The sequence below is a fragment of the Chamaea fasciata genome, unplaced genomic scaffold (genome assembly GCF_029207755.1).
Source record: "Chamaea fasciata isolate MVZ Bird 193981 ecotype frontalis unplaced genomic scaffold, bChaFas1.0.hap1 SCAF_17, whole genome shotgun sequence".
In the NCBI taxonomy this organism is placed as follows: domain Eukaryota; kingdom Metazoa; phylum Chordata; class Aves; order Passeriformes; family Sylviidae; genus Chamaea; species Chamaea fasciata.
In genome coordinates, this window is record NW_027094102.1 from 9050600 (window position 1) to 9172495 (window position 121896).

The window sequence follows — 121896 nt, forward strand, 5'->3', positions numbered from 1 at the left end:
ACTGAACCTGCTTGCAAGACTGGAACCGCCTTACATATGGTGGGGTGATAAGAGGTTCCCCCTCCTGCCTGGGTCAGTGCTCAGAGACCCCCACCCCGCAGGACAGGGACACCAGGGGACTCCAGTCCAGGTTCACACCAGCCCTTCCCTGTCCTGACCCCAATTTTCACAAAGAGAAGCCCAGAGATGAGAGCAGCACGTGAGCCAGGCGTGTTCCAGCACATCCCAGAGGGTTCCCACACCACGCTGAGAAGGTCTCCGTGCAGCTCAGTCTGATTTCCAACAATCTGGACGTGGGGACACGTTCCTCTGTTGTTTTCCTTGAAAGAATAAACACATCCCCGATCGCAGCTGGGTGTGGCAGAGCCATGACTCAGCAACGCAGGTCTGCCACCCTGCTTGCCCTCCTTACACCGACAGAGACAAGATTTGCACCCAGATTCACCCCAGTCTGGCACAACAAGCTCCTCCTAAGGGTTTTTAGCACCATCTCAAAAGGTTCAGCTCACCTGCAAATCAAAACCTCCACAGGAACAGCGCTGCTGTGTCCAAGCTGTGGCTGGAACATGACCCCAGTGCCCCACTCTGACCTTCCTGCCCTCTTCCACAGAGCTGGATTAACCCTTCTGGGCCTGTCCCTGAGCACCCTGAGTCCACAGCAGCCTATTGCTCTGGGACCTGTTGAGGAGGGGTGGAGGAAAGCGTTCCAGGCCCCATCTAGAACACATCTCCCCCCCCACACCCCTTCCTGCAGCACTTCTCTTGAGGGAATTCCACCAGGAGCAGGATGCCCTGCTCCAGCAAAGGGTCACTGAACAGGGCAATACAGATGCAGCTCCCAGGCTGAGCACAAGCCCAGCTGTGGCCAGCTAACACATGTCTCTATTCAAGTCCATTTTTTGAATGAGGACCAAGAGACACACGGGCTGACACCTCTGATTTTATCTCTGCAAGGCAGGCCCAGGGGAGCCAAGTCTTGTGCAGTTATTCACGTATGCAAAGCTCCACAGCCCCAAACCCACAGTGCCCCCGAACTCTTCCCCCCATTATCCAGAGCTGGACGAGGAGCAGTCTCCATCCTCACAGACAACTCACAGCAACATCCAGCGAAGGAGCTAGATCAGATGTCACACCACGTTCCATGGCCAAGTGCTGCCTAGAAGTCGCAGAGTCACTGGGCAGAGTGACAGGGATCCCAAAGGAAACCTCTGGTCAGCGTGCTGTCTGCACACCCAGCAGCTGTGACCAGCAGGACAAGCCTCTCTGGCCCCAGAAGAGACTCTGATGCCCGGGGTTTAACAGCACATGTCACACTGTGGAGGGCTGAGCTGTTCTCCAGCCCTCAGGGTAAGCAGGTAATTAGATTATCAGCACACGGCCAGACCCTGCCACCCGGGCCGCTGAAGGACAGAGAGGAGCTGAGGACAGCGTTTCTCAGGACTGTGGTGCCACAGGTCAGCTCCATGTGTCTCACTGGAATGGCACAAAGAAAAAGAAAGGGAAAATGCTTTTGCCAAATGTGACCTTCTTAGAGATAGTTCGGATGGGATGGAGCACCAGGAAACAGAAAGATCAGCATAATATTGCCCCCCTCAGACTCTTTCTAATATCACAGCCTCAGCCCAGGCTGCTGCCGCAGCAGGAAACCCCAACTCAAAGATGCCATCCCAGGATGCCCAGATCACTTATCCTGAAATGCCAGTGAGGGTCTGGCTCATCCCAAACTGAGGATCCCAAATTGAGCACTCATACGAGTTGTTGACTCCTCAAACAGGGCTTGCTGAGCACCACCAGAAATATGAACACCAGGAGCTACTGCAGGGAGAGAAAGGCAGGTGAAGGGGAGAAGAAGCAGAGGGAGAAGAGGAATAACCAGGTGTTCTCACTTATCTCCCCAGTGCTGGCTCCTGGCAGGACTGGTGCTATGCGGCTGTACTGGAGCTCTGCCTGGCACCTGTCATGGCAAAGGTGGCTGCGAGCCCCAGGCCCGACTGGTCACAGCCTCTGCTTCAGCAAAAAATGTTTGAAGAGAAACCCGTCTTCACTGTTTTGAGCTGGAATTTTCTGGAGCATCTGGAGATGCTTTAATTTATCTATTCCAGGGTCCTGACCCAATTAATATTCTATAGGATCTCCTGTAGCTTTTGTTTTGTTCAGTTCTCGGCTTCAAGGGCAGCAGAAGAAATTGAAAACAGATTACTGGGAATAAAACAGCTTCAACTTTTAGGCAGCTGACTCTAGTGAAGTTGTCTTCGTTTGCAACCAGGCGTGGTGCAAGAGTGCCTAGAAAGTGTTTTTCCCCCAGCGGCAGCAGAGAGGGTTTGCCTAAAAGTGAGAGGCGAATATCCAGGAGCGGTTGTGGTCCCGCTCACACCTGCAGCACCCGCCGGCTCCGGCTGGGGTGAAGCCGTGTGTGCCCAGCGAGGAGCACGGGGAGGCACCACGGGGAGCCCGGGGCAGGGCCCCGGCGAGCCCGAGAGCAGCGGCCACGAGAGGGAGGCAGAGCCCGTGCGCTGCGGGGACCGGGGATGAGGGACCGGGGATAAGGGACCGGGGATAAGGGGACCGGGGATGAGGGACCGGGGATAAGGGACCGGGGATAAGGGACCGGGGCTGCGGGGACTGGGGATGAGGGAGCGGGGATGAGGGACCGGAGCTAAGGGACCGGGGATGAGGGACCGGGGATAAGGGACCGGGGATAAGGGACCGGGGATAAGGGACCGGGGCTGCGGGGACTGGGGATAAGGGAGCGGGGATGAGGGACCGGAGCTAAGGGACCGGGGATGAGGGACCGGGGATAAGGGACCGGGATTGCGGGGACCGGAGCTGTGGGGACCGGGGATAAGGGACCGGGGATAAAGGACCGGGGATAAGGGACCGGGGCTGCGGGGACTGGGGATAAGGGATTGGGGCCGGGAGATTGGGGATGAGGGTTTGGGGCTGGGGGACCGGGGATGAGGGACCGGGGCTGCGAGGACCAGGGATAAGGGATTGGGGCTGGGGGATTAGGGATGAGAGATTGGGGCTGCGCGACCGGGGCAGCAGGACTGGGGCTGCGGGGCCAGGACAGTGGGACCAGAGATAAGGGATTGGGGCTGAGGGACTGGAGATAAGGGATTGGGGCTGCAGGTTTGAGGCTGAGGGACTGGGGATAAGGGACTGGGGCTGTGGGGCTAGAGCTGTGGCAGCCCCACCACAGACAGACCTTGGGTCCAGTCCCCAGCCCTCCACCCCAGGAACCCTCAGTTTGTCTGCTCAGCCTGGCCAGGTGAAGAGGCTGAGCACCTGAACACACAGGTTATGGCTAAATCCTTCCCAAGGGCTGCTTTCTCCTCCTCAGATGCCAAGGCTTTGTCTCATTCCCAGCTCACACCAGAGACGTGGGTTGTGGGTAGGACACCTTGCAGGCCAGCAGCAGGACCAGGCAGAGAGGAACTCCTCGGAATTCCCTGTGGTTGAGCTATCATCTGTAAATCCAGGGCTATCATCCCACTGTGCATTACAGAGGGACTGTCAGACAGATGCATTTAGCAGGGCAGGAGCTCATGGGGTTGGGCTGTCAGTCCCCACTGTCCACCCTGTGTCAATGGTTCTGGCTCAGTCCCGGTTAACACCGTGACAGATTGCATCAGGTGGGGTCAGAATCCCAGTCCTACCACAGGTTTGGTGCCCAAACGGGCCCAGAAAGCACAGTCAGGATGCCCCCAGTGAAGCCCATCATTGTCACACTCTGATTGAATGGTCCCTTTGGATACTGCTGACACAACACTGCTGAAAAACCTGAACACTCGCTGCCAGCAGAGACTGGGCACTGGCAGCTTCAGACGTGCCTGGAAGAGGCAGCTGAAAAACTGCAGAAGTGTGTGGACTACCAGGGGCCAGAAATCTGCCAGGGCCAGGAAACATGTAGTGGAGGGGAGGGAAACATGGGAAAGCTTCTGGTTGTTTTTAAAATCATATCATGCCAGGTTCAAGCATAGACTTTACAGTGACATGCAGGAGAACTGTCTCTTTGACACAAAAGTAGCCCAGACAGTGACTCACAATAGTCCAGGGACATTTTAAATGCCTAATTTCCAGCTAACTAAGAACAACCTGAGGTCAACTCTGTAAGTTGCCACGTCGTGAAAAACACACTCCTTGCAAAAGTCAGCCTTTTGAGGGATGTTGCACAAGGGGTGGCACCTGGACATAGTGGAGCCAGTCCTCTGGCGCTGTCAGCATGCTCATGTGGCCAGGACAGTGCCAGCAACACTCCAGGCCAGTGCTTGGCTGCCTCATGGATTTCCAAGACAGACCAAAAGCCCAAGGCTGCCCACCCTCCCCATTCACCAGCTCAGAAAAGAAATTGGGGATGGCAGAGGAAAGTAAACCAGGCCAGAGGACTCATTCATCCTCCCGCTCCCGGCTTTGGTGCATTCCAGGCAGTCTTACTACAAGGCAGCGTTTTGTGTGCTGCAATCTATCCCTACACACGCCTGCCTCTCATCCTCTGCCAGGCCTTACTCTCCTGAGGCACCTCGAGCTGAGTCTGTAATAAATCAGGCAGAAGCCTCCATCCAAGACACGCATTCCCTGTGTTGCTCTGCTGAAAAATGAGCGCTGAGCTTTCCATCTGAACACCTGCAGCAAGCAGGCAGCCGTGCTGACCCGGGGTGTGGTATCGCCTCCCAAATTAAAGGCACGCTGCTGTTCAGACACTGTGAAACTGTGGCCAGTTTGCTGTGCTCAGGCTTGGCTCCCACACTTCATCCTCCAGGTTCTGGGAATCCTGGTGTGGCTCAGAGCTGAATTTGAATCTATCAGCCTCTGAGTTCAGTTATGGCCACTGCTCTGTAATGAGCTGGTAAGACACTGGCAGCAAAATCCTCCCAGTCGAAGGAGGCTGGGAGGGGGACCTGGGAATGGGTACATGCAGTGGATGCTGGAGGGATGTGCCACAGGCATCTGGAGAAATATCTGCAGCAGAGGAGGTGAGGGGAGGGCCATTTTGCCCAGGGTGTCTGTGGTAGCACCCTGGCAGATCCAGCCTGGGGCAGGAGCACAGCTCTGACAGCCATGGGAGGAAGGGCAGCAGCGATGCTCAGAGCCCACTGATACACTTGAGGAAGTCAGGAGAGTGACCAGAGGCAGGACACAGAGTGCAGCAGGTGGCCACACTCCCAGTGAGAGTGGCCAGTTCCGCAGCAGCAAGGTCAGTGCTGGTCCCTGCAGGGACAGTGGCTGGAGGTGGGGAGTGCACAGCCTGAAGCTCCCTGTGCTCCACAGAGGAGCACGGCCTCACTTGGGGCAGCTGGAGCCAAGGCCAAACTCCTCTGGCTTTGCTTTGTGCACTGCTGAGATTTCTTGTGTTTATTTTCATGCAGATCTCCAGAATGCAGAGACAGGCAGGAAAGTGAGAGCTGAAAGCAAACAGGAAAAAGGCAGGTTCTCTTCGTTTCTATTTTTAACACTGCAAACATTAGTGTCATTATATTTAGGAAAAAAAATATTCAGAGTGTTTCCTGTCTCCCCTTTCAATACCTTCAGCTATTTCCTTGCAGATGTTTCCAGGGGCCAGGGCTCAGAGGCAGGAGGAGCAAGCTGGGCTCTCACCCTCCAGACAAATCCTGGGAGAGGCAATTTGGCTCAAAGCAGGTGCCTGTCGTTCTGCATGGGGACAAGGAGGACAATCAGGCCATGGAGGATGTGTCCAGGTCCAAGCAGAAGCTGTGTGACCATTTCAGCTGCCTCTCTGTGGGTTGTGGCCCCTTTGGTGCCATCACAGGAGGCACAAGGTGAGTGTAATGCTGGGGAAGGCACAGCAGCACGGGAAGGTCGGGGTTACAGGGGGATGCTGCAGCAGCCAAGGCTGGAGGCACTACTCTGCCTCTCTGCAGGGACCCTGGGCTGAGCAGGACCAAGCAGCTGGTCAAGGGACTGCCCTGCAGGAGAAGTTGCATCACAAGCCTGGGGCAAACTGTGGGAGCAGCGAAGAGAGATCTCAAAGCTGAGGTCACACATAGAGAGTGGCTGGTGTCCCTTGGAGTCAGAGCCTCTGCACTTGTCCCTTGTCCCCTCACACGTGCCAGGCTGGCTTGGCTTCTCCTGCACAGCTCGAGGATCTTCCCTTTGCTCCGACAGCCCTCGGCTCATTGCCTCACACTCCAGGACTGCGGTTTGCCAAGTGTTTGTGTTTCATCCTCCCACAGATGATCCAGAGCAGGATTTCTGGGTGGCAGGCCAGCAGGATGGCTTCCCCTGCACGGGTGGCAGACCACAGCTCAGCAGGACCACGGAATGCAAGGAAAACCGGGATTTGAATGTGGTCAGCTTCTGGCAGTGGAGAGGGCAGCTGGGGAAACGGCTCTCCCAACCCCAGCCATGCTGTGCTACATGTGGTTTCCAGCAAAATCACACACCAGCATTGCTCCCTGTGGCCTAGGGAGCTCTCTGCCCCAGGAAGGACGTGGAGATAATGTTGGAAAAGTATCATGGACAGCATACCCAGCAGTGAAATCACCTCAAAACATTCTCTGCAGCCTGGGCCAGTAGGGAGGGCAGAGGAGCAGCCTGGCTGCCTCACATACACACTGCTCTCCACACTCCAATTGCTGTCCTGGTGACAGGGGTTCCATTTTCTCTCCTGGAGCTTGGCTCATGAGAGGAGCTGCCTTGTAAGATGCTCCTTTGGGGATCTGGCTGACTCCAAAGCAGATGGGAGCAGCTCCTGAGACAAGCTGAGCCATAGCCAGGCTGCCATCACCAGCCTTGGATAACCAGGTGCAGACAGCCACATGAATCAAACACTCCTTTCCTCTATATCTCTCTCCAAAACGCTGCAGCAGGTGCAAACCCACCCCAAAGGGTTTTGATTTAAAAGTCCAGGAGGGATGCCTTGCACTTCCCAGTCCAGCCCAGCTCATCTTCCTAAGGAAGAGCAGGACAAAAACGAGACTGTAACAGCCATTCTTCCCTTTCCTCCCCATGTCAGAGAAACCACCAGTTATGGGAAACCCCCATGCCTCAAGGTACCTCTTCCCCAGCCTCAACTTACTTTCACAGGGAGATATTCCTACCACCTTCATGTGGCCACAGGCATCATTCACAGAAACCTGCCGCAGGGCATCTTGGAATCACAGGATGGTTTGAGTTGAAAGGGATCTTAAAAACCATCTAGTTCCCAATCACCTGCCACGGCCAGGGACGCCTTTCATCAGACAAAGTTTCTCAAAGCCCCATCTAACCTGGCCTTGATCTCCAGGGATCTCCCAGGCTCCTCCTCCTGCTCTGCTTCTGTGGGTGCTGTTCCCTCAGACACAGCCCTGCCCCTCCTGTGCGGATGGACACCACCCTTGGCAGAGCTCGGGCTCAGGCAGCAGGAGGTCTGAGGTCACTGTCCTCCCCAGCTGTGTCCCCGTGGTCCTGCAGTTCTCCACTGCCTCCTCAGTGCCCACGCAGAGCCCCTGCCTGGGCTGTGCTGGGTGCCAGCCCACCAGAACCTCCCCACACTGTGGGGACCACCATGAGCCTGCAAAAGGCCAATCTTGGCTGTTGCTTTGTGGCCAGAGCACAGAAGAAGCCCAGCCAAGAAGGCTGGTTGCTTTTATTTAGACTCAGGGCCTGCATGAGGCTGTCCCCTCCCTGTTCCTTTTGGGGGATTCTAATTTGGGGGCCACCAGTTTGCAATTAGCAGATCACTGCTCTCCCACCTCCCACAGCAGCAGGTCACCCTGCCCTGGGCAGCCCAACGGCCAGGGGAGAGAACACCCAGCCAGACACCTTTTACAAATCATCCTGCATAGTTCACATTCTCGGCCGGTTTATGAGCATTTTAGCTCCTCATATTGATCAGGGCTGGAGCCGAAGTAATTACATGAATCAGAAATAATTTCCCATGATTTTGAGTCATGTTTGAGCTGGTGCCCAGCTCCTCTGCTCGCCCCTCTGCTCCCTGCTCCCTGGTACATACTTTCCAGGCGACATCGCTGCTTCCATAAGCATAGTGAGACCCAGAGGTTTGTTTTTCTCAGCTGGATCCCACACGGGCTCTAAAGGTTGCACTCATGTCTTTATGAATTTGGCTGGGGAAGAGGACAAGTGGAGGTGGTTTATGTGAAGTTCAAGCTTGGGAAATGTCCCCAGATGTCTCTGGCATCAGGAGGGGGCATAGAGAAGGGTTGGGGGCCTGGGACTCCCTGGCACATGGAGGCACCACTTGCTTCAGCTTTTCCAGTCTTGCTCAGAAAATGGAGAGCAAGCCCAGCCATTGCTTTATTCCCTGGGGTAGAATTTGGAAGTGGGACTCACCTGCAAAGCCTTTGCCATGGGCCCTAGGGAGAAGCAGCAGGTCCTCTTGCCTAGGCTTGGGCAGTGACCAGTCATTTGGGGTTTACAGGTGCTGGGTGTGAAGGGTGAACTGGCAGCTCGTCATTCCCCCCCAGCCCTGCTTCCCAAGGTCTATGCTGAAAGCTCCTGCAGGAGCCAGGCTCCTTCCAGTCATCAAGGACGCTGAGGAATTCCCACTTCACTGCCTTTGGGAAGGTTCCAGACACAACCAGGGGTTTACAGAGTATCCTCTGGAGATGAGGAGGGCTGTCTTTGCCCCAGGTCACTGTTCCCCACCAGCACTGCCCTGTTCCAGCATCCTGGATTCACCAGCACCCTGAGCTGCTCCTGCTGCTGGTGAGCCAAGGCCAGCCCTGGGGATGTGAAGGGCTGTGACATTTGGGAACAGACACAGCACCACACACTTCCCAGGCACAACACCAGCTGCCTCATGTGTGCAGCACTTGAATCCTCAAAAGCCTCACCAGAGTCACAGTAAGCAGGGCTAGAAGGGAACACAGCCGTCACCAAATCCCTCTCTAAATCAGAGCTGGCACAATTACAGGGTGAGTTTGAAGCGTCACTGGCTGCACATCGGTGAGTGCCTCCATTTGCAGGGAGGCTTTGCATTCCTCTTTGATGCTGCAGGGGACATGGCAGCTGCGTGAGAACACACAGCATCCTCGAGCAAAACAAGAACTGAAGGAAAAATATTGTCTATTTTAGCCTGAAACCACGAGGAAAGTAGAGATAGTGAAAAGGAATGAGCAATGTGATCAGGAAACATGAGTGAGCCATCCAGCTCCATGGAAAATACAAAGGGTCTGTCAGTAACCACACAGGGTCAGGATCTGGGGATTATGTCTTGTCTGAAAGATAAAATTTCTAGTGATATTTTTAAAAAGAAGTTTATTTTTGGTGATGTTTGATACTCAATGAAAAAATAAACTCCCAGAGGATCACAATATTGAATATGTGATGATTTCTGACACCGTTTTCCAGATAATAATGGAAAACCTCATCTGGCTGAAGTTTCCAAGCTTGTTTTACAAAAGTCTTATTCTTTGAGTTATCTGAATGTTTAACTTAGTGAGACAATTATGAATTGCTCTTGTCTGGACTGCAGGAAAAAAAAATCATGCAGAAGTATTGCCCAGGATTTGATGGATTTGATCTTTCTCAGTCATCCCTTCACAACAGCTGATACAAGTCTGTGCTGTGCTAATGAGAAGCCCCTAAGTCTGAAGGATGAGCTCTCACTACAGTTTTGGCTAAGCCAAGCCTTTTCTTGGTTGTGATAGTCCATTTGCTCCTCATGTAATCACTCAGCTCCTTCCTCTTGGCTATGTCAGACTTTGAGAGCAGAACCAGCTCCAAGCCTCATTTATCAGTGCTTCTTTCTGGTGAAACCTACCTAAAAATGTCTGGGAAATGGTGAAGGATGAAGTGTCCCCACCAGCAGGCATGGTTCCTGTCTCTCCTTTGGCAGGGGCATGCCCACCCCCTGCCTTGCTGGGAGCTTGGAGGGGTCAGCTGGTCCCAGATGTAGCCAAGGTTCCTGGTGCAGTTGCCTGACCATCAGAAACTGGATGACAGCCCTGAATTCTTTTCTCACAAGTCACTTGGCCAGGCACCAGATGGTAAATACTTTCAGTCCCTGCATCCTGGCTCTGGGAGGGAGGCAGTGACCTCAAGGTAAAAGACTGCCTGGCCCTTCCCTTGTCCCTCAGGGTGGCTGGTCCTCCCAGCCTGGCTCTGCTGTCCAGTGAAGGTGTGAGAACCAGAGGGAATAAAACAGCCCAGACGGGGGTGGAAATAGCCATCACCACCTCTCTCAGCTCTTGCTGTTTGAAACTGGAGCCAGAATCATTCTGGGTAGGAAACAATTCTCCCATCCTGCCAAAAGCAGAGATATTTCAAAATTTCCCAAAGCCATGGTGTTTTCCTGAAGTCTCATGAAAAACATCCAGCAGCCACCCCAAAGTGTCCAACAGCCAAAGGAGACCTGAGGCAACTCCATTTCAGCTCAGGGTACTTGGTTTTTCCAAGCTGGATATATGTCCAGCTTTCCACCAGTGCTGTTCACCCTCCCTGGGCAGTCCCGCTCCTCTGCAGTGGGGATTTGAGCCAGGAGTGCCCAGGAGTAAAGGAAATGGCCTCCCCACTAAGCCACGGAGCTGGGCTCACCCTAGGCCCACATTTTCACAGCCAGGACCCAGGACAGCCTCACTGCTCCCTGCCAGAGATGGACAGCCAGACCCTGCTCTGACTTCCCTGAGCTCTAGGGAGGATGCTTAACACATGATGTAAAGTAAAGAAGGGGAGTCTCCAGCAAAGGAAAGGCATGAAGGGAGAATATGCTCAATATCCATCCCAGATGGATGCAATTTCAGCTGAGCAGGGTGTGCAAATGAGAGCCTTTCTGTGTTATTCACGATGGCACGTTAGAACAGCAAACACATGAAAAACTCAGCTCTCTAAAATGTAAATTCACTGGGGCAGTTCCTTCATTTCTATAGAAACAGTCAAGCTTGCCAGCGGCTAACTCAAAGGAGATGTATTTAGATCCCTGTATCAACTATTTTCTTGCACAACTGACCACAAAAAAAAAAAAATAGAACCCCCCAAAAAACTTGACAATAATACCATGGAAACTGCAGAGTGAGACATATGGACTTAATTACTAGCTCAGAAATCACACATATGGTACAGAACACTTATAGGGTACATGCTCCAGAGGGGAAGGGCTATAACTGAGTATTTATAAAATGAACTGCTAATGTGCTGTTCTGGTGCAGCTTTGCACATCAAAACTGGTGCAGGGGCTGAATTCCCGTGCCAGGCTCTGCCTGCAGCCCCTGCAGTGCCAGCACAGGCACCTGGGCAGGCACGTGGGACCCAGAGAGGAGGGAGAAGGGAAGCTAAAGCCCACGTCACCCATGGAGAATCCTCTTTGGGAAGGCAGATCATGGGAGATTTTGTGGGTACCCCTCCAGCCAGCTCCACTGGGCACCTCCAAAACCCAGCACGGTACCAGTGAGGATTGCCAATGTCACTGGAAGTGTGGGCAGCTTGCCAGGTATGGGATGCTGGGTTTGGCCCCATCTGACTGCTTGACTTGGGGGTGTTGACTTGGCTCAGGCTTGGCTCGGGCTCTCTGTCACTGCCTGAGCTCTGACAGCTTCCTGGTGATGTCAAACCGTCACAGTGATGTCACCTCACCACATCTAAATCTCAGTGACATCCTGTGTGGGGGGAAGCAAAGTCCCTCTTGTTCAGAGCTGAGCAGAGAGTAAAGAAAGGAGCCGACCCTGTAGCCAGGTCACATCAGGTGACAGGGGTTTAATGTCCAGTTGGCTGCCCTGGGCAGCCCTGAGCCTCAGCCTGCCCTGCTGCCCCCTGAGACCTCACACACGGGTCTGTCAGCTGCTCCAAGGGTCGTTCATTGTGGGAAATTGGATGCTTTTATTTCTGTTACCAGCACTGGCGCCTGATTTCTAACTGGGAAATGAACTCATGGCCGTTAATCAGGAGTCCCTAATAAACACAAGCCTGGAATAATTAATTGAACTGTCCCCTGAGGCGAGGCTGGATCGGCACTTTGGCTCTCCCCAGCCACTCCCAGGATGTTTGGCCGAGCCGGAGCCAGCGGGAGGCACCGGCTGCAGAGTAGAAAGTGGAACATAAGAGGGGATCTCCAGCCTTAGGTAACAAACCCTGGGGCTTGTGAGCACCTGTCAGTGGGTCCTGATCCACCCCCCTGCCGGTGAGTTCACAGCAATGTGCCGTCCTCATGCCTCCTCTGCCACAGGCAGGGCTGCCAGAGCAGATCCCTGACCTCCAGGCACAGCCTGGGTGATGCACTGAGCTGGAGCTCCAACATGCAGAGCGAAGGCTCTGGCACTTGCATAAGTGACAGCAACCTTTGGAAAGTGTCCTGCTATTCCCACAAGCTGCCGTGAGCTCGTTAACAGCCTGACTGCAGCTAATGAAGCAAAGCCAAAGTGGAATTCGGGGTGGTAATGTGAGAGATCCTCCCTGCCGGGCTGTGCCAGCCCTGCTCCACGCCCTGGCTCTGGCAAGTGTGAGCTGAGGTCAGGATTGCTGCTCAGGTGACTGAGAACCTGTTTCACAAAAGCAAAACAGAGGGGGAAAAGGCCAGAGGGAGAGATGAGGCATCACTCTTAGTTGCGTGGTTTTGGTCTTCTGCTTATAGCAGCCAGCACCTCCTGTGTGTTTAACACACACCTGATGTCCAGCAGCAGATCTCATCATGCCTGAATGATACAGGGAGTCTGTGCAAGCCACCAGGACCCATCCCTTGGGCCAGCACAGGAGCAGTAGTCCTGGCCCCAGAACACATCCTGTAGGCAAGGGGCAGGGGTGCAGGAGAGGAGCCAGGGAGAGCTGCAGGACATCCTGCATCCTTCTGCTCAGGTCTCTCCTTTGAGCTCTGGACTCACAAATTGTCCTCTCACATCTTGTGATAAGATCTGGGAATGGGGATATGGAGAAGTGGCTCTGTCTGGTGTAGGTCTTGAGGTGCTTAAGTTTGTCTTTCCTAAGAGCCAGCCTCACCTCCTCAGTCACGGGGGGCAAGAGAATAGCTTCCACAGGCAGACTGAAGCAAGCATTGGGAGGCAATAGCTGAGCACCTGCTTTTCTTTCCCAAACTTGGATTTCTAAATCTCACAATTGATTAAGAGAATCATAATACTTCAGGGGCTGAATTTGCATTTAAAAAGCTTGAAAACAGCAGGGTCAGACTGCAGCCTTCTCTGCATTAGGTACCCAAGACAATGCAACATAATGTGCATCCAACCACCCCACCCCAGGTGGCCACAATTCCTCTCAGGATGGGGATGATGTGGCACCACCACCACCACCTCAGCAAATCCATTTCCAGCTCCCTTGTGTGCCACACTCCTCTTCCACAGCCTGCCATGCACTGGGTGCGGCATTAAATACAGAGGTGCATGTCCTGTTGCTGCCTGGTCACAGCATTGTCCCACGGCACCAGCAGGGACAGTCCTGCCAATCCTCTCAAATCCCAGGAGGAAGATACCACCTCTGCCTGGGCAAACCTTGATCAGTAGGATAGGGCATGAAACTTCCCTCCGAGGCCGGGAGAAGGGAGCTGGCTCACCCCACCAGCCTGATTCCCCAGCCTCTCTCCCCAGCTCCCCAGGGACAGCACAGCATCCCTTCCCTTCACTCCTTGTCTCCGTGGACAGCATATTCTCACCTTGAGAAGAGTGGAAATGGCAGCTGGAATGTGGGCTGGAAAAAAAAGAAAGGAAAAAAAAGAAAATCTTGAGGCTTGTCCAAACCTACTCATGTTTATATTGGAGCCTGTGAGTGACATCAGAGCAGGGAGAGTATAAACACCAGCAGGACCTACTCTGGGCTTTAAAACCTGCGAACACGCCGCTGCCTCCAAACTGCCTGGGGGGTGATGTGCTGAAGTGGCACAGGGGAGAGCACCATGAGGCTCCAGCTGGAGAAGCAGCTCCTCTTCCTCTCTCTCCTCTGCATTCTCTCCAAGGTAAGGGAGATGGGGGAGCTTTAGCCGTGGTGCACCCGGTTCTGGCAGAGCGGGGGGCAGGAGGGACGGGGCTGTCCCCACAAACCCGGCGCTATCGCCGGCCGGCAGCCAGGCTGTGTTGGTGCAGGGGGCAGAGCTGTGCTCGGGAGAGGTGTTTGAGATGAAGCAGCAGGGTCTGAGCGTTCCTGGGCCCAAGGCTCCTCTGTGCGAATCCCTGGAGCACACAGGAATGCCAGCTATGTGCTGTTCGCTCGCCGTCCCTGCGGCTCTCCGGGCTGGGCTGTGTTCGCTCCCTGAGAGCCAGCGAGCAGCAGCTGGGCGGGAGCGGCTCCTCCAGGCTCCTCCAGGCTCCTCCATCCCCGCCCAGGCACCCGAGGCAGGGGCCAAGCCACGAGCACCAGTCCTGGCATAACTCAGCTCTCCACACTTCTCGGAACGCTCACACCAAGCTAGTGCCTCCGATGGGATTTGGGTTGTTGTAGAGATTTTTTTATTATTTTTTTTTTTCTCTTGGACTCTATGTGAAAATATTTGTCTGTGCAGAGAACAGGAATGTTGAAAAATTTGGGGCATCTCAGCTCCAAGTTCTAATTGCTGCTTGAATCCCTGAGCAGGGATGTCGTGGCAACGTCGTGCCTATTTGACTCTATTCCCAGAAAGTTCAGATCTCTGACAGGTGCCACATTGTCATCTAAAGACAAGTAAATTACAAGGAGCAGGGGGAAATGAATTTATGTCTTGGCTAATCTTTCTAAAACATCGATTTGTAATAACAACCCCTGGAAAGATGAAAAATGTCCTTGGCTGCCTGGGTGAGCTGTAACAGAACAATGATTCTTGCCCCAGGTGCACACGAGTGCCTGGAGAATCACCAAGGACCAGCCCAAACCTGGCCACCACAGCCAGTCCCTTGGTCCCTGCCACATTAATAAAGCTGCTCACTGACAGAACTAGAACAAGACCCAAATTACCCAATCTATTTTGGATATATTTTAACTCCAGTTACTGGCACTGACACTTCTACAGCCCCATGAAAAGCATTTGAACTGCTGCAAATGGGGAACAAATAGAGCACCAGTAGTTACCCTCTCTGTCAGACTCATCATGTCAGACCTGATGCCACTGGGAGAAACTGAAAGAAAAATGGTATCTAAAACCTACATGTTCTGGCTGAACCCATCACTGTCCTGGCAGACTCAGCAGCCACACCAGTACCTGGACCAGGGCAGGGATGAATGTTTGGGTTGCATGCTTGCTGTGCTGCACGTGCTGGCCCTGCATCCAGCAGCATGTGCATGGTGCTGAGCAGCTGGGCTGCCAGGGGGCTCACATGCACTGCCAGGCCAGCACTGGCAAAGGATTCACTTCCAAACTGCAGAGCCAACTCTCGTGGCTTCAGGCTCTATGTGCAATAGCTCTGTCACATGTGACATGATGGGAGCTCAAGAGCTGCCTAAAAAAGCTGTTGGTGCCAGGGTGGGTGTGCAGGTAGGATGAGCCAAGGGTATGAACATCCACCTGCCCAGGTGAATTCCTGTGGGCACCTCCCTGGCAGACAATTGGCTGAGCAGGCAAAGGACTGCAGCGCACAGCCCTGCCAAAGTGATTACTCAGTCTAGCCACGAGGGAAAACAGCTCCCAGTCCTTGAAAACGTGCCTATCTCTGGGCTCCTCGCCCAGTGGGCCAGGCCAGGTGAGGATGCTGCAGCCAAGGACAAGCAGAGGATGCAGCTGGACCAGTGAGGATTGCAGTGAGGTGTGCCTGGCTTCAGATCCCCACTGCTGATGCAGTGTCCTGTTTCTTGGCATGAATGAGAGCTCTTGAGACTGTTAGGAGGTGCTGTGCACTCACCATGTGAATTCAGTCCCTCAAAGCCACCACTCCAGCTGGGCACAGCCTGCTGCCTTGGGGGCAGGCATGGGGGTGGGCTGGTTTCTCTGCCTCCCTCCCTTCCTCTCTCCCATTGGGCCGCTTGGGGCTGCTGACCTCATTAAATAACCACCACTGCCTGGGATGTTCACCTTGTAGCTCCATCCTCCTCCTGTGTGTTCAGAGCAGTGGCACACTGAAGTCCCCATCTTGCAGAGTGCTGACCCTCTGAGCATCCTTGATTCTCCATGCTTTTCCATAGATGCCCTTCAAAGGGGACAGCAGCTTTCCAGGATGCTTTGAGATATTCCCATGGATTTGCAGAGCCTCCCTCCACCAAAAATCTGTCCCCATGACTGAGACAAAGTTACCTGGCTGTCCCAGTGACAAAGCAGCTGTTAGCCAAAAAAAAAAAAAACAACACCTGTATGGATTCAGCTTTGCCTCCACAGGTTTGTGCCCAGCTGTGCCGGAGACCATGCTACTGCCCCTGGGTGCCCCCCCGCTGCCCCCGCGGGTCCCCCCTGGTCCTGGATGGGTGTGGCTGCTGCAAGATCTGTGCCCGGCGCCTGGGAGAGCCCTGCGACTTCCTGCACGTCTGCGACCAGAGCCAGGGCCTCGTCTGTGACTACAGCTCAGCACCTCCAGGGACAGGAGGCACCTGCAACTGTGAGCACGGGGGTGCCCATTTTCCCCGGGGATACCCCCACACTCCAGCCCAGCACACAGCCCAGCTTCAGCCATGACCTCACGTGGCTTCAGGCACCCCACAGCACCACCAGGGAAGTGGTTAAGGCTAGGAAAGCCGCTTTCCTGAGGATGATGCATGGCAGCTTGGCCGTGAGGCTGTGCCCCATCTCCTGCCAGCTCTTGTGCTGCTTTCTGACTGAGACTTCAGGGTGTTTTCAGTGAGAATGGACAGGGGGGATCCCAGGGACAGTGCAGTCACCCAGCCAAGGCTGGAGCCTGGGGCTCCTGCAGAGAAACCTCAGAGAAACATTTCCTAGCCTGGAAAGCCTGAAGGCAGGGTCAGAGTCAAAGGGCAGGGGGTTCTCATAGCTTGTGAGCTGTTGCTTTGAAAAAACAGAAATGAAGAGAGAAGGCAGGGTAGGGGAGGAGGTCGGGTGATGAAATTGCAGCTGCACACCCATGTCTGCCCTGCACACCGCTCAGTCACATCTGGGGTCCCCCCACTTCAATCCCTTTGTTCAGCCCCACAGTTACCCCCAGCACTGCCCCCTGCCATCCCCATCTCTGTCCCTAACGGGCTCCCGGCTGTCACTTGCAGTTGAAGACGATGAGGAGGGCTGCGAGGTGAATGGCCGTGTCTATCGAGACGGGGAAGTTTTCCAGCCCAGCTGCAAAATCCAGTGCCATTGCTTGGACGGGGGCTTCAACTGCATCCCGCTCTGTCAGGAGGATGTCCGGCTGCCCACCCCGGACTGCCCCTACCCCCGGCGCGTGGAGATCCCCGGGAAGTGCTGCCCGGAGTGGGTCTGTGAAGCCCAGGACCAGTACCTCCTCCGGGACGCCCGGGCAGGTAAGATACAGGGCAGCCCTAGGGAGGGGATGCCCACGCAAGTCTCCGGGGATGGCCTCTTCACCCCAGGCTGTGAAACGTCAGCAGGACACACCTCACACGCAGGGCTGTGCCTGCAGCATCACGGGGCAGCTGCACAGCTCCTGCCTCCAACTCCTTTCCCCCCCTCGTGTCCTCTCTTGCAGGCGCCGGGGCAGTGTCCCCGCTGTCGCGATACCCCTGCCAGGAGTGGGGCACGGAGTGGAGCGCCTGCTCGGCCACCTGCGGGCTGGGCTTTGCCACCCGCGTGTCCAACCAGAACCGCCACTGCCGGCTGGAGACACAGAGGCGGCTCTGCATGGCCAGACCCTGCCCGGCCCTGCCCGCAGCGTTCCCGGCGGTGAGTGAGGGCTGGGTGGAGCCGCTGCCTCTGGGCAGCACGTTTGGCTGACAAAGGGAAGTGCCAGCCAGCACCGGATCCCCACTTACCTGTGGGCCCCCCATCAGCCCTCCTCAGCCATGAGCTGACCGTGTTTCAGGGACACATGAACCATCTCCTGAAATTTAGCTTGGGAAACAGCCGATGGCAGGTGCAGAGCAGAATTTTGGGGTCTCTGGATGTCTGCATCCAGGAGCACTGTGGATCCCACACAGGTGAGCTCGGCCATCCCTCCCTGTGGCCAGAGATGAATTTGCAGCTCCTGCCTGGCTCCCTGGGCACACCCGGGAGGTGATTCTGCCACCTCTATTAGCCTGACACAACCCCAGTGTGGACACGGTGCTAATCTGCCTTTCTGCATGCAGGTGGCACTTCCTGCCCACTTCTTTCCCCCTGCACTGCCACTGCCACGTGCCTCTGCTCCCCAGCTGTGGGGCACACACCACCACCCCTCTCCGTTTCCACACTGATCTCTGTTCTGCCTTTCCAGAGGGGAAGAGGAGGTCATTTGTAGCTGTGCCCACCCCGGATTCACCCCGGAGCCAACACCTCATCCCGGCAAAGAGTCTGGCACACACCCATGGCACTGTGGTTATGGTGAGGATGGAGGATGTTTCCATTGGGAAAACAGAGAAGAAATGATGGATTTTGGCTGCAAAGGAGGCTGGAAACAGAGAACAAGATCCCTGAGTCACCCATCACCTGCCTCCTCTGTACACCCCGCTGCCCCAGGCAGGGTGTTTGGGTAGCATTCCGAGTTCCTTAGGCTGAAGGAAATGGGAAATGGGGAAATCCTGCTCCAAGCATAAACCCACCCAAGAAACCAGGAATTGGTCCTTTCCTGGATCGGTGGGGCTTCTGAACAGGTGATGTTGCTTCTCTGCCACATCATGCAGCTCTGCTTTGCAGGGACTTCAAGAGAGACCATCTCCAGCACCTGGAAGCCAAAATCCCTGGGGGGAACCCTCATGGCCTGGCCCCCCAGGGAGGGAGCAGGTCATCGAGCTGCACCCCACAAGTCACTGCCACACCAGACAGAGCTGCTCAACCATGCAGGAGCTCAGCCAGCCCGTGGTACCCACCCTGCAACCCAGCAGCCGCCTTCCCGGGCATGGGCAGGGTCCTGCTGATGGCAGCTCTCATTCACCTTCCCCTCATCCCTCCAGAATAAACACGAGCCTTCCCGCTCTGCCTGGCCTCCTCCTCTCCAAAGCGCTGGTGGTTTGGCAGGGCTTCGGCAAGCCAGGGGCTCAGACAGCGGAGACTCCGCTCCGCAGCACCAGACATTCCTTCCGCCTGCCATCCAAGCACATTCCCCGCGAGCCGGGGCCAGGGGAGAAGCGGGAAAAAAAGGAAAACAAATCGCAAAGATGAGTCGGGGCCGTCTGCCGAAAGGCTGGAGCTGCTCCAGCCGTGCAGGAGTCGGCGCGGGAGAGCTGCTCGGCTGCTCTGGCCGTACTTTCTCCCAGTAAAAAGTCCTTCTGGGCGATGGAAAATGAAACCCAAATGCCCTCTAACGGCCTCGCACAAATGTGCAGAGGGAGCGCGCGTTCCGCCGCGGGAAGGGCAGCTGGGAGGAGCAGCGGCTTGGGTGGAGTGTCCAGGTGAGAAATGGACTTTTTAGATGCGTATTTCTAGAACTGAAAATAAAGATGTGCTCATCCAGGTGTGAAGCTTGTCTGTGCAGGGTGAGCCCAGCCTTGCTGCTCAGGGCCAGCTCGGTGGGTGCAGGAAAGTCCTGGCACAGGTGGGGCAGCTTGGAGGCACCTGAATTCAGGCTGCTTAGAGTAGGAGAAGGAAAAGAAAAAAAAATGTGAATCAAAGCACTGAACACATTATTAGAGTTTATTCTATTCTGGGTTAAACCCTTCACTCTTACCCAGCCATAAGCTCTGCTGATGACACCAGCCCTGGCCATAGCAGTGCCCAGGTCTCCAGTGTTGGGATGTGCAGGAGAGCAGGGCAGGGCACGGGCTGCACTGCTGCTGCATCTGCAGGCACAGGCACAGCCTCTTCTCAGCCTCCCAAAAATCAATGCCCAAACTCCCCTATAGCTCATCCCTCCTACTGCCAAGCCCACACTTCCTCCAGTTGCTCTGGAGTGGGATTTCCCCAGCATGATGCAGCCACCATCACCAGGTGACTGTGCTCCTGACCAGGGCAGCGTGTACCAGGGCAGTGAAGGTGGTGAAGGGGCAAAAGGCCGAATGGCAGGGGGAGCTCCTCACTCCAGCCCGAGGAAAAGCCTCCCCAGCAGCAGCAGAAAAGGCAGCAGAGCCAAGGCAACTCACCCACTCCCTCAGGCCCTGCAAGAAACTGAAAATAAAATGAAAGTCAAGGATGCAGTTCAGTCACCTCTTGGGGGTAAAAAAAAAAAAAAAAAAAAAAGAGAGAGAGAGAGAGAGAAAGAAAAAAGAAACCTCGCTGCTCTTGCAGTGAAACATTGCCTACAAAGAGAATTATTTACTTCAATCATCTGGTGCTCAGTCTGAATACAAATCATTAATTCTGTTTGATAGGGGCACATGGTGAACCTCCAGCAGGGAGCAAATTGCAGAACAAAAAGCTTTGGTTGACTTTTTTCATTCTCTGGTGGCCATGCCAAACAAGTGGTGACCTAAAGCTTCCGTAGACTTCAAAACTGCCTTGTTCCTCATCTGACATGGATAAAACATTTTGTGGGTCCTGAAAATCCTGATTTTAAGTCAGTTCTTGTTCAAGCATGTTGGGACTAAGCCACCAAGGCTGGGTGAGCTGCCAGGGCTGTCACACATTCCCAGATCCTGCCTAGTCACCTCTGGTGGTGGTAAAAATCAGAAGGTCACTTTTTAGGCAGAAATCTGCAATTCTCATCTGGAAAAAATGACTCAACACACCTCTGCTATAATTATCTTTTTTCTTCCCCTGCAGAATATCTCCCTGATTCACTAAGCATCTAAATAATGAATTAATGATTCCAAATAAATCAGAGTTATTTTTCCCCATGAATACAGGGAAATCAACTCTTGCAATTTGATTGCCAGTCTCACAATATTTCTCTCTAAAGCCCTGCTACCCTGGAAACGTGGTTATTTGAGGCTCTGACGCAGGGTCCTGGCTTTGCCTGCTCGTGTGGGGCAACAGAGAAATATTGCCCCCATCCACAGGTAACATGTAAAGATAAAAATCCCCAAACCAAACGAAAATTCACTCCTGTCCTCAAGGCACAAGGCCACATCTGCACACAGCCAGGAATCTGCCAACCACACTACCGAGCCAGTGATGAGCAGCAGATCACAGCTCATTTCTGTGCAAGCACACGCAGCAGCTGAAGGAAAACTGTCTTACTGGATGAGTAAACAACATGCATCAGAATTTCTTTTCCAAGCCATCCTCATGACTGATGAATTTTAAATGCACAGAGCTGGGTGAGAGAGGGTCAGATGAGCCCCTTATTAAAGTGAAATATTTTCAGAAACTGAGCACAGAAATGCACTGCTCAATTGAAAGAAAAAAAAAATCAAGTAGATCAAATGGGGTTTTTTTATTTTTCCTGGAAACACATGATTCAGGTTATGTGCTTGCAGGAGTTGTCTTGGCCCAGTGTTCTCATCCTGACATCAGCACTGCTGTTGCCTGCCAGAGGCAGGAGGCAGAGGAGAGTGTCCTCATGCAGGATGTTTGGGCAGAGCTGCCAGTAGCACCTGTACTGAGAGGGAAACCATGAGTCAAGTGAACCCCTAAAACACACAGGAGGCAGGCACAAGAGAAAAGCTCCATGATTGTGCGTCCAACAGGTCCAGAGAACAGGAGATGTGGAGGGCAAGTGGCTCCAGCCATTCATGAGCAGCACTCCCCATGCCCTGCCCTGCTCCTCTCTTCCCATGGCAGAAGGCACTCGCTCCAAGCTTTCATTCTCAGGACAGGGAAGGCTTTGTCTTCATTGCTGAGAGCAGCTCGTGACTCCCATGATCACAGAAGTCCTCCCAGCCAGCTGCTGTCAGCTTCCCCAAAGGTTGATGCTGTCTGCCTCAGCTTCCCCAAAGGCTGATGCTCTGGGACAAAGGGAACTGCTCGCAGTTTGTTCCTTCTCCTCCCCTCTCCTCTCCTCTGTTGCCCTTCCACACCTCCATAAAGTTGCTCTGCAGGTGCCACCCCAAGCACAGGCTGCAGGAGCAGGTGAAGTGCACAGAGGTGAAGGGGGCAGGAGCAGGGCTGGATGGGGTCACTCCCCTGAGTACACCCCCATGGAGCCCCTCTGCTGCTGTCATCGCAGGAGCACAGACCCACCAGTCTCTGCAAACCGCAGAAAAGCCATATCTTCACCACACGGAAACGGCTTCTACACTTCATCTTTTCGGTGGCACACCCACAGTGGTGAGATTTTATTACAGAGGCAGGAAATAACCCACAATGTTTCCCACCGCTTATCTGCTCCAGCAAGCGCTTTCTGAAGTCAACAAACACACCGGTACTGTCAACACCCGGCTCACCACTGCCCCACCCGCGACCCGGGCCCCGAAGTGCCGTGCCCGAGCGTGAGATGTTCAGCGGCTCCCGAGGAGGGATGGATGCGCAGTCAGGATGGCTGGGCAGGACTCACCCTCCCTCCTCCTCCTCCTCCTTCTCCTCCTTCTCCTCCTCCTCCTCCTCCTTCTCCTCCTCCTCCTCCTCCTCCCCACTGCCTGCTGAGGTACCAGCCTCTTCCGACTCCCTGCCCGGATTCAATTCCCGGAAAGCAGGCGGCCGTGGCCCTTCCAGAGCTTAGCCTTTCACCTCAAGCCATTTCCCCAGGATCGTTTTCCTGTGGCTCTTCAGGGTGAACCTTCTCCCTGCTGTTTGCTTCCCCGCTAACTCCCGCGCCTGCAGATCCGAGTGATTTCTGGCCCCGTTTATGCTGCAGCAGCTGCTCAGCGGTGCAGTCGGGGCTGCCCTTCCTCGGGGTCTGTTTTAGGGTCGTTGGTTTTAGCTCTTTGCCCCAGTTTCACAGTATCTGGGTGTCTTCTGCCTCACGGTCCCTGTGGCAGCCAAGGAAGGGCACAGCCCATCTCACGTCCTCCCTGCGCGGGTCCGGACCGCGCGAAGGAGGAACAGGGAAAAGGTTTTTGTGCTTGGGGAGAGAGATAGAAGTAGGCAGCAGGAGCAGCTGTAGGGAGGGGCAGCTCTCGAGCAAGGCTCACTCTGCCTGTACTGGGGGCAGACAGCCTGGTACGTCTATCTCTGCCTGCTGGCGCTGCCTGCGGCACCGGGGATGGCAGCGTGGGCCCCCGCGGCAGCATGAGCCCCATGGAACGCTGCCAGTCTCCTCCTTACCTCTGCTCCCGGTATTTCTGAGAGCCCCCTGTCCGGAAAACTGGGAAGATTCTCCTGACCGCGAATGGGACAGGACAGAAACAGGCTGAAAGCTTTGGCTCCTCTCCTCACATCCCTCTGCCGCCTCCCTGCCTCCTGCTCCCTCCAGGCACTCCCAGCGCCCAAAATAGCCAAGGGGCTGCGTGTCCCCGGCGCCCTGCTCCGAGTGTCTCAAGTGGGCTGGGGGAGGCGCCGAGGGAGCGGCGGAAGCCGCTGCGCTGAGGCTGCTTTCGGCACATCCTCCCCGTGCCCCGGGGAAAGTCCAGCACCCTGAAGTCCCAGGCCGGGCTCAGCAGGAGCGGAAAGGTGAGAGGAGTCCCCGTGCCAGGGGATACGGTGCTGCGGCGGGCACCGGTGCGTCGGAGCAGTGCCACCGGCTGCCCCCCTGGGCAGGGCTGCCTCCGATGGCTGCCGAGGCTCTCTCCACGTGGGCCGGCAATGGCACTCGGGCTCCTTGCCCCGTGGACTCCGCCTTCGCCCAGCGCTTCCTGCCCGCCGTGTACCTGACCGTGATCCCCCTGGGGCTGCTGGGGAACGGGCTGGGGCTGTGGCACCTCTGCACGGGGCCCCGCGAGGCCGCCCGGCAGCCCCTCAGCCTGCTGGTGGGCAACCTGGGGCTGGCTGACCTGCTCTATGTCAGCACTCTGCCCTTCCTCGTCAGCTACTACCAGCAGGGCAGGGAGTGGATCTTCGGGCAGGCCTGGTGCCGCCTCACCCGCAGCCTCTTCCACCTGAACCTCTACGCCAGCATCGGCTTCCTCACCTGCATCAGCATCCACCGCTACCTGGGCATCGTGCACCCGCTGAAGGCACGGGGCAGGTGCCGGGGTGCCACCTCCTCGGGGTGGCTCAGCCTGGTGGTTTGGGTGTGGGTCGTTGCACAGATAGCTCCTGATCTCGTCTTCAGCAAGACGGATGGCAAGGGGATCAAGTGCCATGACACCACAGGAAACGAGCACCTGGGTGTTTACCTGCCCTACACCTTTGCTGTCACCGTGACTGGGTTTGTTGTCCCCTTCCTCATCATCATCGGGTGCTACTGCCACGTGGTGTTGGTGCTCTGCAGGAATGATAGCGTGGAGCCCAGCCTCAGGAGGAGAAGCATCGGGCTGGTGATCATTGTGATGGTTCTCTTTTCCATCTGCTTCCTCCCCTACCACATCTTCAGAAACCTCAACTTGTATTTTCGCTGGCAGCCGCAAGGGTCCTGCTCACAGGCTTCAAAGGATGTCTACATTTCCTACCAGGTGACTCGGGGTCTGGCCAGCCTCAACAGTGCCCTCAACCCCCTGCTCTATGTGATCACCAGCAAAGACTGGAGGTCACGAGTGAGGACCATCCGCCAAAACACCAGGCGGTGTCTGAGGCCGCCCTTCCGGCGCAAAACCTCTTGCCAGGCAGCTGAAAAGGAGAGGAACACCAGTCTTTGTAAGGTGGAGGTTTCTAATGAGCTCTGAGGTTCCTGACACCCCCACTTCTGCCACATCAGCTTGTGCTTGGCCCCCTGCTGGGGGCAGCCCCCCGCCTTGACACCTGCTTTGCAGAGATGGTGACAGCAGCATCGCGGGCTCCATGCTCACAAGGGATAGACAGGACTGTCAGCATCAGAGAGAAAACAGGGACCAGATTTCAAAACCAAAACTACTCAACCCAAGCATTTTGCCTACAGCACGCCTGCAGATGGAAAGAGATGATCATGTTTGCTCCAGTCCAGAGTGTTTCCCTGCAGGCTCCCATGCAGCAGTGTGAGCTGGTTAACATCCCCTTGCTTCCCAACTCCTCTGTGCCCGAGGGATGGGAGGGAATGACACCTTGTCCCTCCACTGCATCCCCTCTACTCTACTGTACATGGGTTTGAGACAGGATTCCCTCTTTCCCCTAAGGAGAGGTCCTGCATTGCAGAACAGCTGAGAGGGCAATTTTTTTTGCAGCAGGGGAGGAGCTTTGGAAATGGAAATATTCATTAAAAAATCGGGTTTTAAGTACATTACTAAACTGTGCCAGTTCCTGGGTGACTGAGCTGTTTCAGGATCTGTGGGATCCTCTACTGCCCACCTCCTTTGCAGAAGAAAAAGACATTTTTGGCATTACTCCCTCTCTTTTGGAAGAGCATATAGCAGAACTAACAAATGGGCATTTTAAAGTTTTTGGAGGCTTGGTTGGGGTTTTATTTTGGGAGGTGAATGACTGCAGTAGCCTGAAATGCTTTCAGTGGGAAAATGCCAGGAAAGTTTGCAGATCTTCAGGTGGATGCTTGCATCTTGCATCCAGCCTTGCAAGGGCATTAGATATGACTTGTAAAAATTAGGTATGCAAATAAAAAGAGAAGCAGCACTGGTGTGAAGGCAGGATGCGATGGAAATGGCAGCTGTCTGTCATCACCAGGGGTGACAGGTCTCTGCTTTGGGGCGAACAGAGGCTCCTAAGCAGTATTTTGGGTTTTGTTCTTGCTGTTACCCACAACAAACAGCTCGAACATTTCAATTCAATAATGTGATTTGCAGCAACAGCAGCTTTTGGAGCCCAGCTGTAGGAAGTGGACTGTGAGTTAAAATCAGCCCTTTCTGGGAAAGTGCTGGCCCGCAGATGGGTGTTGTGCTGTTTTCCTGACATTCATCTGTGTCAGCTGTTCCTCACACAGACCCACCTTAGCTGGGCAGCGGAAGGAGCACGGCTGGCTTTCAGTGCAGTTAATGTGTCTGCAGTGCAAATAAACACCTCATGCTTTCAGTTGTGAGTCGTCTGGCTTCTTTTAAAGCTTTATGGGAGCCTGGGAGCCAGCTGGCCTGCGGGTTGGAGCAGGGGCCTGCCTGCTCAGGGAGTGGTGATGATCTTCCCAGTGCTCTGCAGACAGGGAACTGCTGGGAGACTGCAGGCAGCTGGTGGAGAGTGCTCTGTGAGAGGCACACACTGAGGAGTCTGCTCAGCACCAGTCAGGGGTCCAGCAGAGCCTGAAATGTCCAGGTCCTATCTCATCCAGAGGAAAACCAAACATAAAGCATAAATTCACCAATGAGATCTTCTCTCTCTGTAGCAGGAAGATTGAGACATTAGGATCAGACCTGGTCCCTGCTCCTTGCACACATGCTCCAGATTTGGGCTTCTCCAGAGCTCTGAACTCTTCTGCTTTCCTCAAAAAACACCCACACCTCTGAAAGCTGTCCAGCTCTTTCATCTTCACACATGGGTCGTGTCTTAGGTGCTACAGCTCCCCACAGAACCAGCCTTGCCTCCCAGAGCCCACGGGAGCTGTGACACCCTGTCAGTGCCCCCACTTTGGGCAGGATTGATTGAAATAAATCATCACTGCATGCTGGGGAGGAAGTGCTGCGTAGGATGTGCTAGCAAACTCTGCTCTCACCCCCTGCATCCTCGTGCCCAGATGTGTCTTCTTGTCTTCTCCAGTGCCCCCTCCCTTCACTTTTAATGGTGATTTAAAGATCTGTATCTTAAGCATCTCTGAGCCCCAGAGAGAGTTGCAGGCATAAATCTGCACATTTTTTCTGTGTTCTGTATCTGTCTAAGCAGCAAAAGCCAGTCAGGATCTGTGCGTTGGGCTGATGTATGAGATATTTGGGGTGGGATTTTTAATTATTTTTTAATCTATAATTTTACAGTCCCCTTGATTCTCAGACTGTGCTGCTCCCCATGTGAACTGGGGGAAATTAGCTCTTTCCCTTTATTAGGCGTGTGTGTAATTAAGGCTCAACCCCTGGCACATGAGCCTCTTCACAGCTGGTGAGGGGGCAACAAAACCACCCTCCTTCCTCTAGCCTTCCCTCCTCCATCCCTTCTTCCTGCCCTCTGCCAGGGAGGTTCCTTCCCTCCCAAAGAGCAGCTGCTGCTCTCTGTGGGACATAGAGGTGTGTGGGATTTTGCTCAAAACCTGTGGGCACTGCTCCCCCCCTCCAAACCTCCCAGGGTTCTTTATCCCCTGGAACCAGAGGGTGGGATTGTCCCTGGGGCAGCCAGCATGGGCAGCACCCTGTCTGTCCCAGGTCCTACTTGTGGCATGGGGAGAACTTTTGGGAGAGGATAAATGGGCAGGAGAGGTGGGAAGGTGTCATAATCCTCCTTCTCCCAACACTCTACCAGGCACTGGCAGGGCAACACACACAAGAATTTGCTGCTGGCAGGAAGGGGCCAGTGCCACTGCAGAAGCTGTGCCATGGTTACCTCCTGAATCATCACCCCTTTTGGGCTCCTGGCTCATGACAAGCTGAAAGTTCCTCTTTCCCTCCCTTGGCTGTTGCCAGACTTTGAAGATGTCTAAAAGCAAGTGAGAGGAATCCCACCTGCACTCTCTGCTTTTCCCGCAGCTTCTCTGGTACAGCAGCATGGAGCAATGCTCTTGTCTGCAAAATCAAGCTGAAAGCAGATTTTAACTCCTTTACCAAGATTAGACCCAACCAATAAATCAAACATGGTGAGAATTCTCCTCCTGACACTAATGTGATCAGGATCAAGCCTGGAAATTTGGCAGCATTTCTTGCATCATTAAATAAACCACTCTTGGTTGAGGATATGTTGCAAACAGTCAAGGTTTGTTATGTTACAGAGAACTTTGGAGCTGACAGCCCAGGGAAGCCAGTTAGGCAGAAAAAAACAGGCACACGTACAGATGCACAGATGTACAACCACTTTCTACCTTCAAAATGCAGAACTGTGGTTTTTTGGCATGCAAAACACTCCAGAAGAAGAAAATATTGCTATCAGCAACATCTAAATGCACAGAACTCAGCTCTGATTAATTCTTTATTTCATTTTGCACACATTAGCTAAAATCTGGCTCTGACTCAGTTCAGGGGTGTTGGTATGGCCAGTGGAGCCCTGATTGCTAAACGAGTGTGGGTTGGCTGAAAACCTGGGCTCGTGCCTTGGTGTCAGAGACATCCACAGCCCAGGAGAGCAGGAGCTGCTGCACACAAGGGCTGGGGGTGCTGGGGACATCACTGAGATGGTGCACAGCTCCCTGTTGGACAAACAGGCCTTGGCCGTAAGAGCCCTCACACCCAGCTGAGGTGTGAAGACCATGTGTGAAGCTGGAGGAGAAGCAGCCAGAGCAGGAGGCTCCCTCAGGAATGGCTCCCCATTACTCCAGGCACCCAGCAGTAGGACTTTGTGGAGCATCCTTTACAGCGTGGTGGGAGGCTGCAGTGTGCACACAAAAAGGGATGAGTCACTCAGGTCACTAATGAAAGGTCACAGCATCCTCAGATCTTGTGAGAGGTATTTATTTCTTCAGCAAAACAATTTCATTGCTAAAGTACCTTTGGCTGCAGTGTCAACACACCTGACCTTATTTACCAAGGGTATCGATCAGGCTGGGAAGGAATAGCAGATGCAGTTATCCAGGTGAACTGGGAAAAAATGGTTAATATACCTGCCACTGGGGTGCTGTTGGTGAATATTTATTAAAAGAGAAAAAGCTGAGTCTTTGTCTATAATACTACGTGGAGTGCTTTGGCATCCGAGGGACCAACAGCTTGTGCAGAAGAGAGCAAATCACAGAAATAGAGCAACACTTAGCATGCCTGTGTGAAGCCATCAGCCCAATAGTACTCCTGCAGTGCGTGCAGTTATAAATAGGTGATGCCGTGCTGCGCGGGACTTGGGGAGCGTGAGAGCGAGGGAGGCGCGGCCAGCTCCGGCCGCCGCGCTGCGCCGCGCCCGGCCCGGCACGCATTTGTATGTGCGCTACACAGCGACTGCGGCTGCACCCTGCGGGCACGGATCGGTCCTGGAGGAGTCGCCCAGCCCGGGTTTGAAAGAGCTGTGACATTTTTTTACCCCGTTCCTTTAAATATCCCCCCCCCGCAGCAAGCGCTCCTTGCCCCGGATCGCTGCTCGAGGCAGGCGCCAGCACAGGAGCGGGGCAGTGAGAAACCCCCGGGAGACGCTCGGTGCACCACGACCTGTGCTGCCTCCTCAGCATCCTGGGAGGAAGCTATCATTTGAATTTCGCCCAATACCTCCGCTCTGTCATGAGCAGGAGACACTCAGATCCAATCTGACTCCCTGAAGAGCCCTTCGTGCCAACACACTGCCCAGCCAGCGTGAAATTCTTCTGCTTGTTTGGGCTTATGGGCAGAAAGTTTACCCTAAGGAGCATCAGAGAGCTCCTAGGCTTCCCAAAGGTACCACAGCTCCTCCTTGGAGAGGCTGCTTCCCTGCTGTGCTCAGGACATCCAAGGACAGGAGACAGATTAACTGTCCTGGCTGCCTTTGCTCACATGTGGAGGTGCAGAGGTGCACACCTGTGCTCAGCAAAGGTGGGCAGAACAACCCACCACAGCTCCCAGTCTGCTCTTCCCAGCACAGGCCACCCTGCAGAACCTCCATGTCTCCAGTCCCATGGCAATGGGAAGCTGCTGGCACAGAGGAAAGCTCAGGGTAGGTTCACTGGTGGGGATGCCAAGAGCCAGGCATTCTCACTGACCAAGTGTTTCTTGGTTTGGAGGCAAAAATCCACCTTTGAAAGTGTGTTGTGCTGGCCACACAGTGCCATGCTGAGAGTCCAGAGGAGATTGGGATGCAATTCCTTTGGGATGCAGCTCATCCAAGCCCCCAGCAGGTCTGCACTACCCATCACGAGACGCTGTAGCTTCCTCAGGGCTGTTGGAGGGAAGAATCTTTCCGTGTGCAAAGCTGAAACAACAGATCCATCCCTTAACAAATACCCCACTGCACTGAGCTGGGATGTGGGAAAAGCTCTGGCAGGGTGCCCTAGGGCAGACACCAGCAGCACAAGGAGCACAGTGAGGGAGAGGTGCTTCACAAGCTGAAACAATATTTTCCTTTCTAGTGGGGCATGTAGAAACAGAGGGTAGCTCATGGACAGACCAGCAGACTGGGAGTACAGGACACATCCTCTCCCAGAGGCATAGCACAGGGCTGAGATGTGACTTGCAGCCACACCTGCCAATCCCAGCCTGGGTGAAGTTCTCATTGCCTCCGTAAAGGCAATGCACGCAGTTCTCAAACCAGAAACCCCCAAATGACCATGCCCTGAGTCTGTGCCTGATCCTGTGTGGAGGTGCCCAAGGAATACCCAGAGCATCACCTCCTGTCACTGCTCAGCGCCTCAGCTCCAACTCAAGAGATACTTAAACAAAGGACCTAAAAGTCAGTTAAATATTTTGGGTCAGAGAGAATTTTCTGGTTTATTTTCCCATTTACCTCAGGTGGTTTGCCTACCTCCAAAAAAAGCCTGTTGTTAATTTCATTCCCTCTGACTGATTCATGGCAGATCTGGCATGCCAATGCCCGGAACAGCTGTGATTCCTGTGCCACTAGTGTCCCCCAGGGACACCACACAGCCCCTGAGCGTGGCTAGAAAGAAAGGGCCAGGGCTGGAGCAGGGTGACAAGCAGCTGGGCCAAGCAAACCCAGGAACATTTTTGCATTTGCAGTTCAGAGAGGATGTCTTATCTCCCCAGTTAGTCCTTCCGGAGAAAAGCCTGAAGAGAAACAACTGGAAACTCTTTGTACATAAACAAGACTAAGTAAAATCTGCAGGTTTAAGGCGGAAGAAGAAATAAGTCCCTAACACGGTGCTTACACTGCAAGAGAAAACAAATATTTCTTTTTGTTCTGTTCATTCCCCACTGGGAACCTGCTGTGCTCTCAGGCATGGGCAGCAGGAACATTTTCACAGGGCATTTACAGCTCCCTTGGCTGGAAAATCGCTCGTGGCCCCAAACCCGGAGCCGTTCTGGCCAGTGGAGTGTGGGACCAGCCCTGGAGCATCGCTAGCAGGGGAAGAAAAATGAATCCTGGAGGAGTCAAGCCCTGCATTGAAATAAGTCGCTGCCTGGCTGGGAAGCTCAATCAACCTCTCAGCACTGGTTCTTCAGAGGAAAACAGGAAAGGACATCTTGAGTACTAATAAATGCACTTTTCTCCAGTTGAAGTCCTGGGGCCGATTGGTTTCCTAGTGGGTTATTTTTAGCATCGAAAGGAGCCATTTGCTGTAAACTGTCTGCCCGGGGAGCGGAGCTGCGGGGGCCGCGGCAGCGCCCGCGCCTCCGCTCAGCGCCCCGGCTGCCGCCCGGCCCCGTCCCGGCCGGAGCGGGGCTCAGCTGCCCCCGGGACGGGACCCACCTCCGTTCCCCCATCCAGACAGGCTCCAGCGCTGCCTCCTGCCCCACCAGCCAGCGGTGGGGGCACTTTGGGACGGGCGGTGCCGTGGGGTGCGGGAGACCCGGTTAGTGCTCCCACCGTGCGGGCAGAGGCCTTTGGCACTGAGGCCACCCAGCACACAGCGTGACAGAGCCCATCCCTCCCCCTGGGCTATCCCGCAGGATCCCTGCAGCTCTTCAGGACCTTTCAAACCCTTGCAGTGCAGTGCTGCCATGGTGTGGGCTGCCTTGTAGGACAGGGGCAAAGCTGTCACCGGGGAACCCTCCAGAAGAGCCTCACATATTTGTAATTCCTTTCCAGAGCCTTTGTCCCCCGCCACCCCTGGCCTTCCTGGCAGTCCCACAGGCTGTGATGCAGGGAAGTCATTTATAGCATCGTGATGCTGCCACCCGTGGTGAGAGCAGAGATGAGGCCCTGCTCTTCCTGTGACCGTGTTCCTATGTTCAGTCTGTGCTGGTGGCCACGGCAGCTTTTCTCCAGATTCACCTTGCCCAGAGGCAGGACCCTTCTCCACACACACTCCCAAAGCCTCTCTCCTTCATCACAGGGATGCAGGGTCTGGCAGTAACAGGTCCACTCTGGCACAGGCAGCAGCACCACAGAGCCTCCCAGCCCCAAAAGCCAATCCAAACTGGCTGACTGCTTGGATTTAACAGGCTCTCAGCAAAGATTTCCACAATTTTTTTAGTAGAGGCATTATGATTTTATCTTATTGTTTTATAATTAAAGCCAAGATCCTCAAACAAAATAAATGAACCGACTAAAGCATCCGAGACCAAGAACTTGCTAAAGCAGAGCAGCACCTTTCCCGTTTGGTTGTGGTCCAGGCGCTTTATGGCAGGTACTTTGTGCCTGGCTGATGTTCAACTGACAGCTTTCCAAGCATATAAAAAACTTATTAGGCTGAAAATAGAGTTTGTGACCATAAATTGTCAAGAGTACTGTCAGCATTTCCAGCCCAGGTCTGCTTTGTGTACAGCCACTGGCAGATCAGGCTGCTGGGGGGAGTTGGGTGGGAGGATGGAGCTGTGTGTCCCCTCATAGAACCCTTTTTGGGTAGGAAGGGTAGTTGGGAAGGGCTTCCCAATGAGTTCTGGGGTATTAGGAGGTGTCATGATGAGGTTTAGCATGGCTGGTACTGGGTGAGTTGAAGACAGTCACACATGGAACTGTATCCACCTGCTCTGGGCTTGGAAACCTGGAAGTCACATCCATGGCAGAGCATGGAGAGGCAATCTGCATTTACAGCCAGTTAATAGCCAATGTTTCGTTAGTTCCCTTGCTGAGCTTCCACATCACAATGCAGAGCAAAGTGCCTGCAGCCACAAAGAGCCCAGGAGGGAGGCAGCAGGAATCCTCAGAGCCGAGGGAAAGCCATGAAGTTCCTGAGCCTGCAGTAACTCTGAGCATGGCCAAAAGACAGATCCGAGGCAGCTCCAGCATACAGGGGGATGTTTTACAGGATGATTTGTGGAGTCATGGGACAGAAGCAAACACTGCCTCCAGCCTGGATGCGATCAGGGATGCTGAGTCTGCAGAGGGAGGCTTTGCCATGGCCCTTCACACAGAGAGAAGGGATTGCTGCCTGTGAACAGCTCACGGTCCTGCCTGGCTGGGGGCAGCCCAGCAGTGCCTGGAATCTGCTGTGGTTTAAGGACATCATCTGGGCAGCTGCAGCTGTTATTCATACCCTGATACCTAATACTTTAGAAATTCACTAATACCCTGTGGCTTTGCCAGGTTATCTATAATCTAAGTATTAATGGCATTAAAGCTAGAATAGCTGATGATTTTACTAAAGCAAACAAAAACATCAATTTGATGTTTAAAAACAACCAAAAGAAGCAGAGTACATCAGGATGGTCCCCAAGCCCTCAGAGAGCTGGAGGACCTTGCAGCTGAAAAGAGGGAAGGGGCTGACACCTCGTGGGACTTGGGATTGCCTCGAGTAGACCCACACATCTGGTCCCTGTTTAGTGCTTTTCATCTGAGACTGCTAAGCGGCTTTGCTTATTTCAATCCATTAGAACTAGAAAAGCTTTTTAATAAACTCCCTGCCAGCCTAGAATTAGTAGATGTGGGCCAATTAGACACATTAATTAGGCAGTGGTTTAAACACAGACGAGGTTTGACTTTGTTTACCAGCCTCAGAGGAAGCAGCTTCTCAAAGTTCACCTCCAAAGGATTGGAAAAAAGGAACAATTGCTCCCAGTTGCAAGCACCTCCCCACACAAACACAGCACGTGGACTTACATTTTATTTTCAGAGCTCCTGCTTTTTCTTTGCCTCCCCATGCAATAAAAATGAGACATTTAATCTCATAATGCAACTTCTCACTGAAAATCAATGATAAAGTACATTATCTTGCCTGCCCTGAACCCACGGCTCCAGCTTGACCTTCCTCAAGCAGAGCAAAGTCCGGAGTAACACAAAGGTTAAATTTATGGTTTCCCAGGAGGAAAGTGTGAAACTTTCCTGTGCCTCGGGAGGAACAGGACAGGATGGCTCTCCACAACAGCCATCTGACACTGCTGGGTGTCACTCATGCCCTGTGATCACTGCAGGCAGGAAAAAGCAGTGTGTGAGCAGTGAGAAACAGAGCAGGCTGAATCCAGCCTGAATTTTGGAGCCTCCAGTCCCACTCCAAACACAGTCCTGTCTTGTTACCCCGGGGGTTTCTCATTAGGAGATGGATCCTGCTACCCTTTTTCCTGCAGAGCAGCATTTATTCTACAGTGGCCTCTGACCTGCAAGAGGTCAAAGCAAGCCCCAAAAGGAGAAATCAGTGACATCCCAATCTCTGTAACTCCCAGTGCAGCAGGGAAAGGCCATGCTGGAGCAAGACACGTGTCCCAAGACACTTGCAATGTAAAGATTTCTTCTGGGGTCAGGAAAACACCTTGAAGCCAGCCAAGGTCAGCCCACCACAAACCCCAAAGAGGACAGGGCTGGCAGAAGGGAGTGCTGAGAGCTGCCCATACTGTGGCAGCAGAGATGCTCCCCCTGTCCCCAGTGTCTCCAGCCCCACAGAGGGGGAAATGCCATCCACAGACCCCTCCCTGTGTAGGCAGCACCTTGGGAAAGCCTTGCTGTACCGTCTCTGCCTGAGCACTGCTGGCTCCCATCACAAACACGGGTTTGAAACAAGCTGTGCAGGATTTAGTTAATGATCAGCTGAGACTGATGCTCCTAAAAGAAACTTGGCAAGCACCTGGTGCCTATTGTCACCCACCAGTGGAGAGCATCTCCCAGGGTTTTCCATGCTGCAATCGACAATGGCATGTTGGTCCAACATCTGCACAGAGCAGCTGGCTTTCAGTGACAGGCTACAGCATCAGCTTAACCCTCCAAACATCACCTGGGGACCCCAGAATTTGACCTGCAAGGCTCTGGAGGCCCAAGAACCCCTTCTAAAAGATGTGTGACAGGCACCCAGAGTTGCAATCATCATAAGATCTCCTTCCTCTGTAATGGAACCAACAGAAGCCCAGTTAGCAGCTCTGGCTCCTGTCTCCAAGGTGGGAAGTCATTGCTGACCAGTGGGAAAAATTGCCAGCACCAGGTGAAGTGCATCTTCATGAGCAGGAGGCCCCCACATGTCTCTGGGGCTGGAGGTTCGACAGCATCCCAGGCCCCGCTAGCAGGGCTGCAAACACACCCCAGAGAGCACAAAGCACACACATTCCTCCAGCAGAGGCTCTGCCACATGATTTAGGAGGCTGCAAGCCCTGCGATGTGGAGCAGCACGCCGGCAGCCTGTGCTGCTCCTGATGGATGCCCGAGTCTATTTTTTCTCCAATAACAACTTTCACTAATGGTGCTGGCACGGAGGCTCAGCAAGGAGGAGGGAAGTGGCAAGTGGCCAGGGTGAAAAAGAGTTCACAATTACAGTAGGAAAGGCCACTGTGTCCCTTGCACTGGCCATGGAAACGCTGAGGACAGGGATAGAAGGGGCTCTAGGGGGCTCATTGAGTCACCCCCTCCTTCAGGAGAGCACCCACTGTACCCAGACCGTTTTCAGCAGACACCCAGACATCTGCTTATCTTATTTTTAAACTCCTCAAGTGACAGGGTGCCACAATCTCCCCCAGCAGTCTGTTCCAGTGTTTCACTGTCTTCATGGTTAAAAAGTTTTTCTTATGTCCAGTTCAAACCTTCATTGGTACAACTAAATCCCAAAGCATCTTCTCCTCTCCAGAGAGAGAAGCAAGATGGATGAAGAGGGATGTAAGCCTCATCGTTTTTTTTCACTTGTGTGTTTTATTCCCAGCCAAAAGAAGAAGAGTTTGTTTTCCTGAAAGAGATACTATCTCCTGCAACACACAACTCAGAAGTGTCTTTCTATTTTTAAAAGTGAAGTATAGGAGTTACATAAAATCTATGGTAACCAGGAATGAGAAACAGGGTCCTCAATTTGTGGGCTCTGCCTCCTACCACAGCTAATCTCTCCGCTCCTTGGGGCTGACCTGGGCTGTCCATAGCACCTCAGTGCGGAGAGGCTGAGCTCACTACCTCCCAACACCAGCACAGGGTGGACAGGCCCCACATCCCCTGTGCCTGCAGCCTCTCACCAATGTGCCGAAGAAAGTGGCAGAAACACTTGCATCTGTTTTTGTTCCTTTCTGCCCTCTTAAAACAGCACTGGACACAACAGGCCAGACTCTCTGCTCTGGTAACCAGCTGGGAAAAGGATGACACAGATAACACAGACAAATAACACAGATAACGCAGACAGATAACACTGGTGACACAGACAAATAACACAGATGACACAGATAGATAACATTGGTAACACAGATAGATAACTCAGATAACACTGGGAACATACATAACACAGATAACAGACAACACAGATAACACAGTTAACACAGATAGATAACACAGCACAGGTAGATAACATAGACAAAACAGATAACACAGATAACACAGATTACGCAGAAAACACCGGTATCAGTGTTCCTCAGTGGCATGGGTGTGAAGTGGCCCAGAACTACGCAGAGCAGCAGGAGTGAGGGCTGCCCGTGCAGGGATGATACCACAGGGTACCTGGGGACAGCCACACAGCCCCAAAGGCCCCCGCTTTCGGGAGGGCAGGCAAAGACGGTGTAGGCACGAGAAACTCCCCAGCCTGGGAGCATCCCGGGGCAGCTTCGGGGAACGGGGATGTTACTGCTGTCACTGGCACGGCAATGAACAGTGGCCTCGCTAGGGCACACCTGGCACAGCCGGGCACTGCCCGGGGCTGCCAGGCAGGGAGGGCTCGGGGCATACCGCAGTCAGCCTAGGTGTGCATGCGAGCTGGAGCCCGCAGGAGCCGGTGCCCGGAGCCCGCAGGAGCCGGTGGCCGGGGCAGGCAGGAGGCGCCGCGCGGTGCCCGGGCTCGGTGCGGGGTGAGCCGTGCGGGGTGAGCCGTGCGCGGTGCGCGGTGCCCGGGCTCGGTGCGGGGTGAGCCGTGCGGGGTGAGCCGTGCGCGGTGCGCGGTGCCCGGGCTCGGTGCGGGGTGAGCCGTGCGGGGTGAGCCGTGCGCGGTGCGCGGTGCCCGGGCTCGGTGCGGGGTGAGCCGTGCGGGGTGAGCCGTGCGCGGTGCGCGGTGCCCGGGCTCGGTGCGGGGTGAGCCGTGCGGGGTGAGCCGTGCGCGGTGCGCGGTGCCCGGGCTCGGTGCGGGGTGAGCGGTGCGGGGTGAGCCGTGCGCGGTGCGCGGTGCCCGGGCTCGGTGCGGGGTGAGCCGTGCGGGGTGAGCCGTGCGCGGTGCGCGGTACCCGGGCTCGGTGCGCGGTGCGGGGTGAGCCGTGCGCGGTGCGCGGTGCCCGGGCTCGGTGCGGGGTGAGCCGTGCGGGGTGAGCCGTGCGCGGTGCGCGGTGCCCGGGCTCGGTGCGGGGTGAGCGGTGCGGGGTGAGCCGTGCGCGGTGCGCGGTGCCCGGGCTCGGTGCGGGGTGAGCCGTGCGGGGTGAGCCGTGCGCGGTGCGCGGTACCCGGGCTCGGTGCGCGGTGCGGGGTGAGCCGTGCGCGGTGCGCGGTGCCCGGGCTCGGTGCGCGGTGCGCGGTGCGCGGTGCCCGGGCTCGGTGCGCGGTGCGGGGTGAGCCGTGCGCGGTGCGCGGGCGGTGCGCGGGGGGCGGTGCGCGGTCGCGGGGGTGCGCGGGGGGCGGGCGGGGGGCGGCGGCGGCGGGGCCATGCGGAGCCCGGGCTGAGCGCGGCGGCCGCCCCTCGCCATGAAGCGGCAGAACCTGCGCACGGCCGCGCTCATCCTCTGCATCTTCTCCTACCTGCTGGTGGGCGCCGCGGTCTTCGATGCGCTGGAGTCGGAGGCGGAGAGCGGCCGCAAGCGGCTGCTGGAGCAGAAGCGCGGGGAGCTGCGGAGGAAGTACCGCTTCTCCGCCGACGATTACCGGGAGCTGGAGCGGCTGGTGCTGCAGGCCGAGCCGCACCGCGCCGGTCGCCAGTGGAAGTTCGCCGGCTCCTTCTACTTCGCCATCACGGTCATCACCACCATCGGTGAGTGCGGACAGCCCGGCCGGCGCGCCCGGCATCCCCCCATCCCTGAACCTCTGCACTCCGTGTCCCTCTATCCAACCTCCCTCCACCCCGTGTTCCTCCATCCCCATGCCCCTGCATCCCATGTCCCTCCATCTCTATGTCCCTGCGCCCCATCCTTCTCCAGCCCCACACCTCCAGTACCCCTGGGAGCTCCAGCACAGTGCGGGGATTGCCCGCATGGCAGAGGCAGGTGTCACCCGTGCAAGGCTGGGACATCTCTTCAGGCCACTCCCGAGCTGACCCTGTGGGACCCCAGTGCCCGGCGAGGCAACCCACGGGCAGCCTGGGGCCACCCTGTCCTGGGGCTGCTGCGGTGACTGGGGCAGCAGGACACGCTATTGTCCCAGGGAGGCAGCAGCTTGCAGAGCTTCTGCGGGAACCTTTGGAGCAGGCAGCCGCAAAAGTTGGCAGCGGTGTGGGAGGGCAGAGGTAGGGGCCGTGTCTATGCCCTGTGCTGGCTGGTGAGCTGGGTGAAGAGCTGCACAAGGATTGTTGGCCTCTTTGCTGGCTCAAAACTCTGGGTGTTTGGCTGTGTGAGACCTGCTTCACAGAGCCAAGAGAGACACGAGCCACTGCCTGCTGCTCTGCCTGCACAGAAACGTGCAGAGACACGGGTGCCAGCTTGGAGGGGAGTGATGGAATCACATTAAAGTCCCCTGTAGACACACTTATCCATACTGGAGTCCAGTGCCTTGGTTTATCTGCTTCAATTTTGCAAGAGAATGAAACTAAATTGAATGAGGGTTTCCTTAAATTAGGTGAGATTAGCCACACAGGAGTTGAGCATTGTTTAATTAATCCACTTTGATTAATCCATGCACCCTTGGCATCCCGTGGGGGTAGACAGGGATCCTGTGCTTGTGTCACCGCTTGTGCTGGGATTTCAGTGGGCAGATGTGTTTTGGAGGCAGGAATCTTGAGGCCAAATCTTGTCCTGGCACAGCCAGCAGCCGCCTCCTGTTCTTCAGAACACGACTTTAGCCTTTCCAAAGGGCTTGGCATGGTTGAAATACCTCTGGTAGCTGGAAGCATCATTCCTCAGGACAAGGGTTGGTGGGATCAACTGCACTGTGTTAGCAGAAGACAAGAGGTGGACGAGGGACAGGTATCCTGCAGACCTTGCCTGGGGTCTCCGTGTGCTCCCATGGGATGCTGTGTGGGGTTTGTGCAGCTGGGAATACACCATGGTCAGCAAACCACGGTGGGCTCAGGGCATGGCTCAGGTCAGAGCCCAGCAGGAGGGAAAGATGAATGGCTTCAGCAAAAATCCCCATCATCACCTGACAGGTTATAGCTTCATTTACATGATTTTCTTGTTGGCTGTGACAAACAATGGCTGTGCTTATCACACACCCCGTGTGATAAATAATTTCAGCCCAGGTGCCATATTTCTCAAACACTGACATGTTAGAGCTCTTTATATTGGGCTGCGCTCCAAATCTCAGTTTTAACGTTATTGTTGCTGTGTTTACTCTTTCTAATTCCCTTTGTCATTTCAAAACCATCAATCAAACACTCCTTCAACAGTCTCTCAGGGTATAACAATTGTTTTTCCACTTACCGCTCTTCTGGATCATTATATTTACATCCTCATTGCTGTCATTGTATTATCTTGTAGCCTGGGACTGGTGATTGCACTTGGTTATTAAGCTTGGATGTGACTGGGAGGTTTTGCCACTGCAGTCTCCTGTCTGCTCTCTGTTTCAGGAAATGTGGCATGCAGGCATTAAATTCAACATTTTTTTTGTTGTGTGAATTTGTGAAGAGAGAGCAATTAGAAGCTGGTCCCTTGTTGCCTGCTCTCAGTTCAGAGCACAGCTCTGAAGGATAATGCTGACCTCAGCCCCTCAGCCCTGTCCCATGCAGGAGTTTCCTGGAGCACGAGGTGTGCTCAAGAGCCCAGGATAACATGGTTATCCTCCTCTGGCCCTTCCATCACTGGGTGCAGCACCTTCCCCAAGTGTCCTGGAAATCCATGGGCAGCAAGGACTGAAGTGAAGCCAAGTCACATCTTAGAACAAGACTGTGGGGTAACAAAAAGGTGTTTTTCCCCATGTTCTCCATGCAAAAGCCACACAAATTCCTGCTGAAAGAAAATACAAATAGCTGTTTGTGAACGGCCTGGCAGCAGTGCAGGAAGGAGCTGGTGCTGTTCTGCAGATGCCCTCAGAAGGGAAGTTTCAGGCCCTGGTAGTTTCTTGTAAAAGCAACTCAAAAGAAAGGCTCAGATGCCTTTGGATGCCTTTGGATGCCATTACTCCCCACACCACATGACTCCCTTGCACTGAATTTGTTACTCATCCTCTGAGGTCAGGGGCCATGGATTTCTGCAAAGCTGCTGTAATTGAGGTGGGCACAGAATGGCTGGAGTCTGGAAGATTGCAGTGAATACTTCACTTTGCCTCACAGTATAATTGTGTCCTTGAGTCACAGCTCTGAAACTTGGGCCAAGGTGGAGAAATTAAATCTCAGAAGGCGTTCAAGGAGAACCCTGTCCTCCTGGAGCTCCCTGTCCCCAGGAAAAGGGCTGAAGGGCTGAGGTGGCATAAATGGTCCCTACCCTGCATCTAAAACAGCACAGCCCCTCCTCCCCAGCAGTCTGGTGGTGCTTTAGGTCTGAGTCCTAGTGAAACTGGAGTAAACCTGGAGTGGGTCTGCAGAGGTCCTTCCAGACTGAGCTGCTCCTGTGGGGACTGTCCCTATAGCACAGGACTGCAGGGTCGCTCTGGCTCCTGTCCAACAGGCCACACAGCAAGTGCTCATAGAGCTGAAACTCAAATGTGCATGTGACACTGGATGGCTTGGGAGGAGGAGGAGGAGGAGCAGGTGACAGGGGAGGTGGCAATGCCCCGGCAAGGGCAGTTGAGGATGGTCCTGTCTGGGTCTGTATCTGCTCCACAGGGTGATCTGACACTGTTGGTCTCAGCATCTTGCAGAGCCTCTTTTTCCTCCTTGCTGTGGAGTTCAGGTTACCCTGCACACCTGGCACTGGCACAGCATCATGGCCTATGAATTATTCATGAGCTGCAGGAGGTGTACAGACCCCAGTCCAGCTCTAGGCCTCCTCTAGGCCTCTGTTACATTGGGGGCTACCAGGAGGGTGCCTTCTCACTTTAGAGGTCAAATGAGGTTCTGCCTACATGACACTGCAATGTCCTGTCATGCCAAAGGACGGGCATCCCATGGCCCCATTAGCATTGCCTACAGATCTGTTACTGGGTCAGTCTCCATTCTTCCCCTCATTTTTCTACTGCTCTTCTGGGTCACAGGGCAGCCTTGCTGAAAACCCCAGTGAAGGCTTGATGCCACCTTTCCCCCTTCCTGTGTCCCTCACAGGTTATGGGCACGCTGCTCCTGGCACAGACGCTGGCAAAGTCTTCTGCATGTTCTACGCCATCCTGGGCATCCCCCTGACGCTGGTCATGTTCCAGAGCCTGGGGGAGCGCATGAACACCGTTGTGCGGCTACTGCTCAAGAAGATCAAGAAGTGTCTGGGCATGAGGACAACCCATGTCTCCATGGAGAACATGGTCCTGGTGGGCTTTCTGTCCTGCATGGGCACCCTGTGCATCGGCGCCGCAGCCTTCTCTTATTTCGAGGGCTGGACTTTCTTCCACGCCTATTACTACTGCTTCATAACCTTGACCACTATTGGCTTCGGAGACTTTGTGGCTCTGCAGAAGAATGAGGCTCTGCAGAAGAAGCCCCCGTACGTGGCTTTCAGCTTCATGTACATCCTGGTGGGCCTGACCGTCATCGGCGCCTTCCTCAACCTGGTGGTGTTGCGCTTCCTGACGATGAACTCGGAGGATGAGCGGCGGGACGCCGAAGAGCGAGCCTCGCTGAGGAGAGCCCGCAACAACATCCACCTCAAGCCCAAGGAGGACAGTCGCAGCAGCAACGCCATCTTTCTCCCTGCGGAGGACAGGACCAGCCAGATGAACCTGATCCCACTGGTCCAGGAGGACGCGGAGAGGCAGCGGCGGCAGTCGGCCACGTCGGCGGCAGCGGTGCCGTCCTTCTGCACGTGCCTGTGCTACAGACCCCAGGTGTGCGGCAGCCCGGCGCCCTCCCACCCCGAGACCCTGAGCTGCCACACCAACCCCGTCTATTACAACTCCATCTCCTACAAAATCGACGAGGTGTCCCTGAGCACCCGGGGTCAGACCGGCTCTTCCCCGGGGAGCACTTTGTCTTCCAACAGCCCTCGCTGCCGGCAGCACCCCCGGCTGCGGAGGAAATCCATCTAGGAGCGCGTGCCGAGCTGCACTCAGCGCTCCAGTCTTACTATGATGATAAATTAAGAACAGAGATGTCAGGTTCTTCTTACTCATTTCTTCTGCTCCTCTCCCTCCCCCCAGCAGGAGCCTCTAAATCCTGTCGGGAAATAATGATTCCTTTTTTGCAGGCACTGAATGACTTTGTTAGTTTGTCTTTGCTTTTTCCTCCCAAGTAGGTTCAAGCATTTGGGACTGGCAGGAGCCCTCCCCGCCCCGATGTGAAGCCCAGCGAGCTGTAGGTTTGCTTTCCCACCTCCCTGCTCCCCAAAGGGTGCATTGCTGTCCTCCCACCCCATTCAGCCTTGGCTGTGGCTGCTGCCTGCTGCCAGCACATGACTCTTGCTCCATGGGCTGGCTTTCATTTGCTGTGTCAAAAGCAAAGCCTGAGCAAGCCTTGCAGGGCTGGGGACCTTTGTCCCCTGGCACCAGGTGCAGGTAAGTCAGTGCCACACAGGTTTGCAGCTGCTGGGTGGGCAGGGAGAGGTGGGCAGGAAGGAATGGGCTGCAGTCCTGTAGCTCAGCACACAGCTTCATGGAGGAACCTCATCTCCTGTGAGCAGCCCTCTGGGTCTGAGCTCAGGTTTGTGGCTGGCTCACTGCTTTTGGAAGCTGGAGGCCCAGGCACTCACTCACTTGCCCACCAGCACACCTTGCTTCTTATACCTCACCACCATAGGTAGGTTCCCCTGGCTGAAATGGCTGGAGGGACACTGTGCCCCATTCCCAGGGGAAGCTGAACTCCAGTCCAGCCCAGCCCAGCCCCAGCTCTCCTCTGTGCTGAGCCCAGACTGCACACTAAGGGCAGCCCCAGGGAGAGACTTCCTGAACCTGCAAAGGGCTTGGTCCTAAGGAGATTTTTTTTTCTTAGCTACAATCACCCCTTCCTTTCCCACCTTTCCTCCAGCTGGCAGCCCAGCAGCTGTGCTGGCTTCTTGCCTCCTCCCAGTCCCTGTGAGCCCATGAGTTTGTGCTTGTTGCTGCTGGGGTTATCTGAGGTGGGGGTGGTCCCATCTCCACGTTCATCCCTGTGTGGGATGTGGTACCTGCACAGCCACACCTGGGCAGCTCTTTCCAGCTGGTCACCCCAGTGTGGCCTTTGTCCATTCTGTCTCATCTGCATGAACACAGGGCTCTGACAGTGGTAGGAGCCCTATTTAATTTTTTTTTTTTTTTCTCCAGTAAGGGACATTTTCACTCTCAGTTCTATCTAAAATACCTTCCAAGGAGGTTTTTGTGGGGAAATAGCCCCTTTTCCTGGTGGAGAAGGCATGCAGAGTTGCCAGCATTGGGAAGGTCTCAGGGCAGGCTTTGCTCTCTCCTCCTTTTGTTCTGGGTGGCAGCTTAATAAACGGTGAATCCATCTGGTGGTAGTTGATTACTTGTCACACGGAAGAGCAAAAGGATGTGTCCAAGCCCCAAGCCCCTGTGGGCAGGCTGCACAGCCTGGGCACACAGGCAGGGAGGAGGATGCAGGGGCTGCTGGGCTGCCACCAGGGGCTGGTTTGTGTCACCTCCACCTGGGTGTTCCCCAGCTCCTTTGGGGTGTGTGACATCCCCGGGGCTGGGAGGTCCAGCACCTGCCTGGCTTTGCACCAGTGGGCCCAGATCTGCACCAGCTGGGTGAGCCTTGGTTCGAAGAGAAAGGGGGAGGAGGGGGGGAACAAAGGAAGCTGTGAGTGTGGAAAACAGGCTTAAAACTGAGGCTTTCATTGGCTTCTCAGCTCCTCAGTGTGTCACTTCACGCTGATCCCACCAGCTCAGCCCTTTTGTTGCCATGTCCCACCTCCCCCACCCTCCCCACGGATTTCAGCCCAAGGTTTGGCTGTGCTGTGCTGCCCCTTTGCCATCAGAGCTGAGCAGATGGAAATCTCTCCCTCTTTCCACGCTGAGCCTTGGACATCCTCCCAGTGGCCAAGATGGAGCTGCACCTCTCACCCTCACCCACCGCTGTGGAAGGAAGCAGGTCTTCAATTCCTGCTCAAGTCACACCTGCATGGCATTGCCCTGGTGAAATCCAGCTCTGGTGGAGCTGGAAGCAGGAGAAAACCTGAATCCAGAGGCTGAGGCAGCCTTGCCCTCTCCCTCTAGATTCAGCAGGGCACTGCCCAAGCTCAGTGGCTCCATGGCTGTGCCACAGGGCCCATGATGCAGCCATGCAAAGGCACAGCCTGGCAGGGGCAGCAGGGCTGGCAGCGTGACCTCCACACCCTGGAGGGCAGTGCTGGTGACAAGGTGACAGTGCAGAAAGTGGGGCACCTGCCCTGGTTGCTGCTGCTTCCATGAAGCCTGAGCTTCCAGGCAGCACTGCTTGGCTGCTCAGTGACAGCCTGAGCCCCTTCCTGCTTGGGAAGAGGGTGGCAGATGCTGGGCTGTCCCCTGACACTCTAGAGAAACCCTCCTCCCCCCCTTCCATCACTGCTCCCCCAGGGGCTGTAGCTGGGGGATGTGGGAAGCTGCCCCTTGGTCTCACCCTGATGACCTGCAGAGGGATTTGGACGCATGACAAACACCTTTTAAGAAATTCTTAGTGAACTCTGACTTTGTGATCCCTCATTCCCATGGGAAAAGGACTTGCAGCAGCTCCCCAGGGAATGGTGCCTATTCTCAGACCCACCACATCCTTCCACAGACCCCTCAGGCAGGATCCCCCAGACATTTCCCACCCAAGGGCTCACAGCTCCAGGTCACCCAGGCAGCAGCTGCACACCCAGTAACACAGAGAGTCTCCTTCCCCTGGGGGTCCCCAGGCTCCCCTGCACCCACACTGGATGTTCCCAACACCCTGGGCCAGGGGTGGTTTTCCTTCTGCCAGTACAGTCTTCACCTCCAGGGTTTCAAAATCACCCTTGAATGGCCAAGGCTGACCATGAAGGGTCTTGGAAAGAAAACAGCAGGAGCTTTAGACTGGAGTGGTAAGCAGAGCACAAGTGGGAGCAAGCTTAGCTCTGTGCCTGGAGATGCCTACAGGCACAAGGAGAAGGAAGGGTCCAGCTGAAATCCTAGGTTGAAGACAATGGCGGTGGCAACAGAGAGGGCAGAGACACTCCACAGAAAACCTCCAACACACCATAGGAAAAAAAAAAAAGGTTTTATTATCACCATTATCAACGTTTTCATTAGCTTAACACTGAATTGTAAATCACTCAATCATTACATATTGTCTGAATAAAACCTACAGACAGGAAAAAAGTATAGCAGAATCCTCTCCTGACTACAGACGAGTGGCCGTGTCCCACCTTCCACCCAAGGCAGCCCCAGGCACCCCGTGAGCCACTCGCCACCTGGGCAAGCAGGCTGCCCAGCTCCATTGCCTGTGTTCCCTCTGGCTCCACAGAGATTACACCTCACCCAATGATGTTAAAAACCTCCAGAAAGTTTTGGAGAGGGTTACAGAGGCCAAAAAAGAGCAGCTCTCAGCTGCCCCCACTCCTAGGGAAAAGCAAGAGGAGTGTTGTAGTGTGCCTGCAAAGGTAACTGGGTTTTGTGGAGCAATTAATGAAGTAAAAAGGTTTAACCTGTGAAAGCAGATTTCCCTACGGTGGCCATGCCCTGGCAGTGGGGAACAAGGCAGAGCTCCAGCACGGTGGCAGAGTGCGGTGGGAGCAGGGATGGGCTGGGGGCGGCCCCATCCCCGAGCAGAGGCCAGCTCTGCCGCACCGCCCCGGGGCTCCCGGGGATGGAGGCTCAGTGCGAAGACATGCCGCGGGCAGCCTCGGTCCCCTCGGGCTGGAATAAGGCCTCGTGTCGAGAGGGAAGTGGGGACCCATGCAGGGAGCAGAGGGCACTGGGGAAAGCAGAGGGAAGGCGGAGGAAAGCTCGCTGGGAGCTCCCCTTCTCCCCGGCCAGCACAGAGGCAGCTCCCGGTCTTCTCCTGGCTGTCAGCAATGGCACATCCTGCCCGCCTGGGCTGCCGAGCCCCTGCAGAAGACCCCTGGCTCCTTCCAAGGATGGGAAAGGAAGCAGTTTGAATGCAGGACTGCTACAAAATGTTGGCAGGACACGGGCATCCCTGGTGGGTGGCAGGCCATGGCAGTGCTGCGTGAGGGGGTCTCAGGGGAGGCACTGCATCCCCAGGATGCCCTTTCACCATGCGGGGAGCAGCTTGCATGGAGCAGGAGAAAGACAATCCCAGTGTGGTGAGGCATGGGGAACATGCCTTAAGATTTCCCTCCAAACCTCACTTTCCCTGGCTCCAAAGCTAAAACCAGCTCCAGGTCAAGAAGATGGAGTCACCAAAGCGGAGATCAGAGTGCAGCACGGGGTCAGGAGCAACAGCCCCAAAGAAAAAAACTGCTGAAGGATTTGAAGCTCCAGGCTGGCATTTACTGGGACCTGGAGCCGCAGTGGGCAGATATCCTAACATTTGGTGCCCAAGCAACTATGAAAACCAGCTCCTACAAAGCTTGTGGGATGGCTTCAGCAAGGTGTGCCTCAATCACTCCCTTGGTTGGTTCTGCTCTCACCATGGCTCAGTGAGTGGAGCTCAGGGCTGCCTGGGCACAGGGTGTGCCCACATGGCCTCTCTTCCAGACACAGCCCTTCCCTGCCCCTACACAGGGGGCTCAGCCCATGTAACATGTCCAGAGTAAATGTCCACGGACCTGGCCAAGATGGGATTAACAATACTGCTTTGGTTGCCATTTTAGCTACTGGAAAGTCATAAAGGGAAAGTCCTTGGGTCATTGCCTCTGTTTGCTGGTGCTCTGGAAAGGGCTGGTGCAGGGTCCTTCTGTTGCAGCCACTAAAGTGCAAAGAACCAAATGCTACAAAGAAACTCTCCCCGGCTCCTCTCCTCCACCAGGGTAAGAGCAGCTACCACGGGGAAGGGAGGGCAGAGGGTGCCTGTACTGTGGGGAGAGCTTGAGGTTCCCCAGGAATGAGTGTGATGCTGCTGTCGTGGGTGAGCAGCTGGGGATGGACGTGAGGCTGCTAGATCACTGGGATGTGGCCACCGAGCAGAGGAGTCTGGCAGTGAGAGCTGAAGCCACATTTGGAGAACACCTAATCACTTGCAAACTCCCTGTGGAATTACCGTGTTCACAGACCCACACCTTGGCTGGTGTGCACTGGGGTAAACACAAAAAGCCTTTCGCTGATCACTGTCTTTTCACTGATCTTCCTCTTTTCCAAATGCTTGGTTCAAATCTGGCAGCTGCAATTTCATTTTAGATGCTCCCTCCAGGTCGCAATACTGTACCCTGTACTCCTCCACTGATGGCACTTGGCATTTACTTGTCTCTCTCTTTTCAAAGCATTTCACAAAAACCAGCAATCCTTCCAGCATTCCTTGGGGCTCCTAGCACCAGTGGGACCTGCTGCCTGCACAGCCAGCAGCCTGGCAATCTTGAGAACAACACGGACACACTATGGGAAATGCTGGGAGGAATCCACAGGCAATGGACTGGGATGCTGTTTCAAAGCTCTTTCAATCTATGCACTGCATCAATGATGGAGCTGACTTAAAATCCAGTATCCTGATCCTGCCACTTTGGAAAAATCAGAGAGCCCAGAACTAGCAAATTTCTGAAGAAAGGCACAGAACAGCCTGTGCCTGTTTTACACCTCATTCCCCTGTGATCCCCTGCAAAAGGTGCAACCTCTCTGCCTTGGGTGGAATTTTCTAACAAAATGGACAAATACCACCTATGAAATGGACAAAATAACCCACAGAGCCTTTAAAGAAGAGCAGCCCAATCTGCTGCTCTGAAAAAAAACCCTCCCTTTAGCCTGCCCCAGGTATCTCGAGGAAAATAGGCAGCTGTCAGGCAGAACTCAAGTGGCCCCAGAGTGCAAAGGCTTTTTTGCTTTATCAGGGCTACAATGGCAGTGGGAACCATTCTCGTCAAGTTACAAATACTAGATAGCCTAAGAAAAACAGGAGATTGAAACAGTCATGAAGTTTATACTGAAACTATTTTTTACCTCTGTAGTATGAAGTCACCTACAGCTCTTTCTTTCTTCAGCTAAGAGAGATCTCATGTCGATGGGCACAGACACTCACAGAGAAGTCTATAGGATGAATATATCTCACTAGGCAACAGCCCAGTCTTTGCTTTTTACAATCAAAGTTAATATGGATCTTTTTCAAAAGTGATGTTGCTGAGATTGAAGACAATTATAAACTGTATCAACAATATGTACTACAGCCTGCAAGTCACAATCTGTGCACACCCAATGGAATATATTATTGCTTGGTAGCCTATTAGACTTTGTTTATAAAAAGATTTTTATACAGAGTACAGGATTATGACAAAACTAGCTAAGTAGTTCTCATCTTGAAAATACAACATCGATTCTTTCAACAAAGTAGCTGAGAGTTAATGAACAATAACAAATATTTACTAATAATTTAATGGCCAGTTTGAACAGAATTTCTTATAGGACCCTTTTCTGGTGTTTATTTACATATGCCTCTTTTCTTTTGGAAAAAGGTTGATAAAATATAACAAGGAACATAGAAATCAAAAGAATGAGTAAACTTCATACCAAGAACATCAAACATTTTTGAAAACACTAAATTATGTTACCTGTTAAAAAACATACATATCATTTTGTCTTTAAAGAAAAATATTATTCCTGTTTTAAAATATTACCAACAGCATGTAATAAACTAACTTAAAATGTGTTTCATAAAAAAGTTGTCTTGCTGTCTAAACATTACTAAACATGCTTAGGTTGAGATTCTGTTAACTGCCTCAACATCTTAAAAACAGCTCCTTTACAGGAACTTGTGATATTCATACTCCAGAAGACCTGCAAATTTAGAACAGTACAATGATAAAGGATCCGGGAGCTAGGAACAATAAATATATTTTTTCATTCAAAGCAAATAATTCTGCAATGTCCTTTAAAACAATCCATGGCCCTTACCAGGAAAGGCTGGCCCTTACCCTGCCCACAGTGCCCTTTGCAGTGCAAAGGGATGCTCCAGCAGCAGGATGAGGACCCATGGATTGAACTGCAGAGTGAGGATCTTGGCCATCCCAGCTGTGTTGGGGCAAAGAGAAAGAAACACCAGGAGACTGGGAAAATAACACTTTTTTTTTTGCCAGAACAAACCAGGAACAACCATGGTCATGGCTGCCTTTTGCTCAGAGCACAAAGAGGACAAAGCCACATGCAAGGGTGCTCTCCCTGTGTGCAGGGGATTCCCACTGGGCAGAGGTCATTCTGCTCTCAGCATCAGGATTCCTCTGTTTTCCATAATGCAGGTAACATTTAGGGATTGGCTCTCTATGGTTTTTTTGGCCAGGAATGCTCCCATCACCTTTACAATGTAGCAGTTCATGCACCAGGAACAAAGAATCAACCCTGAGTTGGGCAAGTATTTATCTCTCCTCAGTCTCATCCTTCATAAACATTCACCAACCAAAAAATACTGTGATTTTTTTTTTTTTCTTTAAGTCTCCTGCCCTTCCTCTCTCCCTCCCTGACTGTAACCAACAGCAAGACTCAGGCACTGGAAAAGACTCAGCCAGGACTTGCAAAGGGGACAAAAGTTCAGTTTTCAGCTGCTCATCACTATGGCAAAATGCTGCTTTACACACGACCACACTGGTAATCCCAACTCTAACATCACATCACAGAACCTTAGACAGAAACTGGCCAGCCAAATTTTTTGGGGAAAAGTGGATTAGGCCTTATAAAAATAGGCTATTCCAGACTTGTCTTGGATGCTACACTGGGAGACTTAAATCAATGGGCAACTAGAAGAGTTCTTTTTTGACTACAATACACCATGGCCAGTGCAGGAACCACATGGATGAGTGAAGCAATAATTTAAACTGTAGGGCAGCGGGCAACTCCCCTGGCCTCACTCTGTGTCCTGTGGGCACTCACAGAAGGGCTCCTGTGAGTCTGCTTTGTGAAGGAAGGTCACCTGCACTTGCCAGTTCATGTGACTGTGCTGTGCTTGGCAGCCAGGGATTGCAGTGTTCACTTACTGGGGAGAAACAGGACTTGGAGTGAGTAAAACAAAAGCGAGAAGCACTGGACCACAATCAACCACGTCAAAAATGCAGAAGAAAATAGGACGGAGCAGACTGTCAAACTGCCTCCAAACTACAGAATTGGAGATGTTAACAAAAATAACACAACTAGAACCTTAACTTCTTTATTTTACCCTGACAGTGACCTTTCAGCATGATTAAAACCAGACGGAACATAGTCCTCGGTGTTAAGAAGTCCTGTGGTAACGAAATTGATCATCACTGAGCCTGCAGAGCTTTCAGAGGGGCAGGAAACAGAGACATGTTGCATCTGCCAGGCACACAGGAACTGAGCCTTTCGACAGACAGTCGTTAAACAAAGTTTTCTGGGGAAATATTTTTGGCATGTATAGTCTCCTACTCCCCATTAAAAACTGCAAAAATGCTGCATTCATCCTAATGGACACAGGAAATTCAGGATTAACTTAGCTCTTACTGGTAAAGAATGTCCAAACCAAGTACCAATACAAATCTTTCAGCATAACTTAAGACAGAAGCCCTGTTGCCAGGTCTGGCATGTACCTGGAGCTCCCCACAGTCCTTTTAATGTCATAGTTATCAAAAGATCCAGTGCTACAAACCACTAAATCTACCTAATCTATTCTAGTTCATACACATATTGTACAATATTGCCTAGTACTCACTACATACCAAGAGGAAAAGATGCTGACTTGAATTACAGTAAATGTGCTTCTTTTTTAAAAAATAAAAATAAAAGAGAGAGCGCCACAACATAGTTTGACCAGCATGCAACAAACTTTCTTCAGCTAATATATAGAAATTGTCTAATACGATTAGAAAAAATAATTAGTGAGAGGCCAGAGACATATTTAATCAAGGAAATTAAGATATTTATCTGAAATGTTGAGGCTTTTGCCACTGAAGACTCAAAAAACTAGTCATTCTATGTCCCTTGTCCTCCTTCCCTTTCCTTTATATTATATAATTCTTTACAGATTATTGTAAGGCCTATATAATTTTTGCATCTATCCTGTATTTTATCTCAAAATAATTTAAAATGCCATAGACAAGCTAGGACCAAAAGCAACTGCTTTTACCACCCACTCAACACTCATGCTTTTACTCTAAAAAAGCTGAGGTCCACATGCAGAAATAAATGCTCAGTATTTCTCTATGGCAGGCCAAGAATCTGCTCATTCCTACATGGCACACGGGACCTTCACTTTGAAACCACAAAGCAAAACATCTCCAAAAGCTTATTCTGGGACAGCAGTCATCAAATCCTCATTTAGGAACTAAGACAAAACCTAGCCAAAACAGAGCTATCGACAGAAAATCTTTGGAGATTCTCTGTGATTCTGGGCAATTTAATTGTCTGAAGGATCCAGCACACTTCCTCCAGCATGTGGCTCTGCTGGCAGCAGCTGCCACAGCTCAGCAAATGTGCTTTACTCATTTAATGAACAGAACACATGTGCTGTGATCACTGTGTCATCACATTCCTCACCCTCAACCTCTCTGTACTTTGGGGATCACATTTCCTCTTGCAGGACACTTGACAATGTCTGTGTAGTACCAAGACTGCCTAAAGCTCCCCTCCCTCCACAAGGAGGGTTATGGGCTCTCCAGCACCTTCTTCTCAGATGGCAAACTGAGGTTTCTTTCTTCTGCATCCCAAGAACCCTCCATTTCCTCTCCCATGGCAGAATAAAACAGGCCTGTTTCAGGTCTGGGAAGAAGGGCAGCATCTCCAGCAGATATGTACCAGTACCAAGGAGATGAAGGAAAAAAGCAGGAGATAGAAGACATCATGACTCAAGGATGCACAGCAACAAGTAAGGGAGTCAGCAAATTGCAGAATGTCTTATCTGACAATACAAAACACCTCAAGCTGCAAGTGTGATGTTCAGCTCCCACTTCTAGTGTTTTGGGGTTTTTTTTCTGAGCAAAATTGCGGTTAATTAGCCTGCTAAACTCGAACTCTGTTTAAACTGTCTGCTCTAAGTAGGCGCTACTTGTTCTCCCACCAAGTATGCTTCATCAGCAGTGTTAGACACGTAATGCAGTAAAGACACTTGCTGGTAATTTGGCACAGTTTGAAAACACAGCAATGACAGTGTTACAGCTAACATGACTCAGTGACAGGGAACTGATTCTAAAGAAAGAGTTGCAGGTTTCTTTCTTCTTCTTCCTCTCAGAAAGAAAGACATTATAAAAAGACCTAATGCTTCCTCTTAAACTTTCTGTTCCTGCTCTTTTCAAGCCAGACAATGACCTCTAAATTTTTCAGGTACTTTCTTGTGGAAGAATTCATATTAGAAATTTCTAAGATGCACAGCTAAGCGAAATTCATTCCTTACTCCCCCCAAATTCTTCCGAATGCTGCAACTTTCCAGGGTTAATATTGATCTGAAACAAGGGTCCAAGAATGACAGCGAGAGAAGTGAAACAAGAGGTGTATGTCTAATTTGACAACTAGGACTCATGCCCCATGGCACCTCCTCCTCGGACAGAGAGGGCACAGTGCCCTCCCCCTCGTCTTCTGTCTAAGGTCACTGGTTTATCCTCCTCTTCCAGCTCCACAAGAACTGATTGAACATGCATTGCGCTTGAGGTCAGAGTTCCAGCAAACAAAACCTTGACAGCATGTTTAAAAAACAAAAGCAGTTCCCCCTTCCTTACTCACTAAGACCTGTCACAGCAGGGTCCCACTGTGCTCTCCAGGGAAAGCTGTGAGGACTGACGCAGGAGCGGGCCTGTAGTGGGATCTACCATCGAGGAAGTTGGGAAGAGCTTGTACCAGCCGATTGCTAAAGTTGACAAATCCAGTTCTTCCAGGAGAACCCTGGCGACTCCCATGAAGTGCTTGCGCTCCATGCGTCCATAGTTTCCCCAGACTATCACCTTAGGGACAAGAAGGGGGAGCACAGTCAATCCTCCAACTTTCACACTTCCTTGGGAAGCATTAGTCTGACCAATCCTTCCAATCATCCGATTTTCTGGAGCTTTACTACAGCCTGAGAAATATCTACTGTATATTTATATACAGTAAATATATAGAAATATTTAGTGTACCAACAGGTGATGTGAAGCTCTGGGTGATGATATTACTTTTTTATTTTTAACACACGTTTACAAATCCTAATGTTATAGGATTTATTTTCCCCCACCCCCCGGCCATGGAAAAGAGGTGAATGTGCATGTGGGTAAGACACCATTCTGCTGGGCAGGGGCAGCACCTGCACAAAGTATCCTCAGGGCTGCAGTCCAACAGCTGCAGGTAAAATCTCGTCCTGGCATGTAACAGGCCGTGGATACGCCAAAAGGTGGCCTGGGGGGGGAGAAGGGCAGGAGGAGCTCCTGAACTGGAAAAATAAACCAACAAAAAAGGGGGGGGCAACAACTTGGGCCAAAAGCCAACAGTTTGAGGAGAAGAGCATGTGAGAAGAGCACATGGAGCTCGTGCCACAGGGCAGATGGAGACAAGGCATGACCACTCACCTGGAGGAAGGGCAGAAGCCAGGGACACGACATGAGGGACACACGTGGGTGACATGCAGGGCAGGCAGCACAGACGGCCGAGAACGGCTCACAGACACAGAGGAAGGGCTAATGAGAGAGCTGGCAGAGGAGCAGGGAAAGCTGAATCACACTTACGACACGATGGAGACCAGTGGGTGGAAGAACAGATGCAGTGAGGGTCATGGGCTTAGGCATGCTGGAGGTCTGCACGTGGCCAGGTGGCCCTGAGTGGCTCAAGACAAGGGTGACGACTGACTGCAGAGTGAGTCCGTGTTCTGAAGAGGAGAGGATGAGCAGGATGGGTTATGATGACAATTAGTGATCTCTGGCTAATCCTGACAGCTTCTTTCCCTAGGCTCCTAACAACCACAACACTACAATTTTCTGTAAAATGAGGTAGGAGAGACAACGAACGTCAATCAAAACCCAAAAATTCATACTCTAGGCCAGCAGGAGATGGAGCAAGCCACTGCACAAATTTGGTTTGGTGACACGGCCATCAGCAAAAAGACAAGTTCCTCGATCTATTTGTGGAGTAAGTGCCTTTCCTGGCAGCAAGGCAGCAGGTAAGGAAATCCACACAAGGCAAGAGCAGACCAAGACAGGCTCCACTCTATTTCAGTCATAAATGTGCAGTCTTGTTGCATCAGGGGAAAATGCTTCTAAATGAAGGTAAATGAGGTAGAAGTCACTGAAGAAAAGGGTCCAGAAGGTTAGCTGGCAATTTGTATGCCAGTGGAGGTAAAGAATAGAAACTCATGGATTAATTACATTAGTATTGCAAATAGATTTTGGCCAGGTTTTATTGGATGGAAATTATTTTTATACGATTAAACAATGCAAATCACTCTTTGCCCTGGAAACATAGGTACAGAGTTGAAAATATGAGTATGGCAGAAAACATATGGCAGTAACAGAAAAAAGGTAGAAAAGGGTAGGATATCTGATTGGGTGATGGCAAAGCAGAGTGCCTGAATGTGTATAAACATGGAAGGCAACCCATGCTGCAAGATCTTTTAGCACCTATAGGTACCACCCATCACCTAACTGGGTGGGAAAAAAAGAGAATTTAAAAAATTTAAAACCAATCCTTTCCTTGTAGGCGCTCATGGTACCTGGCAGGGTGTCAAATAATCATCAGCTTGAGCATGAAGAAAAAGGGATTCTTTTCCCTTTGTTAAGTTCAGATAAAGTGCATTTGGTTTGATGAACACATTGGCTTTTTCTCATCTACGTTAATTCACCAGCATGACAGGACTTAGTACCTTCCATGAGAGGTGGAAGAGAGAGAGGGGCAGACCTGAGACTTGCTCATCTTACCTGTAATACTTTGCCCTGGGGACTCTCAGCAAACAGTAACACCTGATTGTACAAAGGGTCTAACGACTTGCGAGCCACTTTTGTCTTCTTTTTTGCAATGCACACGCCATTCTCTAGCAGGTAAGCTTTGATGTAAGCAGCTGGAAAAAGAAGCATGATCAAATATGAAGAAAATCTCCATGATCACTTTAGAAAAGACAGAGTGTCATGTCTCAGGTGTTTCTAAAGAAGGCAGTCACAGAAGGGGAAAAATTTGCCCAAGCAGCCTTGTTTTCAGTACCACGCACAGGCTGTTTAGTCCTGCCACGGGAAAATTCAAATTTTCCCTATTCACAAGCATTGTGGGAGGCTGGGGCTCAGAGAAGTACTTTAGGAGATCAAAGCAACCTACCTGGCAGTGTTTTGGAGCCAGGTTTTGGTGTCAGTCCTCGAGCCTGAATGATATCCACTTCAAGCTGCCCATTTCGCTCTTGCAAGCCAATTTCCACATCCCCTAAACCAAAATGTCAAAATATATAGAAGACTTTAAAAAAAATACGTCCTTGGGTTACAAGAATGTTTAAAAAACAATCTTCATGTCCCTCCTGCACAAGCTGTAACAAACTGTATGTGCCCGATTTCCTCCTGCATTACTCTGGAGCAGCTCCACAGTGACTACAGGCCACATTTTCAAAAGCAAACTCAACTAGGAGCCCCCTAAAATAGCTTTGGTGGCTCAGTCTCCTACTCTTTGTGGCAGCAAGCTTCTCATCTCTCCCAAATGGAAGAACCGAGGACCGCAGGCTGCTTTGGAAAATGCAAGTATGGTGGACCATAATGGAATTCTTGCAGAGCCTGGTGGGCCTTAGAGAGAAAGAAAAAAACCCCACAGGATGCATTTTCAGGATTTTAGCTGCATTTTTACTTAGTCTATGCCTTTCAGAGCTGAGGGAGAAAAGCATAAAGCTGCTGCTCTCCTCCTAATGCCACATGCACTGCAGTCAGCAAAACCTTTCAGCCAAGCTCACTCAATTTAACAGAGAAATGGAGCAGGACAGTGTTAGATCAGCAGATGCTGGACACATTATTAGGTGGCTTGTAGGAGCTGTCTGTTCAAGACTCAGTTAAAGCCACCCAAGTCCCTTGTGTTCCTTACCCATCGAGGTGGTGGCCAAGGTCTGACGGCCAACAAACTGTGCAGGGCCCATGCTCCCCAGGAAGTCACTAAACTGCCCAGCAGATGCCAGATGAACTCCACTGAAATTCAAGCTGCAAAAGAAAATTATTTTGGCAAGTGGTTAATCTGCATTTTAAAGCAACTCAGTATCTAAAGAACCAGATTTAATGTATCTTTGAAAGGAATGACATCTATGGAAGCTTTTTTGAGCAAAACTCAATGATTTCCACACAGTTTAGTTACATGGAATCCATTTAGAATCTCTTTCCTTGTCCAAAAAGCCCAGTAATAGCTGCAGTCACCAGCTGGTCAGTATTTGTTTGGCTATAACTATTTTTCTCTAAGTAAAATCTCTGCCATCTCAGGCTCATATCTGGCCTATCACCTCTTCAGGTAACAGATTCCTAGAACTGCTTATAGGATCTCTCTTGGTAGCCATCCGTTCCCAGTCCTCATTTCTGGGGAGGAAATAATCCATTTAGAGCAGTAGTTAAAAGTGAGATGAGCAGGGCAAGCATCAATCCTCTTGGAACTCAATTCCTTATTTATTTATCTCACACACACCCAGAGCAATACATCTCCTTTTTGATCAGAGGGTCCCATTTCCTACTGCTCAGCACCAGAAGCCTCCACCCTGTCTACTCTGTGGTTTTCATATCTGCTTCTGGAGTCACAAAGAGGATCTGAATACGGGTGGCAAGGCTAATAGGACAACATCCTCAAACACCAGCAGCGTCTCAGCCACTGTCACCACAGCAAAACAAAAGCTGTTGGGAGGGCAGAGCCTCCAAATCTCATCACCAGGCACTGAGGCTGGCCCACAGCAAGCAACAGGTGCTGGTCACTGCACTGGGATGTGTGTGTAGGAGCACAAAAGCGTCAAACTGTGGTCCACTGATGCAAATCAAGATTTACCCAGCTGTACCCTGATTTACGCAGCTGTTTTGGAGGTTGTAGAAGAACTTGCTGCAAATGGTAAGGAGGAGGCTTGAGGCCAGCATTTGACACCTACATTTGTCCCACAGGCATCTGCCAAGCCATGACACAGCTGCTGAGACACACGTCAGGAGCTCTGTGCCGGGATACCCACGCTGCCGTGCCGGGTGCTGCTCTGTGCCTGCTGCGTGCCAAAGGCAGGCACAATTACAAACCTCCTCCACTTCTCCAAACATCCTTGGATGGGGGGCAATTACCCACGGAATGATGCAGCCCCCTGTTCCCCAAATCAGTTTCTCACAAAGGATGCTGTGAGGAGGCTGCACATTGGGCACAAGTGACAGCAGAGTGGAGCCCTGCCTGTGGGGTGGGCTGGGGACCGCAAGCTCTCACACAGCTGAGTCAGCCACAAAGACTTGGTGATGCCCCCCTGCAAGCCAGTTACATTTAAAAGACATTAAAAAGAAAAGAAATTCTTTCACAACGCCATTCAACCAGCAGTGTGTTAATTTCAGGTTGGGATTTCAGCTCTTATTAGCTATTTGCAGACCTGCTCTCAGCCCCATGGGAATATTTATTTATTCTGACAGGGAAGGAGGATGTCAGCACACATACCTCAGCATCTCACCACACATGGGGACTGAAGGGGACATGTCACTAGCACGAGTTCATGGGGTGGCTTAGCTCCCTGTGACAGGGGCACTGCATTAAATGGCCCAACTTTTCCATGGAATACTGCACCCCCCCTCTGCCTTGACCTGGCTCTTTGAGAAACCTGGTTATTGCTGTTACACAGGTAGAGCTGCTGAGCCATGAGCATGGAAAAAACTGCCCTTGAGCTCTTTATGAATGTCACCTTTGTGAAAAGGGGTAAGGGAGTCTCAGCATCCTGGGTGACAGGCTTGGGAGGGGCTCTGCTTGGGTGTATTTTCTTCAGTTCAGTGTTTTTTTCACCCTGCATCCACTGTTTGCACCAACACTCCAGGTGATATTTTGAGATACCGCAGAAATGTGGCATTTATTTGGCATTCGTTGCAGAGAAGGCTTAACAATTTTCTCCGTTTCCCGTGTCACCTACTCCTTACGAGCACAAGGTGCATCCCCAACGTCCAGGGCCATACTCTGCTCCCTGTGGGCACACAATCCCTGCCCCACCACCCACCCGGCATCTGTCAGCCCTGCTGTAGCAGCTGTCTCTGGGACCAGGGCAGAGGCGCTGGATTCGTGGCTGGGCTCCCTGGGATAAACTGTGCACACAGAGAGAGAGAGCCCCAGGGCTGGAAAATCTGCAGGGACATGGGATGGGGGAAGCAGAGGAAGAGGGAGCCCAGAGCCAGCCAGGCTTTATCAGGCTCGTGATTTGCCCATACAAGGAGAGAAGAAGTGAGTCCTGGTGCACATGAGGACCAGCGAGACTCTGTGACCCTGCTGGCTCAGGCATTTTGGGCTGCACACAGAGTCAAAAAAGGATGAAAACTAGTGCCTAGAGAACTCAAAATAGTGCAGGAAAAAGGAGACCTGACAGACAAAGACATAAGATTCAGCAGGAGATGAATGGACCATCAGCCAGAAGGTAAATGTTTTCTTTATTCTCTTCAACTCATGGAAGATAAATGGGCCAAACTCGGGTCTCGCTCCTGCCCTGGGGAGTGTGTGACCTGAACAAGCACGTAAATAACAATCTGGCAAGACAACTCACAGCCGTTCAGGGAAATGTTCACTGCTGTGCTCAGAACAGATGCTTGGGCTAATTAGCAAGATGCTGAGGACCAGGATAGAGGAGGGGAAGCCCAGGATTGAGTGAAGCTGAGGGCTATGAGAGCTCACAGCACACCCAGAATGAGGTCTTGGAGCAATTCCTCTCTAGGAGGCCAGCCATGTTACTGCAGAGGAGATAAAAAGTGGGGGAAGACCACCCAGAGAAACCCCACATGCTGCAGGACAGCAAAGAAGTGAAACCCCTCTGGCCCGAATACTCAAAACTATTCACTAAATCACTTCCTCTTACCTGCCAAGCAGAGAATTACATCAAAGGCTGATGCCAAGTATTCCTCTGCACTATACCCGTGTGGAGAGAAGGCTCCTGTACTCTCACACCAGCCCACCCCTCCTCTGGTCTAGCAGGAGGCGTCCCTGCCCATGGCAGAAGGGCTGGAACCAGGTGATATTTAAGGTTCCTTCCAAGCTGTTCTGTGATGCTATCTATGAATGGTGCTAGCAAAGGCTCTGCCCAGCAGCCTGCATCAACGATATAGAGGAAAAAAGCAGGAGAGTATGAAGGACAGTGTTAAAAAGCACAAGAACAAGAGCTGTTGGGCTAAAGGTGAACCAATGGCAACTGGAAGCATTTATAGCAAAGCAAAGGCTGCTGTTATCCTCCATAAATTCAGAAGTCAGAGAGCTCTGGATGACCTTGAAATGATGAATGCTCTGCAGTACAAACTACAGCAAGAGGGCAGGACACTGCTGCAGGGACACCCTGGCTTGCAAGGAGGGCAGTGGAGCTGCTGCTTGAATGAAGCTGCTGATCCCAAGGGGAATTGCAAAGCTCACTTAGAAACACAGGCCAAGGTCAAGACTCCATCAGTATGGATAACAGGCCTAGTTAATGGGTTTACTAGCACCATAAGAAACTCAGTATTAGATTAGACACTAATGTTCCCCACTGTTGTTATATTTGACTGCAAAGGGAAGACAACAGGGAATTACTTCTGTAATAGATTATGCCATTAACTGGTAGAACTGGCTGCTGCCTTGCACAGAGGCTGACCTTTTGCAGTGCTGCTTTATTAGACACTACAAGCAGCAGCTCTAAATCTTGGCTTTGACCAATTCCTGGACATATATTTGGGTATTGCCAATAATCGTGGAATGGAAACAATTTCCCTCTGGAAAAATCATAAGCTATCTCCAAGAAAGCCGCTGCTTCTCCCTTGAGGGAAGGGGAAAATAAAACAACAGAAATTTAGTAAGAATGTGAATTAAAAACAGCAGGAACCATTTAGCAGAATATACTAAATTTCAGATGCTCAAATCCAGCTTGGTGAGCTGTCTGTCAAATGTTCAGAGAGAAGCTGGGATGGTGAGGTGAGGGGGACATGTACAGTGAGATTGGTGGGACAGGCTCTCCCCACTCACTCATTTTTCCTGCAGTTAAAGCAGGGAGGAAAAGAGCTTCAGGGAGCACTGTGACTTCTTTCAACTGTTTAAATGCAGCCCAAGAGCCCTTCCCTGCTGCTCTGGGGCATGCTGCAGGCTCAGCAGACTTTTCTTGCCTGCCCTTTGCATATACTGAGCTGTTCTGACCTGCCCTTGATCCAGAAACCAGCTTTCCAGCTGAACCACCAGACTGGATGTATTGCAGACAGGCTCCTGAAGGGATCTGCCGCAGGTGGCAGTGGTGACCCCACCCTGGGTGACAGCCAGCAGATGTTTCACACACACTGGAGCAATCCTGGAAAGCCTTTCCTCTCCCATTGCCCAACACATCTCTCCCTTAAGGGGAACAATCACTACAACCTGGTTATCACCCATACAAGATGTCTTTTTTTATTGCATCTAAAAAGAAATGCTAAAAATAGCCGGAGGAATAAAGAGGGAGCGTTTTGCAGCTGACTTGCAAATAGCAGCTGTCAGAGGCAGCAGGGCCCTGTGACAGGACCATCTCATGCTGCACAGAGCTGCACACAGAGAAGATTAACAGGTGACACTTGTCAGCCTTTTGTCTAAAGGGCACAAATCCTCCACTGAGTGCGGGCAGTGCAGCCTTTGAACAGGAAAGTGAAATTAATTATCTCTTCTCTGGCCCTTTGCTTTCAGTAATCGTGATTTACGGGCTCTCCTGTGCCACAGCCAAATGGGAATGATTTTAACAGAGTTAAAGATTATGGGTTTGCTGGGGAATTGGTCATAAGTTGAATGCAACGCTGCTATTGACCGGAAGGCAGAGGGAGAGCACAGGGAGGTCAGTGATGCCTCCAGCGTGTCAAGGACAAAGGAAGGACATTTTCCTGGAGGATGCTCAGACCATGGTCTTTAGCTGCAGGCAAGGAGGCACAGCAGGGACAGCAGAAAGATGACACTGGATACTATTGATCCTGGGATCTCTGAGCCCACCAATGCAGCAGAAACCTGCATGAGCAGAAACCTGTGCAGGCAGTGCACGCACAGGTACCGGCTCCCGCCGAGGCTCAGCACAGGCTGCAAACGCCATTCCAGCCAAACGCATCAAATAACCACTGGTGTGCCCGAACCGCCCGTGGCACAAGAGCAGCAGGCACGGCCCGGCAGGCTGCAGGCAGGGCAGCGGGGACACGCCGTGTGACAGCGGGGACAGCCGCGAGAGGGAGACAAGAGCCCGCAGCAGCTCCTGCACGCCGTCCCCATGCAGAGCAGCCACCAACCACCACCCCGCCTTTATCACACAGGTGACCGAGCCCGTAAACCACTCGTGTCTTTTTGTGAAGCGTTTATATCCACAACAAAACCGGCCGTGGGTACAGACTGGGGAACGAGAGGCCGGAGAGCAGCGCTGTGGAAAGGGACCTGGGGGTCCTGGTGGATGGCAAGTTGAATAAGAGTGAGCGGCGCCCTGGCAGCCGGGAGGGCCAACCCTGTCCTGGGGGCACCAGGCACAGCATCGCCAGCAAGGGAGGGGATTGTCCTGCCCTGCTCTGCACTGGTGCAGCCTCACCTTGAGTCCTGGGGGCTCAAGTTTTTGCACCACGATATAAAAAAAGGAGATTGAGCTACTAGAGAGCTCAAAGGAGGCCATGAGGATGGTGATGGGACTGGAGGGGAAGCCTTGTGGGAAACACTGGAGGTAACTTGGTTTGTTCATCCTGGAGGAGACTGAGAGGAGACTTCATTGTGTTCTTCAGGACCCCCATGAGAGGAAGCAGAGGGGCAGGAACTGATATCTACCCTCTCATGACCAGTGACAGGTCCTGAGGAAATGGTATAAAGCTGAGCCAGGGCAGGTTTAGGCTGGAGATTAGATTTTCACCCAGAGGGTGGTCGGACACTGGAACAGGCTCCCCAAGGCAGTGGTCACAGCACCGAGCCTGAGTTCTAGAAGCATTGGGACAGCACTCTCAGGCACAGGGTGGGATTCCTGGGGCCAGGAATTAGACTTAAGGATGCTTGTGGGTCTCTTCCAACTCAAAATATTCTACATTCTATGGATCTTAGAAGCTGTGTGCTCAAACTGGGGCTGAAACTGCCCAGACCTCCTTCTTTTAAACATAACATTCCTAATTCTGATTATTTAGGAAATCTGTGCAGCCTCTGAAGACTGTGTTCTTGTGCTGCATGCTGTAGGTCAGGGTGTATGAAAACTGTCCTCTGCAGAGCAATTTAAGAGTGGCTTAAAGGCTCCTTGCCAGCTGCTTGCTTCTCTGCTCTTCCAGGGTAGTAGCATTTCCTGACCTACTCCTTGCAAAGATCCATGTCCTTCCCCTCTGTGTGCAAATCATGCAGTCGCTTCCCTCATGGCACAACAGCTGCTCCTTATATACAACTAGATGGAGAACCAGCCTTTCAGAGTTTGCTTGTAAACTGATCAGGATTTGAATGCCTAGATGGACAACACTGATTTCAATGCAAAATGCCATGAAGAAACTGCAGAGCAGCTGTGCTGATCCCTCTCACACAGCATATGTGGCTCTGCTCAGTCCCTTCTGCACTCCCGCCCGCTGGTGGCTGCTGATTAGCATGCAGTGTGCAAAGGCAGACACATTTAGGGAAAATGTATCATTAATTTCTTTTCCTGTCCGTGCGGAGTTCGTCTGACCTCTTTTCTAAATCTATTTTTAAATTGCTTCTGGGACTCTGTATGCCAGGTACCCCATTATGCTGTTGCAAGCATTTGCAGAATCAGCTTGTCAAAATCTTGTAATACTTGCAGGAAATATGGTCAGAATGCAACTCCACAGGTCAGCAAGTCCACACCCAGGTCCCAAGGCCAGAGCAGCCTTATTTACACCATCCACGAAGCTGCTTTTCTAACCTCTTCTTGAAATCCTTCCCTGAGAGTTTATTCCTGTGCATCGTTTTAATTTTTCATTCCAAATCTTCTTCCAGTCCTTCCTCTTTACAGATCAGTCCTGAACGTCATTTGAAAAACAGACTACATATTCCCTTTCTGTTCCTCTTGATACCATACTTTTTAATACGTCCTCTAAGACTTTGAGACTGGTCTTGATTGTACTAACGTGTAATGGCCACACACTTGCTGCTGTGCCTGTGCAGAAGAAATACAGAGCGAGGCATTCATCTCCTCCCTTCACAGGCTGGGTGTAGCACCCTTTTGTCCAGGAGCTCTCCCAGGAGAAGAGAATTTTGCGTTCTCCCCCTTGGACCAAATCCCCATTCCTGCCTCTCTGTTTGACAGGTTGCACACCTTGACTCCCACAGAGCTCCACTGCACCACTGCCGTGGGTTCAGTGAGGTGGTGAGGCCAGACAGCTTCAACACAGCCACCCCCAGCACACCCAGACAACAGCTATTTTCAGAAGACAACACTTTGTCTTGCTCTTTTCATGGATTCATTTACACTACCACACAAACATCTATTTGCCATCATCTCAAGTCTCCAGAGGTGATACATTCTTAAAGAGCTGCTCCACCGTGTCTGGTATGTGCATGGATGAGTCTGGGCACAGGGTTCAGAAATTATTGTTCTGTTCTTGTAAATTAAAAAGGGGGTTTTTTTGTCCTCTCATGGCACAAACTTGCAATTAATAAGCAAGTTGCCTAAACACAGCCATGCATTTCAGTGGTTTGATTTGGAAAGCTGAACTAGCAGATACACTACACGTCCACATCTAACACGGAGCTAAACTCTCCAGCTCTATCTTTAAAAAACAGGGACAGCAAGACATTCCTTCAGCCAGAAGAAATGAGGAGGGGGAAGTCTCCTCCGAGACTGATAACATATTTGACAGTTATTTTATTTGAGCATTAAAAAAAACCCATCAGAACTCCAATTTCAGGGAGCAGTAATGTTCTGTGTAACAATCACACTCATCCATATTGCATGTTAACGTCTTTTAAATCGCATCTCACAGGCAGGAGCCAAGCAGATATCTATCAGCTAAGGAGGAAGGCAGAACTTGCCAATGTCCATTACCCCATCTTTCAAATATTTATGGTGTGCACAAGGAATATGCATCCAACTACACTGCCCAGGGACTGGGCACACAGCCCCTTAACCTGTCAAAGTCGATGTGAATGCTGCAGGAGCCTTCACTTTGGCTGGGAAGGCTTTCCATGAGAATCTATCCCTGCAGGACCCAAACCCACCCTAACCCCACCAACTGCACACCCCTCCTCTGCCAGGCAAGATCTCCAACTCTGCCTCTCAACAAGCTCTGTTTCTCTCTGGGCCACTCCACTTTCTGTAGCATTTTTAGCACTGTGACGTGCTGTCTTATGTGCTGTAACACATTGTACTCCGCTCGCGTATCCCGTTCCTTCTGCTGTATGAATTCTGCCACTGAAACAGTGCTATAAAAACTGTGCAGTGAATTCTGTACAAAGACCTCCCCCACTCCCTTCCCCACCTTGCCAGGCTAGCTCCATTTTTAGCAATCACTAGTCATCTCAGATGCATTGAATAAAAGATAGCTACCTGTCTTCAGTGAGCAATTCTGTCTGTTCCCAAGAGGTTGCTGAAGGTGGGATTTGCTGCATTTCCTGCTGTAACTACGGCTCTCAAGGTCACATCCTTTCTGAGCTGTGCTGGTCAAGCTCTGCCAGCACAAAGGGATGTGCTGTTGCTGAACAGGCTAAGGAATTTCTTGATATATTACAGAAATAATCTCCATGCCTTTCCTGATTTCCATCTCAAAAGACACCGATTTCTCACATCCTGAGCTGATATTAACAGCACGTTTCATTACATTTTTTTTAAAGGACTTGGATAAAAAGAGGCCTGAAGATAATCTGTTATAAAAGTGTCTAGAAGTCTCCTGGCTTTGGAAGTCAAAAAAGAAACATTCAGGGAATAGATGCAATGTGAATCTCCTGAATGGGGGGCATTCAGGAATCAAGTCATTTGGTTGTTCTTGAATGTTGATGGATAATTTCTGGTGAAGGGAATTTTCACGTAGCCATGTGGTCACAACCCAGGCCAGTATTTTCTCCTGCTTCCTCTTCCACAGTGAAGCAGAGAAGGGCAGGCAGCTCCCCCAGCCTAAGTCCCAGTGTTGGCTCCTACCAGACCAGCAGGAGAACTGGTACCAGAGACAGACGGAAGCCAAGAGGTGGCACTTGTGCCAGGCTGTATCCTGCCCCCTGCCCAGGGCACAACAGGGCAGAGCTCAGGCAGCACTGCCCTCGCCATGGAGAAGAGAGGTGAGATATCTAACAAGATGCCTCCTTGCTGGACCTGCACACTCATCTCAGATAATACGAGAACAATCCTCCAGGTCTTTGTTAGTCACCACCTGCTGTGCTTTTCTGAGGTAAAAATCACCTGATCTCTCCAGAACTTAATCATCTCAGCAGTAGCCAGCAAGAACAAAAACGCTGTGAGTACCACTCACTAGGCACTATGGCAGCTAGCAGGCTTTTGTTCCAGGTCCATTTTTATCTTTCTGCTCCATTTTCAGGAAGAAAAGTGTTTGGCAGGAACAAGTTACATGCAAGTCCAGAATCTACTGCTTTTTGAATGCTGTACATGGTCTCGTGCAGCTGCAGCAAAACCCAGCCAAAACAAGATGTAGATCATGCAAGAGCCAGGATGGAGCTGAGATTCTGCTCAATCTCACAGGGTTGTTTGTGAGTTATTCCTATATTCGGAATTGTATCCTTGCAGCAATCCTGGTGTCCTGAGACTACCCCATAGGCACTTACTACAGTGGGCAACTGTTTTCTCAAGCAAATCTTTAAGTATAGACATATAAGAAAATATTCAGTGCTGTAGAGATTTGTAACCAGTGCTAAGATCGTTCTGGATGAATTATGAATGGAAACATCTGTGTATGTGAAAGCACAACCAACCTGGCTGCAGCAGATCTGTTCTCCAGTGACAGGGGAAGGACAGACAACAAGGTTAGAGAGCACATCACTTCCATGCCCTGTTTGAGGGCAGACAGTAGCCATAAAGATTCCCCCAAAAAGGGAACAAAAAGGTGGCGGTGCTGCTTGAGATCTACAGAGATGGAAAAAGAGCAAGACCCTGAGGTGAAAGATCACTCCAAAACAGCAGGTAAGTCCTAGAAAGTGTAAGAAAAACATAGTCTTAAGAGCCAGTCTGTTGTGAATAACAACTCAGCAGACACAGCGAGGGCTTGACAGATGGTGTCCCATGTCCTCCCTGCAGCACACAACCCAGCCTGGCTCCAGCACCTGATTCACGGGGCTTGGTGCCTGCATGGGGTGGGGGGAGCATGAGGGAATGAAACCTGCACACGGGAATGACTGAGAACAGTCTTGTTCAGAGTAAATACCTACTTCCCCTTCTACAAAGTCCCACATTGAGTTACATTGTATTAACTTCCTATACTAGGGCACAGTCGCTGTGCAATAGAAATCTGGGTAAGAAGGTTGGAGGACTTTTTGTCCAGCAAAAATTTACATAAAGCAGTGTGTTGACAATGTCAGCATTTCCAGGCATGCTGTAGGAGGTTTAATTCCAGGAGACGCATCATTTAGCCCAGCTAGTCTCCAGTATACTTCATCTTCAGGTAAAGGGAATATTCAAAAGAAGACCTAGCATACCTCAGAGGTTTAACCCTGCACAATAAGCCTCTCTATGAAAAAAAAAATCTGGATTTTATGCACTTTGGTGTTCACATGAAAACAGCATTGCTCAAAACCATGCACTTCAGAATATTCTTTGACTGTGGCACCTTGCACCAGCACAGAGCAGCTATGGCAGCTGCCACCAGTTCCCTGCAACAAACATGAAAAAGTAGTCAGTGAACAACAGTTTCTAAAAGCAGTTTGTATGGATGAGGGCAGGTATTTAGGCCTCTGAAGCAAAGTTTCACCAAATCTTTGACCACTTCAGCATCCCTCCATTGGAAGTTGTCCTTTCAGTCCTTAAATTGATAAGGATTATAAAAACACATGGAAGTTGAGAGGTTTTGAATCCATCTTCTTCCAGGTGTGAACACCCCAAAGGGATGCACGGGGGCAAAGAACCAGAACAGCACTGCCTCGCTGGAAACCATGGGTTAGACAGTGACTGGTGAAAACTCTCTGAGCTGGGAGTATCTGCATCAGTCACACACACAGCTTTTATTGGAAAGAAAATCAACTTGCTGCAGCTAACAGAGACATATGAATCTTCATTCTGCCTCCCTGGGAAGACAGCTACAGCGAACGAGAGAGGTCAAGAGAAATCTGATTTAGGAGAATACATTTCTGTTCCTCAAAGCTATTCCCCAAACAATTCCATTCTTTGCTGCAGGAAAAGACAGCAGAGAAACTCCCCTCCCACCATGTTTCAAGAGAATTGAGCCCTCTTAGCTCTTTGTACACTCAGCCCTATTTGCTTATCACTTGTGGCTCAGACAGATAGCTGCAATTCCCACTGGGTTCCCAAAAGAGATTAATTACCCCACCTAGGAACAAAGCATCCACGAACCACTTAAACACTTTTCAGAGAAGAGAAGAAACCATCCCATCGCTGGCCGAGGTGCTGGCAAGGATATTTTGGCAGCATTCAAGGTTGGAATACCTAATGTCAGGCTTGTTCTAATAAAGACACTTGGATTGCAAGACAGGCTTTTCCTTTTTCTGTCGAGCTGATAGCTACGTGTTACCTGCCTTCAGGCTGAGACAGCACTTGGAGGGGTGCAGCATTTTGTTGGCAGAAATACTCCCCCTCCACGAAAGCCCAACAAAGCAGCTGGTGTATGCAGTGAGAGGACACAAACCATTCAGGGAATTACACTCCTTCCCAGGAGGGTAAGCTATGTAAATAGAAAAAGGAAAGAATTTTGCTCTGCATGAAAGCACATTCTTGCTCCTCATTGCCCAGGGACTGAACTTAATCACTAATCCTCTGCATCTAGTAGCGGAGGCAGAACTCCAAGCCACAGGACTGTGCTGGTGTAGCAGGAATATTTCCCTAGAGACAGCAGCTCACAGAAGAGATAAGGTACATCACAGCTTTTGAGTGACAAGATTGCTATCGCAGTCTGTGCCTCATTACTATTTTGAACCTTCAGCACAGATCTATGATGCCTTTCCAGGATTAGCCTACTTCTAAAGCTAAAGAAAGTCTCTCTTAATTTACAGCCTGTTACTTATTTAACACCAGAATCACATTAATTGAGAGTGTCTTTGGACTATCTCAGCATTTCAGCTGTACAGTGTACTTGGAATATCACACAGGACTAGAGAGCATGCAGAGTGATGCCAAGTGTGGTCCTTGGCTTAAACAGAACACCTTTTAGGTATAGAAACATTCTGGCCTCACACCTAGAAAGCACAAAATGAGACGGTATGTACTGCCTTCTTCTTTAAATACTGTGGGGTTTTTGCTTCCAAAGATTCTCATGAACAGTCATCTTTGTAAAATTATTAAATTTCCATATATGGCTTCAAGTAATGGAAATACATAAACCAGAACTGGAGACAAGTCAGATCCCAAAGTTCTGGCCTAAATATCCCCTGCTTTGCATTCTGGTATAAAGTCTAAATGCAAATGTGTTGTTACTTCTCTTGGGGTCAAAACTGCTTTCTGAAACATATTCTTTAAGGACACTGTAACTCAGATGAAAGAAAATAAAGTTTTTTACTGAAGTACACATAGGCTTCAAAATGTATATTTTGATATCAGAATTTTGCTATGCTATCATGTATTTTATTACTTTCACCCTTTACAGCATCTTGAAACTTCTGCCTGCCCCAAACCAAAGGGCTATTTTGAAACAGGGGAAATGGACGACTATTGTGCAACATTAAAAACTACAGGCTTATAATTTACGAGCAGTAATGAGCCGCTGCTATTGACCCTGAATTACTCATGCAAAGGCAAAGCAGTTAAAAGTAATGGGTATCTGCTTCAGCTCAGAGTAATGAGGACACCAAAGATAGTATATAAACAGTCGAGTATGTGCCAGCTATGCAGACAGAGAGATCTGCTCTAATTGGACGGGCAGTACACCTGGAGCATAGGCCAGTCAGAAAAACACATTGTCCATTAGGCTGGAGGAAAATTAATAGGTACAGGGACAGAGCATCCCACGAGTGATTACCCAGCTCCCTTCTGATGACTTACTTTCCCTCTGATCCATAGCTGTTCATGCTGTCCTCGATGGACTCGTGGCTGGCTTGACGGACGGTCCTGCTGGGCATTTCCACAGCCAGGCCGGTTTCTGTGCTCCTCTGGATGGCTCCTTTCAGTCTCCGACCATCACCATCTAGGAACACAAGGGAAGAAAAGGCAGTCAGCCTCTGTTCCCAGAGCCTTCTGCACTGACAGAGCCAAGGAGAAGCAGAGAAGGTCTTTTGGAAGCCCAGCCTAGCATCTGTCATGCAACATTTCCCTCACTCAGCTCTGCTTCACCAGCATCTCCTGAGTCACCTCTGGAACACACTCACTGCTCCACCATGCCAGGCACAGCAGATACTCAGAGCATGCACACCCTCCCTACCTACTCCAACCATTTGTACCAATTAATTATCCATTGAGCAGGCAGCCACACCAGCTGGCTACACCCAGAGCTACCCAGTCACAGAACACAGCAGCAGCAACCACGGACACAGGTCTAGAGCCTGATGGCTCCAAGACTTTCCCAAATCCCATGTTGCTGCCCCAGGTTGTGTGGAACAGCACAAAGAGCGGCAGGTCCTGGTGGGCAACGAGTGGGCAGAGGGGAGGAAAAGGCCAGGCAGCACCAGAGGTGCTGTGAAAGCAGGAGCCCTCCCAGACCCAGACAGGGGAATAGTTGGGCACAGCCAAAATGTTCCCTGGTGGCACTGGAAAGCACCAGCAGTGGAAAACCCTGGAGAGGACTATTCCCCTTGGTAGACGCCCTCAGCCACAGCACAGAGGGAATTAAGTAGGTTCTGGTTCCTCCTGGGTGCAGTCTTCAGAGGCTCAGCCCTCTGAAATTAACAGCTGCTATTTTCATCCTCCATCTCAAGCAGTCTGTTTCTCAGAACAAACCATGTTATGTAATGAATATGTAATGAATACCATTACTATTAATTGCTGTAGCTGGTGTTAGGAAGCTCCAGATTTCATCCCACATAGAGCACTCATCCCGAAACACATCTGCTACAAGTTTTCCGAACAAAGCAAAATTATCTAAACCCTCTAAAGATGCCCAGTCATTACCCTGGATTCAGGAAACAAACCCCTAACCCATGGTGCTCTCAGAAACCTTCCAGCTTTTTCAAGAACCACCTCCAGAGGAGAAATGACCCAGCTACTGAGTCTGGAAAACTCAGGATCGCCAAATATTAAAGAAAGTGAATCTTTCAAAGAATCACAGGATGGAGAAGGTTGGAAAGGACCGCAGTGGGTCATCTGATCCATCCTCCCTGCTGCAACAGGGTCATGCTAGAGCACACTGGACAGGATTGCATCAAGACAGTTCTTGAATATCTCCAGTGAGGGAAACTCCACAACTTTCTGGGCAACCTGTTCCAGTGCAACCACACAGTGAAGAAGTTCTTCCTCACATTCAGGTGGAACTTCTCGTTAATCACTTTCTGAACTACTTTGGAAATAGGAGGGTATCTGTAATAACCTGCCTAAAATACACTGTTATTTGTAGCAGGCTGCTTGACCTAAAATACTTTTCTTTCGATCTTGGTGTGAAGAAGGACTTTGGAAAAAAAATTCAGTAAGATAAGAGAAATGCCTCCTATCCCACTTCTCCAGTTATATCTACATGGAAATGCAAAGACAAAAATTCTCCTATAAATACAGCTGTAAAGTACCTTTTCCTCTACTACCATGAGGCTTCCAACTGGGTAAACGTGCTGGCCCCAGGGCTCTGTACCAGCTGCTGTCCCCACATATGGTGCAGCCTGTGTACACATGTCCCTGTGAGCTAAGGGGATCGAATTTGCACGTTCTGGGTTAACATTAACTACAGTTTGTACTGTTTGTGTGCCTAGAGCAATGCATGAAGCACACTGTATAAATCAGGAAGTTACACAAATGTAAAACATATTTCTCATGTGCTTTCAAAATCCAAACCTTCAGGCAAGAATAACAATATGGGCATCAACAAAAGCGAAGCTTCGTGAAATGGCCGTGCCAATTCTCCCAACCAGTGCAGAGCAGCTCCCTTCGACGCACCCTCTTTAGCCTTGTGCAGCTCACTGGAGCCTCTGATGGGGTCTGCAGGTGCCTCTGAGGGCACATCCCACAGCCATGCAGGCAGACTTGATGGTCCATTTCATTTGTCTCGCATTCACCTCCACAAACAATCTGAGTCATCCACACGCACCAGTGCCCATCCCTCCTTCACATGCACTCTGAGCACTCATCCTCCGGCCCTTTGAGGTTGGCCCTCACAAGAGCTCTGCTGCCAGCCAGAGTCAAGGCATCAAATGACATAAATGTAGGAAACAAATTAAAAATGCCCCATTGCCCAGCCATGCAACATCTGTTAAAAAAAAAAATCTCTTCTTTCCCCAGACTAATGAGATGTGCCTGGAGACAGTCAAAATTAAAAGACTATTCATCCACAGCTGGCAACAAACAAGAGGCTTGGGACAGAGCAAGGGTTTGGAGCAACACAAGGTGCTTGCTCTATTCAATCAACCATCTCCTGATTGAAAGCCAGGGAAATAAAGCCCAAAGGCAATAAAGGCAGCACTGTGGGAGCACCGGGGCACTGTACCAGAGATTCAGCTGCCAAGGGGCAAGTTCAGCTGCAGAGCACCACATGCACAGCTTTCCACTGCTGGCTGGGTCATTTTCTAGTAGCCCTGATTGCTTTTGCAGATTTAAAAAAAAAAAAAAAAAAAAAAAAAAAAAAAAAAAAAAAAAAAAAAAAAAAAAAAGGCAAAGTTTAATCAAGAATCTCTGTAAAACAAGACAAGGGGAATAAAGGACAAAAATCCTTTGTTTCTCCCTCTTCTTCCAGACAGAGATGCACAGCAACTCCAGCATCTTACAAATGATCTCTTGTTATTCTGGAGAAAGGTTGGAGAAACCTTTCTCCCCCTACAGTCTCTTTTTGCTGAAAGTTTCCTTTGAACAGTAGGGGAATAATCTGTTTTGCCAAAAAGGCAAGCTCCCAAACCACAGCAGCCAGAGGCATGACTGGAACAGGGTAAGAGATCACCATAAGCACCAGAGATGCCACCAGAAAGGAGATTTAGGTTCCTGAACTATCCACCCCCATCAGCTGGGAGAGGAGGACAGATCAGGGACAGCACACCTGGAAAGGAAATAAATATAGATGACACTGCACTTCCCATCTGTGAGCCAAGCAACAGCCACCTACCATTAACCTCCACTGGTCAGTGTGGAGCATGGCATAGGGGCTGTGCCTCCTCCCCTTCCTGAAATCTTTGTGCTTCGACACCTTTGCCAGTCAGAAGGTAAATGATATGCATGTATGTGGGTGCTGCCTGGCAAAATCATTTGTCTTAATTTGTCAGTGGTATCTAAAACAAGTAAGAGCAGTATCGACATTTTCTGCAGCGTCACCAGATTTATTCCCTGCACCTCTTCCAATTAAACAGCAAACAACAGAGGTTAAGCAGTCAGTCAAGCCTGCAGTGCAACACATCACTAAGAGAGGATTTTACTTTGGGATGACCTTGGGTAGAAGAAAATTTTTGGTCAAATATCCAGGATGAAGATCCACAGCACCTTGCTGACGCCAACAACCAGAAGGGCCCAGCAGCCACTGCCAAGTTCTCAGTGTTGACAGGTGCTTCGATTTTGCTCTGTTCAGCCAAACAATTTATGCTTGGCTAAAGAATATCTTCTAAAGCACAATCCACTCTCAGTTTGAAGATATTGAGAGATGAAGAATCTGCCATTTGCCTGCATGGTTTATTTTACTACCTGACATTTAGAGATGTGGCTTAAGTTTGCCTGGTTTCAGCTTTCACACACCAGGTTTTTTTAGTGCCCTTTTCCACCCCAAGAGCTGTTTTGTGTTCTCACTATGAAGACTTTTCTGCAGTGCAGACGAGTTACCTCTCAATCTTATTTTGACAAGTTAAACAGACTGAGATCTCTATGTCTCTCATGCTCTGGCATTTTTTTTTCTCCTGGCCTTGAATCTTTATAACAATCTCCCCAGGTTTTTAAACACCCTTTTGAGAACAGAACTGGAGTCTTCATTTTAGCACAGAAGCGCATACAGAGGTAAAAATATCAGCTTGTACTCTCATCTTCACTACTTCTGCTGGCATCTCCCAAGACCACAGTGGGCTCCTGGTCACATCACACCACGCCTGGAGGCTGTGCAGTCCCTTGCCTGTCCTGCTGGTGCCACCCTGCAGAACCTTATATTAGAAAATATGTAAGAAAAGGAATTTTATTTGAAAAGAAAGCAAGAAAAACTCCAGACAGCTTTATACAGCTCTCTCATCCTCAATACTGTTTATTCTTTCAAATGTCCACAGCGCCTGTGAATTAAGTGAAGTTTAAACTCATGCTTGCTTCAAATCAAATGAAAACACTGAGCACCACCAGGCCTTCAAGAGAGCCCTCCTACCTTTGAGGCATTTCCTTGACAACTGCTTTTTTATATGTGAAGCAAGTTTTTAATCCATTTATCACAATCACATTTTTAGGGTCATGTTGTTCTAGGACAAAACCCTAACATACTTATCACATTTACATAGGTATCTGTGTCTTCTAAAACTTGGGAGAAAAAAATTTCTTGATTGATATTAATTATATCCCATCATTTTGTTCATTATTAATTAGACCTCATTATCATGTTTCCCCTCATCTTTGAGTGACGTCAGATCAGCCAACCAAAAGCTCCTTCCGGACAGTCCAATGTAATGAACAAAGAGGAGCAAGGTGACCATGCAGGAGCCCTGTGCAGAGCAGAGCACCTTCTGGAGAGTTCCTTAACTAACTTCAGCTGTCAACCACACCAAGAGGCAGCTCTGCTCAAGGATGGTGCCGCTCCCGTGGAAGAGCTGCCACCAAGAACTGGATTTGCCTGAAATCACAGGGGTGGAGTAATGAGAGCAGTGCTGCTCCCTTCTCTCCCCCAAGGAAAGAGAAACCACTTCTCAATTCCTCTTCTACATCACTCCCACACACAACTCTTCAAAGCTCTTCCTCTTCTACTGACAGGGCTCTCCATGCTCAGAGGCCAGCAAGTCTTGAAAAATCTATGTGAGTCCTGCAATAGCTCATCACAAGGTCATGATTATATAATTGTTACTCCTACACAGAATTACTCTACAATAGATGTTTATTGATGGCATTTCTGAGAGACAGAGCATTCCCCTCTCCCTGTTACCCCTACACTGTCTCCTCTCTTGACACTTCCTTTTCCTGCACCCAAGTACTTGTTACCACCTTTCTCTTTTCCACTTTGTTTTCAATTTTCTCCTCCACTGCAGTTTGCTACCATTACAAAAAGAAACCAGCCTGATGCATGTGTTACAGACCCTCCTGTACTTTAGAATTAATTGGTATTGATTTAGCCCTGAGATCAGGCACTGACTGAATTTCAACTTAATCAGCCTGGCTCCTAAATTACCCAACTGGTTCCAAGCACAGAGCACAGTGGCACCCAAAGCACACGGAACACACAGCACCGGCATGGGCCACCCAAGACACCAAGGGTCTGGCAAAACAGCGTGGGTAGCTGTTATCCTTTCCCAAACTTCAGCTTGAGGTGCCAGGGGGAAAATCAGGAAGAGAAATCAGTTGGATGATTACTTTCACTTGTTCCTATTGCAAAGCTCTGGAAAACAGACCATTTTGTGTTTTCCAAGACAGTTAATCCAAGCTTGAGCAAAGAGACAGCATTCCCACTGCCTTTCTTACCCAAGTGTAGCAGTATGGAACAATTCCCATCCAAACATGCTGCGGGGCATCAGCCTGGGCAGACTCTGCTCTCTGGATTCACACCTGGGCTCCTCAGCACATGAATCACCTGCTTTGCTCCAAAACACAAACCTGCACTTATGAAGCATGAAGAACTGCCAGCTCCAGCAAGGGAACACAGAAAAACCCATCTGGCAGAGTCAAGGAAGGCTTCAGAGCACACTGTAGATCATACGGAAAGCAGAGACAGGACAGGACCCAACTGCCTGCAGAGGAGATTTGCCCAGAGCTATCTCCTTTCAGTTCATGCTGAATCTGCCTGCTCTACCCTTGGCTCAAACATAGGCTCAAAAGCCCTTTCATTTTCCACAGCCATTAACTTCACTCTTTGGTTTTGACCCTAAGAGTTTTTCTGTCTTTCGTCCCCATGAAGATCTGCCCTGAGAAAAGATGAAGCAGGTCAGTTTGGGGCTGAAAACGAAGGGAAAACACCAAGCACCCATCTGGGTATCACCTGCTGAGGTGAGGGAAGGTCCTTAAGTCCAACAACTGGTCTTTGGCATGTCTGTGGGCAAAAAGCAGCAGTGGGAGTCTCAGCTCACCACCCCATCAGACCGCTAAAACACTGATCATTTCATCTCCTACCTATTTTCAGCTACTCTGAGAAAAGAGTCAGCACATTGACTTCTCCACTTGAAACTTTTGTCACCGCATTGTTGCTCCTGAAGCGTTTGAAGAAAAAAAAATATTTTTTTTCTGTTTAGTCAGATGCTGACTCCCTGTGACACGTACTAAGACCTGTGCGCTATGAATCAGTTCTGAGATGAATAAAAACTCCATTGTTCAGCTTCAAAGGAGAAAAGGAGAAGTCTTCCCACAGCCTTGCATGAATACCCAACACTTGTGACAGCCTGGCACACGCTGAGCTGTGGGCTGTCAGGGTGGGCAGCACAGGCCCCTTTACAGGGGTGTCTCTGCTCAGAGCAAGCCCTGATGCTCTCCGAAGGGCTGCTTCTGCTGAGGGAAAAAAAAAAATAAAAATACTGGATTGTCACTTCACAATGCAGTTTAACGAGATGAACTCAATCTCATCATGCCTGGCAAGCCCTGACATCCTGCCAAGCATTCCCTACATCAACATCCTAATGGAGTGTGAATTATGAGCACCTAAAGAGAGGCAGTTTGTACTGTGCTCCAGAACATGCCAGGCTATCATCACAGCCTGAGTAATCCACCAGAATGACAGAAAATGGCTGGGGATAAGCAGGGGCACTAATCAGGCTGTATGCTTCATTCCCCTTGTCCTAGTTTCAGACACCAACAAAATCACACCCTTTCTTTCCAAATTAAGCACAGAATCTTTATGGAATAGAAAAAAAAATATTTCAACATGTTAATTCTTAATCTGTAGAGGTTAGGTACATTCACAGGGTTAGGAAAGTTCAATCAACTCTTCTTGTGAGAGCCAGAAAAAAATAGTAAAATTAGCAACTATTTGCACTGCTGTTACAGCTACTGATTCCAGCTGAATGCAGAGCAGGGCCAGGACACCCTGCCTGCATGGGAAACCTCTGGAGATGCCAATGAGACACCTTCAAACTCCCACTGCAGCACAGTCCCAATACATCCCACTGCTGATCCACAAGGGTGTTTTAGCACAGAAAAGCTTTCTCTCATCCTAGAGCTCAGACTGGTCACCCACACCACCAGGCAGTGCTGACACCCATGCCCAGATGTGTGGATGTCAAACCAACTCCTCCTGAACCCAGAGGTCTCTGCTCTTCCCCCTCACCATTAGAACAGAACCAAAAATCATCCACAGGGTTACTTTGATGAACAGCCTCTGAGGCTGCCTTCCCCCACAACCCAGCCCAAACCCCAACTCCTCAGACACTTAAAGCAGGATTTTTTTCTCCATGCTGGCCTGAGCTGCAGTTTGGTTTAAATCCAACTGTGCCTGTATTTAAGCAAGTCTCCACCCCAGTAGATGTTATCATCTCTTGTAGTTTGGCTGGGGCATGGGTAGAGCATCAATTTTTCTTCCTTTCTTCATGAGCTCCATTTTCATAGTTTAAACATATTTTGTCTCCTCCCTTTGAGGTTAAAACCAAATAGTTCCCATGATGCTATTTTTAATTTTGACCTTTTTGATAATTCATCTATATGAAAAAAATTAACGGCCAAAATTTTCATTTTGAAGTGTCTAAAGAAAAAGTTCTGCAACAAACATGTAGCCAGGAAAATCACTTGGAGATTTTTTTCCTTCCCTGTCAAAAGACAGAAAGCCAACAGCCAAAAAGGTAAACACATATGTTCCAATGTCAATGACTTTCAAATGGAGTTTTTGACTACCAGAAAAAATTGTTTAGCTTTTCACTATAAGAAAGTTCACTAACAAAAACGTTTGGTTCTTTCAGAGTATTTCATGGGAACCACTTTGCAGCTAGACCCAGCTCTTCAGAATTCTTTCCATGTCTCTATTTTCTTTGCAGCAGGAGGATCCAAATAGCTTCATCTGATGGCTGCTTTTGCATTTTGTTTTTTTGTAAGAAAATGGAACACACTGCCCCCTTCTCTTCCCCCAATCTGCCAGGCTTTGCAGTAGAGTCTGATTAAATGAAGTGTCCATAGCCGTCCAGAAAATTCACTGCTGTAATATTTCTGCAGCAATCTAGCAAGGAAACCTGAACACTGCCCTGTCTGTAGCCCAGGTCTCCAGGGGAAGACAAGCAGGGAACTGCTGATGCTGCACCAGTTGTCTGGGACAGACACATCCCACACCCCAGGCCCTTCTTCATCTGCTGCTTCTGTGCTTGGGCAAGGGGTGATGACTTAAAAATGTCATCTTACTATGATATTTATCCACAGATAAATATCCACAGATATTTAAACCACAGATATATATACACACACACTCTCACTGCATGGCAATTATGGGATTCAAGCTTTCCACTTCTCGGATTTTGAGTTTCAAGCCTCACCAAGAGTTAAACTCCCCTCTGACATCAGCCCACCTGGGAGCCCTGGGGTCTGCAGTCCAAGTGTGCACCAAGTCAAGGAAAATTTACCTGATGGGCACAGAGAACATGTACATTTGGCACAGGCAATTAATTTAACTCTGATTTATTTGAACTACTACACTGTAATATTTACTCCCAAGAAAGCTGAGGGAAGTGTGTCATACATAGAACCAACAACCAGTGGTGCTCTATATGTTCTCAGTTCCAAACTCTTAGAACATGGCCAGCTATCAAGATAGGGGTATAAGGAAAACATCAAAGTAGAAAGATGAGTGGCTGGTCAGTGTACCAGCACCATCCCAGGGCTTTGTTCTTGTTAATTCACAAGGAGAATTAGAGGTTGAGCCAATTCGTGTCCCTCTGGCTGGAACTCCTCCAGCTAACCAACATAAGTTGTGAAGGCCAGGTGAGGCTCTCTACTTAATTACAAGAGAGTTGAACCAGAGCACCCTAATGTCCTAATTCTGCCATCCATCTCACACTATTAATAACTGAGGATGTTGCTTAAGTCCAGGTTCTGAAATATGAATGAGCCTGAGCTGGAGAAAACCTCTCGATTTAGAAAAGGATCACAAAAATGAGGTGAATTCACAAAAATAAAGCTACTAGAAAGAGCCATTGTAGAGAAGGACGGCAAGAGATGAAAGAGCTGCCCTGCCTACACTTCATTGAGCCAAGAAAACTTTGCACGAGGCTGCTGTGCCCTTCCCGAGCCTGCTGGACCTGCCTGCTCACCAACTGCCCCTCCTGGCAGAGCCCAGCATCTGGGTCTTCACTTGGTAACTTTTGGGAAGCAAGCAGGGGCAAAGTAACTTCAGCACCCTGTTTGCAAGCTGTGCTTTCTGCTGCAGAAGAGGTCATGAACCTCCTGAAGCCACCAAAACCCCCCAGAGGTGCTGACACAGCTTTCTGTCCCACTGGATGCTCAGCTCCAGTGGTCTGCTTTCATCCACAAGGTGAACTTTAAACTGAGATTAGGTGTGAGGCCGTTTCTCTCAGGGGCACTAGTTTATGTGTCTCTCTCTCTATCCAGAGCCATCTTTTTCAGCATTTTTAGAGTCTGCACATCTTGGACTTCCCCCCCAGATTTGGCTGAAACTAGAAAGTATCTGCTACATAGTAATGATGGGAAGAGAGTCAGGACAGCAGCTTAAGCATTGAAGAAATATTTGTCTCCCTCAAAATCACAGCTACTACACTGCAGGTAAAGTTTCGTTTTGGTGCAGACAAAATTCAGAGGAAGCCGCTGACAAGGCCATATTTATTAATGAGATTTCTTCCCTTTTCTTTTGTCCTATTGACACTGTTTTAGGAGCAAGCAGCTTTGTCACGACCACGTGTGTGTGAGCACAGAGAGCAACAGTCTTGGCACAATGAATGAGTCATGCAACCTTTTGTTCACTCGTTATAAATACAATTAAAAACACAGCCCCATTTCCTTAACAGGCACAAAGCCACAGAACCCTGGAGTCATTCATGAACTAGAATCCTGGTGCAGAATTGCATTTAGAACAGCATTTGATTTGTGTTTAGCTTGGGTTATAATTACTTCATCATATTTTCCTTAAGGAAACGAATGATCAAATTCACAAGGAGTTGACTTTAATTACACACACTGCTTAATAACTTGTGTCCATTTGGAAGCAATTATTTGACCCACTGTGGATGCAGAGAGAGGGGAGCCGATGGTCTGGCTTCCAGAGAAGTTAAACAATTTCAGGCACTGAGCTCCTAATTCCAGACAATCTCACCAGATGTTACAACTACCTGTGTCAGGCTTCACCGAAGGTGCTTTCATGGAATCCCTGCAGCAAATGCTGGAGGAAGCAAACCAGCATGTTCTTCCTCTCTAACTGCTTTGACTCACATGGAGACATCCCATGACAGGTCCACGGAGCATCTGTTGTGCCAGGCAAGTACCACCACAGCTGCACTAAAGGGAACCATTTTCTTCCCAAATGGTACCAAGAACTGTACAAACCCCTGTTTATAGCACACCTGTGGTGCTGAAGGGAGAGCGCAGAGAGTGACTGCGCTTCCCAAAAGCCTGCAAATGGATCTGCCGCACTAATACCACTTCTCTCACACAGATCCCTTTCCAGGATCAAGGTTCTGGATCAAGTGCTGGGTTCTGCTTGGGTGGAAGGAAAGCAGAGCACCCTGCCCCTCATGATTGCAGTAATTTCACTGCAGACATCTCATGACAGCTGGAAGGGAAGGTCAGGCTTCAATGCCCAGAAGCAGGACAGGAGCAATGGTTTCTCATGATGCTCAGTCATTCACAGTGACTAAGAAATCAAAGTGAGTTTGTACCAGTGCAAACAGCCCTGCCAATCAGACATCATAAATATCTTCAACTGGGGACAAGTCAGGCCGTTACACATGGAAAATACCACCCAATACCAAAAACAGAGGCACTGGAATTTAACTAGCAGACACCTAAGAAAAAACATTCAAGCAAAATTTTCACAGCCCAAACCCTGAAGAGACACATGCAAGCTCTCATCCGAGTGACACACTCTCCCACAGACGAACATGGCAGACACATAACTGCCTCCTACATCTGCTTGCTGCATGCACGAAAGCAGCACTGAGACAGAAAAAACATCCCAGATTACTTGAAGTCCTTTGGGAAATTCAGTTCACCGTTTGTCTATGCAGAGCATTGAGCTTTCAGTAGAGGAGAAAAAGCCCTTTGGCCAGAGCTGGAAAATAAACATAATGTGTTCATCTCTGCTGAAAGATACTGCAGAATGTGAGAAACCAACCAAAATATCATGCCTGGCTGCAGGTTACTGAGGATGGAAGCTAAAAGTCACCAGATTATTACAGATCAATTAATACAGGAGATTAATACACTTTAGGAACAATACCAAAATCTCATTTTCTCAATTACCAGCAACCAGATGCAGTAAGAATCAGTCCCTTGTGAAGAAGAGGCACACCAGCGTTCAATATTGTATTGAACGGAATTTGCATTAATCTCTCACAGTGAACAACAGCCACACACCAGCACAGCACCCTGAGAAGCAATGCCTGTTTGCAGCATGGCTATCCCATGGCACCTACCTGGCAGAAAGTTCACCAAAATCCCATGATCTGTGCCAAATATTTCTGAACGAATTCTGCAGAAGGAGCAAGGATGAACAAAATGCTTTAGAGTGCCCTGCTAATCTCTCTCTACTATGAGAGCAGAAAAGAGAACAGATGAAGAAGCAATTGTGTGATACAGCCAGCATCAGCCTTGCAGGCAACACTGACAGTTCAGTGAGATCAAACATGCATTAAAGGGCAGTGTGTGAGTGAAAAAATAGTTTTAATGTAACCACAAAAAAAAAATTTTGATGGGAATCTCTTTATAAAGTGTGCAGGCAACGACTGCCCAACAGTAATGAAAGAAGGTCAGGAGAGGACACCGTGCTTACGAAGCACCTGCATCACTGTCACTTCCAGCCTTCTGATACCTGCAGGTAACTTTCATGCTTCTGTTCTCAGATTTAACAACTGGGCTGACATAAGGAAGCCTTGGGATTTCTCAAGATGTTACTGCCAAGGTCAGAGAAGTACAATCCCCTTCCATCACCACCTGTGCTCCGAGCACTCCCTTTCACTCTGCTGTACAGTAACTGTGCCAGCGACCTGTGCCAGCCACCCACCCCACCAGGCTCCACCCTTCACACTCATTTCAACAGGGAAACAAACTGAAGGAGGCAGGACACACAATTCTGAAAGTGAACTTGAAGGTGAGACCCTCAGTCCCGACCCATTCACAGTCTCTGATGACAAGTCACAATTACAAATCGAGCTCAGGAGTGAAATAACATCCTTTCCTCTTCCTCCTGCCTGCAGAGACAGGAGTTCAGGGCTCTGTTTCCTTGGCAACAAAAAAGAGCATCACAACAGCCTCCTCGCTAGCAAATGACATACGAAAACGTGTCATTTTTTTCTCTCCGGTGTCTTTTATCACCAGGGAATAAGCCTGAACTCAGAACTCTCCACTCAGCAAGAATGGAAATAGATATCCATTACTGCTATTTAAAATGCAGTATCTTTGGAGCCTTTAAGCTTGTCCAGAGGTAGGCAGCAAGTAGGGGATTTTCATTTATCAAGTTAAGCAAAAAAAAGAAAAAAAAGCCCTAACCTTGCTGAAGTTCACCTTTTAAGACAAATTGTAGAACTTGAAAAGTTTGGGGAAAAATGCAGCTCATAAATTTATGAGCGGCATTTTAGATTCTGTTAATATTCACTTTTGAAAAGCATTAGAAATGAAGATTACAAATTTAATAATGCAACACATGGGAGGAATTATTCTCCTCCCTATATAAAAAGGCAATTTGCTCTTGCCTATAAATTGACTTTCTATTACTGTCATTAAACCAGCATAATGTGCTATAATTAGGGTCTGCCCTGCCACAGCTCTGTGGCAACCCACAGCCAAGAACTCATCATGCCAACTTTAGCAGACATCCTCATGAGGTGACAGGGACAGTGGCACTGCTGGGTATCTCCCCACTGCAGGACTTTGGGGTGCTCACGGACATTTATGAGGGGTCAAAACGAAATTGGATTAAATCAATGACGAAAAAATTCAAGAGTAGAGAAAGTCCCTAAGCCACGAGTCAGTGGAAGCTGGACCAGAAACCTGAAAAGCATCCTAAGAAACCTTGCCATCTCCCTGACCATCTCCAGATACCATCACAGACACAAAAATCTCTTACTCCTTCCCTTTTGCCACAAAAGGGAAGGGAGACCACAGTCCTCAGACTGCAGTAGTTTCCCATCCATTTCCTCAGCTGCTTCCAGGTTCTCCTCCTCTATAGTTTGCACAAATTGGGTGCCCTGCATGGTCTGTGCAAGCCTTGTCCCACCTGCAGAGTATCTGCCAGGCCCCTCTCACTCAGCAAGCTCATGTCTAATTCCACTTGTGTCCTGACCATCAGGGATGATTTTGCAATGCCCACATGAGAACCTACTGAGCAGCAAAAGCATTGAAATCTATATTCAGTGGTTTCCTCAAACGGGCAACTACATTTAAACAGCTCAACTGAAAGAGCATTAAAATTGTGCTGGCAGGTATTTACTGTCCCATTTCCCACAGCCCTTTCTCCATCTTTAAGTTACTGACGGGTTGTGACATATTGAAATAACAGAAATCTCAGTAACAGAAACCTCTTTGCGACTTCTCAGCACTAGCCCCACTCTTCCCTTTCACCAACCATGCACCTAAAACATCTAGATGTTAATTCTGTTACCTGCCTGGGTTTTTTAACCATTTTCACTCATACTTTATGCAGCAGGCAGCTGGTAGACTTGCTCACATCTCAGTTACTTCTGGAACAAATCTCAGTGACCAGCATGGAGGGAATGAGTTGACAGCATCTGCTGATGGTTTTTGCCCTTCCTTTGCTCATGAATTGTCCTGAGTTTTAAAAGAAAAGCAGCTGGTACTTGTTCAAGATTACCAAAGTATCAGTGGCCAGTGCAGCCCCCAGTAGGTGCTCTGTGCCTGAGGAAGCAGGTTTCCAGGCCAGGCCAGCACCGTTCCATCAAGCACCGCTGGCCAGCTTTGACAAGACGTGCCCTTTGACAAGTCAGCTCTTAAGATTGCTGGATGACAGTCAGTTCACTTAAAAACTTCTCATATATACTCAAATATTCATTCAGTGGAGCTTAATGGTTTGGAATGAACATGAAGGGGACTTGTGATAATCAAAGTGAACCCATTTGCAAGTCTGACACATGCACAGAAAGCACTTTGCAGTCTCCACCAAAGCCTGGTTTAGTTTCCCTGCTGAAGCAATTTTTAGGTCAGAACGTGTGCAGATGTTTGGAGGTCTGCGCTTTGTCCTTGGCCTGTTTTGGAGAAAGATGTAACATTTTGCTTCTGCTCCAACTGCACATTTTCATCAGAGGAACCACAAGGCCACACAATTTGCAGTCACTACTGAATTCTATTCCTCTGGATCCATGAATGACTAGTACATCCTCTATCACATAAGCCATATTCCTGATTGAATTGTCCTCCTGTTGTATCCATTCTCCTCAAAAATCTCCCTTCGTGAAGCATGACTTGGCTCTTCTGAACATTACACAGTATTTGTCTTTCCCATGTATTTTCTGCAACAGATACGTGACTTTTCCCCGTATTTTACTGTCATATGGAACAGCTTTCCCTTTCAATAGTCACAGCTGCTTAATGAATTCAAAGTGTGACATTTTGTTTTTCACGGTGAGGTGTGTGAGAAGTGTAAACCATGGCTGAGAGATGAACTAGAAAACACAGAGGGCACTGAGCCCTTCCCACCAGCCAGACACAGCGCTCTCAACAGCACCCACTGCACCCTGCCAGACTCAGCTTCACTCAATTAATTGACAGACTTCACTAAACAAATCAAAATGTCAACTTCAGGAAGTATACACAAGCTTCTGCACGCAATACAGTTTCACAATCCCCAAAGAGATCCTCTCGTGCTTGATACTTGATGTGCAATCCCACCTGGACACTTGGATGCTTTGCTCAAACAACAGTTCCAGGATCCAAGGGGATTCAAAGCCTCGAAAGACTTTCCAGAGCACTGCACAACTTCCTCTGATGTCGCCCACACGGGAGGCTACAAATTGGCACCAGTGGTTGACAACATTTTGTTTTGATCTTCTGGCAAACAAATCCACCCTCTGAAATGTTTGCAGGATGCTGAGATAAAAAGCAGCAACGAATAAAACCCAAAGAAGTTTGAAGGGTTTATTTTTACCAAGTAATCAATACCTTCTGGCAGTCTTCCTCCAGCTCTAATAATACCAGCGAGGACAGTGACCCTTGGCAGGTTCTGTACACTGCTCTACAAACATTATCTAATTAACCATCACAATCCACTCCTAGAAAAAAGAAAGCATGATCTGAAGTTCTTCTACAATGAGAGAGAGAGAGAGAGAGAGAGAGAGAGAGAGACTGAGTGTTGGGAAAGGCTATTGATAACGAGGTTATAGTTTGGGAGTTCCAGCTCTTGTACATGCCATCTAACCATGCTGCCCCTCAAGGGCCAGCTCCAGGAAATGGTGTGTTTTTCACACAATCTGTGCTTAGCACAACCCTTGGTTTCACTTAGGTGTGAGAAAGCACAAGGACAGTGTCCAAGCCAACTCATTAATAATTATTGTCAAAATCAAATGACAATAAAGCAGTTGGAGGGAGATGAATTACTGAAATCAAAGCAACTTAGTGCTCAGAGACAAAACTGAACTCTGTAAGCTTGGAACTACTGAACGCAGAGCCTGATTTTTCTCAGAACAGCTTTACTGACATGCTGCAAACTGCCAGTCCAGTCCACCTGTACCACTTGATACTGGTCATCAATATCAAAGATGGAAGAGGAATCTCAGGTCATCAAGTCAACCACGAAAGCATCTCAGGGAATGCTCACCTAAAAAAGTCTAAGAAACAGGTCTAAATCCAGAGTCAGCATATGTGTCAATGTAAATCCAGGTCTGGATTCTTTCAAACAGGGTATTTTTCTATTACTTTGGGGCAGCCATTATAGAGTCACAATATTTAGTCAACCTTTTACTTGTACAGTCATTAATCATGCGCCATTTAACTACTGGTTTGTCATTTACTCTCTTAATCCTTTTCAAATCCTTCTGCTTATTTTCACATCTTTTTTCAATCCCATTCTATGTGTCTTGCTAATTACACTCCTTAACTGTCATAGGCTGTTTCAACAGACATGTTGAGCCAGACGTGGTTTGATCACTTGCTGTGTTATGTGCCCAAGGAATCATTTGCCATTGAGATATTTAAAATATAAACAGTGTTACTGGAAGATGATCAATTGTACTTAATTATCTGGACAGCTGCCTATAACTCTAGGGAGGAAGGGTGAATGACCATTTAACGATGTACTCAAAACCAAGATTTCCAACCTTGTAAAAAAGAACAATGAAAAAGGGAAAAAAAAGGCCTAGGGTTTCCATCTGCTCAAAATACGGAATTTTGCTTCCTTGGCGGACAGTACTGTTTCCAAAGGACTGTTATTTGCAATTTTGCTGTGTCCTGAGCCAACCTTTCCTACCAGCCTCAGAAGACTCCATCTGCAGAAGTCAGCACACAACAGCCTAAGAGTCACAGGCCACCAAAAGTAAGGTCACATCCAAATGAGAGATGCCAAAACCTGATGACAGATGAATGAGACAGAGCAGTCATCACCTGAAAACTTAAAGAAAAGGGAATTATTCACGGCCAAAAGGAAGAGGTATTGTGACATATATGGGAAAGATGGAACTGAGGAAAGTAGGTGGCCCACCATGATGGAGCAACTTCAGAAACACCCAGAGCACTGGAAATGTCAGCCCAGCTTTACACGTCCACACATTCGCTTCCAGTGACAAGCCTGACTACACAACTCGACATGGAGCAAATGTCACCCTGAACACTTCCTCTCCTGAATCTCAGTCTCCATTTCACTTCTACAACCATGTCCTGACCTGTCATGCTGGGGATGCAAACCTTAAAACCACATGTATGTAATGAAGAGACAAGTTTTTGAAGAGCCTGGAAGAGTAACCAACTCATTCAGCCCAGAGGAGAGCTAACAGAGGCAGGAGAGGGCATTTACATGCCATCACTGTTAGCTACTAATTCAGTATCTCCAAAGATAAGAAGAACTGACCGCCTCCTTCTCTTCCACATCCATCTCCTCAGACATTGCCATCAGCCCATGCCCAGGAAAGCAGGCAAAGCTCAGAGGGGAGCAGAACTCCCTGCTCTTGGTACACCTGGGAGAGTTCTGTCTAGGCATGGTTTGCCACACCCACTGAAGCCAAAATGTGCAGCTAGACCAGGTCATGGAACAAATACCTTCTGAGACATCATCAGCACTATGCGGGAAGGTTGTGCAGCCTCCACGTGCCATGAAAAATGCCACGGACACCATAATCCCCAAATACACTCACATCATGCAACCCCATTAGATCAGCATCTCCTAATTAATTCAGAGTGCATATCAGTCCTCAAACACCTTTTGCTATCACTAAGACCTACTGAAAGTGATGAAGAGGAATCATTATGCATAACACCCTCAAGAACTTGCTGTAAACACATTTGGCAGCACAGGGAGGTTCCTTTATGGCATAATCCATTTTTATGTACACCTAATATTTTCAGGTTTTCAACTGATTGTCAAGAGTGTTTGTAGAGGCTGTTAATGAATCTCACTGCTAAAAGCAGTTACAATTCTGTAGCTATTAATACAACGTGACATCAGTTATATCAGCTTCCGAGTGAATCACAGTTTGCAATCTTGTAGGTGTTCGATAGCTGTTGTCACATCGAAATAGAACATTGTTAAATATACTCCAAGTCTGTCCTAGTTCCACAGCTCTTTTCCCCCTTCCTGCACTGCAGCCTTAGTGGACTGAACACCTGCAGGTCTGAAGAACTGAGGAGAGGAATGTCAAGAGGAAAAAACAGCTTGACTGTTAGACCACTCAGATCAGCAAGTTTTAAAATGTTCACTTTTGACTGCAATTTCCTCTCAAATCTGATGATTGTAAGAGGTTAAAAGAACAGGTCACCAAGCCTTTTACGAAGTCTAAACCCTCCAAGATGTACTTGTACCAAGATGTTAAGCTTTTTCTTTTCCTCCTTGTAAACTGAAATAAAAGGCTGATAATCTTTCCTGACATAGCAGTTTAGTATTAAAGCAGGCAAAAAACAGTTTTCAAACCATTAACTGAGTATTAACTGAGTATCAGATGCCAAATGCTGCTTTAATCTGCATAATTGACATTCACAGAAACTCCTGCTCTTGGTCAGCTTGTACATAAACGCACATTCTTAACAAAACCGGCACAAGCCTGTGAAGTTTTTAATATTTTGCTCAGTAAAACATTTTCAGACCATCATGTTGTCCCTGCTTTAGGATTCAGCCCTCCCACCAACATTTTTTGTGCAGGTAGTGCCCTGTATGGGTAATCTTTGGAAACCCAGCCTTAGGGCTCCAGAGCAAAGATGTTTCAGAAAATATACAGCTTTCTGGATTTCAGGAAATTAAACAAAATTATGGCCTGAAATAAGACTTCCTGGTTTTTACAGGCACTCTGTCCAACAAGCTTGCTGCCTTTCTGCAGCAGACAGCTGCAGTGAACAGGCTGTGAAAACAGTCGAATTCACCAAATAAAATGGACTGTGGATAATTTGCCTGGTATTATTCCTAGAGCAACAAGCCAGATTTTGCCTCAACCAACCATGCAATATTTCATAGAGTGTTTTAGTAGGTAAACCAGGCAGTACTGAGACAGAAATAGAAAAATATTGAAATAGGGCCCACACGATGCCAGGTTTAGAGACACTTGGCTTGGATTGGATCTTGGGAAAAACTGAGTTTAGGACATAGCAACGTCTCCTGTGCAGGAGCAGTAAAAGCATTTCTGCAGACACTGAGCAGCCAGGTCACAGGAACAGACCTACTCCTGTTACTAGGCAGATGCCAGGAATTCAGTGGAAACAGATGAAAAACAAGTTTATAGAACGATTAACTTGGGACTCTGGCACGACTCAAAGCAGAGCACTGGGCAAGATGGGAGAGCTGAGAATTATTGTTGTGAAACAGCTCAGAAGTGGGTCCAGACAAACAGATGTAATTGAAAAAATCAAGTTCTGCTCCTTCCCCTGGCCTCAACAGGTACTTTCTCAAACCTCACATTTACCCTCTCGGACCCTTTAGACCAGACGTGAAGAACACAAGCTCTGGGTTTTATCATATATGGTCCCTTCATGCTGTGGCACCACTGTGTGAAAAACAGCTTTGTTGTGTACCCACATACCTTGAATTGCACATCCACAGCCTGTACACACTGGGAAGGCAAATCCTTAGTTAAACATCTCTTTGCCCTTGCCATTTGCAGAATCTTCACATGCACAATGACTAACCCCAGATCCTCTCTCTGCTGCTCTAACAAAATACCAAGCAGAAATGAGAAACATGCACTGGTGGAAGGTCCACAGGCTGCCATACAGGAAACATCTCCACCTTTGTTATTTCTTGCCAAGGCTCTAGCTTATATTGAGAGCAGCTTTCCCTGTGTCTAGGGAAAAGAGCCAATAAACATGTGTGCAAAAAAACCCCCATGATGCTAATTTTGGAATACCTGGCGAAAATACAGAAATATAGGAAGACAAGGGGAAAATAAACCTTGGGGAATACTGAAAACCCTGGCGGGACACAGAGGTAGCAGCAAAAACTGACATAGTTTTAGGCAGGCCCACAACACTGATCAAGACATGATGAAATCTCCAGGTAGCCATGCAGGAAACCCCACCCAAAGGTGTGGGGCAGCTGTCCAAAACCAGCCCCACAGGCAGCTGTGCCCAGGGCAGCTGATGGCTCCTGCTAAGGAAGGGGAGGAGGGAGCAGACCACTGCAGGCTGCAGATGGACATCAGCAACAGGCTTTCTCTGGCCTGAAAGGACTGGTCCCCAAACAAGACCAGAGTGCCTCTCCAAACTGAGTGGTGCCAGAGCTGCCTGATAGGAGCGTTGGGTACCTCTGATGCCAGACAGGACACAGCTACTGCAGCGACCATCTGATGGAGGGAAAGCTGCTTCCTCAGCGCAGCAGAATGCAAATCCAGGTGCTTTTGAGCCCAACCATGATCATGAGAGCGTTGCTATGCTAAAAGAAGGAATCATTGCCTTACTTAAGCCACCCAGAAGCCCAGTGAGAGCACCTCTTCCACCTTCGGCCCCGTAAGTGAAGAAATCCTTATGATCCCATACCACAGCACTCCTCGAGGCCCCAGATGGAGCAGGGAAGCACACGGACGGCAGCATGCGCTGACACCGCGGTACGAGCACGGGTGTCATGGGATGCTAACGTTGCCATGGAAATGTCCTGATAGCGTGTAACATTTTGACACTGTCTGTTCTGCGAGCAGCAGCACCGATGTGGCAGCCTGCAGAGCCAGGAGGAAACGGCTGTTCGGGTTTCGCCACGCTCGTTACTGCAGCCGGCAGCCAATTCAAACTGTCTGGGCATTGGAATTTGACCAATCTGGCAGCTCCGCTTCCTAAAGTGCACGAGGAAGCTTTTAACAGAAACTGTTCCATAAATCACCCTGATTTAACACGCGCTGTCTGCCAGGCTGAGCGCTGGCCTGCACGCCCACTTTGGGCACTGCCTGCCCTGCTTTCCACACCGGCGTGTTCAATGTTCCCCCACCAACTTCCCTGAACTGCAGAATCCCAGGGAGGGTCTGCTCCTCTGCTCCAGCTGGCTCTGCACAACCAGAGCAGCAGCCTCAGCCCCACACTTGCGGAGCTGTGGGGTGATTTTCTGAACTTGCAGAGCTGTGGAATGATTTTCTGAATTGCCAAAAGCAGACACAGCCCCAAATCCCGTTCACTTTCAACAAATACCAGAGACCAAAACTCACAGGCGTTTTTGAAAAACCCAACTTTGCACATTTAATATTTAAAACAAGCGCTGACTCTTTTGGAAACAGTGCTCATGGCAGAATGCTTGTTTTTGTCTCAAGGTACATTCGATAATGTGATCTAATCCTTTCCTCTTTACTTACTTTAAAACAAAAATCCCATATCTAGAGGGGATGTACTGTGGACTGTGTGACCCACAAAAGCAGATGTGTGGGGACCAACCCACATAACAATGCCTGGGTTTTTGGCAAACATACCAAATTCACCATTGAAATGCAACAGTGGGTTGTGACAGCAATTCCTTCTGGTTTGGGAGAATCTAGGGGAAAGCAGAAAACTGACAAGCTTCAAAAGTTAGTCTGGAGCACTGTCTACCCTTACTGTGAATTTAATTCAAGCTCTAAGAGTGGAAGGGCTCTGGAGAAGTGGTGCAGAGCAGTTGCTCTAATCCCAGAGGTGAGGTCTCACGGCAGGAGGGAGCAGGGCTTCAGCCAGAGGGACAGCAGCACAACCTGAATGTAAGGGACAGGGAAAGTCACTGGGCCTGAACTGTCATGATACTTTCAGGAATTAATCAACTACAGCAGCTGAAAACCCAACAGGCATTAGAAAGGAAAAGCCTTCTCTTTTTTTTTCCTTCTGAAAATCTGATTAAAATACAAATATGGATACGAAGCAGCCACCTTAAAATCTTGAGTGAAAGCTTCCTAACTTTTCACTGGAGCTGTGATGACATGCATAAAATACAAGAAAGGAAAGGTAAATAGTAAAAATAAAAGAAAGAAAAAAACCCCACCCACCCACACAATCCTCCCAGGATGCTGAGAAGTGCTAAACAAGGAGCTGGATTTACAACAGGAAAAAAAAAATCTTAATCTTCTTAGACATCTTGGCTGCAACACAATTAACATGTTTTCCATCCACGTGGCAGGATACATTCCCTGCTAACTGCAAATATGCATACTGCTGGTGGGCAGCTGGCAGAAGTCCCGCACCACTGGGAAACTGCCACCACTGGGAAACTGCCACCACTGGGAAACTGCCACCACTGGGAAACTGCCACCACTGGGAAACTGTCAGCCTCATCCCTATTGCCCAGGGAGCTGTGTGAGGGGCAGCCTGTCCCCACACTCCTGTCCCTTGGTAACACTGCTGCTTCCTTGCTAAAGCGGGTCACTCCGCATGCCTGAGCCCACCAAGAGCTGAGCTGCTCCTCCTCAGAGGATGGTGAGCTCCAGAGAGGGACACAACCACGTGTTCCCTGGGCAGAGAGACCATAGCCTCTTAAATCAGATGTTACCAATGTCAAGCACAGTAAGAACCACTATTATCCTCATTGCAGCTGCCAACTGTGAATGACACCCTGGCACTCCCCTGACCTGAGCATCACAGAATGAAGTGATGAGAAGGTGCCTGACAGAACAGGCCACTCTGGATGCACTGAAAGCAAAGGTTTTCAAGGATGCTGCACTTTGTCCGAGGATCCTTAGTTACAGAGCATCTCCTCCAGCTCCCAAAACCATTCACAAGCATTGCTGTATTCCTGGAGCCCAGGGGATAAAGTATCTTATCAGAGACATTTACCCCACTAATATCCCATAAGCATGGGACTTGCTAAACAACAGATTTTGATTTCAAACCAATACCCATGGGATAAAATAACTCAGCCCTCCAAATCAACACCAGGAAAATCACTAAAGGCACATGTAAAAAACAGTAATTTCAGAGCACTGAAAAAATTAACATACAAATGCCAGAAAGGGAATGAGTAGCCAACAGCACTCATGCTGAGAATGATCTGGAAAATAGCATGGATCATACCCTGAGTGTTAGCCAGGAGCAAGAGTGTGTATTTACAGGAATACTGCATACAAAGTGTGGGAAACAGATACTCCTCACTGCAAGGGGCCAGACAGCAAGCAGGGCATTGTCCACGCTGCTCCTCCTGCACAATCCCAAGTCCAGCAAGAAGGCTAACTTGGAAGATTGCTTTATGAAAAAAAAACAAACAAACAAAAAAAAAACACCCAGAAAAACAACCCAACCAAACAAAACACCCAACGAAAACAAAACCATCCATCAGGTTTCTTTGGTCCAAAGAGCAAAAGGATAGAGAGGGATGCCAGGCAGCAATGGCTGTCATTACAGTAATTTCCTGGCTTGGAATCACCAGCACAAGAAGGAACAGTTTTGTGATGTGAAGAGTTGCTTTGACGAGAGCAGTGATCAATTGCTTCCCATGTTGCTGGGAGCAATGCAATAGCAATCCACTATTTCCATTCAGATTTAAGCTAAGTTTTAGGGTAAACTATACTTCTGATTAGGAATAGATTAGCTACTTGGGGAACAGATATAAGTGACTCCTCTACCTCTAAATTTGCAAGAATAAGGACACAGACAATAGCTTAAGTTCCTCTTACTCATAAAACAGTTTTGAAAAAAATGTGTCATTTACCTCTGTACACGGTGTACTCTCCAAATTGTTGAGCACTCAAACATTTTAGACTGGTTTCTGCAAGGCTGTCTGAGTGTTTTGTGTTTTGGACAAAGCTGATGTAACAGCCTGATGGCATGAAGGTGGAACATTATCCATCTCAGTGATTTAACTGCGGCTGGATTTGACTAAAAGGTAGGGCTACAGATTTTGCTGTCCCCCTATGTGGTGAGGCTGTATCAGGGCTACTCGGCCTTTACAAGTGTGTTGTTTTGCAAAAGCAAAGCCAAAGGTATAACTTAAACGCAGATTTCAAGGCAAGCATGGTTTGACAGAAAGCACAGGGTGCCTAATTTGTGTGTCATCAGCAGATGACTTAAGCAATGGCACAACTGGTGGATCACTGTGTTGCAGAACCCCAATCGTGCCACGTGCTGCTATACAGTATAGCATCCTCCCAGAAAATAAAACCAAACCCCAAGGGAACAGCATTTGGATAGATGGGATATTCAAAATGTGTTGAACACTTCCGCAGAGGAGCAGAAATCCTTATTCAAATATGCTAATGGTGCTTCTCAACAGATGTCTGTGGGAGAGAGGAGGAGACGGCAGGGCTGAGAGTCTCCAGTGAGTCAGGTCTCACTGCCCCACCAAAACCATCAATGACTTACAGACCATTTCCTAAATTAAATTGTTCACATTTCTAATCTAACTGAAGGCATTCAAATATAAGCAGATAGCGCTTCAGAAAACAATTGCACCGATAAATTATTCCTCAAAACAACTACTCCAATCAAACTTAATTCTTCCCTACACAAAGCAGATCCACACATTCTGTCAAACAGAAATCCTGAAGCAAAGTAGTTACAGCATTTCACAACTTGTCCTAATGCAAGAATCTGACAGGACAAAGATAATTTTCTTTTGCCTGGAGAACAGAGTGCTTTTGAATTAATAAATGTTACATTAGAATTAACTGCACATTAAATGGAAGCAGTAAGAAAACAGTGTCTCCTAGACAGAAAGCTTTCCAGGGACAGATTCTTCTACTCGGAAACCAGTTGACAGCAGAACAGGAGAAAGAGATAAGCTTTTCCCGTGGTGGCAGGGGTCACATATAACCCACCCTCAACAACTCCTGCACACACTACTGGAATCCAGCATCATCCTCTGAATACCTGTAATGTACATCAGACCACCTTTGAGGGAAGGAAACACGAAACTGCGCTCTCCATGACTGCAAGTGTGCACTGCAAAAGCTGAGGGGACAGCAAAGAGCCACCATCCTGGCCCATGACCTCATCCACACCCGTCTCCCCTGTAAATCCACACCCAGACAGCCACCGAGGAAACTTCTATGCAGCACTGTGTGGCACAGTGCTTGAGATCCCTGGGCCAGCAGCTCTTCCTCCCGCCTTACATCAGCGTTTCTAACAATTCCGAACATGGCACCGGCGGATGCTGCAGGCTGGGGCGTGCTGGAGGACTCTGCAGGATGCCCCATGGGAGACAGGAGTGGGAAGCAGCTGGTGGCCCAGGAAGGCAGCCTGGCACGCTGAGTGCTGACCGATGCCACGTCACCCTTCCCCGTGCTCGCCCATCTGTCCCACCGTCCCCATCTGTTGGGTTCTGCCACAGACCACGAGCGCCCCGGGACTGATGCTGACATTTTGCTTTGCCTTTCCACAGGCACAGCATGAACCTGGCCCAGGACCAGGGCTCTCACGTGCAGCCACAACACCGAGAGCAACACAAACAAGGACAAGGTTTCGAATCCCTTGCTCCTAGTGCTGACTCATTCTCAGGGCTCCTGCTCTGCTCCAGTCTCCCATGGCCACTGAAGACAAAAACCTGTTGTCTGTAGCTGCGGTCCTCTGGACACACGTGCAGCAGCAGCAGGGCCTGAGAGCAGAAAGCTGCCTCCAGGGCACAGGGCAGGTAGGGGACAGCAAGGATTGTTCAGCTCTACCTGACCAAGTGCACCCGCAGTCGCTGGATTTAGGATCTGGATTAACTCATAACCAGCCTCTGTAGGTCTTAAGCCCAGCATCTTCTTCCAGGCTGCTGGTCCCTTTCATACTCTTTCCTCTGATGGAAGACTGATTTGACTGCAGCTCTTCCAGAATTGTTCTCATTTTTTATTTCAGCTTAATCCATTTACGAAACAAACATGTTTACCTAGAGCTAGAATGTGCCCAGCAGGGAGAGGGGCATTTCATACAATCACTAGGATAACCTACAGCCAAAGATACACTCCTCACTGCACAAAAAGACGGAAAAGCCCTGGATTTTGCTGCCTCCTGCACCAACCAAGAGAGCTGGCACCCCTGAGGTAATGCATGGCCAGGTGAGCTCTAGGGGCTATCTTTGCAGGGTTACAGGGATAAACTATCCTTCCATTTCTAAAGGATTGACTAAAAAAATAGCTAACATTCTAGATGGACAAATAATTTCCCCTGTTTCCTATACCTCTGCCACATGAGCATGGTTACCTACCCTACAAACAACTAACAAAACTGGTTAGAGGCTTACAGAGCTCCAAAAATTAACTTTGGATGAAGCAAAACCAAAGTAAGCACAAAAAGGACTTAACGCACTTGGGCTATATTTAAAAAAAAAAAGTAAAAATGGACTAGTTAAGTCTTGAATCATAATTTTCTTTTAAACCATATGTACCCCAATACGGTGCTGCAACTGAGAAATATCCATGGCAACATGAAAACACACATAGGGGCTCTCTCTATTTAATAGCTTTGTAACGCTTTAATGTTTGAAATTATAGAGAAGGTCAATGCTTAAATTTATGAGGAAATTCAATAGATAAAACCCAAACAAAGGAATATTCCAAACAAAAGAATATTCTAAACTAACCTAAACGTCCACAGCCCCTTCTTACACCCCAACAGTTTAAATGTTCCTTATAAATCCATTAAATTAGTATTTAACATACTTTCTCATCAAAGTAATTGATCGTAACACAGTGCCTCTGCCAGTACTTTATAATGTGTGAAAGCAGCAGCCTGGGCTGAATTTTATCTCTAATTCAACTCTTTTCTGAATGAGCAGCTGACACGAGGAAGGCTTACTGTCAGTATCTAGGAGACATTTTGACTTTGGAAACCATTTTCTTTCTGCCAGACACTTGGTCCAGCTGGCTGAGACATGATTTGATTCTCCTGTCTTACAGCCAGGACAGGGGTCTGCCAAGCTGGGCAGTTGCTGTGCTGAGGTCCTCACCACGGAGGGGACACCTGCAAGTCCCTCACAGCTGCTCTGTACCTTCCCCTGCTTCCTGACCAGAGCAGCCCTGCTCTTCACCCTTGTGCAGGCAAGGAACCGTGTGTAGATGCTCAAGCTGGATCTGGATTCCAGGATAGATGCATCTGCAGTGTGACCCACGGCTACAGTTCCATACCTTCAAATCTGCATCTCTGTCCCTGTCAGGGCATGCTTCACATGCCTTCTGTCAGTGCAAGCAGGTGTTCTTCCCAAAAAAAACAGATGTAGGATGAAAGGAGCTGGTGCACTACAGTGTCTCACCCACTTGGGCCACAGCACAGCTGGAGCACACCCAGACCCGAAAAGTTCTGCTGGGTCCTGCAGTTTGGGCACAAGAAAGGAAGCCCCATCCCTTCCAGTGATTGTTTGCATTTCCCTACCTGTCTTGCTTTAGGTGTAGTTCTTGTCCTCTGTAGTACACGGGGTGCTTGTCTGGAAACTCTCACCCCTCCAGAGCTGAGCACTGCCTCTGACTTCCCAGCTCCCGGCAGGTTCACCACTGCTGCATCAACTGTCCCAGCTACTCAAACCACCTCTTCTCTCCTGCTCAAAGCTCGCTTGTTCTGCACCTGCAGTTCTAAGTCAGTTGGTGCTACTCTCTGCAAAATCCTTACTTTCTGTTCTGCTTTAGCCAGGTTTCCAATCTTCATACTTGGAGCAAGATGGCTCTCCTCCACACCATTTACCTTAAGGATAACCTTCATCCTAAACTGGGGAGGGCTGTGCTAAGGCCACCATCAGTTAAAGGGGGATTTCATACACCCCATCACCTCGGTTTTAGTTATGAGCTGCACCCAGGTGCACCATAAGCCTCCCACAAGGCAGGTGCACACAGTCATCATGGATCCTGTTATTAACCCACACGCACTTGTCACTTGGCAGTTCAGTCCTCAGCAGTTTGGTTCCTTCTGACATGTTCCCACAGGAATATCAGCATTCCAAACAGCTGATTCCAGCCAAGACCAAGCGTATGGCAGCTCCTCAGAACAGCTAAGATTTGTGTTCACAAGATTTGTGTTAGAAACAGGCATTCTAGAAATGTGCCCACAAAGACTGCATGACTGACTTTTACCTCTTCTTACTCTACTACTCCATAACTGAAATGTAGGATAGACATTTGCATAAGTTAAACCAACAATTATTCTGATAATAACTGCAGTTAAAGAATCCTTAAGCTCCACTGACATTGCTGGGGACCTCAGTGGAGCAAAGACAGTGGCACTCAGCCAGCAGGAAGGCCAGCAACATTACCATGCTGAGATCAAAAGAGTTATTAACCCTGAGTCCTTGAACTCCTGAGTGCATTTTGGCTATTTCAAAGCCTCATTGCAACTTCCAGGCCAAAAAAAGCTCCATATTTGCTCAGAGCATCTTCTTTGTAGACGCGGCTGAGGAATGAAAAGGGTATTAGAACGCTGAAGTCCACATCCATCTCTTTGGAGAGACACAGGGACATGAAATATCTGAAACTCCATCACTCCTATGCTCTGGAAGCACTCAAATGTGATCCTATCTCTTGCTCCAAGCCCCGTTGCTTTCCTGCCTCCACTGGCTGCCTCCTTCTGCACACTTAGAGATTTTCTGCACCCAGTTCACTGCCCAGAACTCCGTCCAGACACACCGCAGGGGTATCAGGCAAAGGAACTGTGGAAAAGGTAGAGAGTCTTCTCACCTTATGTCCACGAGGTACGCAGCAAAGAAGAACAAAAGAGCCATGGCAAAAAAGGAAATAGCATATAAGTAAAGGGATATTCTGTATTTTTCCAAAGCAGAGTCATTTTTCCAGACTAAAAGGGTGAAATACTGGAAGCCAGAGGTGTTGTTACCATTGCCCAAATGTGGCCATGGCTCTCAGCACATCTGTAAATTTCCTTTTAGGCTCCTTTGATATAACCCACCCATAGTAACTTAAATGTAACACCTCAAGAATTTTTCTTGTTTGTAGATTTAAGCTATCATTAGGCTGTTTTCCCCTATCACAGGAAAACATCAAATTTCCTGTAAGCTTGGCCATTTATCAGTTCCTCTCCTTTTTCCATAGGACGGCTATTCTCTTAAAGATGTGGTTCTCAGCTTCAGACAAAATGGATGATGTGTCTGTTTGAAATAGGATTGTTTACTTTGTCAATGCCCCTGGGATCAATTTCATTTTTTTTCCGCCACCTCCTACAGAGAACATCTTGCCAAGTGCAGTATTCATCTCCTTGAATGAGCTATCGAGATCTATTTTTTTGACAGAAATCATGCTGCAACCTAAACTGGTCAGAATCTCTCACAATTTCAGAAGCGCGCATGGGTATGAATAATATAGAATCTGATCTGTCACAATTTCAGCACTTCTCTTATAATTTCTCTTTCATGTCATCTATTTGCTTGAGAAAATGATACACTTGTAGTTTTAACACCAAAAGTAGAAAGCAGCACACGTTCTCCCTGGCTGGTTGCTCATACGTGTCTGAACACACTCACAGGCACAAAATACAGGAGCAACACTGCAACATCCCCATGGCACTGAATCCACCCTGAGCAGCTTCACTAACGAGACAAGTCACACAGGCAAGATCTGCTCATAAGCTGCTGGAGAATGAGGTCTTAATTGTAGATTTGTTTAATTCGGAGACAAGTATTTGTGTTGTATTAACAGCAGCTTATTAACATTCATGCATGAACATCCACTAAGTGTGAATAAATACAATTCAGTGCAAAAACGTTTTTTTAAGCGCTGGAAGAGGAAGAATACACCTAAACTATCACCTTGCTCAGAGCAGGAGGGGTTGGACACCAGGGAATGAAATGCTGTCCCAGGCATTGTGTTGGGTTCTCATACTTGAGCATGTCTCACTATCAATCATTCCTGAAGCAACAGCGCTGAGACTTCCCAAAGCTCCCGTTATTGTCTTGCACGCTCCTCAGCATTCGAACCAAATCTGAAGTGCAAACAAACCATCAGCAAAATTTTTAGACAAAAATTTGAAAAACTACATCTGTTAGAGAAGACAATCCTCTGCCTGCCACCCCTGCATGATGCTGATGACAAGTCTAGGTTAATCACACAGATGATGAATTGATTCTTACGTCAACTCCTTTAAAAACAACATCGTTACAGGTGTAGCAGCTGGCGAGCTGATGTATTCCTGCTGGCATCTGCACATCTTGAGATGAGCCACTAGACAAAGGAGCATGCCGGCATTTTGAGGGATGCAACCATGACAGTCAGTGTTAAAATACGCCGTAGTTACCAACTTTCATTATTTGCCACTCACAAGATTCACTTACAGGTTCGGCCCCGGGTACAGTGTGCACTGGGAAAAGCACCCCTCGATTACCAGGGAGGCACGGGGAATGGACAGAGCGCTCTCCATCCACTCCCGCACACCCCTCCCCACCCACGCAGCGCCTGTGCTGCCCTCTACTCCCGGCACCTTCTCCAGCACCCACCACCCTTCCTCTCCCGTTCAACCCAATGCCTTTCCTACTGTTCCCTACCAGTGCCCCTCTTTTTTAAGCTTAGTCTCATTTTACGACTACCGCCAACTGTCTGAGGCCAGAAAGGTCTGTCTGATACCGGCAAAAAAATCACTGCATCCATTCTGAAAGGCTTCTGTTTTGGGGATTTACTCTGCCCTCATTTAAACTGAATCCTTTTATTCCCCTCTCCAAAAGCAGCAGGGTGTACGGCGCTAACGACCCCTGGGAACAATTAGCCCGAGAGTTGATGGTGTATAAATCAGAGCGGACACACCATCCGGCAGAACGGACGCGCTCTCCCTGAGCGCTGCCCTTCATTCACCCAGAGGAGGATGGAGCGTGAGCCGCTCCATTTGCAGATAACCCGTGTTTCCTATCGATTAGCAGCCGGAGCGCGTCTCACCGCTGGAACACATTCCCACTTTTCACCTGCTCAGGCACACGCATCCCTTGGCCAGCAGCCGCCGGCACCCCTGGCACACCCGCCGGGATGAACCCCCGGCTCGCCGAGCCCACGGCGGGGTCGGGGATGGCTCTGACACGCTGCACGCCCACGCTCGCTGCCCGCATCGCCCGCGGCGGACGGACACAGAGCCCCGGGCACCACCGCCCCCCGAGCGCCCCCCGCCCCGGCCCCCCGTACCCGCGTCCTCCTCGTCGAAGCTGTTCATGCAGGGGAAGTAGATGGCCAGGGCCTCGAAGGAGGCGGACAGGCTGAGGCGGCTCTGCGACCGCTCCATGAAGAGCCCTTGTCCGGGGGCGCCGCCGGGGGTCTCGCCCGCGGCCGCGGGCGGCTTGGCGAGCTTGGCCGCCCCATTCTTCACTCGGAGCACGGCCCGCGGCGTCTTGGCGGCGGCGGGGCCGCGCTGAGGCGGCGGGGAGAGGAGAGGCGAGGCGGGCGCGGCAGGCGGGAGCGCGGAGCGGCGCGGAGCGGAGCGCAGCCACCTGCTGCCGCCCGGCCCTGCGCACCGCCCGCCCCCGCCCCGGCCGCGCCGCCGCCAATCGCGGCCCGAGGGCGGGACGGGCCCGGGGCGGCCCCGGCCCCGCGGTGTGCCTTCCCCGCCTGCCCCGAGCCCGGCCCGGCCCCGCGATGTGCCTTCCCCGCCTGCCCCGAGCCCGGCCCCGGCCCCGCGATGTGCCTTCCCCGCCTGCCCCGAGCCCGGCCCGGCCCCGCGATGTGCCTTCCCCGCCTGCCCCGAGCCCGGCCCCGGCCCCGCGATGTGCCTTCCCCGCCTGCCCCGAGCCCGGCCCGGCCCCGCGATGTGCCTTCCCCGCCTGCCCCGAGCCCGGCCCCGAGCCCGGCCCCGGCCCCGGGTTGTGCCTTCCCCGCCTGCCCCAGCCCGGCCTGGGTGAGCCCAGGATATGTTCTCCCCTTCCCCGGGCCGGAAAAGAGCCTTCGGATCCCAAACACAGTGATAACGCAGGTGTAGGTTTGCCTGTGAATTGATCTGGGAAAGTGAAATAGAGGAAGAGATGCAGGAGGAAGAGCGTGGTCCTGGCTTTGATGTCACTGAGTGGAACGGTAGAAAACAACCTTGAAGCTTTCTTCGGAAAGAGAGGGGATATAAGTGAACCGGTGTGAATGGAGGAGCAGCCCGGCTCCCAGCCTTCTACCACTCTGTACCTCTCTTTAGACACACAAAAAATCCCTTCCCAAAATATAAAAGGCACTATTTGGATGTATACAAGCTCCCATGCAGAAAGCACATAAACCAGGAGGTTTTCCTTGGTGTGTTACATTGAATAGGAAGGCTTGTGCCTGTTGTGGCTCAGCATTAAGCCCATTCTACAGCACACTGTGGGATTGAAGCTGCTGTGCTCTGTGAAATGAGCCAATTTTAGATCCTTCCCCAAGTCTCATTTTTTAGGGAGAATTAGTGGCTCAAGACTGCCAGCTGTCCACAGGTGCTGCCTACGGCAGAGACATCACAGCATCTCCTATTCCTGCTTTGGGGGAGGAAATGCAGTATATCTTTATTTATTCCATGCAAAAAAAAAAAAAAATCCAGAGTGTTTTCCACTAGTGATGTTGTCTGCACAGAAAAGTTGCTGTTCCCTCAGGGAACAAAGGAAGATGTTCCTCGTGCTTGGTCTGTCCCCCAGACCTGATAACTAAATGTCATCCCACTGAAATGACAGGCCTGCTTGTGCTAATCCAAAAATGCATATTAAGAGTCCAATATCTCCCTTAGGAAAAGTGTGGCTAAAACTACTACATGTTGAGTGCTCCAGAACAACAGCCTGTATTCTCCATTCTCAAACAGTTAATAAATTAATCCATTAATAGTCTTCTATCTACTGAAAATCCTACCACAGCTGTAATGTATTTGTGGCTGCCAGTGCCAAAAAGCAGCATGGGCAGGGCTGCTGGCAGGGAAGGGGTGCCAGGAGCAGCCTCTGCACAGGGCAGGGACAACCCTGTGACCAGGGACTGTCCCCTGCCATGGGAGGTAGAGCAGGAGGGGATGGCAGTGGCTCCTATCAACACACCAGCTCCCAAGTCATCCATGCAAAGCCAAACATTAGTTCAGGAACAAGTCTGAGACAGTCTCAACTACAGCCCAGGCAAGAGCTAGAAGCCCCCCAGGCTTGGAGATTAAAGGGAGCTCCTGATAGAAAGGGTAAATGTGAGGTCCAGATGAAGCTTTTTGGGGCAATTAAGGCTAACTAGTGCACTCTCAGCTGTGACATCCAGGTTCTTCATTCCTGGGGATGCATCCAGAATGGCAGAGGTCATATGAATATCAGATGCCAAGAGGAGTTTGCAGGACTTCCTAAAAGAAAATATGTTATTTAATTCAAAAACCAATCAAAACTTGCTCTGGAGTTAGGGAGTTATATGAATTACTTCATCAAAGGTAGGCCAGGCAGGCAGTAAAGCAGAAGGAACAGAATGAACTTATTACAGACAATGATATCTCCAGGCCTGAGTTTTGAAAAGCAGGGGAATCAGTGAGGAATGTATTACCATATATTTAAGAAGAGATTTCAATAGCACCAATCAAGGCATTAACAGCAACTACAGGCACAAATTTAGGTGCATTAAAACTGTTAAGACAGCTCCTGTCTGCCAGTCCTGCCAGCACAGTTGATCAGCGGAGCAAGAGGCATCTGTGAATCAAAATTTGCTTCCAGGTTGCAAGGCACAGAAGTTACCTAAAAGTGCTGACAACTGCTTTATTTTCATTTAAAGACTGCAATAAAAATTTTAAATGGGGAATAGAAGTTTAATCTCGGCTTTACGCTGTGGCCATCTAAATTGCTCGTTCCACTACATCTTGAATGCACAGTGAGGGCAGAACAGGTCTGTGGTTTGGAGAGCTGATCTCTGTCTCCAACACTCTGTTTTCTTCGCCAGCATACTTGGACTGAGGACCCTTCTGCTTTTAGTGCTTTGAGACCTCCTTCTGAGGTGCTGAGGAGGACTGTCATCATCCCCACCCACCTCTGTGCACCTTTTCCATGCTCATCCATCTGCCAGCTTCCTCCAGAGACACAGTCTGAGCTCCTTGCACAACTCAGCATCACTTGGTCATATTCTCTAAATGCTCCTTTTTTGCATTTTTTTCCCAGGCTGTCTTCCATCTCCCTCTTTACAATATCTGTGGGACCAGCCATATTTGAGTCCTCCCCTGCTTTTGTCTGCCATGGAGTGGCTTGGGCTGAGTGCTCTAAACATCATCCCTCAGCTTTGGTGTCATCTGCCTCTCATTTGACTGCTACATTTTGCTCCTCAGGGCAGGGGCAAATACGTGTCCTGCAGGGGTCTTTGATTATTGGTTGGGCCAAAATATCCTAAACCAAACCCATCTGCCTTAAAGTGAGACAAAATGCATTGACAGCTGGAAATCGGATGGACAGTTAAAGGCTCAATGCCCTCCGGATGCCTGGAGGAAACTGTTTGTTTTGGCTGCCTGCTTCAGGGAAATAGGGATTTGCAATGAAGCTGGAAATTGTTAATCTGTAAGAGTTCTTCTTCATTGATCGACACGGACAGAAAGATCCTTGGGAGGGACTTGCAGAAGTGAGGATAAACAGGGAGGAAGAATCCTGTGATGTTGTAAATAAGCTGAGAGTGCAATTGAGAACAAATAAACTCAAAGATTTACTACCTCCAGAACAGCACGTCTGTGGCTGCCCTAGTGGAAGTGGTTAATTGATTGTTTCCCCAGTGAAGCAGGCTCTGACTGATTGAACCATGGAAAGCTCTGATAGATTTTTCCTGCTGGCTCTTTCTCTTCCCACTAGTCACGTAGCTTATATTTTTGCCTTTACTCTTAGATGTCTGGGCCAGCCTAGGAAGTTCATTTTTATACTGGAGCAAGAGGATACACTACCCTCTCCCTCTTGTAGTCCCTACAGTTCTGTGTATGCCTGTTTGGAAATAAAACCAAACTCTCTGATTTGTGTATGTTTGCTCTTTCTGCTCTCTCTGCCCACTGCTTGCTTAAAAAATAGTCCTCATGCTGGGAGTTCAAATGCAGCAGTGAAATAAGCCTTGCTAGTGAAAACACATGCATAAATCTACTCAGAGTAAATACAGCATTCCTAAGGGTGAGGAGGCTTGGGCCCCTCCCTGTCTCATGCTACTCCTTCCCTACCCTGAGCAAAGCTGATGCTGGAACCAGGCAGCCCATGGTTGGCAGCACATGATGTTCTCCAGCACCCAAAAACAAATGCAGACCTGACCATCCCTGCTCTTCAGGGCTCTAATTGATTCCACTTAGAAGTTCCTCTTGGCTTTTCTGGGCAGGCTGGAGGGCAGGAGGTGAGATGTGCTGAACATGGATACACATAACCAGGGACTAAACACAGGAGAAGGGGCTGTGGTCCCATGGCATGGCATCAGTCCAGGATGATGCTCTGAGGTCCTGGCTCACACGCCCAACACACCAAGTACCACAGCTTCACTGGGCTTGGCTGTTTTACACTTACATAACAATACACATTTTAACTTACTTAATTCTTTCTTGCTATTTGTGTAGAGGGAATACTGCAGGCTGACACTTCGAAGAACCAGGCACAGTATAAATACAAAGTGAAAGTCTTTCTCTTCCCCAAGTGCTCACTGTCCAAGTAGCCAAGACAAAGAACAGAACGCAGTATAATTTTTTTTAATACAAGCTCAGGGTACAAAGCATGTGAGTTTTGGTTGGCTTGCCCAACACTGTATAAGGAAAGGCTCTGTTGGAGCTAGGAACTGACTGTAGACTTCCTGCCATAATCTCAAAACTACCTTCTGCTTTTCACTAATAGAAGAAATGCTCTAACCTTAGCAAAATTAAATTATAAGGCAGACAGGTTTTTACAGCATCCTTTGTTGGCTGGGATCCAGGCAAGCCAGGAGTGCTCTGGTTTGTGCACAGCTGAACCACACGATGCCCTAGAGAGCAAGCCAGGCTGCTACCTGTGTGGAGCCCTTCACAATGCTCTGCACTTTCTTAAACCTGACACCCCATCTAAAAGCAGAGCTCCTGTTGTTTTAGTCACATCTCTCTCTCACCCTCTCTAGCTATCAAAAACAAGCCCACAAAGGTGCTAAATAACTAGTGAGACAAAGCCCAGAGGATGAGTAATGAGAGGCTGAGCCGTCAGCCTTGGGTCCCTTGCTAGCCCTGCTTCTTCTCACATTTGTCTAGCCAGGGTTTTCCTGAGTTAAGAGAACTCAAGGCTTCTCAGCACATACTGTACTCTGTTTTTACTGTTGGTATCTACTAAAACTGCATTAAGTGGCTTCCAACCCCTGGCAGCAGGAGTTTGGATGGGCTGGACACTCCCATGGGAATAACTCAGCAGACCATCTTCTTCTTCAGTGTCCTTCACAATGCTGGAGTTTGGGTCAGGCTTTTTTTTTGGTTCAGCCAGCCAGGATGAGTGAAAGGATATTAAATCAGGCTGCTTCTCTTCTGATGACTAACATGCAGACCCAGACGGATGAAGTGCAGGGTAGTGGTGATTTGCAGACACGTCTGTTGCAATATTCACTTACATGCAAAAGGGAAGAGGAAGCACCTGCATGTAGAAAGTGCTGTTAAGAGCAAGTTCTTGCTTATACACTTCCCTGATTTATAATAAACAAACCATTTCCCTTAGGGCTGTGCTATTCCCCAGCTCTTCAGACTGGGAAATGGCTAGGCACAGTGAGGAAGAGCTTGAGATCTGGGAAAAAGAGAATGGAAGATCAAAAGCTAGAAGGAGGCCAAAACTGCAGAATTGTGGGAGGCACAAGAGGAGAAGGAAAGGACTGGGGAGTTTAACCAGTCCAAAAAAGTTTTGCAGCCAGAGGCAAGTTCTAGAAAGCTGAAGAAACGGACTTGGGCATATTCTGTGGCCAGAAGAAAAAGAGACATTATGTAGGAGCTCATGTACACGAACAGCCTATCTAGCTCCTCTAGGAAGAGAGAAGCCCATCTGGAAACTCCATCAATAGTCATGAGCATCAGTGTTTTAAAGCACCTGGCTGACTGGCCACTCATGAGAGGGGGCTGCAGCTCAGGCAGGTGGGTGCCTGTCCTGCCGGGGAGTCAAAACACAGAGGCTGCTTTGGAAACCTGAACCACAGGGTTTTCATTCTATGAAGCATCTGACAGAGCAAACATTTTGGGGCAGATATCCCAAGGGTTTGGGAGAGGAGCTTGGCAGATCGTGGCAGAATGAAAGGATGGAATTCTGCAGACAAACCACTTCCTTCAGTCCTTTAGTTCATATCTGCTCATGGTGTTGGCATTGTCACAACAGAGGCAATGCTGGGAATGACAGGTGAAATTTAGTGCATTTGAATTTTAATCAGCAATTATTGTAAAACACAATGATGTTTCAACTGGTGGGTAATTTAGCTCCAATTTCAAAAATATGGACTCATCCACTCTAAATGTCCAATCTCTTTCCTTCAAGCAAACTAGCACATAGAAATGTATGAATGATAACCAAGCAAAGTAATGATGGCTGGAGAATTAAGATGGCTCAGAACTACCCAGCCAAATTACATATTAATAGTATGGCAGCTGTCCCAGGCCAGGCTTGGAGAGACTCAGGCTTGCTTCTCTCACTGACACTCAAAGGGCTGTGTCTCTATCTGATTCCCCTGTGCTCTCACACAGGCACAGAGGAAAGGAGAGGAAATATTTAAATACTGTTGTAGCAACAATATTCACTGCCAAGACTGGGAAGTTCTGCTACCTGTGCAGCATTTCTTGGAAGGAATACAGAAAATAGAATCACACTCATAACATCACAGACATTTCATCTTTCTGGTATTCTGAGTTTGTGAATTTAGCTTTTTTAGCTAAGAATGCATTCTTGAGCTACCCTCATACCTGGCATTCAGAAGCCCTCAGTGCTGAACACATCCCAGCCACTCTGGGAAGCATTCCATAGCAGGGATCAGCCCATGCCCTGGACAGTCCCTCCAGCACTAAACCAGCTCAGACCCTCATTGGGAGAAACCCAGCAAATGAGGGCACCTGAGCTCTGTGCCTTGTGTTCTGCTGGGGCTCAGGCTGTCTGGGAGCTGGTTTTGTTTGAGTTTTATGAAGTTACAGAATAGTTTGGGTTGGGAGGCACCCTGAAGACCGTCTTGTTCCAGTCCCCCTGCTGTGGGCAAGGACACCTTCCACTTGACCAGGTTGCTCAGGGCCCCATCCAACCTGGCCTTGGACACTTCCAGGGGTGGGACAGCCACATCTTCTTTGGGGAACCTGTGCCAGGGCCTCACCACTCTCATTGATAAGACTTTGTTCCCAATATTTAGTCCAATCCTGCACTCTAGCTGTTTGAAGCCATTTCTCCTTGTCCTGTTAGTCTGTGCAAATCCTTGTCCAAAGCCCCTCTCCAGGTCTCTGTAGCCCCTTTAGGCACTGGAAGGGGCTTAAGGTCTCCCCAGAGCCTTCTCTCTTCCAGGCTGAATAGCCCCAATGCTCCTAGCCTGTCTCCAGAGCAAAGGGGCTCCAGCCCTTGCAGAATCTTTGGGACCTTCTCTGGTGTCACTCCAGCAGCTCCATGTTCTTATGTTGTGGTCCCTAGAGCTGGATGCAGCCCTGCAGGTGGGGTCTCCCCAGAGGAGAGCAGAGGGAGAGAACCACCCTCAACCTGCTGGGTTTGTGGCAATCTCTGCCATAAGCATCCCTTAGAGCTGAGACCTCTCAGCAGCCCAATGAGTGGTATTTTAATTTAGTTTTAATGTCAGGATTTGGGTCCTTCAGTTGCCAGAACATATCATCATGTGGACAAAATGTTCCTCGCTGCCACCTGCCTCATCTCAGCATTTCTGCTCCCCTGCAGGAGAGGGATGGATGGGGCCATGGATGCTGCTGAAGTCAGTGACTTTTGGACTGCAGCCCCTTTGCACACAGTTCTCAGCCTGGGAGGCAACTGGTTGGTGAAATATCTCTTGTAAATGGGTCTGTGAGCCTCTAATAAGAAGAGGACAGAAATAATCCTCTGTGAAGCTTCCTACAGATGGGGTTTAGTACCTGTGAAAGTTGTAGCAAATGGTTTTGCTCCTGGATTGGATGGACATGGGCAGATTTATGGAATGAGGTGATGCAGCTGCAGCACAACTGGGACTTGTGGGAAGAAACCCCTGCAAGCGCTTGAGGGTGCTTCAGATGTGTTTCCATCTTGTGCCTGCACCTGGGCTGGGGGTGGTCTCAGCCTAGAGGATTTTTGTGTCCCACAGTGCTGGGCAAGGCACTAGAAGCCAATGGAGAAGGGAGAAAATGCCTTTCCTTCATCTCAAATGCTAACAACAGTTTGGTGAAATGTGTTTCCACGTTTCTGGCTCTGCCACAGCAGCTGCTTTAACCCTTTCTCTTGTTTTACCTTGCCTTTTCCCTCCCTCCTTCCTCCAGGCTGTGATAATTCTGTCCCCAAATGAAAGGAAGATTCACTTGTCTGCAGTTAGCAGAGGGGCTAAATTTGTTATACATTATGCACATTCTTCACGACGCAGCATTTTTTGCTGAACTTGAGAGGAATAATGTTACATAAGAAGCCCCTAACAGATTGTCTATAGAACACTATACAAGACAAATAGTTCAAAGCTGTGACTCAAACTGTGGAACTACAAACTGAAAGCAAGGCCAATGCTGATCAACCAAGTGATAACACATGTTTGATCATAATACCCTAAAACATTGCATCTGCTTGAAAATAAACAGAGATCTCAATGACCTGTTGTAGTTATCACCAGCAAGCTCACATTTAGCTTCACAACTCCGTTCTGTCTTCTGACAGTCCCAAAATCAAAAAAAAAAAAAGTGCTCTACCTTTCAAAATGCTTTATCTATATATGCAATCAACAGACTGCTCCTTCAAGTGTTGTAACTCCTCTCTTAAATATCTAAGTATAGAAAACTATAGAAGGAAATGTAGGGGATTCTGTACTGGGCAGAATGTGTATCTTCTGAAAGTTTAAAATTAAAGCAGCACACGATGAAACTCACTACAAGCATGTCTTGGAAATATATTTTTACATTGATTGTTTTAGTACTCTCAGAGTTATTATATTTCTTATCATCTGCCTATAAAGATACACTGGTAGTACCAGTGAAAATCCAGATAATGTTTTCATGTTTTTACTGACACTGTATTTCACCCCAAGTACTGGAATATATCACTCCATTTCTTATCTCACCCGTCTTGTTTTTATTCCCCTCTTCACATTTAATTTCGACTCTTTTTTACATTTGCAGTCTCCTCGAATCATTCACCTTTTTTCAGTCTATTTGAGGGCATGGCTGCCAGCATGCCTAATGCAATCCAGGCTGCATTTCACACTTTTCACAAGGAAAAATTTTCAAGTTCATTCAGATTGCTTCCAATCTTCAAAATATTAGGCCTACTCATTCAAATACTTAGTAAAAGTACTGTAAAACAGTTTACCATGTTTTGCTTTTGCTGCCAAAAAGGCTCCCTCACTTTAGAGTTCACCTATTGAAGTGTTTATCATCATTGCCTGAAAATCCGCCCTTTTTTAACTTCAATTCTTATCATTAATGGCTTGATGTCCCCCATTTTACAAAGATACTGTGCTGAGTTGCCTTGACTCTAGTGGAAAACATCTTCAGTTTGCCTCTGACAAAATGGAGTTGCAACAGTGATTCAGGACTGCTGAAAAACTGCTTCAATAAAACAGGACACTTGTCATATGAAAGCAAATATGGTTTGAATGCATCTTAGAGGTCAATAAATCTGCTGCTGGCTGGCTGTAGAGATAACTACCTTGTCTTACAAGGTCTGAGATTGCTTTTAGTTTATATCAGTAAAATTGTGGGGGATGTAGAAATATGGGCAGGAGGGATTCACTGCTCATAATGCATCAGCACAGCTTGTTCCAGCTCCTGGTTGGATGCCTGATGGACTGGGGGGACAGCACAATCCCTTCCCTGGAGGTCCACGTTTAGTTTTGGGGGTTTTTTGTTTGTTTGGTTGGTTTTTAATTTTGTAAACATCCTGTTAGTTTCCTTCTCTCCTGTCTCTTTGAAATCTGCATCACTAAAGGAGATGGGGATTTTGTTTATCCAGCAGCAACTGCCCAAGGTCTTAAAGGGCTGATGACACACTCCTCAGCATCTGCTCCAGCTCACTGGGGGGGTCCAGTGGCTTGAATCCACTTTTTCCTTGAACAAAGGGCCAAATTCAACCTGTATGTGTCAGTCTTGCAGGGATGTACCCTGGGTGTGTAACCCCTGTTTCCCATTGGGACTGTGCTGTGTTCCTGTGCAGCATCCCAGTTCCCCTGACTGCTCCACTTTTACCTTGAGCACAGATGTGCTCCTTCTCCAGCAGAGGCATTGCTGCCCTGGGCAAAACACTTATTGGAGCAGATGCTGATTTTTGTTTTTCAAGGCAAAACGCATGCAATGTGGAGCCCTGGACAGACAGGAGCAAGTGCTCCCCCCACTTTCCCCACCTCCAGCTGATAGCTCTGCAGGCATCTGCCCAACTTCCCTATGCCAGGGGCTCTGCTTTCTACCAAGGCTGCTTTGCATAGTGCCAGTAAGTGTTAGAGGGGCCTGCACACCCAAATATTGGAAGGAAATGTGAAATACTGACAGAGGAAGAGATGAGATGTTTGGGTAATTGAAAGCCAGGGTTTAGCCAGAGCCATGAATTCCATGCAAATTCTCCTGTCATGGATTTTGCAGCAGAAACCTGTGCAGCCTGTGAGCTATACCCCAGGTCTGAAGGGTTTGCTCCCATCCCCTGGCTGCTGGGAGGGGCTGCAGGGTGCTGCAGCACCAGCTCTGTTGACTCCACCTTGCTGGCACAGGACTCAGACAGTGTGGGAACACTCTTGTCCCCACATTTGTGCTGTGGGTGTTTCATGCATTGATGCAATGGAAGAACCCACCCAGTTCTTCCTCAAGCAGCAAACAGAGGCAGGAGCTGTAACACCTCTAGGACTTCTGCTCTTGTCACACCTTGAGTCCACTTTGTCTCTTATCAGTGCACAGCTTTATTCTGGAGGTTTATCTTTGATGAGAGGAGGAGAAGCTCCTCACCAATAGAAGGGTTTCCCTGATTTTGCCTGGTTTTTCCAGGATTTAGCCCTGGGTAACATCCCTGCTCTTCCCTATCCCCTCCATGAACACACAGGGAGCCAGAGGAGAGCAGTGCTGGACCAGCACCTGTGGGATGCCCAAGGGGCACTGCCCCTCTTGGCTGCCAGTTAGAGAAAAATCTGGAAACTGGATCCATCTCCAAGAAACTTTGATTTTTTGATTTGCTTTCTGCTTGATTTAGCTATTTTCTGAAACAATCTCAGCAGTGAAAAGCCTTTCCAGAATAGAACAGGAAGGTTTTCTTTCTTCTGAAAACGCTGAAACAAGATATTTTGATTCTGCCAGACTTTTTGTTTGTTTGTTTCGTTTCAAAACAAAAATTCCAGTGAAACACAGTAAATTGAGTGAAGTGCTTTGCTTTTGATGGCTCTGTGTGTGCTGGGTTAAATATCTTTCTGGCTATCTCCATGTGGGAGAGGCGGGAGGGAAGGCAGAGCAGATGTCACAGCATGCGCGGCAGAACCGCAGATCTGGCACCCGTCCGGCAAACTGCCTCAGGAGGAGTGGGAGCGTGGTGTGGGTGCAGCCGGGGCCTGGGAGGGACAGCAGAGGAACAGGGACAGTCATGGAAAGCTCTCTGATGACAGGGCCACACAAACCATGGATGGCCCAGCTCTGCCACCAGCCTCTGCTGCTGATTCCCAAGTGACCTTGAACAAATGTGTGTGGCCCTGTGACCTGTGAGGAGGCAACAACAGAGTGACCCCTTGGACCTCTTTAGTGTCTACTAAAGATTGAGCCTTTTTAGAGCTGTGACACCTTTGAATCATAGAATCACTCAGGTGGCAAGAGACCTAGAAAATCATTGAGCCCACCCTTAACCCAGCACTGCCCAGACCACCACTAAGCCTTGTTCTCAAGACATGCCACTTCTACATGTCTTTCAAATCCCCTCAGAGCTGGTCACTCAACATAACTTTTGTGTTGTTATTTTGAACACAGCCCTCATCTAGACTGGGCTCATTGCTCTGTGAAAAGCAAGCAAGAGCAGTAATTGCCTGGACCTGTGAGTTTTTGTTAAGACAGGCAGTGTCAGAAGAATTTAAATGCAGATCCCAGCATCCTGCCGACACAAAAAGAAATCCAGGCTTTGCAAAGTCAAAGAGAAGCAGTTTTGTCCTCCTGGGAGCTACAAAATAGGTTGGGATGCCAAAAATAACCTGTTACTAGTTATAGATGCTCCAGCTCTTTTACCGAGACATGAAAACTTGAGCTGGGTTTAATACAAGACACTTGTTTAGTGTCACTGTGACCTTCTGCAGATTTGCCACCCCAGCTTTAACCAAATTAAAGGCTAATCCATCCTGTCACTTCCTTGCTTTATTCTTGCACGAAGCTTCCTCAATGAGATTCAATCCTTTTCATAATGGCTTCATTTCCTCTCTGAATTTATTTGCATGAAAACCTGGTTCCTGAGCAGTTGGTCCAAGCTGTCAGGAAATAGAGAGGAATTCAGGCTGCAGTTCTCAGGAACACACAAATGAAATGGGAGCTCCTACAGTTGGTTTTGGGATTTGGGGTTGCTGCTCCCATCAGTTTAGGGTTGGAGACCCAGCTGGCTTTGGATGTTTAACAGTTTCACACCTGCATTTACAGAGCAGCGAGCCATGCCAGATTTCAGAGAGAAAACATTTGGCCCTTCTAAGAGAGTTGTGGCCCAAGGATCTTTCTTAGGGAGATTATCTACAACACAAATCAAGCAGGCAAATTCCTGCTCTAAAGACCAATCTGTTGGTCACGGGGAAAATAGAGGAAATCATCTGAGCTGGGCTACAGAGGTGCCCTTAGTGCTGCGGATTGGGGTGCTGGAGTGACACAGGCAGTGCCCACACAGGGCCTTTCTCCTCCCCACCTTTCTCATCCCAGCTATTCCATATTTCAGGAGCTCCTTTCCAGTCTCAGGAGTGCCAGACTCTGCTCTGTGTTCTGGAGAAACCATGAGCTGGACAAGAGGCAGAATTTTATCTGGAAATGGAGATGGCTTAGAGGGAAGATCAACAGCCTGATATTCAGGGCTGGGAATGATCACATCTCCTGCCCCTTCTGCCCTCACAGCTGCAACGCCTGAGCACAGGGGAGAGGAGAGGCAGGAAAGGGGGTCACTGGAACAGAGATAAACAAAGGATAATCTTTCAGGCAACAATTCATCATTTAAACCTAAAGCAGAGAAACAATTTCCCAGCTAGCACAGCATTAAACAGATGGGCTAAACCACTTCAGCAGCAAGCAGGTGTCTCAGGGCTCTGAAAACCCGTCCATCCAAGGCCACAGGGTGATTATCCTGGGTGACTCAGGTGTTTCCAAGACAAGAAGGCCAAATCCCTTCCTGTAGCCACTGCTTTTATTGATTTATTTATCTGCACAATGTGCCAGTGATGTCTCTGGAGGATGCCTGCAGTGGTACAGCCCCTGCCTGAGGAACAGATGCTCCTGGAGAATCATTTCCATTTGCAAGACCTCACATCAAGAGAGCAAACATGAGCCATTTGTGCTGCCTTCGCCCCAGCCTCCCCCTCTGTCCCAGCTCTGCCCTGCTCTTGCCATGGCCAGAGCTACGGTATTTTTTTCAGTGCCAGAGCATGCAGAAACAGGTTTAGTCTCCATCTGGTTTGCCTGGTTTGTTCAGGTAGAGCCCTGGCTTTGTCCAGGCCATGTGGGAGATGGCACAGAACCAGGCAAGGAGAGTGGGAAGGCCCAGGGTTAGTGTTACACTCTGGCGCTTGGCATATTCATGAATTTTCTGAAGCCGGAGAAGGGACAGTGGAACACTTGGGTAGGTAAAACCCTGTGTGAGGTTTGGAAGAGTGGGAGGGGTGTGGGAAGTGCAAGGCAGACCCTGTTCTGGCACAGTGCTGCTGTGAGATCCCAGCTCCCCTTCCCACTCCCTGTCCCAGCCCATGGAGGTCAGGGCTCAGGGGGAGGATGGCACTGGGCATTGCTCTGCCTGTGCCAGGATGTCTGTAACCCAATGGGTCCAACAGCTCCGGAGCATCCAGGGAACATCTCCCCTTTCCTCCTCCACCTGGGAGCTCCACAGGCAGCAGGTCAGTGCTGGGGCAGCCTGCTTGTCTGCTCCAAAATCGAGCCAAGGAGGGAAAGGAGGAGGAGGAGGAGGAGGAGAGCTCAGAGCTTCCCAGAGGCAGCTGATGCTGCTGTTGCCATTGGCAAGTTGTGCCCTCAGATACCTCGACACCTCGCTGTGCAGCTCTGACGTCAGACGCCTCTGACAACTCTGCTGTCAGTCAAAAGCCTTTTCACAAACACACACTGACAGTTTGCAGAGCAACCACCAATCCTGGCTGGCTCCTTTCCTTTCTTTTCTTGTCTAGGCACACAGATTTAGATTTTAAACTGCTGGTCCATTGCTGGCCTCTTGAGCAAATGAACCTTCCCGTGGTCCCTACAGCCATGCCCTCTCCTCTGCCTGCTCCCCACCCACTGCCACAGCCCTTGGACCAGCCCTGACCCTGGGAGCTTCCCTGCAGCAAGCAAGAGCCTCAAGCCTTGGATTTACCAACACCGTGAAGCTCTCAGGAGTCAGGAGTGTGAGCAATGGTGACTGGAACAAAATCCTGCCTCTCCTGGGGCTGGTCATGTTTAGCAGGTAGTTGAGACTCTGCAAAGGCTCATTTCCCCCCTTCTCCTTCCATTTATCTTTCCTTTTCTCCTTTTCCTCCTTGCAGGAGGAATCAGGGCTGGCCCTGCTTTGGAGATCCTGGGTCCTCCAGCCAGAGGCTCTGAGGGAATACAGAGATTGCTGGGGTTTAGGTGCTTGTGCAGGGAAGCAGCCAGCCAGTACCTTTTTCTCCTCTATCCTGAGCTGTGCTGGATCCCAGGAAGTGTAATATTTGCTCAAACATGTCAGTAAATCCCCCCTGTGCTACAGGAGGTCACCTTCCCTAATCTATGATGTCCAATTGCGTAACTGAGATACTGAGCAAATAGCTTAAATTTAATCTGTGTTTGCTTCCACCTCAGGCATGGCAAATCAATTCCTGGGCAAGCACAGTTTCGGCACAGGGCTGGGAATACACACTGGTCATGGTAACCTCAAAACGAGCAGAAAAAATTAGTGATATAAACCAAGTAAGGTTTTTCTGCCTGTTGCAGCACCTCTGCCTGTCAAACATCACTCCAAGGCTGGTATTTCAATGCCTTCAGCAGAGATCAAGACCTGTGTCCAGGTGAGGTCCTGGGACAAAGGCAGGAGACATTGCTCTGGATCTCAGCAGAAGGGTGCAGTTTAAGGAGCTTTGTGCCAGTGTTGTGATGCACCAACTCTCATCTTCCCTGAAACCCTCCCACCCCATCCAGCACTAACAGGAGGGTGGCAGATTAAAGACAGCAGAAAAAAAGCAGAGAACAAGGGGCAGCAGGACTGCAGCAGGGCTTGGAAGATGTTCTGTTAACAACATGGGTGATGGGATGCAGAGAAGGATTTGGTTCTCTTGTTTCTCTCCACGCTCATTTTTCTTTGGATCATTAATGACCTTTCATTCAACAGCACAGATATTAATAGGATGCTTGAATTCCAAATGTCCCCATCTCCCCTCTCTGCTCCCCCTCCCTTCACACTTTCTGGCACTCTAACAGTTTCCTTCACATTAATTAGAACAAATAACAAGCTTATACATCTCATCAGGGTAATTCAGAAACTAAACACATCAGCCATCTATGGCCCCAGGCACTGGGGATGGAGCAAAACCAGCTCTTCCCCCCCACCATGGTTTCCTCTCCTCCTTCTTGGAACAAGGGTGTACTTAAAATGTCCATCCTCAGCCAGACACCACAGTGGGTAGGAAATGTTGTGCCTCTAAGCACTCACTGGGTCCTGCCTGCTCTGCTGCCCTGCCCTGAGCTGCTTTGGCTGGTCAACCCTGTGTCCCAAGCTATCACTCCCTTCTGCATGGCACAGATGTCCCAGGTGCTCTGAAGCACTGCCCCACACCCTGCCCCAGCTCTGCAGCCACTTTTTGCCTCTGGATCCATTTCCCAGGCTGAGGGATGGATAAACAGTCTTTGGCGTGCTGTACTTTAGATCTGCCCCTTAAATGCAGCTTCCTGCTGAGGCCCTCTGCATGCAGGGATACAGCCCAGCCCTTCCCATGGCAAACACTGCACAGGTCCACTGCTGCTTACACCTTATTTTAGGCACAAAAATTCAAAGCTAACTCATGTTTTCTACTCCCTTAGCAGAAAGCCTTTGAGTGGGATCCCATCAGTGAGAGGGGGCCAACACAGAGATGGCTGGGGGCTCACACCACTCCTGGGGATGGGAAATAATTCTGCTCATGGATCCCAGGCAGCTGGGGTTTGCATGGGCTTGTGTGTGGCAGGAAGATGGCCCCATGGCTCCAATGCACTGCCAGGAGGCAACAAGCATGGGTTCCCAAGGGAAAGACAGCAGAAACTGAGTGAAAAGGAGAGCATACTCCTTTTTCCAGGGCTGAAAAACAGCACCAAATCTCTGTCCCTGGAGATAGCCAGGGAGACAAGACTACTGCCCACCCCACAGAGCATCCTCTGTACATGAAAAGCCTTAGCTTCAAATCTCCTAATTTACCCTGAGTTTTTCTCTGTAATAGTATTCATAGTGGGAGCCATCTGGACTTGGTACTTTATTAGCTTAGAATAATTCAGCTGCTTTGTTAATCTCATCCCATTTTGTAGGGTTCATTCCAGTTTGCTCGTGGTGCATCCCGGGACAGGGCAGTGCTGCTGCCCTGGCTCTCCCATCACCCAGTGTGGAAGTGTGGAAGTGTGGAGCAGCCACCTCACAGCAGGTCTTGTCTCTCCAAACATGGGCTCACAGATTTCTTTAATGTCTCTGACTCTCTCAGCAGGCAGTTGGAGGCTTTTAAATCCACTGGGGTTTCCTACTGGTAACTGGGGACTGCAGAGAGTCCCTGCAGCTCCTCACAAAGCCCCCCCAGCCCCTGGCGGGGGCAGAACTTGTCAGTTCTCAAGAGCCCGGACTTCCAGTGCCACATCCCCCATCAGGGGCCCTCCCCAGCCCCGCAGGAGCCCAGCAAGCCAGGCTGCTCCTCAGTCACAGGAGCCGCTTGCTGCCCCAAATGCTGGCCTCCTTACAAAGCCGTAATTGAGCTCCTATCAGCCTAAATGATCAAATTGCCCTCTATTGAGAGAAACCAATTTGCCAGCAAATTTTCTTCCGCTCTGCCTGTAGCGCTAAGTGGTCATCAAACTGGTGCTGGGCTTCCTGAGCATGTACAGAGGGACAACTCCCATGGACATCATGTTCCTCTCCTCTCCTCTCCTCTCCTCTCCTCTCCTCTCCTCTCCTCTCCTCTCCTCTCCTCTCCTCTCCTCTCCTCTCCTCTCCTCTCCTCTCCTCTCCTCTCCTCTCCTCTCCTCTCCTCTCCTCTCCTCTCCTCTCCTCTCCTCTCCTCTCCTCTCCTCCCCTCTCCTCTCCCCCGTCTCTCCACTCTGCCGGAGAAATAGCAGGAACCACGTGAATGAGATCATCTGCTCCAAAATTACTCACAGTGAATTAATCACCCAGAACGGCAGCAACCGCAGTGGGAGTGAGCCAGGGTCACTGGGAAGGAGCTGGTGGCTCCGGGAGGAGGAAGCAGCCCTGCATCAGGGATGGAGCTGCTTGGGCAAAGGTGCTGGAGGGAAGGGCCCCTGTCTTCCTTTCCTGCCAGCTCCTTCCACAGAGCCAGTGCTTCACACCACCAGGGTTAGGTTTGGGCTGATAGGAGAGTGCAGCCACCAGAAATCATCAAATGACTTCCTTCTGTCACCATAAACTAGAAGTGCTCATCCTGCTGAGGGAACAGGGCTTGTCCGCAGTACAAAGCCAGCCCTGAACCTGGTGAATATTTCCCTGCCCTTCACCTTTCTGCTGCCTGGCAGAAAAGCAGCCATGGGCAGGGAGGATGGTGCTGCCCTGGCAGGATGCTGCAGGCCAGGCCTGCTGGCTCGGGCATTGCAGCCAGCATTTGCACAGCTGTTGGACAGAAAGGAGCCTTTGCCTGGATCAGCCTGTAATGGCAGGTGACCACAGGCACGGTGACAAGGACACCTTCATGGCAATGTGTTACCACACTGCTCCTCAAATAATGTTTAAGACCCACGTCCATGTACCCCTGATGCTTTCAGAGGTGCAGCTCCCTGGCACCCACCTCAGGTACCCTGGTGCACGATGCTGCCTCACTTTGCCTCACTCTCTCCAAATGAAAAGTGCAAAGGTGAAAAGGTCCTTGGCACCTGACACAAGCTGGGGTTGCCCACACTGAGCCAATTTAGGACACGGTGTGAATCCCTGCAGGAATAAAGCAACTGAGCTGGGCTGGAAAGAGCAGAGCAGCAAATGGAGCTGGGAAGAGTGAGCCATTATGGAGCAGTGGGTGAGCTGGCAGCAGGGCAGCAGGAGGTGACAGGGAGCAGACCCTTCCTCCTTCTGCCATGTCAGATGTGACAGTGCCTGCACAGGAGCCCTGCCTGTGGAGAGGTGGCACAGACCCGGTGCAGAGACACGGCAGAGAAGTGTTTCTGGTGCCAGGGGTCTGACCTGCAAACACCTCAGTGTGTGCTTAGTATTTTGCTCCCTGTCTCAGACTGCTCCTTCCTTCTCCCAGCTCCTTTCTTCTCCCAGCTCCTTTCTTCTCCCAGCTCCTTTCTTTTCCCAGCTCCTGGCCTCCGTGGTTCATTTAATGACATGTGATCTATACCCATGTTCACCTGGCAAGGACCTGCATTCCCTGTAGACAAAATGATGCTCACACTCTCAGGTCTGGCAACAGGAGTGAGTTATTTCCCACAGAGGGCCTTAAAGCACTTTGCATTTGTCACCCCACTTGCAGAGGTGCAGAGACAGGAGCAGGTTTGTTCAATATCACCTGGCAAGAAGAGCACTTGCTGCTGGGTGATGGCACCAAAGATGAGCTGCTGCACAGGCACCTCAGGGCCAGCACTGCCTGCATCAAGCCAGAGACACTAGTTTTTTCTTTCCCAGGTATTTTTGCAGGCAGTGCTGCTTTGGTAGCATGACCTTACCCATCACACAGCTGGAGAAGAATGCCACCCTGCAGCTGGGGACAGCCAGCTCCATTCAGCTCTGAGCTCAGCTCCCAGTCCCAGAGTTGGCTGCCAGCTGAATAAAGCCATGTGAATCAGAGACATCAATGGGAAAAAGCATTGTCCCAGCTCTTGCCCTCTCTGCTACAGCAATGATGCTCACTCAAAACTAAACATTTGTCTTGCACAGATACATCCACTGCACACCAGGACGTGATGTCTGTGTGTTTGGATTAACTTGTCAGGTGGAGCCCCCAGCAGCCCTGAGCTGCCATCTCCCCACCACCATAAATCTACATCGTGTGTCCAGCCAGGGCTGTGGCCATCCAGGCACTGACAGAGTCCTGTACAGCACATTAATCCTACCCAGCACCCCCCCCCCCCGCCCCCGAGGAACTGGGCTGTGTTGCCTGGAGCTCTAAGATAATCAGGAGGTTGCTTCCCCAAGTGAATGTTTCTGTGGTGTGTCAATGCTGGGATGGATTCAAAACAGGGATGCTCAGCCATGTGCTTCCTGGCAGGAGTGTGCAAGCAAAACAGGAGGGTTCCCAGTGAGGGATGTGTGTATGTGCTCAGGGCTTCTTTGGGGCTTTAGGAATACCAGGGAAATTAGATTTTTTTTTTTTTTGGACCTCTTTTTGCTTTCTGAAAAATTGCATGCCTTAATGAAATGTTTGTGTGTGGGCTCTAAGACGTCAGCAGCCCAGATAAAGTCAAAATCCATTTTGTTCATGTTTTGCCTGTTTCAGAGAATCCAAACTATTTCAGGGGGATTTATGCCCATCATAAAATCAAGCTCCTGTCCCAAAACAGCCATAAGAAGGTACAGCTGAAAATATAAAGGTTTAATAAAAACCTGTGGAGTAATTTGACTCTTAATCCCAAACACAATCTCTCCCCTCAAATAACTGCAGTCCCTGCAAGATTAAATTCTCCTTACGTATTGTTTTTAAGTCTGATACCTTCTATTGAGCTTAGCTGGGTTTTAAGTTCTTAAATCATGGCTCTGTAATTGCACATCTTATTCAGTTTGTCATGCAAAGAGTTCCCAAGGAAGATTTTGTGAAGATTTCTCTGTTATCTGGCAGTAGGGTGTGACATGTGTCTGCATTTTGAAGCTGCACAGTGCAGAGAATGCAGTGCAGGGTCGATGGTTTTGAAAAGCAAGAGGAGGCCGTGGCTTGTGTTCTCGTTTTACCTCTGAGCAGCAGGTCCCAGGAAAATCAGGACAACTGCAAACTGTTGTTGAACTGGGTGCTTCACAAGTGATGGGGAGTGTGTTCCTGAGGCAGAAAGGGCTTGGGGAAAGGCAGGACTAGTCACCCCCTTTGCCCTGAGCTTCCCTTTCTTCCAGTAATTAGCAAAATCCCAATTCACAATGGATAACTGAATAGAAGTTTTAAGCGTGGGCTACAAGGAGAAACAGATAAAAAGAGGCCTGAAACTCAGGAGACCTGATGCAACACCAGACCTCCCAGATGACCTCCAGCAAGTCCTTTGATCCTTACACCCCCCTGGAAACTGATGAGGAGATGTCCCTCTCCAGTGCTCTCATCAGCCTGGACTGCAGCCCCTGGGGGTGATGCATGATGGTCCACATCCAGCTGAGCTGTGGAGCCAAGGACACAGAGCTTGCAGCATGGGATGCCCACATCTCCTTTCATTATTTGGTTTCCTCAGGCCAGGGATGCGCAGTTCTCCCTTCCCAGGGCTTAGAAAATACCCCTCAGCTTTATTCAGTTTGCCTGGACAAAAGAAGGACCCTGCAAAGGACTGGCTATGTTGGCTCTGTCCATGCAAAAGTCTCCAAAATAGCTTCTTCACCTGCTCCCCTGGGGTTTGTTGGAGAAATGCTCTGGAAATGGTGTCACTGCAACAAGCAGGTCCTGTCTGCATCTTGCTCACTCAGCAAAACGTCACAACCTGGTTATATTTAAGTCCTCAGCTTGAAAATCATTGTTGTAACCTCCCCTGCGATCTGCCTGGGCAGTGTCATAATTAATGGTGCCCTTGCTCAGAGTACAAGTGGAACATGTGATGGCTCAGCGAGCTATAAATCACGACAGAGTTTCCATCTGGTCCAGCATCTATTTATACCTCACCAGCCCCAATTAACTTTGAAACTTGGGGCTGGTGATTAAGGAGAAAAACAGTTCTTGAAAAGTGTGATGGGATATGTGGCGATGAGAAGGAAGAGATGGTGGAGGCTGACACTTCTCCACAGAGGGAACTGCTCAAACCCAGTGCTCCAAAGGCCACTGAAATGCAGCTCCTGAGACCAGGTTGGCCTTTGAATCAGTACAACAGCAGCTGTGAGATCCCATGGGACACACAGACATTCAGGGCTGATAGTAAGTCCTGGATCCTAACACACATTGCCTAGAGCCAAGTTGTCTGCCTCCCCCAGGCACTGCCAGCCATGGCTGTGGTCCTACATCTCAGCCCAAGCCATTGGCTCCACTGAGGCAAGGTGGCTGCAGATCTGGTCCACAGCGCAAGAAGAATGAGCCACAGGAGGTGGGACCAAGCACTGTGGGGTGACAGTCTCCTCCCTGGCCCATTTCACCACCAAACATAACAGGTCATTCCCAGTATCGAGACTGGGGAAATGAAGCACACAGCATGAGACAGCAGAGTCCTGAGAAAACTGCACATCATCATCCTGTGTGCACCCAGGTTCCTTCAAACAGGGGCACAAAACTGAGCCAGGAGGGCTTGGCCTGACTTGCAAGAGCAAAGACTCAGCAAAGACTGTGGCACTGCCTCCCTCAGAAAGCACAGAGGGTTTCATCCTGGTCTGTAGCCTGGCAGAGCCACTTCCCTGATGTACACATCAGCTGGCAGCTATTGAGTTAGA

The 121896-nt window shown here is 49.8% G+C and overlaps 4 protein-coding genes across 4 annotated transcripts; 3 read left to right on the forward strand and 1 right to left on the reverse strand.

Moving 5' to 3' along the window:
• Positions 1 to 13733: 13733 nt before the first annotated feature.
• Positions 13734 to 18284, forward strand: CCN5 (cellular communication network factor 5). Its single transcript, XM_066198843.1, has 5 exons — positions 13734 to 13852; positions 16175 to 16391; positions 17011 to 17262; positions 17448 to 17641; positions 18171 to 18284. Exons 1-5 carry the CDS (start codon positions 13793 to 13795, stop codon positions 18192 to 18194), a joined length of 747 nt encoding a protein of 248 aa, XP_066054940.1. The 5' UTR covers positions 13734 to 13792; the 3' UTR covers positions 18195 to 18284.
• Positions 18285 to 23271: 4987 nt separating this feature from the next.
• Positions 23272 to 25741, forward strand: LOC136298425 (P2Y purinoceptor 1-like). The gene has a single exon (XM_066199141.1). It carries the CDS (start codon positions 23416 to 23418, stop codon positions 24466 to 24468), a length of 1053 nt encoding a protein of 350 aa, XP_066055238.1. The 5' UTR covers positions 23272 to 23415; the 3' UTR covers positions 24469 to 25741.
• An 11613-nt stretch (positions 25742 to 37354) lies between these two features.
• Positions 37355 to 43436, forward strand: KCNK15 (potassium two pore domain channel subfamily K member 15). The gene is made up of 2 exons (XM_066198792.1): positions 37355 to 37646; positions 41025 to 43436. Exons 1-2 carry the CDS (start codon positions 37364 to 37366, stop codon positions 41936 to 41938), a joined length of 1197 nt encoding a protein of 398 aa, XP_066054889.1. The 5' UTR covers positions 37355 to 37363; the 3' UTR covers positions 41939 to 43436.
• Positions 43437 to 45046: 1610 nt separating this feature from the next.
• On the reverse strand, positions 45047 to 100244 carry RIMS4 (regulating synaptic membrane exocytosis 4). The gene is made up of 6 exons (XM_066198897.1): positions 100076 to 100244; positions 69087 to 69228; positions 55895 to 56007; positions 55151 to 55252; positions 54760 to 54899; positions 45047 to 52821 (listed from the first exon to the last, which is right to left on the reverse strand). The coding sequence occupies exons 1-6, from the start codon at positions 100170 to 100172 to the stop codon at positions 52603 to 52605; spliced, it is 813 nt and encodes a 270-aa protein (XP_066054994.1). The 5' UTR covers positions 100173 to 100244; the 3' UTR covers positions 45047 to 52602.
• Positions 100245 to 121896: the final 21652 nt, after the last annotated feature.

Coding starts and splice junctions, on each gene's coding strand:
- CCN5 (XM_066198843.1), top strand. CDS start 13,793: ATGAGGCTCCAGCTGGAGAAGCAGCTCCTCTTCCTCTCTCTCCTCTGC. Junction 13,853..16,174: donor TCCTCTGCATTCTCTCCAAG/GTAAGGGAGATG, acceptor TTGCCTCCACAG/GTTTGTGCCCAGCTGTGCCG. Junction 17,263..17,447: donor CCTCCGGGACGCCCGGGCAG/GTAAGATACAGG, acceptor CCTCTCTTGCAG/GCGCCGGGGCAGTGTCCCCG.
- LOC136298425 (XM_066199141.1), top strand. CDS start 23,416: ATGGCTGCCGAGGCTCTCTCCACGTGGGCCGGCAATGGCACTCGGGCT.
- KCNK15 (XM_066198792.1), top strand. CDS start 37,364: ATGAAGCGGCAGAACCTGCGCACGGCCGCGCTCATCCTCTGCATCTTC. Junction 37,647..41,024: donor CACGGTCATCACCACCATCG/GTGAGTGCGGAC, acceptor TGTCCCTCACAG/GTTATGGGCACGCTGCTCCT.
- RIMS4 (XM_066198897.1), bottom strand. CDS start 100,172: ATGGAGCGGTCGCAGAGCCGCCTCAGCCTGTCCGCCTCCTTCGAGGCC. Junction 69,229..100,075: donor CTTCGACGAGGAGGACGCGG/GTACGGGGGGCC, acceptor TTGTGTTCCTAG/ATGGTGATGGTCGGAGACTG. Junction 52,822..54,759: donor CCCAGGGCAAAGTATTACAG/GTAAGATGAGCA, acceptor CTTGTCCCTAAG/GTGATAGTCTGGGGAAACTA.